The 121,896-nt window shown below is 36.7% G+C and overlaps 13 protein-coding genes and 1 long non-coding RNA gene across 19 annotated transcripts; 10 read left to right on the top strand and 4 right to left on the bottom strand.

Moving 5' to 3' along the window:
• The first annotated feature begins 3,369 nt into the window (after positions 1 to 3,369).
• LOC147542264 (protein NDR1-like) lies at positions 3,370 to 4,225 on the top strand. Its single transcript, XM_086635291.1, has one exon. It carries the CDS (start codon positions 3,370 to 3,372, stop codon positions 4,003 to 4,005), a length of 636 nt encoding a protein of 211 aa, XP_086491417.1. The 3' UTR covers positions 4,006 to 4,225.
• A 403-nt stretch (positions 4,226 to 4,628) lies between these two features.
• Positions 4,629 to 24,111, bottom strand: LOC147542263 (SWAP (Suppressor-of-White-APricot)/surp RNA-binding domain-containing protein). 2 transcript variants are annotated; one of them, XM_086632288.1, is made up of 4 exons: positions 23,730 to 24,111; positions 7,014 to 8,077; positions 5,948 to 6,231; positions 4,629 to 5,666 (listed from the first exon to the last, which is right to left on the bottom strand). In XM_086632288.1, exons 2-4 carry the CDS (start codon positions 8,045 to 8,047, stop codon positions 4,903 to 4,905), a joined length of 2,082 nt encoding a protein of 693 aa, XP_086488414.1. In that variant the 5' UTR covers positions 8,048 to 8,077; positions 23,730 to 24,111; the 3' UTR covers positions 4,629 to 4,902. The 2 variants fall into 2 exon arrangements, with proteins under 2 accessions (XP_086488414.1, XP_086488413.1); XM_086632287.1 differs by lacking the exon at positions 23,730 to 24,111 and adding an exon at positions 9,028 to 9,382.
• On the top strand, positions 11,536 to 24,219 carry LOC147542262 (pentatricopeptide repeat-containing protein At4g21880, mitochondrial-like). Its single transcript, XM_086632286.1, has 15 exons — positions 11,536 to 12,355; positions 12,464 to 12,508; positions 14,243 to 14,884; positions 16,687 to 16,866; positions 17,469 to 17,533; positions 18,558 to 18,665; positions 19,206 to 19,319; positions 20,714 to 20,809; positions 20,959 to 21,057; positions 21,463 to 21,582; positions 21,720 to 21,824; positions 22,656 to 22,820; positions 22,909 to 23,036; positions 23,124 to 23,193; positions 23,318 to 24,219. Exons 1-15 carry the CDS (start codon positions 12,061 to 12,063, stop codon positions 23,483 to 23,485), a joined length of 2,400 nt encoding a protein of 799 aa, XP_086488412.1. The 5' UTR covers positions 11,536 to 12,060; the 3' UTR covers positions 23,486 to 24,219.
• A 569-nt stretch (positions 24,220 to 24,788) lies between these two features.
• Positions 24,789 to 28,348, top strand: LOC147542261 (uncharacterized). The gene is made up of 5 exons (XM_086638332.1): positions 24,789 to 25,110; positions 26,836 to 27,559; positions 27,681 to 27,830; positions 27,925 to 28,191; positions 28,283 to 28,348. The coding sequence occupies exons 2-4, from the start codon at positions 26,837 to 26,839 to the stop codon at positions 28,099 to 28,101; spliced, it is 1,050 nt and encodes a 349-aa protein (XP_086494458.1). The 5' UTR covers positions 24,789 to 25,110; position 26,836; the 3' UTR covers positions 28,102 to 28,191; positions 28,283 to 28,348.
• LOC147542260 (uncharacterized) lies at positions 28,147 to 31,490 on the top strand. The gene is made up of 10 exons (XM_086635290.1): positions 28,147 to 28,191; positions 28,283 to 28,348; positions 28,422 to 28,487; positions 28,560 to 28,667; positions 28,761 to 29,041; positions 29,132 to 29,222; positions 29,329 to 29,424; positions 29,724 to 30,106; positions 30,203 to 30,345; positions 31,053 to 31,490. The coding sequence occupies exons 1-9, from the start codon at positions 28,147 to 28,149 to the stop codon at positions 30,342 to 30,344; spliced, it is 1,278 nt and encodes a 425-aa protein (XP_086491416.1). The 3' UTR covers position 30,345; positions 31,053 to 31,490.
• Positions 31,491 to 32,006: 516 nt separating this feature from the next.
• On the top strand, positions 32,007 to 33,394 carry LOC147542259 (uncharacterized). The gene is made up of 3 exons (XR_015223928.1): positions 32,007 to 32,253; positions 32,374 to 32,427; positions 32,975 to 33,394. It is a non-coding gene; the product is annotated as an uncharacterized LOC147542259 (long non-coding RNA).
• A 4,274-nt stretch (positions 33,395 to 37,668) lies between these two features.
• Positions 37,669 to 42,172, bottom strand: LOC147542258 (uncharacterized). The gene is made up of 2 exons (XM_086632277.1): positions 42,024 to 42,172; positions 37,669 to 40,559 (listed from the first exon to the last, which is right to left on the bottom strand). The coding sequence occupies exon 2, from the start codon at positions 40,546 to 40,548 to the stop codon at positions 37,876 to 37,878; it is 2,673 nt and encodes an 890-aa protein (XP_086488403.1). The 5' UTR covers positions 40,549 to 40,559; positions 42,024 to 42,172; the 3' UTR covers positions 37,669 to 37,875.
• Positions 42,173 to 42,568: 396 nt separating this feature from the next.
• On the top strand, positions 42,569 to 55,643 carry LOC147542257 (pentatricopeptide repeat-containing protein At4g04790, mitochondrial-like). Its single transcript, XM_086632278.1, has 16 exons — positions 42,569 to 43,595; positions 43,702 to 43,746; positions 45,470 to 46,111; positions 47,900 to 48,079; positions 48,682 to 48,746; positions 49,682 to 49,789; positions 50,330 to 50,443; positions 51,833 to 51,928; positions 52,078 to 52,176; positions 52,582 to 52,701; positions 52,839 to 52,943; positions 53,780 to 53,944; positions 54,032 to 54,159; positions 54,247 to 54,316; positions 54,477 to 54,694; positions 55,060 to 55,643. Exons 1-16 carry the CDS (start codon positions 43,301 to 43,303, stop codon positions 55,232 to 55,234), a joined length of 2,625 nt encoding a protein of 874 aa, XP_086488404.1. The 5' UTR covers positions 42,569 to 43,300; the 3' UTR covers positions 55,235 to 55,643.
• Positions 55,644 to 56,651: 1,008 nt separating this feature from the next.
• On the top strand, positions 56,652 to 62,040 carry LOC147542256 (cysteine-rich receptor-like protein kinase 15). Its single transcript, XM_086632280.1, has 7 exons — positions 56,652 to 57,659; positions 59,654 to 59,764; positions 59,840 to 59,997; positions 60,165 to 60,375; positions 60,512 to 60,749; positions 60,835 to 60,985; positions 61,591 to 62,040. The coding sequence occupies exons 1-7, from the start codon at positions 56,786 to 56,788 to the stop codon at positions 61,900 to 61,902; spliced, it is 2,055 nt and encodes a 684-aa protein (XP_086488406.1). The 5' UTR covers positions 56,652 to 56,785; the 3' UTR covers positions 61,903 to 62,040.
• A 5,780-nt stretch (positions 62,041 to 67,820) lies between these two features.
• FIE (Transducin/WD40 repeat-like superfamily protein) lies at positions 67,821 to 72,273 on the top strand. Its single transcript, XM_086632285.1, has 13 exons — positions 67,821 to 68,356; positions 68,475 to 68,540; positions 68,683 to 68,805; positions 69,399 to 69,479; positions 69,566 to 69,658; positions 69,788 to 69,863; positions 70,435 to 70,514; positions 70,596 to 70,667; positions 70,855 to 70,914; positions 71,026 to 71,122; positions 71,303 to 71,366; positions 71,860 to 71,919; positions 72,017 to 72,273. The coding sequence occupies exons 1-13, from the start codon at positions 68,180 to 68,182 to the stop codon at positions 72,081 to 72,083; spliced, it is 1,116 nt and encodes a 371-aa protein (XP_086488411.1). The 5' UTR covers positions 67,821 to 68,179; the 3' UTR covers positions 72,084 to 72,273.
• Positions 72,274 to 75,583: 3,310 nt separating this feature from the next.
• ATXR2 (histone-lysine N-methyltransferase ATXR2) lies at positions 75,584 to 81,477 on the bottom strand. Of its 3 annotated transcripts, XM_086632282.1 has the most exons (16): positions 80,920 to 81,477; positions 80,684 to 80,759; positions 80,007 to 80,092; positions 79,514 to 79,881; positions 79,060 to 79,172; positions 78,886 to 78,917; positions 78,511 to 78,662; positions 77,542 to 77,629; positions 77,263 to 77,311; positions 77,106 to 77,160; positions 76,882 to 76,951; positions 76,728 to 76,797; positions 76,161 to 76,237; positions 76,030 to 76,086; positions 75,787 to 75,924; positions 75,584 to 75,708 (listed from the first exon to the last, which is right to left on the bottom strand). In XM_086632282.1, exons 1-15 carry the CDS (start codon positions 81,001 to 81,003, stop codon positions 75,808 to 75,810), a joined length of 1,494 nt encoding a protein of 497 aa, XP_086488408.1. In that variant the 5' UTR covers positions 81,004 to 81,477; the 3' UTR covers positions 75,584 to 75,708; positions 75,787 to 75,807. The 3 variants fall into 3 exon arrangements, 2 of the variants coding, with proteins under 2 accessions (XP_086488408.1, XP_086488407.1); XR_015223067.1 differs by having other exon boundaries at positions 75,584 to 75,924; positions 76,161 to 76,432; positions 76,528 to 76,797; XM_086632281.1 differs by having other exon boundaries at positions 75,584 to 75,924.
• Positions 81,478 to 83,650: 2,173 nt separating this feature from the next.
• Positions 83,651 to 93,236, top strand: LOC147542253 (putative zinc finger protein CONSTANS-LIKE 11). Of its 2 annotated transcripts, none has more exons than XM_086632283.1 (5): positions 83,651 to 84,034; positions 84,257 to 84,885; positions 86,285 to 86,512; positions 91,913 to 92,259; positions 92,696 to 93,236. In XM_086632283.1, exons 2-5 carry the CDS (start codon positions 84,298 to 84,300, stop codon positions 92,820 to 92,822), a joined length of 1,290 nt encoding a protein of 429 aa, XP_086488409.1. In that variant the 5' UTR covers positions 83,651 to 84,034; positions 84,257 to 84,297; the 3' UTR covers positions 92,823 to 93,236. The 2 variants fall into 2 exon arrangements, with proteins under 2 accessions (XP_086488409.1, XP_086488410.1); XM_086632284.1 differs by having other exon boundaries at positions 83,751 to 83,896.
• A 256-nt stretch (positions 93,237 to 93,492) lies between these two features.
• Positions 93,493 to 99,505, bottom strand: LOC147542252 (tRNase Z TRZ3, mitochondrial-like). Of its 2 annotated transcripts, XM_086632276.1 has the most exons (13): positions 99,295 to 99,505; positions 98,665 to 99,251; positions 98,352 to 98,441; positions 97,463 to 97,507; positions 97,279 to 97,333; positions 96,966 to 97,009; positions 96,357 to 96,806; positions 95,997 to 96,253; positions 95,660 to 95,807; positions 95,507 to 95,557; positions 94,976 to 95,424; positions 94,224 to 94,887; positions 93,493 to 93,907 (listed from the first exon to the last, which is right to left on the bottom strand). In XM_086632276.1, exons 2-13 carry the CDS (start codon positions 99,058 to 99,060, stop codon positions 93,599 to 93,601), a joined length of 2,958 nt encoding a protein of 985 aa, XP_086488402.1. In that variant the 5' UTR covers positions 99,061 to 99,251; positions 99,295 to 99,505; the 3' UTR covers positions 93,493 to 93,598. The 2 variants fall into 2 exon arrangements, with proteins under 2 accessions (XP_086488402.1, XP_086488401.1); XM_086632275.1 differs by having other exon boundaries at positions 98,665 to 99,491.
• Positions 99,506 to 103,632: 4,127 nt separating this feature from the next.
• Positions 103,633 to 113,097, top strand: LOC147542251 (cysteine-rich receptor-like protein kinase 10). The gene is made up of 8 exons (XM_086632279.1): positions 103,633 to 103,809; positions 109,141 to 109,915; positions 109,999 to 110,133; positions 110,749 to 110,870; positions 110,950 to 111,160; positions 112,057 to 112,294; positions 112,431 to 112,581; positions 112,678 to 113,097. Exons 1-8 carry the CDS (start codon positions 103,798 to 103,800, stop codon positions 112,984 to 112,986), a joined length of 1,953 nt encoding a protein of 650 aa, XP_086488405.1. The 5' UTR covers positions 103,633 to 103,797; the 3' UTR covers positions 112,987 to 113,097.
• The last annotated feature ends 8,799 nt before the right edge of the window (positions 113,098 to 121,896 follow it).

Genomic DNA, 121,896 nt, shown 5'->3' with positions numbered 1-121,896 from the left:
CTGAATTGGCTGAATCTGAATAGACTGAACTGAATTGACTGAATCTGAATTAACTGAATTGGTTGACAAGTTTGATGTTTGTTTTTTAAATCTGAATAGTTAGCTCTGAATTAGAATATTGACATTTTTAGCCCGGGTTGATTTTTTTTAAGAAAAAAAACCCTACTTTTAAAACAACTCACCCAAAAGAATCCTCTGCTTCTCTAGGGTTTTGAAACGGGCAATGGTGGCTGGAAACTTAGTTTGATCCACCTCTCTCATGCTCCCTCTCTCTCCCCAAATGCTGGTAGGCTCCCTCTCACTTTCTCTTTCTCCTTGTCTCTTTCTCTCTCTCTCTAGAATCGAAGATCAGGCCAAGCTACACCCTCGCCAGATCTAGCGAGTTTTCAAAGATCCGGCGAGTTCACAAAGCCCTTTCTATGGTGGTGTTTGGTCGGGGATTGGTGGTGTTCGGTTGGGGTGTGGTGGTGGTACTGTGCGGTCTGGTGGTGGTGGTGTATGTGGTTGTGTTTTTATGTTGATCTTGTTTATGGTCGTGGGGTAATGGTGGTCTTGTGGTGGTGGTACTGGTTCTTGCCAAAAGCTTATTGTGGAGAAAACCATTAAAAGATAGATTTCTGTTTTGTAAATGAAGCCCAGGAGATGTTGGGGTTTTCGGTGGTGGTTATTTGTGGCGATGTTGTGGTCTGTGTTGGTGGTGGTGTTGTGATCTGTGGTGGTGACGGCGACGGGGGTGACAGCGACGGGGGTGACGGCGATGGTGGTGGCGATGGTGGTGGTGGCGTTCGCGGTGGTGGACCTGGTGGTGGTTGTATTGGAGGTGGTTAAATTTTTGTTATTAACGGGGGCATTAGTGTCATTCGACGTATTTCAGAAGATGCAATTATATTTCAGACTTGGTTTGAGATCTGAAATAAGTGGGCAAGTTTTCAGCCGATTCAGCCGATTCAGCCAAAGATGTATTTCAGTTTGGTTTTCAGATTTTCGAAAATAAAAAACCAAACATCTGAAATCTGAATTAAGTCTCAATTCAGATTTCAGATCTGAAAAAAATAAAAAACAAACAGCACCTAAATGTCCACAATCCACCCATATTCGTGAAACGAAAATGTCTTGAAACATCTGTAATCTTGTCCCCATACAACTAAAAGAGACATTGAGAAACATTTGAAATATTTAAAATGAAGAATAGAGAAATTGAGTGATATTTGAAGTGTCCTAAAACAAATAATTAGAGCCTTTGGTGGACATTTAAAATGTCTGAAATGAATAACACAAACATTGGGGGAGGACGTTGCAAATATCCTAAACAAATAACACAGACATTCACCAATGTCTCCATCTATTACCCCTGCCCCAAGCCATATCAACTCCTTTCAGAAGAAAAAAAAAACCATATCAACTCTTTTTTTTGTTGTTGAAACAAGCCATATCAACTCGAACACTGAACATATAAGCAAACAAATAAACCTCACAGTTAAATTGTTGGAGGTTCATTTAGTATCCAAAGACTATCTATCCTTTATAAAACCTTAGTTATACTGTTGTAGGTTCAGTATCTAATTAACAAGACCATCCTTTATAAGCTTCGGTTGCAGGATATGTAACCGAAGTAAAGTACTTGCCTCACATATCAAAGCCTCGAAAGTCAACAAGCACAACTCAGAGAAGGTCGAATCCAGAAACTACAGTGTAACCAAGTTGCAGAAGAGCTAAAATAGCTTAACAAAGTCACCTGGTAGCCGCTCTAGCACTCATGGATGTATGGTAATTTGTGCTTCTCTGTTTCCTATACGACGAATACAAAATCTCATTTGCCTGAAATTGATCAGCTAACATAAAGTATGCATCGCCTCACCCAAGAAACTTTTAGGTAGATTCACTTCCGAAAATATACATCTAATCCTCTCCACAATAGTGCGATTCATACGTTCTACTACATTATTTTCTTGGAAGATATTGGAAATTGTATATTCGTGTCTAATACCATGTGTTCTGCAATACTCATCAAAGGACCGGATGTAATTTCCTCCATTATCAGTACGAATGCACGTCAATGATTTACACGTCTCGCACTTTACAATATTGTGGAGATTCTTGAAAACTTCAAGTACCTGATCTTTAGTCTTTATAGCATATGGCAAAACTTTTCTAGAAACATCATCTATAAAAGTAACAAAATACAAAGCACCACTAAGTGTTTTGACCTTCAAAGGTCCACAAACATCAGAATAAACAAACTCCAAAATACTGAATTTTCTTTTAGATGCATTCATGAAAAGATACGTTATGTATGTAAACTTATAGAAGGTAAAAGATGCAAAAGTAAGAGCAGAGATATCAATATGATTTAACGTGGCAAAACACCCCTCCCAGATAAAAGGTAAAGACTACATGACCTAATCCAAAAAACCACCACTATGATGATAATAATTGGTTACAAAGTTCTCCCTAAAGCAATTGGGGATTAATCAACTTCTCAAGGTGTGTAGAGACACTCTTGAATAACAATAACTCATCAAATCTATGGTGGATAAAACTGAACAAGAAATGAGAAATAGATACTTTTTACTTCCTTCGCTTTCGGACAAACCCTAGATTAACACAATGCCTAAAGAAGTATAACACCAAATTAAGTCGCTTCACAAGATTAATAATCTTTTTCTGTTTCAAACTCTCTTGAAAAGACCATTTTAGAAATCTCTCTCCCCCTCTTCCCTTTCTCCCTCTCTCGCTCTATGTCAACTATCTTTCTCTCTCTTCTAATATGAAAGTATACATAATATTTTTGAGGAACTTAATAGAAAAAAGGTAGTTTTTATTTTAGGCTTCAAATAGGAAGCTTATTTTACCAAAAAAATGAATGCGAGTGAAATCAAGTTTAAACCCGAAATTTTATATAGGGAGACTCCAACCCTATCAGTAATATAAAAAAATTTCATAACCGTGTGGTGGTTGAAATAATCGAGTTATACGTTGTCAGTCTATTTTGTGTAACCATTTCTACATAACTTCAACCTTTAGAATTGATTTTATTGTTTATAACAGCAGTCGTCCTTGGTCTTGTTTTTTTTTTGATGAGATAGTCCTTGGTCTTGTTCCAAAAATGATTCTAAATTTTGTTAATAATAGACGTCTCAATTTTAAAATGCCACCATATAGGGAAAAGGAGTTTGTGGATTTTATTTTTGAAATTTAAAATAAAACAACATAATTTTATAAACGGAGAGCAACTCCTGAACTCCTACTTATTTTTAATTAAGTCTTTCTGGTCTTCTCCATTTCTTCTATAAATCATTTTTACTATCATCGAAAAAAGAAACCGAAGCTCCAAATTTCTTAGGGGATTGATAGGAAAACAACTCAAAAATGCAACCAACAACTGCAGCTAGTGGCGGTTGTTGCAGTTTTTTGTTCAGTCTAGGGCTCACTATTGTTTTCGGTTGGCTTATTTTCCGACCTTTAAAGCCCATTTACTCTATTGAATCATTTTACGTTCCCGCCCTTGACAAAACCGCTACCACCATTGGCACTACCAACCCGAACTCAAATATTTCCTTCGATCTGAGACTAAAGAACAGAAACTTCAACAAAGGAATTTACTACGATGCCCTCAACATTACTCTTTATTACGGTAAAAATCTAAGTTCCCCCATTGGTGGTATTTCTATACCAGGATTCTATCAAGGGTACGATAAAAAAGCTCACCGGGTTGAAACCGTTCAAACCGTTAGGGTTCCTTGGGAAACTGCTAAAAAAGATGTTTCAGGTGGAGAGGCGGTTTTCCGGGTGGACTTGGCTACAAGAATCAGGTTCAAGTACGCCGCTTACTGGAAGACTCACCATCAGACTATGCAACTTGGGGTTGATGTGAGAGTCAACGACGACGGTAAAAAGTCAACGAAATCTGGAGTTGTGCTTTCGAGTGGAGCAGTTAATTTGGGTGATACTAGTATTTTTGTGGCTATCACAGTTTTGGTCATCAATTTATTTCTCTTGTTTTAACATTTTTTGTTTCTCTTTGTTCCTCTGATCTTGTTATCCCTTTGGGCGTGCGAGATACCTCTGCGAATTCATCTTTTTTGGGGGCATTCTTTTACTTTCTTTTTTTGTTGAGAATTGTATTCTTGTACTTGGTATGTAGGATATAATACTGTTTATCTAAATAAGTCGATTTGTTTTCTTAGAAACACTAAATCGAATACGGAAATGATAATGATCACTATTAATTACTTTCATATCTTTATTAATCAAACTAACAGAGACATTGAGAAACATTTGAAATATTTAAAACGAAGAATGGAGTGATTGAGTGACATTTGAAATGTCCCCAAAACACATAAAATAGCCTTCGGTGGACATTTGAAATGTCCGAAATGAAAAGCACAAACGTTGGGGGAGGCATTTCAAATATCCTCAACCAATAACACATCTATTACCCCTCCCCCAAGCCATATCAACTCAAACGCTGAATAATGCAGATTTCTTCTTTCTTGTTTTTCATCCGTCAATATAAAATTCCTAGAGTTATATTGAGCTGCCAAAAGAAAAAAGCTGCACAAAAGTTCAGGGTAGTAGAAACATAAAAGCAAACAAATAAACCTCCCAGTTAAATTGTTGGAGGTTCATTTAGTATCCAAAGACTATCCTTTATAAAACTCAGTTAAACATTAAAAAGAGAAAAAAAATCAAATAAACATTAGTTATATTGCTGTAGGTTCAGTAAGTATCTAATTAACAAGACCATCCTTTATAAGCTTCGGTTGCGGGATAAGTAGCTGAAGTAAAGTACTTGCCGCAGATATCAAAGCCTCGAAAGTCAACACGCACAACTCTGAGAAGGTCGAAATCCAGAAACTACAATTTAACCAAGTCGCGGAAGAGCTAAAATAGCTTACATAATTACCTGGTAGCCGCTCTGGCACTCATGGATGTATGGTAATTTGTGCTTCTCTGTTTCCTATATGATGAATACACATCATCGTACTGACTCACCTCATTCGGATTAGCAGTTGCCCCAAGCCCTAATCGTCCTGAGCTAGTTGATCCTGGCTTCTTTTCTACACTACCATCCGGGTAGGTACCCGTTTCAGGGTCCACTTGCAGGTTTGGTGGTGGAGGAATGCAAGCACCACCTTGACGAACCGGAGGCTCACTTTCATATTCGTCATCATCTTCGGCATTTGAGTTGGAACCTTTCATTGGCCCTTCGGATGGATTTACTTCTCCGATTTCTTTGAAAAACTTGGAAACTCTTTCTAAAATTTCAGATGAAGATATGGTAGATGGAGGGATTGTTGATGGTATGTCTAAAGGGCTCATTGGTGAGTAGGGTACCCCACTACCAATCTGCATTTTTCTTACCATGCCAGGAATTAAACCAGGTGGGAATAGAGGATATGGAGGCAGCTTCTCACCAACAGTAGCAGATTGTATAGGTGGTTGATTTGTCGGTTGGATAGCACCGGGTATTGGTACTGAACCCATAAAAGGAGTGCCCATGATTGGTCCACGAATGCCTGCTGGTGCCAAGTTTGGGAAGAATTGCTGAGCTGGAGGCACTTGTTTATCGGGGTGTTCTTGATTAAGAGAGCCTGATATAGTACTTCTCTGCTGATCAGGTTGCCATTGGTTGGGATTTCTTAGTGTTGTTTGCCGTGACAAACCTGCAAAAAATTGCACAAACTTTAAGTTTTACTAAAAAAATACCGATCTAAGCAGAATAGGTGCACAAGTTCTGTTATATATTTGCTTTGACGAATCCATGAGAGGGTTCTTTCAATCCTTTAGAACCGGAATTTAAAGTTAACTTAAAATCATTTTTGTAATTGAGATAAGTGAAAAAAATTATTTATTCAGATCCAGGTTCAAATTAAGTCCAATTTTGTAATTGAGATAAGTGAAAAAATTTATTTATTCAGATCCAGGTTCAAATTAAGTCCAATACCTGCGCCACCCATAGGGTATGCTGAAGCTGCAGACAACTCCTTTGGAGGGCCTGAAAAAGAACTAGCTGGTGGGCCGGCCATCATCTCACCCTCCAGGCCATTAATAGTGTCACGATCATAAACTTCATTCGAAGACCAGAACTGTAGCATCTGCTGTAATTGAGACTGATTGTTTTCCCTGTTATGAGGATTATGGTAAATCTTAGCAAACATGGGTCCTAGAACAGGTCTTAAGGCAATAGCTTCATTGTCCAGTTCACGAGGATTATTCCGCCTCTGCAAGCTGCACATTTTGCAAAGGTTTAGGTCAGCAAACATTTACAATAAGATAGCTATTAGACTATTCTATGTTACTGGTGACACAATATCTCATATTCACAAGTATGGTCCAAAAGTAATGCCTAGAATTTGAGCGCCTCAGTAAGAATGTCACCACCAACTAGCAGTCTCAGATCCGAAGTCCAGACTGCGAATAAAAACATTGAGATACAGACAACAGATAGTTCATACTAGTCGGAAGAACTTCCTTAGATTCTTGTCACTTGAAAGTCATAATCCAATTTTTGAAATATGACACTCATGATCTACCTGTTCATTCTTATCACTTCTCGAGTTCTAGTGAAACTAAGTCAATACCACCATCAGCTTTTCCCTTGGTGGTTTCTACCACTTCATGATAGATTGACATTTCCAAGCAGGTACAGAATTCATATCGTCATTGTGGAAAACAAGAAATGCACTCTAATTTTAGGAATCGAATATTGCCACGGTGCCAATATATAAGAAAGAACCCAAATAATCAAACATTTACATACAAGCACACCCACCAACATAATGAAGTACACAATGTAAGGCATAGTCCAGGTTTAGCTTGAAAAATTCTCTTCTCAAAATCAAGATTAAGCTGCTAGGAGCAAAATGAGAAGCAAAATTTTTACTAGTGATACAAGTGCCTTGAACAAGTACAGAGTAAATTGGTGCAGGCCTAATTTACGGAATATTGAGATATAGACAAAATGACAAATAATTATTGAGTACAGTTTGAAAGCAACAATATCTAAGTACCTGTCAAACAGAATGTCATTTGCCAAGTATATTATGTGCAACTGCCTCTCAGAATCATCCAGAGCAAGGACTCTGTCTTTTAGCCCTTCTGCTAGGGCTGGAGCAAATGAGCACCTGTGCATAAACCACATCTTGGCACTCTTAATTGACTCCTTAATACCAGAAAGATTGTTGAGCACGTTATTGAGTTCAAGAGCTATATCAGGAGGAAGTTGTCCAGCAAGGCCCTTGAACTTTGCTGGAGACTCGTACTCTGGTCGACCTTGACCCATAGCTGGCTGGAAATGCTGCTGTTGCTGGTCATAAAAGGGTGTGAAAGGAGGTTGATGCAATTGAGTGGCACCCATTGCGGAAGCTGGAGCGCCAGGAGCGGCTGGAACATTTAAGGGTGTAGGGTTTAGAAGCGATGGACTCATCATCGAGTTGTGAGGAGGACGAACCATGGGCATGGAGGAGGAAGGGAAAGAACTAAAATGGTTATTTGATCGGCCCGTGGATACCCAAAGTTTGTGACGATAGTAATCATGTCCCTCACCACCAAAGAGAAAATTATAATCAGGATTATTTTGCTGCTTTTCACGAATCATGGCTTCAAATTCAGGACCATTCTTGGCAGAATATTCAACTAGTTTATCAATGCGTTTTTGGAGCTCAGGGTCAGAAGGCGGAGGAGCTGGAGTCTGAGACGAATCAAATGGACTATGAAACGGAGGACCAAGATGAGGGGGTAAATGATGTGGGAAATTTGGTGGTTGTTGTTGATGTTGCTGTTGGAGATGTAGAAAGTGATTCTGGTGGTGAGGATGCGGGTATAGTTGTTGCTGTTGCTGCGGCTGCAAGTGTTGATGGTAAGGATATTGTTGAAGAGAAGGGTGTGGGGGTAGAAAGTGGGAACCATGGCCTTGCTGAGGGAACTGTTGATGCTGTGGATGAATACCAAACTGCTGTTGTTGTTGTTGTTGCTGCTGCTGCTGAGCATAGGCCATTGCAGCGGCAGCAGCAGATGCAGCATAATCGTGAGGCTGGCGATCCATCCGTCTTGAGAATGGATTGCCTTAATAGACCTAAAAACGTGGTCAAATCATCAACATACTACACAGATAAGAATTGATAAGGAAAACATAATAATATTAAACAAAAGATAGAAAGAAACAGAAAATAGCTAGAGTGGCAGTATGTCAAATAATTTGAATGGATACGTAGATGCTACTTCAGAGCATAAACTATCATTCTAGATTAATGTTATGTCGGTATTATCTAACGATATTTTATTTAAAAGTAAAGGTTGTATTAAAAAATACTAAATGTATATCTGTTATTCTTTCTTTTCTTTCATACTTGTCATTTCTCTTCTTCGATATAATTCATTCATCTTCACAAAAAATAACTAACATTCTACGTATATAGTCACTTCCATTTTTTCTGGCTTTTCCTAACGCCCATTTTTCAGACATCCATTCCCTTCACAGTGACCAAAATACATATCCTGTAACAGGCTTAGCCTGGTAAGTGGTAAGAAACAAAGTTCTCCTATAACACCGTCTCGAAAACTATTTTCTTAAGATTTTTGTTTTTCCCCAACCCTAATAAACTTAATTAGCTATTTGTAAAGGTTCATCTCTCCCTAAGATACATTATAGTGAATATAATCAAGATTAATGTGAAATCCACTTCCAATGACTTTTTCAAAACAGATGAATAACTACCACTACATGGAATCAGATAACACTAAAGATTGGAATTTGAAACCAAATTCAGTTGCAAATCTGACAACTTCATCACTACAAGCATACTACCACCATTATTAGACTTTTGTATGAAAATCTAATACATAATTGTTGAACAACCAATTAGTATGAAATCCATAGTGAAGAAGAGAAACCAACTCTGAATATTAGGGTTAGCAAAAGGCAAAGCAAAGTTATGGAGATACAAAGAAAACGAAATATTGAGATGCTATTACAGAATCAAACCCTAGGTTTTGACGAAGTGAAGAGGGGGATATGAGTTTTACCTAGAATAGAGCAAAAGCTTCTGTTGAGTTGAGCTGAACAAGCACGACGCACTGAACTATTAGTATACTGACTTGGGGAATTGGCGAAGATGAAATGAATTTTCAAGTATTAGGGGGAAGGGTGGAGCAGCAGCACGACGTCTGTATGCCAAGTTCTGTGGTATAGGTATCACATAGTTACGTGGATGGGACCAATTGGAGGGCGAAACCTGTAAAGAACTCTGAAACTTCTTTGACGCTTAAGACAGTTATGACGTTCTTACAGTAAATATTTGAGTTAGCCGAGTTTGAGAATTAGAAATTTGGTTGATCGTTAGGCTCGAGACTCAGCTTGTGAACGTGATGTAAGCGTAGTTTGTGTTCACGTTTTCTTTGAGGTGAATTCATTACCTTTTATAAGCTTCGGTATCTGACTGTATCGAGTGGCTAATATGAGGCGGTTGAGATCTACCTTATTGGATTAAAACTATTATTTCTTAGCCTTGAGATATTATGATTCTTTTTTTTAATTATCCCGTATATTTGATAAATGGAAGTTCCCCTTATTCAAGGATATTCGATCATATTTAGGATAAATAGTGTTTCTGATCTCGTGGATTATGTGGAGAAAGTTTTATTCATGCGGGACTCTTGTATTCCAAGTTTATAAAATACTTAAGATCCTCGCCGACTGGGATCTTAGACAAGAGTCTGATTAAGTCTGTAAAACATTAGGGAAGCTTGTAACCCCCTCCCCCCTCTGTATTTCAGGATTGAGCCATCAACCCTACTTATGTGCCCCTCGTCTTTTCTGTAATCCCAAGGTAGACCTGGTTGTACTTGAGTGAGAGCACTAGAGTAGGAGTTAGGCGCCTTGAACACTAGTAATAACCCCCTAGTTATGGACTTAAGTGGTAGACCTCTTTGAATTCAACCTTCCTGCGGACTTGATATGGGTTGACCCTTTGAAATTTTGGTCCTTTCTTGACTTATTGACTGCGGTCCGCTGATGAACATTTTTTTATCATCATACCTGATTTACGTGCATTAGTGGGCCATTATACGCAACTTACACATACAAAAGGTATATTACAAACATTTGGATGAGGAATGCGCAAAGAGAAACCTCCTGATACTGATATTGACAGCCCTACACCGCACCCCTCCCTCCCTCCCTCCCTCTTTGACTTGATCAATCTAGTTTGACGATATTATCTTAAACGAGCCCTAGATCGGTGAAACATTAGACAAGAGTCGGATTATAGTCGGATTAAGTCGGTAAAACATTAGGCAAGTTTGTACCCCCCCTCCCCCCCTCTGTATTTCGGGAATGAGCCATCAACCCTACTTATGTGACCCCCTTCGTCTTTTCTGTAATCCCAAGATAGACATGGTTGTACTTGAGTCAGAGCACTAGAGTAGGCTTGGCGCCTTAGACACTAGTACCAACCCCCTAGTTCTGGACTTAAGTGGTGTATGGGTCAAAATACGTCACCAAGAGTGCCCCAAGAAATTCACGATTAATGGGCTTACTCGGTGACCAAGCCCATGAACTAATGGCTAATGGGCCCGACCCATTTGTCTTCGGGCACCTCGAAGCAACGCCAAAATAAAGGAACGCTTCCAGTCCTGGAGGAAGAGGTCCGCCCTCGCCTCCTCACCAGGCTGAAATATGTGAGCACTTCCAGCCCTGGAAGAAGAGGTCTGCCCTCGCCTTCTCAGCAGACCTAAGCACGGAAGCACATACAGCACTGGATAAAGAGAATCCGCCCCAAATCCTCAACAGACCTCCTCCCGTATATCCGTTGGAGAAACATTATAGTCATTTAAGATTACCGTACCCCAGATATATCCGTTAGGGGGTTACGAAATCCATACTAATGGTGACAATCCATGCGTTACCATCATTAAAGATGACAACTCATCATCAGGTAACGATCAAGCCAAGACACTATAAAAGGACGGAACCAAGAATGATACCGATCACCTGATTCCAGGCATACATACCGAGTACTAGCTCAACATCATCAGATCCCGAAAGAAGAACCCCACTACTTCCTCTCTCATACAGAGTATCATCAATCACTTTCTCTCTCATAGAGTCCTGCTCTTTGATAGAGTCTCGCTTCATCATATAGGCCTACCTCATTTCTCTCAGCTAAGTACTATTACGGTCTTATATCCATATACAGGACCTTATAAGATACTGTGCACAGAAGATACGAGGCCCTACACCATTTATCAAGGTACACGGCCTTGTCAAATACAAGATATTATCAAATACAGGCATATCTTATCAGGTGCAGGACCTTTGAGGAAACAAACACACACTTTCCCGAGAAAGTACAAGTACAGGTCTTATCAAGGGTCTGCCTACTCTCTCTCTCCTATAATCTCTAACAAAGGTTCGTCTACTTTCAAGAGGTCAGGACCTCCCCACATCACCCACGTGACAATCAAGAAGGGTTAGCTCACTTTATCCCTCCCAGGGGTCAGACCCTTAACATACCCCCCCCCCCCCCCCGTCCCTTTACCCCCTAAACTTTCAAGATTTGAATAAGAAAACCCTCTAAAACCCTAACAAAATTAAGAACTCTCTCAAACGAGAAGCGGAGGAGTAGAAGATGACGAAGAAGTAGAATCTATCAGTCAAATTAGATGACCTAAAATGCTAAATTCCTCTTCATTAGTCAGTTCTTCATTTTCTTCCTGTCCCTTTTTCCACTAACTTCAACTGAACCGACGAACTAGACAACTCAATTTTAAGAGAGTCGATCTTCGTCAGCAATATACGATGAGAAGATTAAGTATGAGAATGAAAACCTAGAAGAAGATTTGATTTAACCTCAAAAGAGATTCATTTCTGCTTTCACAAGGAAAGAAATCCTCTAACCTTCAAATTCCAAGTAAAATTGTAACAATAGCAGAAACAACAACATCACGGATTGAAGCAATTGCAGATGCAATCGATTGAGCTGAGAAGATGATCTTTTAGGGTTTTCTGGAAGGGAGGGAACGAACGCCTTTCTCTCTCTCTCTCTATAATAAATTATAATGCGTGGATCAAAACCCAAAATCTTGAGCTCACTCTTCCGTACCGCTACCGAGGGTTTATCAGATTCAAAGACCAAAATAGCTGAAAAGATAAAACCTAACATAAACTTGGAACAACTATTACCATTCACGGACTTCTCTGATACCACCAGCACTTCCACTTCCGATACTATCAATATATCTTCTAAGAAATCATTCAAAGAAAAATTACGATCAAAGAAACCCCCTCCAATATCTGCAAAAGAATCTTATTCAAGAAGTTTGTCTTTGAAGAAGTTTCAGTCACATAGTACTGGTAATCATCGATTTCTCAGTGTTCTCTTTTTTTTTGTTCAAATTGAATTACTTGGTTTAGAAATAACAATCATGTTGAATAGGTCATACTTTTTTTTTTTTATTGCAGTGGAACCGGGAAATATGTTGCAGTCTATAACTTCGTTCATATGTGGTATGTTCTAGACTTGCATTCCATCAATCTCAATATGAAAAGAATTTGATTTTACTATCTGTTAGGTAGATAGAGTTGCTTCTGTTAGGTATTGCCCTAAAATGTATTTGTAGTTTATGTTTGGATCACTGTTTGATGTCCCCCTCCACTATCCTGCAAAAGCACCTACAAATTGCTAAAATAAAGTTAGGGCACTTCATCGTTGCAGCAGAGCTGATCTGCTAAAGGCTGTCAGCCTGTTGGATCATCGCTCCCCTGCTCCATGACATGTGTTGTAAAATGAAGCTCAATTCCCTTCTTGGTGAAACGAGAGCTCTCTAGAGCAACCATTGCCAACACTTATTAAGCAACATTTTTTTTTTTGAAAAACTCACTTATTAAGCAACAATGGGAAGCACATAGATTCTAGAGGTTGATAAGATTGATGTCTTCCCATCTTATCCAAATTTTTTAAGTCAATATCATTTTTTAATTAGAAATAAAATTTAAAAGTCCATATCTTCTAGCAAGAGGGTTTAGTGGAACTCTAACCGAGTGGACAATTGAGTGCCGTGTGGACAATTAAGTGCCGTGTGGACAAAGAAGATAGTTGATCACATTTCTGCTGGAGATGAAATTTTGCCTCCTTGCCAAATGGTGAACTATTTTGCTTCATAGGAAGCAATTTTCAAGAAAATGTCTTCTAAGACATACCACATAAGAACTTCTCCATTGGAGTTGCTTTCAGGATAATTTCCTTCAATTGTCTTTGTCTATATCTTTCTCCTTTAGATATAAAAATCTTATTAGAGGGTATGTTGCATGGACAAAGTGATATAAACTCATAGCAAGAAATACTGCAGAGGTCTATACTTCGATAAATAAGTAGAACTTCATAAAAGTCTCTACTTTTAATAAATTATATCCTTTATTCATAAACTTGAGTTAACCCATCTTGTCTGCCTCTGGGGTTTGGCTAGATCTGATCATACATGGGAAGTCATCTTTTTCTCCTTTTAGACATTTAGTTACTACTTTGACTAAACGGAAACCTAATCAAACCGGAAAATGTTCTACTACTTATAGTCAAACTCGAGTCACAAGTAAATACTTTTACTTAAGGTAAGTAAACAAGCGAAAAAAATCTAAACAGATAGCAATAACAGTTGCAATCTGCAGTCGACACTTGTTGCACAAGTGGTTGATAATGTTGACATAAACTCCAAAATTTCGGAGGTCCTAGGTTTGATTTCCAGAGGAGGCGGAATTCATGGTTTATTGAACTTGGGTTGCTAGTTTTCAAAAAAAATGTAGCTAAATGGGCTTTAGGCCGTTTATTTCATTGGGCTTTAGGCCAAAAGTTTAGTTGGGCTTTAAGCCCGTTTGTTTCAAGGTTTAATTCGGCGGTTATCATGCTTATCACATCTTTGAGGTATCAAATGCCATTGTAATGACTTCTGTAGTCACTTTCCAAAAAAAAGAGTTGCAATCGGCTGGAATTGTGCTGCAAATGGGAATGGCTTCATACCTGAGTAATTGCATTACAAAAGGGTGGATGAGGGTGCAATACACGGGAGAGTACGTGTATGACATGGAGTATAAAGACTTAGTGATGGCCTACGAGCTAGATAATCCCTCTCACTTTCTTGTTACACAGGAAATTGTGCTTGTGCTTTGGTGTATTTCTGCAGGAAATGTTGGGTAAACAGAAAAGAAGTTAAATTTCTCACTGACATGTATTGTTTTCATATGCAGGTAATGTTGCTATAACTTCAGAGGCGCACAGCTTTCCCTCTTCGGATATGCCTGATGACCAGAACTCCATGGAGCCAGCCCTGGACATACCAAGGTTCTCAAAAGTGTCTAGCAACAGTGTAACAGAAAGGAGGAAGGAGTTGTCACGTGAAAGGAAACAGAAATGGGTTACAAAGGACTCTCAGACTCGTCGTTTTCGCCAGTTAGTGTCAGTATGTGGGAAAAGACTGGGCACAGAAGCTACACTTGAGGTCTTTGGTAAACTGGGCCGAGAAACTGGTGCGAAAGAATTTCATGCATTGATAGGACTTTGTATAGAGAAGGCTAGGACGAGTCGGGATATAGATGTCTCATTGGAACACATTTATAAGGCATCCGAACTCTTTGGAGCTATGAGAGAACAAGGTTTTCGGATCGAAGAAGAAACTTATGGTCCATTTCTCACATATTTAATCGATATGGAAATGGTTGAAGAGTTTCAGTTCTTAATTGATTGTATAAAAAATGATAATCCTGACACACTTGCAAGATTAGGTTACTATGAGATGTTGCTTTGGGTTAAAGTTGATGACAAAGATAAAATTGAAGAGCTTTGCAACTCAATAGGAGAAGATAAGGATGGTGGCGGATTAGGCATTGCAGGTACAGTTTCACACCTTGACATACTTCTATCTTCTAGGATCATTGTGCCCAAATTCTTCAAATCTGTTCATATACGTATTACTTTCAGTAAATGTCCTCTGAATTTCAGGATATTCATATTGTTTTTGTTGAACTAATCTTCAAATAGAAACAGTTTAATAGAGATTGTCACTTGAAAAGGGCTTTTTGTTTTCTAAGAGCGTAAGGCTTCTAAACCAACTCCATGCTTTACTTGTGTAACATGACTTGTTTGAATGCTTTTATGGTTCACCTCTTGGGGGAGTCAAATATATATGCTTACTTATTCGCTTCATCTTTAAGCTTTCGGTTCTTTAAAGCAGGAAGTTCTTAATTTCAGTTTTACGAAAAGCGTGGTCGGATGTAGCCAACCACGACCATACTGCTTCCTTAGTCTTTTTTTTGAATGATATTCTTCCTTAGTCTTACCTTTACTCAGTAAAGGCCCAACTAAGATCCAACTTTCTAAAGATGTGTGTATAGGAGTGTATTTGTAGAAGAAACGTTGGGTATCACAATTCCGATATTTGCATTTTAGATTTGTTTCTTTTGTGTTTAAATTTTTTTCTGCCACTTTGTTCTGTACAACTTGTGTTGTGAGTGAGATGATCGTAAAGGACTAACAATTGTTCAATTTGGTGTTTATTCTGGGAGTGCTATGACTTTTTTATTTTTATCTTTAGTTTAGAAATTTTTACTTCCTCTTTGTACTCTAACTGTTTAATTTATATTTTTCCATGGACAAGTATAAGAGAACTGCTTTTTCAAAAGAAAATCAACTAAAGACAACCAACCATATTTGCATGGATATAAATGTGACAATTATTGTCCAAATAAAAACTCTTTTACTTTCTTTGGAGTTCCCTAAGCATATGTTTATATTTAGCTTAGATCATTGCCTGAGTCAGTGCCATGCTTATCGGTCATTTCCTTTCGTCAATCTTTGGAGATGATCCATATTAATTGAACAAGTAACTGTAGTCTCCTCCTTCAAGATTTTGAGTTCCTCATTTGCTTATGTTAGGGAAAGCTCTTCATCGTCCATTATAATCTGAGAATGGTTTCGGAAACAAAACTTTCTGATGGTTAGTTCTCCTTCCATCATTAAGCTGATTAAGGTTCTAAAAGATTTCTGCATGCTAGTTGTTTTTTTTGAAACTTCGAATGAATATGTTAATGAAAAAGGAATAGATACAAACTGTCAGATGGTTAGGTCATGGGCTCTCTCACGATATCCATGCCTCCCAGTTCACTATAACATCTGTGAAAGATATATTTTGGAAGACTCTAATCTTTTAGCTCAAAAGAATATTGTTCCTTTTATGTCTAGATTGGTTACTAAGTTCATATCCTTGAAGACTTCGTTATTCCTATCTTTCCATATGTTCCAGATTATAGCCGCTGGGACCAGTTGCCGTATTTCCTTCCTGTTCTTCTGCTTGCAAAGTCCTTCCCACTGTTATAGCATTTGGTTGATGTTGTTAGGTCTACACCACTGTTCTGCATGCAAGTTTTTAAGCCCTCAAAATCAGTTTAATTCTGCTAAAAAGATTAGTCCCTTCTAACCTGCAGAAGCTCCTCTACTGATTATCACCCAACCTTTCCAAATTTCACTGAATCACATTGACTCTGATTTTGGTTTGCAGCTCATTATGCCCATTTATAGTTTCGTTTATCCTATATTTGATAGTTCTGAATAGAATAATTGTATTATTTGGTGCAAGCAGAATTTGCAGCTTCCAGTAGACAAAGCTGCAACTCACAGAATTTGATGCTTTTGGCAGGAAACTATTTGTTGGCGCTGTGCGAAGGAGACAGAAATGAAGAGTTTTTGCGGTTATTAGATGTTGTTGATGTAACTAAAGTTTCGTCATTGGACTGTTTGTCAGACATCTTTAAATCCTTAGGAAGACGCACATTGGAAAACTTCGCACAGAAGTTCATTGTATCATTAAAAGCCTCTGGTATGTTCTTCCTTTATCTTTATATGCTAAAGAGGACCTTTATTTTATACCAAAAAGTGTCATTTTTTCAGCTGTTAAACCATTAGGGTGAGTGAGTAAAATATATGAATTGGCAAATCGACTTCACTCGACTGGCAGATTGACAAACCTCTCTTTGTTCTCAAACTTGATATGTAACTTAACATAAGGTTTGAGTTTGTTGCGGTGAACTGTTAACATGGATTAAGATAATTTTAACCTCATCTTTTTGTTCTCAGTCATTAGAACCATTTGCAATGACCTAGGATGGGACTGCTGGGTTAGGTAAATGAGCTTATCTGTTCAGTTAGTCTTTTTTCCTCGGAACCTTGGTCTATTGTGCCTGGATTTCCAGAACATTCGAAAGAAATATGATTTATCATTTTTTGGAACCTGGGTCTATTATGCATGGATTTCCATTACACTCGAAACAAATATGATTTACCATCAATGTTGACTGAGTTAATGAATCCGTTCAACGGTAATTCGATAAGGTTCTCAATAGCTTAATCTACATATTTTTCTGCTATTTTTGAAAGATTCGCTGCATACGCATAACTGTTTTGTTACCTTGCCATAAACAGAAGTGGGAGAAGAAAATCTATCACGCTTCATTTACAGCTACATTACCAGCATGCCGGATTTATCGGTAAGGAAGTAAGGGGCTTTTCACGAATAATACCAGTAATCTCCGTCTGTGAATTTCATGGAGTGCATCTTCTAACATAGAGTAGAGATATGCACTTTGATTGTTATAACTATTCATCGTATTTTGTTTTGAATCCTCTGTAACTCTATATAAATAAATCAAAGAGTTCTTACTGTACAATAATATCGAACGTTTTTGAAAAAATATCTATTTGAAAAAAGGCGACAAGGGATACTTATGTAACCTATAAAGCATGAGTTGCATAGAGGTTGTGGAATTCTATAGTTAACTTAGACAAATACACACAGTTTCAACTTTCAACCATCTGGTAAACATCTAAGTATCTATTTGTTACTTGCAAAATTTGGCATAAATTATCATGTAAACTGAAGCAAGTTGCCACCGATTGGGTCCTAACCCTGTTTAGTCATAACTTTGTAAGAACAAGTGTTACTGTATAGCAGGAATTAAATTTTGAAATATTTCGGACGAAATGACCAAAATATTTTCATTTCTATACCTACCAAAATTTCCATCATAACTAACTAAGTTTCTCTTAATAAAGCCTTCTTAAGGAAATTAGTTTCAAAATATTTCGATCAAAATGGCCGAAATATTCCATTTCCATGCCTACCGAAATTTCCGCAGAAACTTCATTCCTTGATCGTAGTACTTAGGTGGCGATATTCACTTTGATATAATATTTGGCTAGGAGAAAGAATTGGACACATTCAATATCTTTTGAGGGATTTTACAAAAATTGTGGGGACGGCTTCGCAACATGTAATTAGTGCTTCATCTCTGGTTGGTCTCTCTTAACCAGATTTGCTTTAAAAACTTGTACAGTTCAAAAAATATTAATCTGAGTTCTTTCTCTTGTTCAAAAGAGTAGTTAACATCTTTTGTATCCTAGCAGTTTGTTTGTTTTGGTTAATGAACTAAGCTACTCTTTGCTGTTGGTTTTCTTAGTAAGCTGCTTACTCCCTGCAACTCTGTTCTTATATGCCACAATTGATGTTGGAAGGTTGAAGAAGCCATTTTAGAGTTCAAGAGGTTGCATGAGAAGCTCCATGTATTACCTGCATCTACCTCATACAAGAAGCTTGTGAGATACTGTTGTGATTCACTTGAGGTATGAACAAACTAGAAGCTATGATCACTTGATTTTAAAGTGTAAAAGCTTTATCTGATATTCTGATCATAATTATTGGATAACTCAATTATATGAAAAGTGAAGTCTAAAATGTGGTATCATTTGATTCACTCCAATGATCTTCATTTGTTTCGTTTTCCTTGCTCAAGGGTTTCTTACAACTGTGAGTCTGTAAAAGAATTTTATGTAAAATTCGAACATTAGGACTCTAATTCCTGAAGGATCATATGGTCTTAAGAATATGTGTGTAACAAGAATGCTCAAAAAGCAGCAGATTCTTTCTCAATCTACTAGCTAGTCAGTATATATGAGCAGGAGAAACGCAGTAACCCTGTGTTCATGTCCCCAGTGCCTAATCAGGTACTCCACGAGGCCCTGGATTCCGGTGATTAGGAATAATTAAACTTCTGTAAAACTTCATATTTCCTACAAACATGGCAACTCTTCCAACATTTTGATTATGTATAGTTACGAGACGTTCAATTTTAATTGAGTTTATTCTTCAAAATACTCTTGCAGGTGCATGCTGCCCTCGATATTGTTGATCAAATGTGTCATTTGGGTCTTTCCCTATCAATTGATATTTTCTACCCCATCTTAGATGCAGTTGAGGAGAGCCGTGAGCTTGATTTGGTATTTTGAGCCTCGTTCTATTACATTCTTTTCCCTTATGTGCAGATGCTGGATGGACTTTTTCATACTTCTGTTTAAAAAGATTGCATGTCGATGATGTTTTACATTTTTATTGCCATGTTTGAAGGTACAACTATGAGGAAAAGCATGTGCACGTGTATCAACATATAACATTCGTATGTTATTGCTTAGCTAGTTCTCTGCATGATGTGATATGTAACTGTTTGCACCTATTTTAGAGTCCTTGGGAATAACTCTTTTTTCTCAGCTTGTACTTTTAATTACTGGAGTTAGTTAATGACATAGAGTTGTAGACAAAAGCTCCTCTTGAGGCACTTTAAAATAAACTCAACCAGAATTTGACAAAACAACGAAAAGTAACAGAAATAAAACCTGAATAAACCTTGAATTAATCAAACAATTTGCGAAAGAGTTCTTCAAAAATGTAACTAGCAGAAACCTGAAATTTACTGAATCTTCAACTATAACTTTTAAATAACAAACGAACCTCAATGGAACTTGCATAAACTTGAAACATTGCAGAAAACATATAAGAAACCAAAAAACAACTCAAAGTCATTAGCTATCCGACCTGACCTGAGTACTTATAGAAGAAGAGATCCCTTTCTTATCTACTTTCTAATTCCTGTTCCTAATTGAATTAGTGAACTAAATGAAAGCGAAACTTATCTAAAAAATACCAAAAGTTTAGCAACAAATACCATCGAAAAGAATTAGAAAAAGTATATAAAATGTCTTTTGTTTGTCAAACACCCTTAAGGGAGGTCCCCTATTTACATTAGTCAGAGTCCTATCTCATGAGTCATGAACAATGCTTTTTGCCTTTCTCCAGGATCCCAATACCAGTTGGGTTATTCGCATGCCTCAAACAACTCTCTTGTAACTACTTGGATCATTTTGAGCAACAAAACTCACTTGGGTGTTACCTGTAATTTTAGGTTTAGGCTTGTGTTTGTTATCTATCCACTTGAATTTAAGTAACAAGATTATGGTTCCTTTCACATTTTCTCTTATTCTGTTGCACACCTTAGAACCTACATTATATTGACTTCCACCTCCATCTTAATAATTCCACAAGAAGTAATGCATTTTCCTTTCGATTGGTTAATAGCTGAGTCATCTTAATAATTATCAGTAGGCTAATGACAAAATAATATCAAACAATTCCACATTCTTAACGGGGGAGACAGAAAACAGGTACGGGGCATTATTTATCTTTCTGTTGAAAAAGGGCTAGTTGTGATTTATCATTTTCTCCTGTGTGAATTGTGAAAAGGTTAAGTCGCTCCCTCTGGAATATATGTTCCTTGATTAATTTGCTTTTTATTGCAATCAGCTAAACTTGAGATTGTCCTAATACTATATCTTTTCAGGTTCAATCAGTATATGCAATGATGCGTCAACATGACTTGGAACTAAATTCTGAAATATTCAGGATTATGATAAATTTGTCTGTGAGAATGAAAGATGTGAGTTTGGATCCCCTTCCCGTTTCTGATGTAAAATGTGAACTACAACGCTTGGATGTTTTTTTTGTTTTGAGAAACAGACTACTAGTGATAAGTTTTTTTTTTCTTTCCTCCTTTTCTTTTCTTAAGTTATTTATTTTGTTTTTCAGTTTGAAGGTGCTTACAACTTTCTAAGAGATCTGAAAGAAATGCATATAGTGCCTAATGCGTACATGTACAATTCTATAATGGCTGGACACTTCAGGGAGGCAAGTCCCCGTACAACCATTTCCTTCGTATTTGGGCAGCATAAACTTTTGATAAGTGTTCATTTATTTAATGTGGCTAACAAGCTGTACTTTTTCTTGGTGCAAACATTTTTGTGAAGTTTTCATGAAATTATGAAAATTTACACTTACCATTGTTAGAGTTTCTTATACGGGTTTTCGCCAACATTCAATTGTAGAACCCTGATGTTGTTCTCATTTTACCTGTTCCATTTACATGGTTCATGTTTTTGTGAGGAGAAGCTTTCTTGAAAATGCTTTCTTGTCTCGTGAGATTGTACATTTCAGCCTATGGTGTGTTTTAAGTTCAATATAGATTATCCTTTACCTTTTATTTGCTTGCAAACTCTTTTTTGACTGATTCGTTGTTGATATAAAATCATCCAGAAAAATATTCATGAAGGGTTGAATGTCCTCAACCAAATGAAACGCGCTGATGTAAAACCAGATTCTCAGACCTACGGCTATTTAATTGGCTATTGTGAAAGTGAAAAAGACATTGTTAAGGTATGTTTATATAAACTGAAGTTTATGCTGAAACTTGTTGCATTTAGCTTTCCTAATGTGATTCAGAGGGAGAGGAAACTTAAATTTTCGTAAGATGATGAAACCAAACTAAGAATTGTTCATTGAAATTCTTTCAGTATTATGAGGAATTGAAGTCTGCTGGAATCCAAGCTACAAAACACGTTTACATGGCAATTATAACTGCATATGTGAAATGTGGTCAGTTCCAGAAGGCAAAGCAGGTACATCTTGGCAGCTACTTATGGGTTTCACAGCATTTGCATCATGAGCTATCTCTATGGTGCAGTTCATGTAGAACATTCAGAATTCTTAACAGAAGGCGTCATCTTGATTTTTGTGTTAGACACTTAGACTTCATGTATCATCTGTGAAACTACTTGTATACATGATACATCATAACTGATGTTCTTCTTCTCCAAGAATGGCAAAGTTTCTCGTTCACATCGTAGCTGACTAATTAATGATCAATAAATGTCTCCATTTTCATACTGAAGATATTGGCGTTAGGGAAGAAAAACAATGTCGATCAAATTCGTTCACATGACTTAGTATAAGTAAGCGGCAGGACCCAATTTCAGATCAATCTGTATTATACGTCAGTTCCTTCTAGAATTTGTTCAACGGTGATCAACTTTGGGTTGTTCATGCATTAAATCTCCATTTCTGTTTTCAGTTCAGGGCCAACTTTTAGCTCAATCTGAGTTGATATGGTTTACTATGACCTTCGGGCAGCGTTAAACAACATTGAGTTATCCATGAATTTCAGTCTCCATTTTGTTTATCATTAGCAATAAGAGAAATATATCCTGTAAATGATATGAATGAAAACTCCATTCACTTATTGGCATCATCGCCACATCTCCACCAGCAGTAGCAATTGCACATTCATCACCTAACTCAGAAAAGTTAGTTCGAGAATTCCTGAGAAAGAATTTTTTTTGGACGTCTCTCTTTCTACTAACCCGAATCATCGCAAGTAAAATTTTATTCGAACATTTTACTTCAACTTCTATTTTTCTTTTACTAAGAGCTGATGCTTTTTGTGCGATTAGGTATTTTTGGAGCAGGAAGTACCCGTTAAGTGCATGCCTGAACTTAAAAGTGTGCTTTTATCAGGCCTCGCATCAAATGGTCAAATTTCAGATGCCCTAGAAATATACGAAGAACTGAAGAAAGCTGGATCCCGCGTAGAGCCAAAGGCCATTATAAGCCTAATAGTAAGATTGAGTTCCTCTTATGTCTTGTTACGTTGTTTGCACGATACATTTTACATCTCACACTCTATTATTTGTTAAATTTTTTTAGGAGTACCTTCCACCAGAAGGAGAAGTAAATAGAGTAATTGAGCTGCTTGGGATGTTAGATGATTCAGAATATTGGTTTGAGGGTTGTAAGAGAGGCATCACATATTGTGTTCGACACAAGCATTTGAGGTTTACTAAACAGTATATTGTCGCTTTCCTGTAAAAGTTGTTTTCACAATGTTTTATTTTTCTTACGTTTACATTTTCTTTGGTTAGTGTCGCAATCAACTTACTTAAGCAGCTTAAAGGCAAAGATGAAGTATCTGCGTATACTGTTATGGATCAGGTTTATCTTCTCTCTTTCTCTCTTCCTAACAAATGTTTCCATGTTTTCTTGAGTTGTTTCATTTTTCTAGTTATATATATATGAAAAAGACATTTTAACTAACTTGTTTACAATTGCTTAATAGGTATTTGCCCAAATTTGGGAGGCAGAGCCAACAGACTTAGAGCTAGGATTAGATTTACTAAAAGCTATTAAAGAAGAGGTTGATCTTCATCCTTCTCGTACGAGCCTTGATTTTCTACTTAGCACTTGCGTAAGTACCAAGGATGTGCAGCGTGCTTGGTTCATCTGACAACTTCATCACTACAAACATACTACCACCATTATTAGACTTTTGTATGAAAATCTAATACATAATTGTTGAACAACCAATTAGTATGAAATCCATAGTGAAGAAGAGAAACCAACTCTGAATATTAGGGTTAGCAAAAGGCAAAGCGAAGTTATGGAGATACAAAGAAAACGAAATATTGAGATGCTATTACAGAATCAAACCCTAGGTTTTGACGAAGTGAAGAGGGGGATATGAGTTTTACCTAGAATAGAGCAAAAGCTTCTGTTGAGTTGAGCTGAACAAGCACGACGCACTGAACTACTAGTATACTGACTTGGGGAATTGGCAAAGATGAAATGAATTTTCAAGTATTAGGGGGAAGGGTAGAGCAGCACGAGGTTTGTATGCCAAGTTCTGTGGTATAGGTATCACATAGTTACGTGGATGGGAACCCTTGCCCAACTGGAGGGCGGCGAAACCTGTAGAGAACTCAGAAACTTCTCTGACGCTCAAGACAGTTATGATGTTCTTACAGTAAAAATTTGAGTGAGCCGAGTTTGAGAATTACAAATTTGGTTGATCGTTAGGTTTGAGACTCAGCTTGTGAACGTGATGTAAGCGTAGTTTGTGTTCACGTTTTCTTTGAGGTGAATTCATTACCTTTTATAAGCTTTTGTATCCGACTGTATCGAGTGGCTAATATGAGGCGGTATGAGGCGGTTGAGATCTACCGTATTGGATTAAAACTATTATTTCTTAGCCTTGAGATATTATGATTTTTTTTTTTTAATTATCACGTATATTTGATAAATGGAAGTTCCCCTTATTCAAGGATATTCGATCATATTTAGGATGAATAGTGTTTCTGATCTTGTGGATTATGTGGGGAAAGTTTTATTCATGCGGGACTCTTGTATTCCAAGTTTATAAAATACTTGAGATCCTCGCCGACTGGGATTTTAGACAAGAGTCGGATTAAGTCGATAAAACATTAGGCAAGCTTGTAACCCCCTCCCCCCTCTGTATTTCGGGATTGAGCCATCAACCCTACTTATGTGCCCCTCGTCTTTTCTGTAATTCCAAGGTAGACCTGGTTGTACTTGAGTGAGAGCACTAGAGTAGGGGTTAGGTGCCTTGAAGTTGAACACTAGTAATAACGGGAAATTAGGTCAAATGACCTTTGACTGGGTCAAATTTGTTAAAATGACCCTCATTTTGAAGTATTGCCCAAACGACCTTATTTTAGCCTGTTTCTTCCGTATTTGCCCCTCAATATAAAAGATTGTCTAGATAATCTAGACTATCTAATTTCCCCCAAAATCAGAGTTTACTCTCTCTCTCTCAAGTCGACGGAAAAGTGAAGGGATAAGGCTCTATCATCTTTCTCCTTCTGGTTCGATTATTCTCGGGCAATCTCTCATCTTTTTCTCTCAATCGATCACTCTCTCTCTCTCTCATCTTTCTCATTCTCGGGCAATCTCTCATCTTTGTAAAAATCAGAGTTTACTCTCTCTCTCTCTCTCTAGTCGACCGGAAAAGTAAAGGGGCAAGGCTCTCTCATCTTTCTCATTCTCGGCCAATATCTTTGAATCGAACTCTCTCTCTGACGCAACACTCTCAATCGATCACTCTCTTTCATTCAGGTATTCCTCTATCTCTCTTAAAAATAGGAACCCTAACCCCCAAATTTTATTTCCTAAAACCCTAGATTTTTTTTGAAGAAGTTTTCTACTATAGAAGAAGTTGTTTGTGGGTGAAGCTTTCTACTATAGAAGAAGTTGTTTGTGGGTGTTAATGGAGGTTTCTAGGGCAAAATTTGAATTGTTTGTATGTATCACTCGTTCTGATGATTACATGGGGGACTTAGGGTTTTTTCTCCCGTCGATTTTGATGTGAAAAACCTTTATTTTGATCTGAACTACTCGTTCTTTCACATTTAGGTTATTCAGTTAGGGTTTAGATCATAAGGGTAGAAGATTAGATAATGTGCACTCATTGTGCTTGATGAAATGTCTGTGAGAACTTGAATACTTCAGCTCATAAGTATATTATGCATATAAACACTATGAATTTGATTGCTTTTGCCTTTGGCTTACAAAGAAATGTTATTTGCTGGCAATTTTGAGGAACGGAGTTCAAGAAAAGTGAAATGAACAACTAGGAAAATTTCTGAGGATTTCGTGGCAAGTGTTTGATATATATTTTGCCTTTTAATGTGGCCACAAATTGGTCACTTGTTCATGTTTTGGCATAGTTATTCATCATTTATTTATACAAACAAGGGTATGATTCCATTACCTTTCAACTGAAATTTTCATGTTTGGTGTTATTGTGTTTGTTAGGTAAACTGATATTGTCTTAGTGAAGTGGGAAATATGAGACGTCCGAGCCATAAACACATGAATCAGTATAGTTTAGACTTAGAGGATATACAAATCACTGTGATGGGATTCTTTAGTTAGGGTTATGAGTCCGACTATGGTGTTTGAATGTATCGCTATTTCACACATTTACCCAAGAACTAAATTAGGTTCTCTAACTAAACTTCCTTCGTAAGAGTTTTAACTTCATACAGAGAGTGTAGATACTAGCCTAAACTCTGCATTGTCATTGACTTTAATTAACAGAATTATGAAAAAGAAAAAGAGAGTTAGAGACGGCTGAAATGCAAGGTTTATCTTGTATTTCTTGTATGTTTCTACACTAAATACTGTCCGTCCTGTCACTGTATAAATAGGTCTGATTATTTATTTCTTAAACTATACCTCCCTTTGGGTTGATATAGTTTGCCTGTTTTCTTAGTTGGGGTGCTTGATTGACTATTTCGGGCAAGTGCATAATATCATAGGCTAAGGATTAATTTATCTCCATATAGATCTGAAATAGATTGAAAATCACTTGTTAGCTATGGGGTTTACTCGGTTTAGAAAAGGGAGGTATTCTGAAAGAGACTTGGGTGTTGTATGTTTGTCTTGCATTCTTCAAATCAGACTCGTCTTTATCTGGATAGCTGGATACAAACATTCATTATATATTGTTGTTATTGTATTATCTTAAGTAACTCATATAAATACATAAAGCTATATGGTCTGATCTTAAGCAAAGTGTGTATAATGTTCATAGTTGTTCTTAAGAAAAGTGTGGATAACTCCCATTGAGATTGCTGAATTATGAAATTGTGTTATATATGCTTCTTCACATGTTTATTATATTGTTCACTTAGACATGTTTCTTCATAGGAATCTATTGTGTTTGAATGCACATCAATATCTGATTGTAAAATGGTGTTTGTTTAAATTTTGTTTGGGTAAGTTATATTTAGTACTAAAATTGGAGGTTGACAATATGATTTCTTATTTGTTATGCAGGATGACACGTAACCTACCGTTAAAGACTAAAGAAGCACCTCGTGCGAAAGTGACGTGCATCTCAAGGATCGAGGATATGATATATGTTAAAGATAACTTGACAAATGATAGACAAATGCAAATGTTCAAAGAAAGTTGTTTTGGACATCTTTTACATGTAAATGACCTCAAGTTTTGTTATGTACTTGTGCATAACATGTTGCTGCGTGAAACTAAATCATCGGATATGGATGATGGTTCGATGAAGTTTTTCGTGGGTAAGAAGGAATTGAAGTTTTCAGTTGTTGACTTCTCTGAGATTATGGGGTTGAAATATGAGAAAGTAGATGAAGAAGACACGGTTGTAGAAGACATGGAGGAAGATCTTGACGAGGTATCATTGAGAGAGAAATACTTTTCTGAAGAGTCAAGCATTAACAAGGAAGTCTTAAAGAGATGTATTGAAGACTGTGAAGTTGATGTAGATAAGGTTAAGCTTTGTTTATTGTTGTGTCTAGACTATTTTTTGTTAGGTAAAGATGCTCGTAGGACGAGTGTGGATACAGAACATATAGAGTTGGTGGATAATATAGAGAAATTCAATAAATTTCCATGGGGTCCTAAGGTTTTCCAACGCACTTTATCTTGCCTGAAGAAGGCATTGCCTCGTGCAATGGAATCAAAGAAAGAGAAGAAGGAAAATGGAATAACTTATTATTTGAGTGGCTGCCCATTTGGATTTCTGGTAATGTTATTTGATTTTATTTTCTAAGTTTTATTAGTTTTACACAATGAGTTCAAATCAAATAAGTTTTTAAAATTAAAGAATAGCTTTGTGAAATTGTCTTTGTTCTAATTGATTGCAGGTTTGGGCATACGAATGCCTACCCACAGTTGCAGAAGAATGCGCAAACCGAAAAGCTGGAGGGAATGGCTATCCTCCCATCGTTAAGTGGAAATCCAAATGCAAACCTGCCACTTTTGAATCATTAAGGAAAAAATTTGTAGATCCAAATGTAAGATGTTTGTCTCAAATCCTCTTATAATTCACGTATTCTTTGTAACCCTATATTTACTTATACTAACATGTTCATCTTCCAATGATTTTAGGTGGAAGTGACACCTTATAGTAGAGAAGGTGGAGAAGATAGAGAAGGTGGAGAAGATAGAGAAGAGACTTCAGAGTTAGAGAGGCCACGAAGCGAAACCGAGCTACTTAAGAAAGAGATTTTTGACCTAAGAGAAGATCTTCGTCGACGTGACGAGATAATAAAAAATTGGGAATAAAAAAAAATATGTGTTTGTGGTGGATTACAGAGATCTGAAGAAGATATGGAAGAGAAATCACAGAAGCTTATGTCCGAAATGGATAGAAAGGTACTTAATTAGTAGTAGTTTCCTTTTTTGTTTGAACTATATTTAGATTACATCATACAAGGTATTTATACAATAAAATTGCTTACCGTAGGATGATGTAGAAGACACCAATGCAGAGGAGAACCTCTCAGAGTTCCATGACCGTTTGTCTCTGGAGGTAACGTTATTTGGTAGTGTAGTTGCATAACTATTTCATTATATTGAGGAGTTTGCATATCGGTTTACTGCAGGATACTAAAGGCGATAATGATGTAGATGATCGTCTTGATGAAATGGAAAATGAATGTTCTACGAAGGTAAAATATATGCGTGTGTTAGAATTTGTAATCATTTGAACAAAGAAGGTATTTATTGAACAAAATTTGTAGGTTGCGACAGATGTGGTGGGAGATGATGTTGATGGAGTGAAGAAATTTCCTTTGTCTGAGATGAGAGAAGGTCAATCCGGCCCCCAATTGCAAAATGATTTGATGGAGGTAATAAAACTTACGCAACGCTAAAAGTTTATGTTATGAGAGTATTATAATTGGTTCTTTTTGATTCCTCTACCTAATTTATTTATATTTTAGGATGCGACCGAAGGGTCATTAGACACGATATATAGCGTGTTTAGTGAGGTGTTTAAGGTAGATGAAGATGCAAATGGTGTTAACGATGCTCGAGTGAAGGAAGTAGACGATTTATTAAAAAAATATCCGTCTGTAGCCCTAAGACCTCCCAGAGATAGCATTCAAATTAATAAATCACCTTACGTAGGGATGAAAAGGAAAAAATGTAACGTCCGTGAAACATTTGACGTCAACGATACTATTAGATTTATGTCGTGGGTACATGCATGGAAGAAGCACGAGTAAGTACCTATTTTAGAATTTACTATAATATGTATTTTCTCTTCATAATTATAATAGCTATATATTTGACTCATGAGTACCTTTGACAGAACAAACGTACTTATAAATGTTGGCGTTGCAACCGTAGAAGGTAAATGGTTTAAAGAGCTATGGATGCAGAACCATTGGTTGACATGCGAGGTATAGGACTATTGGAGTTATGTTTTTGTTTATATTTATACAATTTGTAGTCTAATTTAATGAGAGAGTGAAAGACTTGATTATCACTATCATTCATATGTTGCAGCAAATCGATGTTGGGTTGCATTACTACCGTACAAGAAGAAACTGTGACCCTTCAAGATTCGGGTTGGATTGGACAACGACCGACTGCTTATTTTCTGTAAGTTTGTGATTATTATGTATTACGAAGTGTTTGTATCATGTGTGTCATCTTTTATAACCCTTTGTTTCATTCCTTTTGTCAATCTCTTGTATCCTAGATTTCAGTCGCGTTAGGGACTAAGTGTTAATGCTTAGAACTTTTTTATTTAGTTTAGCAGTATTGCTTGTAACTAGTCTAGACTCATTGTGTGCCCCTTTCGTGTTTTGGTTATCTTCATTGCTACTCTTAGTAGTTTGGTTATAAACATGATTTAATATTGATGACTTATATTGTGTTTTCTCCTCTTTTTGTCGAAGCAACTACTACAAACTCGTCACGAGAAACCCCGTTTTCGGAAAGATCCATTGTCGGGCGAAGAAGCCAGATGTTTGAAATATTTGAATGGAGAACTTCCACTAGGAAGCAAATCATGGAAGATGCTGAACCAAATATATTTCCCGGTTAATTGTAAAGGTAATCATTGGGTCCTAGGTGTTGTTCACCTTAAAGAAAGAAAGATCTTAATGTACGACTCAAATCGTGGAGAGGGACGACGGGAGACCAGGGGTATGAGTTTTTTAAAGTCTATGTTGCCATTTTTAATGAAAATGTTAGAGGACAACGAAGAAGAAAAGAAAACCGTGAAGAAGAATCCATGGGCAGTCGAACACGCTGAATTTGTCCCGCAACAAAAAAACTCGTAATGTTTATCTTACAAATTGATATTATTATAACTTATATTAGCCACTTAACAACTGTATTATTACTAATTAGGACTGTCATATTTGTACCACAGGGATGACTGCGGACTTTATTTACTCAAGATACTCGATTGTCTAACATCTGGAGAACCATTAGCTGATTGGTCATTGAATGATATAACCGAATATCGACGCAACCTATGCTTAAAGTTGTTTAATTACCACAGTCTCAGATAAGGTACGAGTTGGAATCTTAGTGTGTTAGCATATTACTTCATATATTACTGAAACTAGGTACATTATCATGAAAAAAATGAATTACTAAAACTAGGTACATAACCATGATAATCATGCATCTCTTTTTGTCGTAACTCAGTGCTCGATGTTGGTTAAATTTTTTTGTCGAATCCCGAGCTCCTTGATGAATGTTGTATAGTTTGTGTTGCTTATATGTGTAGTTTCAGGAGTGAAGGAGTTTGAGCCCTAATTTGGTGCACTAATCCTCTACATGACCTTCTTGAGATCTAAGCAAGTTCCCCTGTTGACCGAGTTGTGTAGTGGACTACGACTCCTAGTATTGAACTAATAAATCTGCTGTGGGATAAACAGAAGAGAAACTCGATAACTTTGTCTCTATAAATTCCCTTGCTTCGGACCTGCTGGATCTTTTTGAGTTTCACCTATTCTACTTATAGCTCTAAGTCCTAAGAGTTGGGATTGGCCGATCCACCTGAATGATACGTGGATGAGCTACATTTTGGAGTGCTTGAGTCGATCCAAACAAAGGTCAAGTTGGTTTTTTATGTTTAAATCGTTGAAGTTTAATTTGAAGTATTAGAGTTTGTAGCATCTCTCTCTCTCTCTCTGCATATATAATGTGAAATCTCTTAGGTTGAAGTATTTCATTATTTTGTGTGTCTGAAACATGTGGTGTCTTTTGTTCAGGAGCATGGGATGGTAAAGAAAGGGGAAGAGGTTGCTCTAGTGCAGAGAGGGAAGCAACCAATTTGGCGGTTCCAGTCTACTCACAATATCCAGGTCAGGCAAGTGTAATTCTGCTACACCAAAGAGTAACTACAACTGATCGGACTTCGCGTACCCTTTGGCATATGTTTTCTGCCATATTCGTTCGATGGGGGTTTTCGCTAGAAGATTCCCTTCTCTCATGAATAGAGAGGTCTTTTGTCTCCTTGTCAGCTTCATCACATATTGTTGATATTTATCTTTGATTTTGGCAAATATGCTATCGATGACTAAAAAAGTCTATTACTAGACAGTTGGCCTTTTTGTTTGAATTTCGTTTCTTGTGCTTTTTGTGGACAAGTCTTTGGTTGTGGAAAAGTCTGTATTTCGGTTCTTGTCTTTTATATGTTATGAATCATATATTCCAATTAGTTTTTCTTCCTGCATTCAAATATTTCATGAATCGTTTAAGTCTGGACTCTGTCTACACAAATGTAGACTCTGTCTAGACTCTGTCTAGACTCTGTCTAGACTCTGTCTAGACTCTGTCTAGACTCTGTCTAGACTCTGTCTAGACTCTGTCTAGACTCTGTCTAGACATGAAAGTGTGAGCAACTAATGCGTGGTGAAACTAGGCAAGGTTACAAACATGAAATGCCGACTCACATCGCATGTGTAGAAATTAATAACAATATATGATAGAAATTTGTATTTTTTTTGTTAAATATTGGAAGGGAGGACACATTATATACTCATTGTCTCGGCGTACTAGATTTGTATGCCATTGTTGAACGTGTGAATTTTTACTGAAAGTGGAAACATTGAATTTTATACACATTATATACGTCATCTTTTAGTTTATATTTAATTGTTTCATTTGTTCCTTCTACTTCATTTTGTTTCATTTGTCTTTGTTTAGTTGATGTTTTGTCTATAAACCTCTTTGGTTAGTGATTAATGGAGACATGTTAGAGTTTGTCTATCCCACCATGTTAATCTGAACTCTGTGTCCTTCGTTATAGCTAAAATGTTTTGCCTTATTATAGCTGAAATTTTTGGCTTATTATTGTTTGTATGTCCTTCGTTATTATATCACCATGTTAACTTTTTTTGTTAATTTATAGGTTCTTCTAACTTCGAACGATCTTCTGTAGGTGTTGTTCGTCAGATTAGTCTGCTACGGGTGAGTAATTTCTTCGGCTTTACTCACTGATTGTATATATTTCCCTCTTTATAATTGTTAATCAAGTGTCGAGACTTGCAAGTAGCTAATTCTTAATGTTTTTTCTTTACTTCTTATTAGATAGATTCACGTTCACTCAATGCGAATCGAATTGCATAATATGCTTGAACTCAGGTACAAATGGTTGAACTTTTTAGATAGATTCACATTCACTCAATGTGTAAAGTAGAATTTGTTAAATTTTTTGCCTCTTTCTCTTTACAGTTTTGGTGAAACTTTTTGTCTGTCAATGTTAATGCGATTTTGTCCATTGCATTTCTCCCAGTAAATATTTTGTCACTTTATACAATTTGTTGTTTTTATTACCTTTTTTCTAACATTGTTACTGAAGTTTTGGCCTCTTATGATTCAGTATGATTTAAGTCATTATTTTGTTGTTCTATTATCATTTTGGCACTTAGAGTTCAGTAAGACTTAGGAGAAATCTATATATTGAAGCTCGCATCTTCGTGGGTTATATTCTTTGAAGATATTTGTGTGACCTAAGCTTACTATTTGTTGATTTTGTCGTTTGAAATGATTCCGATTTCTATGTGTTACTGATTCAAACTTACATTTAGCTGAGTTCAATATTAGATTCTTATTAAGCCTTTATTTATATATTTAAACTCTAGGCTTACTGAATTTATGATTGATTGCTCATTTTTGCATTTGTGATTAGGTTTTTTTTTACTCATCAACTCAACTTAGGGTTTGTTCGAGAAATTACTGAATGGATTTATTACAGCAAGAACCTCCTGCAAAAGTACTCATTGGGGTTCATAATCCGTCTGAACAGAGCTCAACAATTACATCTACAAGAGTGAAGATTGTACGACTATGGTTGCGGAAATTACAGAAGATTTGTCACAAGAACCTCTTCCAGGAGATCGTACGGTTGTGGATGTAGAAGCAACAAACGAGATTCAAAAGGGTCATGCATTCTAATTTGTTTCAAATTATTTTGATATGTAGCTTTCAATTTGAATTTCCATTAGAGTGTATTTTGTGCTACTTAGTTTTTGTGAGTATGTGGATTTCTAAAACTGAATTGTGTAAACTAAATTCTAGATTTTTCTAACGTGTTGATTTAACCATTAAATTATTCTATTTTTTTGTTAGACTTAATAGAACACGACTACTTTTTGTCTATTTCTGTTGTCAGTTTATACCGTCCAACTGAAAGAGAAAAATATACATCTCACTTAACGTTTGAAAATACTGTTCGTGCCCTATGGGCACGGGTTACACCCTCGTTTATTATACTTCATAACTATTACATTACTTACTAACAGAACTCTTAAAGCGCTTGAATAGTATTATTGTAATACTAATATGCACTAAAATAGTTGTCGAACATGTGAGGTTGGGTCTGCATTCAATACAGCTGGACATATTGTACTGTCGTGTGAATCACCGTCCCAAGCAGGACATGGTTTATGTTGAGCTTCCTGTGTGATTCAAAAGATAATCGAAATGCACATTTTAGAATGTTGTAAACTAAACTAGTAACTGGTAACAAAACACAGAAATATACTTACTACTCTGTAACGTTCTCTAGCGTCAGAAACCCACTCAAACCTATTGCAATTCTTGTTCTTACAGAGAAGGAAATAACCTATCCCATTATTATTAGCATCAGTAGCATACATCAACGACATATAACTGAAACAACCCATTTCACAATAGCAAAAGTTCCAACCACATTCGTTAACGGAATGGTCTAAACTCTTACATATTTGACAATGAGTAGTAATGGACATGGTAACTAGTCTAAGATTTTGTGGTAACTATCTTGTGTCAACAAAGAGGGAGTTGTTGTGGTATATATAGAAGAGAATATATTCTCTTCTCACAATCTAAATCATTTAATTTTTTTTGTGTACAATTGTTATATTTTTTTTTTAAAGAAAATATAACTTTTATGAAACCTAATCGTTGTACTCAAACCTATTTTTTGGTGTCTTTGAGAATTCCGCGTTTCTTCATGATAACATCATGTTTTGCCAATGCATCTTCGGTCCATTCGAATTGGTTGCATTTGAAACACCTAACGAATTTCCGACCACGACTACCACGATCTTCTGATGAGTGAACACGCATCCAACCTCCGCAGTTAGGCTTTGTGCATGGATAACCATCCCATGGACAATCTTTTATGTCGTGGTTATCCTCGTCGCAGTAGTAACAAGTCTTTGGAATGATTTGTTTAACACTCGTTGTTTTTGACTCGTGTATGGCATGATCAAGCCACTTGAATGTTTCACACCAACTAAATTGACATGCTAAATATCTTCTTCCAGGACACGGATGGCCTTCGAGTACATGTAACTTTTGAATGCCGATACATGTACTAACAGAACACCTTGAATACATCCATGGGCATTTTGTTGCAGTGTGTGTGGTTTCTTCGCATAGTTGGCAAACCTCCATCGAACTTGAACTACTCATACTTTGTACAATTTGAGACAAAGTAAAGCTTGATAGAAATATAAAAGGTTTGTAAAATTAAAGTAGTCCTGTACCCCTTTTATAATGAAAAACTTTTTATAGAAAACACTAAAATATATTGTGCCAGTACATAAAAACAAAACCCGATTTGTTCTTTAAAAAGTTAAGAATATACCTATATAAATATGTGTGGTGTGAATGGAACTTATTTCTATAATAGTATGAACTAATAACACAACTACTCAACAATTATTTCATGGCTAATTCAAGTGTAGATATATGTCCAGCTTGTAAAATGGAAGGACATTTATTGACCGATTGTCGATGGAACTATTCTGTATGTCAATACGGTTGCAACGGATTCATGTTATTAATGTTTACTCCTGACGTTAGAGGAAAGGGTTACTTTCTATTATGCGGAAATAATGAGTGTAAGACTTTCGAATGGTTATGTGATGCGACGCTGAAAGAAACAACAGTAAGTTGGTTTAATTTCATTCATGAATTTATATTCTTACAAGATTACTAATTTTTCACATGTTATGATATGTAGGATGAAATATGTTGTTTATGTTATGAGTTCGGCCATAATCTACACAGTTGTCCGTCGGGATTAGCTTCATGGGAATGCACGTGCGATGAGATATGCAAGGGCAAGGATGTTGCTTAGTGTTCTTGTAGGAATTTATTCTGTTTTGATGTTGCATTTTATATACGTACAATTTATTCACAACGTTTTGTCTGGAGTAGATTGAAAATAAAAGTTCATTTGATCACATAAGCAAAGATACATATTGGCACATATGCCTATCGCTATTACTACTAATCGTACTAATGAACCAAACACTTTTCCAAACAGAGAAACAATTATTTAACTAGTACATAGGGGTTTAGAAAGCATCACTATCAGACGAATTTTCGATGAGATTAGGATCGTCTTCATTGTCGGAACCAACGGTATAAATATCCATATTGGTTCCCAACATAGTTCGAACATAATCCGAATAATTGTCTGTCTCGTTGCGCATCGAGTACGGAGAACACAAATGCTCGACATCTAAACCATTACGCAAATGACTATGACGAAGTAGCCTTAGTCTCATTCGATCATTGTCTTCTCTTACATATAGTAAAGCCCGGTTATAGTCTCTAGCGTTGTCTCGAAGATGGACAGCTTCACGGAAAATTGGAACCCTAACTCCTAAATTAATGCATTGCTCATGTAGGTGAATCCTGGTTCGAATCTCTAAATCTAACACCGTCAATCTATTTCTTCGTCCGTTACCATTCCGAAAAAATTCTTCTTCTTCTTGCAATCTTCGAGCCATTTGTCGTAATTGGAATCTTCGTCTATTCAACACGGTAGAATCGTTTAAGTTGTTATTACCTGTATTCATTATGGATTTGAATTGTTAGGTTCCTTAAATTGTTTTAGTGTGTACTTAAGTAGATGAAGTGTGGAATTGGGTAATGAAATTACAACATATATAGAACTCTAAAATGAATCTCAGGAATAAAAATTATGGAGATTTTGAAAAAAAACTATTATATGACTCAGTCTAGACTGCATCTGAACGAGTCTAGACTGATTCATACACTAAATGTTAAAGTAATAAGACAACTCAAGCCTTTCAATCAATCAACTTTTTGGGTAAGTTTATAAAAAGAATAATGACAAGCTAAATCTAAGAATCAGATATTCAATTATGAAGAATAAAAATGATGGAGATTTTGAAAAAAAAACTATTATATGACTCAGTCTAGACTGCATCTGAACGAGTCTAGACTGATTCATACACTAAATGTTAAAGTAATAAGACAACTCAAGCCTTTCAATCAATCAACTTTTTGGGTAAGTTTATAAAAAGAATAATGACAAGCTAAATCTAAGAATCAGATATTCAATTGTGAAGAATAAAAATGATGGAGATTTTGATAAAAAAACTATTATATGACTCAGTCTAGACTGCATCTGAATGAGTCTAGACTGATTCATACACTAAATGTTAAAGTAATAAGACAACTAAAGCCTTTCAATCAATCAACTTTTTACACGTCAATCAAACAACTATTTACTCACATGGCAGCTTGGAGAATCCATAAATCTCATTTTCCAATTGACTATAATAATGGGTGATAGCATCTATTACAAAGTTGTTATTTACTACTAGTCTATCAATCTTCTTATTCTACTTCTTTATCATCTTCTTCTACTTAGTCATGGGAGGATTTAACGACGACATTTGCTTCAGTTGTCGAGATGCTGGGCATAAATTGGTTGAATGCCCTACAAGAAAAATGTGTCCGAGGTGTGGAGAGGGTGTAATGCAATGGTTAAGGGTCAACAAAAACAATGAAAATCATGGTAGGTATTTTTTCAATTGCTCGTCACGTTGCAAATATTTTAAGTGGGATGAGGGCGAGACATCACGAACAATTGAGACTAATGAAAATATCTCAATTAACGGGAAATTGAAGGACGACGAAATTGCCCAGCTGGAGAATATGTTTGAAAATTTAGCTCAAATTGCTGAGAAAAAAGATTTAGAGATCACAACTACTGTGACAAAAATTGTTGTGTCGATGAAGAAAAATAATCTTTGAATTCTCGTTGTGTGTATGTGATTTTTACTTGTTGCACTTTTGAATACTGATATGTATGTGGGTATTCCAAGGCGTAAATTAATGTTTTTCCATGGTTGTAAGTAACTTAGACGATAACAATGATGACAAGACGATTGCAGGAGTCTAGACTCAGACTGCAACAGTCTAGACTCAGACTGCATGAGTCTAGACTCAGACTGCAGGAGTCTAGACTCAGACTGCAGGAGTCTAGACTCAGACTGCAGGAGTCTAGACTCAGTCTGTGATTCACGTTTTCTCGTGGACTCTTTTCGTATACAAATTTTAACTAGTCAAATTATATAATAATTGCAAATCAAAAATACATATTCATTCATCGTGGCATACATCAAAATTGTACTACAATCACTCCAAAATATTTAACCAAAGTTCCTTTAAGTGTTGAACCTGCATACTTTTGTTCAAATAACTCGTGTTATACACCTACAAATACACAACTAAGGTAGTAAAAAACTTAATAAGCAAAGATATTTTGTTTTTACAATTGCATCAAAGAGGAAGGGTCTGACAAAAAGATGGAACTGCTTCATTCGAACGGCAAGTCTTCCGATTATGTCCCAATTGATGACATCGACTGCATGTCTTCTTTTGTCTTGGTAAAGACTCCCCGCGCGATTCTCTTCTTGCTATCTTTGGTCTACCTCCTCGACGTCTGGTAGTTGGAGGTCTAATAAATGAATCATCACGAAGGTCTGGACATGACCAACCCGATTGAGATGTGACGGGGAACACAGATTCGGCATAAGCTTTGCGCACTGTTTCAAGATAGTAATATTTGTTGCAATAGTCGTAAATGTGTAAGTCCTCGCGTTTAATAACCGCGATAGCATGTATACATGGTAGTTGCTCTAGATCAAACACCCTACAACTGCAAGTTTTATTAAGCATGTCAACTGTTTCACTTGTACGATCATAGTTTACCTGGAACTCGGTTGAACTGATTGGTATAACGAAATATGGGGCTGCCTGTTCCATCCGTGAAGTTACCTTGTCTGCTGCCCATTGGGTTAGAATTGTTTCCCTCGTACTAGATTGTTGCCGACGTTCAAAAAACCATTGTTGTATGGTTGCTCTAATGTATTCAACGACATGTGTGATAGGAAGTTCCCTTGCTTCACGCATCAAACCATTAAAACTTTCAGCTATGTTTGATGTCATGATATCATACCGCCTCTTACTCCCATAAGCACGAGCCCATCTCTCAACTCCAACATCACGCAAATAACGACCAACGTTTGGAAAAGCAAGATCCAACTCAAGGAATATCCGTTCAAACTCTGAAAGTTTGTAACTCTTGCTTGCTCTAAAAAATAACGAAAGGAAATCATCTTTTTTAAACTTTGCCTTCAAATTATTACTAAGGTGGTAAATGCATGTACCGTGCATTGCATTAGGAAATACATTTCGAACTCCTTTCAAAATACTCCTATGTCGATCTGAAACAATGACTAAGTCGTTAACATCGCCAATAACTCGACGTATATGAGATAGAAACCAAGGCCAAGACTCATCATTTTCCGAATCACCAATGCCGAATGCAATTGGGTATATGTTATTGTTTCCATCAAGACCAGCAGCAACAAATAGAGTACCAAGATACTTAGCTTTCAAAAAGGTCCCATCAATCACAATAACTGGTCGAATGCATTCCTTAAACCCACGTATGCAACAACCAAGTGCCATAAAATAAAATTTGAAGTGATTTGAGTTACCTTTTTCAATGTGGCATATGGTACCTGGATTACTCCGACACAACTCATTTGAGTAGTTACTCAATACAGCATACGCTTCATCAGGAGACCCCCTCACCAAATCAATCGCACGTTCTTTTGACCGCCAAGCAACATCGTAACTAATAGTGATACCAATATCGTTTTGTATGTCCTGGATTATGTCATGCGGTTTGTGTTTTCGTTTCACTCCTACAAACTTGTGCCTTATTAACTCTCCAATAACTCTAGAAGTAGCTTGTCTATGCACACGGTGGAGGTTGCCAATCTTGCTGCAAGTATGAGTGTCTTCAAACTTAGACACCCTAAAGAAATTAGATTCGCCGATTTTAATTGCTCGTAAACTCCACCTGCAACCTTCAACTGCACAAGCTATTGACCATAAACTCTTTGTTGATTTCTTTACTCGAAACTCAAATTTTTCACTGAGAGCCCATAAACTCATCTTATCTTTTAATGCACTCTTGCATTTAAATACCTCATACACTTTCACACCCAAGTCTTTCTTTCCTGAACCTGACCCTTCGTCTTCATCTTCATAAATGTTACACATAGATTCAAAACTACTCGGAAGTGGTGGTAGATCATGTAAAGAAGGAACAATTATAGGCACATCAACATCTTCCGTACCTAAGTCTTCTAAAGGCTCCTTACCTTTAACTTTTTCCTGCTCGCAACCACTTCTACCAAATGGATTTTCACTAAGTACTTCAACATCATCAGATGATCCACCCCCTACATCAAAATTAACTTCATCGGAATATTCCCAAATCTCAGAACAACTCAAATCAAACAAATAGTCTTCTTGTTCTCTAGAACAAATGTCTGGTTTTAACTCTTCTGCGAGTTCTTCCTTTACACCCGAAGAACTCAAATCTACCACATAATCTTCTTCATCGAGAGAATAATGGTCATGTCTAAAATCTCCGGGTTCTTCTTCTCCACCTACCTCAACACTTTTTCTGATCATAGGTTCTTCTGTAACTGTTCTGTTTGGTGAGGTGGTCGGATAGTTAGTGAATGGAATGTTCAAATCTATCGAGCACACTTGTTCTCTTTGAGGAACTTCCTCTGGTATTAGGTATTCCTTTTCTACGTTTTTAGAGTGTGAACCACCTTCCATAGTAACATACAATGGAATACACTTCGGGAAATTACCTTTGACAAGTGTCCAGAAAAATGTGAAGTCACGCTCAACCTGAATTTCCATAGGTGAAGGACTCTGAATCGTCCCCGGAACCATAAAACTCAATTTTGGCAAACTTGTCGTGCTATCTTCACATACTATATCTTTAACAACTTCACGAAATTCTCTAAGTGTAGTCCCGCCTGATACAACTATTCCGGCTTGTTTACCACCAATATACTTTATTTCGTTATTCACATTTTCTAATTTACCACCATGAAATAACCAAATGCTCACGGATTCCATTACGGATTACCCTACAAAACAAAGATAAGTTCATTATGTATACGTAGTAAAATTAATACCAACTTCTAAAATACATACAAACATGACATGAATTTAACATGTAAATTGAAAACACATAACATGAATTCGATATGATTGCACTTTTTCTTTTTAACCCATACTTCATATAATATCATAAGTAATATTATACATTTTTCAGTTTATCTTCTTAATTAGATTAACATAATAAATACACACTTTTTCTCTTCATTGGACCAACACTTTAGGCACTCATGTTTCTCATTCATTCATTCTACTCTACCTTGGGTTAGCATTTCAACTTAACTATCCTTCTTCTTCTCTAACTCTTCTTCCTTTTCACTATCTAACTGAACTGAATTCCCTTCCTTGATGACTTTTCTAGCTTCTCAAATGATTAAGTCACAAAACTAGCCAATAAATCCCAAATCAATATTAAACATGCTTAAATTTCTAATATGTACATTAATATACACCTCTATAAACACATAAATATTATTCCCAAGTAATAATTTTATCACAACATAAATATACACAATCATCTTAATTAGGAACTCATGATCTAATTACTAGTATACAAAAGAAAGACCTAGTATTTCTTCATGGAAAACCCAAGTTAGGTTGAAGTTCTGGTTGAGTTTAGAATCTGGACCCATAGATCTCGCCGTACTATAAACATCATAAGGAGCTACATACTTAGGCATATCCACTGGGAACCGAACGTTTACTTTATTAGAATCATCACTAGTAACACCAAATGCAGCTCCATATAAGTAAGGAGAATCATCGTACCAAGTACGAGTAAGTCCAGAATCATTAGTTGGTGGTATATACTGTCCACCAACATTCAATCTATACATAGTCTGAAAATTGGTATTTTGGGGATCGATCAAATGATCCGAAAATCCAACCATAGCTGCAGGTTCGAATAAGTCGGCCATAGAGATGACCTCAATGCCATTGACAATCAAGATTAATCATTATGTTTTAATTGTATTAAACCAACCATAGAGAATACTAGGTATGAAAGACCAACTATCATACCTATCATGGAATTAAACCAACCATAGAGATGGTTTAATTGTATTTCTTCATCAATTAAACCAACTATCATGGAAGCTAGATTGATAAGAAACCATGACAAGTAACAAAACAATAACAGCTGCAACAATCTGGGAGGAAACTTGTGGAGAGACACTTTTATCTTCACTATGGCATTTTGACAAACAGTAGATGTGCTATATTTATTATGTGGGTAAGAACCCTAGTTAGACTCCATTAAACCCTAATTGAAGTAGTTTGAAGATAAAACTTAAATAATGCCACTGATATAATACTAATAAAATCATGGATTTCATGAAATGAGATCTATGATCAAACAGGAGATGTGTCTTATGCTCCATTAAACCCTATAGTTGAACCGAAAAAAAAACATCCAGAGAGAGAGATAGCCATACCTGCATCAAAGATATTAGTGTGTGTGAGAGACCAACTATCGATCCAAAGAAACGGCGCGAGAATGAGAAGTAAACGAAGAAGTTTATGGGAAGATTTTCGTTCTACTAGAGAGAGAGAGTTTTACTCGGGCTGATATCCTTGTTATTTTCGGTTGTCTAGATTATCTAGACATCCTTTTATAACGAGGGCAAATACGGAAGTTTAAGGCTAAAATTAGGTCATTTGACCAATACTTCAAAATGAGGGTCATTTTAACAAATTTGACCCAGTCAAAGGTCATTTGACCTAATTTCCCAGTAATAACCCCCTAGTTATGGATTTAAGTGGTAGACCTCTTTGAATTCAACCTTCCTGCGGACTTGATATGGGTTGACCCTTTGGAATTTTGGTCCTTTCTTGACTTATTGACTGTGGTCCGCTGATGAACATTTTTTTATTATCATACCAGATTTACGTGCATTAGTGGGCCATTATACGCAACTTACACATACGAAAGGTATATTACAAACATTTGGATGAGGAATGCGCAAAGAGAAAAGGTAGATTTGACTTGATAAATCTAGTTTGACGATATTTTCTTAAACGAACCCTAGATCGGTGGACTCGGGTCGGGTAGTCCACCTCAAATGAACAAAGTTATAAATTCGTCTCTTGGTCCACCGAATTCACACCAATGGTCGGGTGGACTACCCGACCACAGAATTCTATATTGATTGTCAAAAAAGTTAGCTACTTCCGAATAAAACTAATAGGCCTATTAATTAAGTTTACCTTCAATATTTGAATAAGAAAACCCTCTAAAACCCTAACAAAATTAAGAACTCTCTCAAACGAGAAACGGAGGAGTAGAAGATGACGGAGAAGTAGAATCTATCAGTCAAATTAGATGACCTAAAATGCTAAATTCCTCTTCATTAGTCAGTTCTTCATTTTCTTCCTGTCCCTTTTTCCACTACCTTCAACTGAACCGACGAACTAGACAACTCAATTTTAAGAGAGTCGATCTTCGTCAGCAATATACGATGAGAAGATTAAGTATGAGAATGAAAACCTAGAAGAAGATTTGATTTAACCTCAAAAGAGATTCATTTCTGCTTTCACAAGGAAAGAATTCCTCTAACCTTCAAATTCCAAGTAAAACTGTAACAATAGCAGAAACGACAACAACAGGGATTAAAACAATTACAGATGCAATCGATTGAGCTGAGAAGATGATCTTTTAGGGTTTTCTGGAAGGGAGGGAACGAACGCCTTTCTCTCTCTATAATAAATTATAATGCGTGGATCAAAACCCAAAATCTTGAGCTCACTCTTCCGTACCGCTACCGAGGGTTTATCAGATTCAAAGACCAAAATAGCTGAAAAGATAAAACCTAACATAAACTTGGAACAACTATTTCCATTAACGGACTTCTCTGATACCACCAGCATTTCCAGTTCCGAAACTATCAATATATCTTCTAAGAAATCATTCAAAGAAAAATTACGATCAAAGAAACCCCCTCCAATATCTGCAAAAGAATCTTATTCAAGAAGTTTGTCTTTGAAGAAGTTTCAGTCACATAGTACTGGTAATCATCGATTTCTCAGTGTTCTCTTTTTTTTTGTTCAAATTGAATTACTTGGTTTAGAAATAACAATCATGTTGAATAGGTCATACTTTTTTTTTTATTGCAGTGGAACCGGGAAATATGTTGCAGCGTATAACTTCGTTCGTATGTGGTATGTTCTAGACTTGCATTCCATCAATCTCAATATGAAAAGAATTTGATTTTACTATCTGTTAGGTAGATAGAGTTGCTTCTGTTAGGTATTGCCCTAAAATGTATTTGTAGTTTATGTTTGGATCACTGTTTGATGCCCCCCTCCACTATCCTGCAAAAGCACCTACAAATTGCTAAAATAAAGTTAGGGCACTTCACCGTTGCAACAGAGCTGATCTGCTAGAGGCTGTCAGCCTGTTGGATCATCGCTCCCCTGCTCCATGACATGTGTTGTAAAATGAAGCTCAATTCCCTTCTTGGTGAAACGAGAGCTCTCTAGAACAACCATTGCCAACACTTATTAAGCAACATTTTTTTTTTTAAAAACTCACTTATTAAGCAACAATGGGAAGCACATAGATTCTAGAGGTTGATAAGATTGATGTCTTCCCATCTTATCCAAATTTTTTAAGTCAATATCATTTTTTAATTAGAAATAAAATTTAAAAGTCCATATCTTCTAGCAAGAGGGTTTAGTGGAACTCTAACCGAGTGGACAATTAAGTGCCATGTGGACAAAGAAGATAGTTGATCACATTTCTGCTGGAGATGAAATTTTGCCTCCTTGCCAAATGGTGAACTATTTTGCTTCATAGGAAGCAATTTTCAAGAAAATGTCTTCTAAGACATACCACATAAGAACTTCTCCATTGGAGTTGCTTTCAGGATAATTTCCTTCAATTGTCTTTGTCTATATCTTTCTCCTTTAGATATAAAAATCTTATTAGAGGGTATGTTGCATGGACAAAGTGATATAAACTCATAGCAAGAAATACTGCAGAGGTCTATACTTCGATAAATAAGTAGAACTTCATAAAAGTCTCTACTTATAATAAATTATATCCTTTATTCATAAACTTGAGTTAACCCATCTTGTCTGCCTCTGGGGTTTGGCTAGATCTGAATATCTGATCATACATGGGAAGTCATCTTTTTCTCCTTTTAGACATTTAGTTACTACTTTGATTAAATGGAAACCTAATGAAACCGGAAAATGTTCTACTACTTATCGTCAAACTCGAGTCACAAGTAAATACTTTTACTTAAGGTAAGTAAACAAGCGAAAAAAATCTAAACAGATAGCAATTACAGTTGCAATCTGCAGTCGACACTTGTTGTCCAAGTGGTTGATAGTGTTGAAATAAACTCCAAAATTTCGGAGGTCCTAGGTTTGATTTCCAGAGGAGGCAGAATTCATGGTTTATTGAACTTGGGTTGCTCGTTTTCGAAAAAAATGTAGCTAAATGGGCTTTAGGCCGTTTATTTCATTGGGCTTTAGGCCAAAAGTTTAGTTGGGCTTTAAGCCCGTTTGTTTCAAGGTTTAATTCGGCGGTTATCATGCTTATCACATCTTTGAGGTATCAAATGCCATTGTAATGACTTCTGTAGTCACTTTCCAAAAAAAAAGAGTTGCAATCGGCTGGAATTGTGCTGCAAATGGGAATGGCTTCATACCTGAGTAATTGCATTACAAAAGGGTGGATGAGGGTGCAATACACGGGAGAGTACGTGTACGCCATGGAGTATAAAGACTTAGTGATGGCCTACGAGCTAGATAATCCCTCTCACTTTCTTGTTACACAGGAAATTGTGCTTGTGCTTTGGTGTATTTCTGCAGGAAATGTTGGGTAAACAGAAAAGAAGTTAATTTTCTCACTGACATGTATTGTTTTCATATGCAGGTAATGTTGCTATAACTTCAGAGGCGCACAGCTTTCCTACTTCGGATATGCCTGATGACCAGAACTCCATGGAGCCAGCCCTGGACATACCATGGTTCTCAAAAGTGTCTAGCAACAGTGTAACAGAAAGGAGGAAGGAGTTGTCACGTGAAAGGAAACAGAAATGGGTTACAAAGGACTCCCAGACTCGTCGATTTCGCCAGTTAGTGTCAGTATGTGGGAAAAGACTGGGCACAGAAGCTACACTTGAGGTCTTTGGTAAATTGGGCCGAGAAACTGGTACGAAAGAATTTCATACATTGATAGGACTTTGTATAGAGAAGGCTAGGACGAGTCGGGATATAGATGTCTCATTGGAACACATTTATAAGGCATCCGAACTCTTCGGAGCTATGAGAGAACAAGGTTTTCGGATTGAAGAAGAAACTTATGGTCCATTGCTCACATATTTGATCGATATGGAAATGGTTGAAGAGTTTCAGTTCTTAATTGATTGTATAAAAAATGATAATCCTGACACACTTGCAAGATTAGGTTACTATGAGATGTTGCTTTGGGTTAAAGTTGATGACAAAGATAAAATTGAAGAGCTTTGCAACTCAATAGGAGAAGATAAGGATGGTGGCGGATTAGGCATTGCAGGTACAGTTTCACACCTTGACATACTTCTATCTTCTAGGATCATTGTGCCCAAATTCTTCAAATCTGTTCATATACGTATTACTTTCAGTAAATGTCCTCTGAATTTCAGGATATTCATATTGTTTTTGTTGAACTAATCTTCAAATAGAAACAGTTTAATAGAGATTGTCACTTGAAAAGGGCTTTTTTGTTTTCTAAGAGCGTAAGGCTTCTAAACCAGCTCCATGCTTTACTTGTGTAACATGACTTGTTTGAATGCTTTTATGCTTCACCTCTTGGGGGAGTCAAATATATATGCTTATTCGCTTCATCTTTAAGCTTTCGGTTCTTTAAAGCAGGAAGTTCTTAATTTCAGTTTTACGAAAAGCGTGGTCGGATGTAGCCAACCACGACCATACTGCTTCCTTAGTCTTTTTTTTTGAATGATTATTCTTCCTTAGTCTTACCTTTACTCAGTAAAGGCCCAACTAAGATCCAACTTTCTAAAGATGTGTGTATAGGAGTGTATTTGTAGAAGAAACGTTGGGTATCACAATTCCGATATTTGCATTTTAGATTTGTTTCCTTTGTGTTTAAATTTTTTTCTGCCACTTTGTTCTGTACAACTTGTGTTGTGAGTGAGATGCTCATAAAGGACTAACAATTGTTCAATTTGGTGTTTATTCTGTGAGTGCTATGACTTTTTTATTTTTATCTTTAGTTTAGAATTTTTTACTTCCTCTTTGTACTCTAACTGTTTAATTTATATTTTTCCATGGACAAGTCTAAGAGAACTGCTTTTTCAAAAGAAAATCGACTAAAGACAACCAACCATATTTGCATGGATATAAATGTGACAATTATTGTCCAAATAAAAACTCTTTTACTTTCTTTGGAGTTCCCTAAGCATATGTTTATATTTAGCTTAGATCATTGCCTGAGTCAGTGCCATGCTTATCGGTCATTTCCTTTCGTCAATCTTTGGAGATGATCCATAATAATTGAACAAGTAACTGTAGTCTCCTCCTTCAAGATTTTGAGTTCCTCATTTGCTTATGTTAGGGAAAGCTCTTCATCGTCCATTATAATCTGAGAATGGTTTCGTAAACAAAACTTTCTGATGGTTAGTTCTCCATCCATCATTAAGCTGATTAAGGTTCTAAAAGATTTCTGCATGCTAGTTGTTTTTTTTGAAACTTCGAATGAATATTTTAATGAAAAAGGAATAGATACAAACTGTCATGGGCTCTCTCACGATATCCATGCCTCCCAGTTCACTATAACATCTGTGAAAGATATATTTTAGAAGACTCTTATCTTTTAGCTCAAAAGAATATTGTTCCTTTTATGTCTAGATTGGTTACTAAGTTCATATCCTTGAAGACTTCGTTATTCCTATCTTTCCATATGTTCCAGATTATAGCCGCTGGGACCAGTTGCCGTATTTCCTTCCTGTTCTTCTGCTTGCAAAGTCCTTCCCACTGTTATAGCATTTGGTTGATGTTGTTAGGTCTACACCACTGTTCTGCATGCAAGTTTTTAAGCCCTCAAAATCAGTTTAATTCTGCTAAAAAGATTAGTCCCTTCTAACCTGCAGAAGCTCCTCTACTGATCATCACTCAACCTTTCCAAATTTCACTGAATCACGTTGACTCTGATTTTGGTTTGCAGCTCATTATGCCCATTTATAGTTTCGTTTATCCTATATTTGATAGTTATGAATTGAATAATTGTATTATTTGGTGCAAGCAGAATTTGCAGCTTCCAGTAGACAAAGCTGAAACTCACAGAATTTGATGCTTTTGGCAGGAAACTATTTGTTGGCGCTGTGCGAAGGAGACAGAAATGAAGAGTTTTTGCGGTTATTAGATGTTGTTGATGTAACTAAAGTTTCGTCATTGGACTGTTTGTCAGACATCTTTAAATCCTTAGGAAGACGCACATTGGAAAACTTCGCACAGAAGTTCATTGTAGCATTAAAAGGCTCTGGTATGTTCTTCCTTTATCTTTATATGCTAAAGAGGACCTTTATTTTATACCAAAAAGTGTCATTTTTTCAGCTGTTAAACCATTAGGGTGAGTGAGTAAAATATATGAATTGGCAAATCGACTTCACTCGACTGGCAGATTGACAAACCTCTCTTTGTTCTGAAACTTGATATGTAACTTAACATAAGGTTTGAGTTTGTTGCGGTGAACTGTTAACATGGATTAAGATAATTTTAACCTCATCTTTTTGTTCTCAGTCATTAGAACCATTTGAAATGACCTAGGATGGGACTGCTGGGTTAGGTAAATGAGCTTATCTGTTCAGTTAGTCTTTTTTCCTCGGAACCTTGGTCTATTGTGCCTGGATTTCCATAACATTCGAAAGAAATATGATTTATCATTTTCTCGAACCTTGGTCTATTATGCATGGATTTCCATTACACTCGAAACAAATATGATTTACCATCAATGTTGACTGAGTTAATGAATCCGTCCAACGGTAATTCGATAAGGTTCTCAATAGCTTAATCTACATATTTTTCTGCTATTTTTGAAAGATTTGCTGCATACGCATAACTGTTTTGTTACCTTGCCATAAACAGAAGTGGGAGAAGAAAATCTATCACACTTCATTTACAGCTACACTACCAGCATGCCGGATTTATCGGTAAGGAAGTAAGGGGCTTTTCACGAATAATACCAGTAATCTCCGTCTGTGAATTTCATGGAGTGCATCTTCTAACATAGAGTAGAGATATGCACTTTGATTGTTATAACTATTCATCGTATTTTGTTTTGAATCCTCTGTAACTCTATATAAATAAGTCAAAGAGTTCTTACTGTACAATAATATCGAACGTTTTTGAAAAAATATCTATTTGAAAAAAGGCGACAAGGGATACTTATGTAACCTATAAAGCATGAGTTGCATAGAGGTTGTGGAATTCTATAGTTAACTTAAATACACACAGTTTCAACTTTCAACCATCTGGTAAACATCTAAGTATCTATTTGTTACTTGCAAAATGTGGTATAAATTATCATGTAAACTGAAGCAAGTTACCACCGATTGGGTCCTAACCCTGTTTAGTCATAACTTTGTAAGAACAAGTGTTACTGTATAGCAGGAATTAAATTTTGAAATATTTCGGATGAAATGACCAAAATATTTTCATTTCTATACCTACCAAAATTTCCATCATAACTAACTAAGTTTCTCTTAACAAAGCCTTGTTAAGGAAATTAGTTTCAAAATATTTCGATCAAAATGGCCGAAATATTCCATTTCCATGCCTACCGAAATTTCCGCAGAAACTTCATTCCTTGATCGTAGTACTTAGGTGGCGACGACTTCGCAACATGTAATTAGTGCTTCATCTCTGTTTGGTCTCTCTTAACCAGATTTGCTTTAAAAACTTGTACAGTTCAAAAAATATTAATCTGAGTTCTTTCTCTTGTTCAAAAGAGTAGTTAACATCTTTTGTATCCTAGCAGTTTGTTTGTTTTGGTTAATGAACTAAGCTACTCTTTGCTGTTGGTATGCTTAGTAAGCTGCTTACTCCCTGCAACTCTGTTCTTATATGCTACAATTGATGTTGGAAGGTTGAAGAAGCCATTTTAGAGTTCAAGAGGTTGCATGAGAAGCTTCATGTATTACCTGCATCTACCTCATACAAGAAGCTTGTGAGATACTGTTGTGATTCACTTGAGGTATGAACAAACTAGAAGCTATGATCACTTGATTTTAAAGTGTAAAAGCTTTATCTGATATTCTGATCATAATTATTGGATAACTCAATTATATGAAAAGTGAAGTCTAAAATGTGGTATCATTTGATTCACTCCAATGATCTTCATTTGTTTCGTTTTCCTTGCTTAAGGGTTTCTTACAACTGTGAGTCTGTAAAAGAATTTTATGTAAAATTCGAACATTAGGACTCTAATTCCTGAAGGATCATATGGTCTTAAGAATATGTGTGTAACAAGAATGCTCAAAAAGCAGCAGATTCTTTCTCAATCTACTAGCTAGTCAGTAGATATGAGCAGGAGAAACGCAGTAACCCTGTGTTCATGTCCCCAGTGCCTAATCAGGTACTCCACGAGGCCCTGGATTCCGGTGATTAGGAATAATTAAACTTCTGTAAAACTTCATATTTCCTACAAACATGGAAACTCTTCCAACATTTTGATTATGTATAGTTACGAGACGTTCAATTTTAATTGAGTTTATTCTTCAAAATACTCTTGCAGGTGCATTCTGCCCTCGATATTGTTGATCAAATGTGTCATTTGGGTTTCTCCCTATCAATTGATATTTTCTACCCCATCTTAGATGCAGTTGAGGAGAGCCGTGAGCTTGATTTGGTATTTTGAGCCTCGTTCTATTACATTCTTTTCCCTTATGTGCAGATGCTGGATGGACTTTTTCACTGTTTAAAAAGATTGCATGTCGATGATGTTTTACATTTTTATTGCCATGTTTGAAGGTACAACTATGAGGAAAAGCATGTGCACGTGTATCAACATATAACATTCGTATGTTATTGCTTAACTAGTTCTCTGCATGATGTGATATGTAACTGTTTGCACCTATTTTAGAGTCCTTGGGTATAACTCTTTTTTCTCAGCTTGTACTTTTAATTACTGGAGTTAGTTAATGACATAGAGTTGTAGACAAAAGCTCCTCTTGAGGCACTTTAAAATAAACTCAACCAGAATTTGACAAAACAACGAAAAGTAACAGAAATAAAACCTGAATAAACCTTGAATTAATCAAACAATTTGCGAAAGAGTTCTTCAAAAATGTAACTAGCAGAAACCTGAAATTTACTGAATCTTCAACTATAACTTTTAAATAACAAACAAACCTCAATGGAACTTGCATAAACTTGAAACATTGCAGAAAACATATAAGAAACGAAAAAACAACTCAAAGTCATTAGCTATCCGACCTGACCTGAGTACTTATAGAAGAAGAGATCCCTTTCTTATCTACTTTCTAATTCCTGTTCCTAATTGAATTAGTGAACTAAATGAAAGTGAAACTTATCTAAAAAATACAAAAAGTTTAGCAACAAATACCATCGAAAAGAATTAGAAAAAGTATATAAAATGTCTTTTGTTTGTCAAACACCCTTAGGGGAGGGCCCCTATTTACATTAGTCAGAGTCCTATCTCATGAGTCATGAACAATGCTTTCTGCCTTTCTCCAGGATCCCAATACCAGTTGGGTTATTCGCATGCCTCAAACAACTCTCTTGTAACTACTTGGATCATTTTGAGCAACAAAACTCACTTGGGTGTTACCTGTAATTTTAGGTTTAGGCTTGTGTTTGTTATCTATCCACTTGAATTTAAGTAACAAGATTATGGTTCCTTTCACATTTTCTCTTATTCTGTTGCACACCTTAGAACCTACATTATATTGACTTCCACCTCCATCTTAATAATTCCACAAGAAGTTATGCATTTTCCTTTCGATTGGTTAATAGCTGAGTCATCTTAATAACTATCAGTAGGCTAATGACAAAATAATATCAAACAATTCCACATTCTTAACGGGGGAGACAGAAAACAGGTACGGGGCATTATTTATCTTTCTGTTGAAAAAGGGCTAGTTGTGATTTATCATTTTTTCCTGTGTGAATTGTGAAAAGGTTAAGTCGCTCCCTCTGGAATATATGTTCCTTGATTAATTTGCTTTTTATTGCAATCAGCTAAACTAGAGATTGTCCTAATACTATATCTTTTCAGGTTCAACCAGTATATGCAATGATGCGTCAACATGACTTGGAACTAAATTCTGAAATATTCAGGATCATGATAAATTTGTCCGTGAGAATGAAAGATGTGAGTTTGGATCCCCTTCCCGTTTCTGATATAAAATGTGAACTACAACGCTTGGATGTTTTTTTTGTTTTGAGAAACAGACTACTGGTGATAAGTTTTTTTTTTCTTTCCTCCTTTTCTTTTCTTAAGTTATTTATTTTGTTTTTCAGTTTGAAGGTGCTTACAACTTTCTAAGAGATCTGAAAGAAATGCATTTAGGGCCTAATGCGTACATGTACAATTCTATAATGGCTGGACACTTCAGGGAGGCAAGTCCCCGTACAACCATTTCCTTCGTATTTGGGCAGCATAAACTTTTGATAAGTGTTCATTTATTTAATGTGGCTAACAAGCTGTACTTTTTCTTGGTGCAAACATTTTTGTGAAGTTTTCATGAAATTATGAAAATTTACACTTACCATTGTTAGAGTTTCTTATACGGGTTTTCGCCAACATTCAATTGTAGAACCCTGATGTTGTTCTCATTTTACCTGTTCCATTTACATGGTTCATGTTTTTGTGAGGAGAAGCTTTCTTGAAAATGCTTTCTTGTCTCGTGAGATTGTACATTTCAGCCTATGGTGTGTTTTAAGTTCAATATAGATTATCCTTTAGCTTTTATTTGCTTGCAAACTCTTTTTTGACTGATTCGTTGTTGATATAAAATCATCCAGAAAAATATTCATGAAGGGTTGAATGTCCTCAACCAAATGAAACGCGCTGATGTACAACCAGATTCTCAGACCTACGGCTATTTAATTGGCTATTGTGAAAGTGAAAAAGACATTGTTAAGGTATGTTTATATAAACTGAAGTTTATGCTGAAACTTGTTGCATTTAGCTTTCCTAATGTGATTCAGAGGGAGAGGAAACTTAAATTTTCGTAAGATGATGAAACCAAACTAAGAATTGTTCATTGAAATTCTTTCAGTATTATGAGGAATTGAAGTCTGCTGGAATCCAAGCTACAAAACACGTTTACATGGCAATTATAACTGCATATGTGAAATGTGGTCAGTTCCAGAAGGCAAAGCAGGTACATCTTGGCAGCTACTTATGGGTTTCACAGCATTTGCATCATGAGCTATCTCTATGGTGCAGTTCATGTAGAACATTCAGAATTCTTAACAGAAGGCGTCATCTTGATTTTTGTGTTAGACACTTAGACTTCATGTATCATCTGTGAAACTACTTGTATACATGATACATCATAACTGATGTTCTTCTTCTCCAAGAATGGCAAAGTTTCTCGTTCACATCGTAGCTGACTTATTAATGATCAATAAATGTCTCCATTTTCATACTGAAGATATTGGCATTAGGGAAGAAAAACAATGTCGATCAAATTCGTTCACATGACTTAGTATAAGTAAGCGGCAATCAGGACCCAATTTCAGATCAATCTGTATTATATGTCAGTTCCTTCTAGAATTTGTTCAACGGTGATCAACTTTGGGTTGTTCATGCATGAAATCTCCATTTCTGTTTTCAGTTCAGGGCCAACTTTTAGCTCAATCTGAGTTGATATGGTTTACTATGACCTTCGGGCAGCGTTAAACAACATTGAGTTATCCATGAATTTCAGTCTCCATTTTGTTTATCATTAGCAATAAGAGAAATATATCCTGTAAATGATATGAATGAAAACTCCATTCACTTATTGGCATCATCGCCACATCTCCACCAGCAGTAGCAATTGCACATTCATCACCTAACTCAGAAAAGTTAGTTCGAGAATTCCTGAGAAAAATTTTTTTTTTGGACGTCTCTCTTTGTACTAACCCGAATCATCGCAAGTAAAATTTAATTCGAACATTTTACTTCAACTTCTATTTTTCTTTTACTAAGAGCTGATGCTTTTTGTGCGATTAGGTATTTTTGGAGCAGGAAGTACCCGTTAAGTGCATGCCTGAACTTAAAAGTGTGCTTTTATCAGGCCTTGCATCAAATGGTCAAATTTCAGATGCCCTAGAAATATACGAAGAACTGAAGAAAGCTGGATCCCGCGTAGAACCAAAGGCCATTATAAGCCTAATAGTAAGATTGAGTTCCTCTTATGTCTTGTTACGTTGTTTGCACGATACATTGACATCTCACACTCTATTATTTGTTAAATTTTTGTAGGAGTACCTTCCACCAGAAGGAGAAGTAAATAGAGTAATTGAGCTGCTTGGGATGTTAGATGATTCAGAATATTGGTTTGAGGGTTGTAAGAGAGGCATCACATATTGTGTTCGACACAAGCATTTGAGGTTTACTAAACAGTATATTGTCGCTTTCCTGTAAAAGTTGTTTTCACAATGTTTTATTTTTCTTACGTTTGCATTTTCTTTGGTTAGTGTCGCAATCAACTTACTTAAGCAGCTCAAAGGCAAAGATGAATTATCTGCGTATACTGTTATGGATCAGGTTTATCTTCTCTCTTTCTCTCTTCCTAACAAATGTTTCCATCGTCCTTTAGTCCTTTATCCAGCTTCTTCTGAGGAGATGTTTTCTTGAGTTGTTTCATTTTTCTAGTTATATATATGAAAAAGACATTTTAACTAACTTGTTTACAATTGCTTAATAGGTATTTGCCCAAATTTGGGAGGCAGAGCCAACAGACTTAGAGCTAGGATTAGATTTACTAAAAGCTATTAAAGAAGAGGTTGATCTTCATCCTTCTCGTACGAGCCTTGATTTTCTACTTAGCACTTGCGTAAGTACCAAGGATGTGCAGCGTGCTTGGTTGATCTGGGAAGAGTATGAGAAAGCTGGCCTCGTTTACACTGTATTATCTTACTTGAGGTCAGTCAGTACTCGATGTTTTTCTTTTTCTCCCTCATATTTCTACTGTAGTAAATCCCTCTTTGGGGATTCATTTCTGCAGTAAATGAATTTGACGTGGATAAAATGGAGCCAATTGGGCTCTATGGACACCTTCCAGCCACTACAATTACGAGTCCAATACGGAGACTTACCGAAAAAGTTCTAGTGAAACAATATAATTATTTCCTTTCAGTGACGAGTTTGCATAAACTACAGCCTGTTTCCGTTCTTTTTATGAAATTGGCATCCGTTACCTCGACTATATTTTGCTTATCAATTGAGTTGTTGGTGTATCATTGTTTCTGACGTTCTTATTCATCTGATTCTTGAAAATGCTTGTACAGAATGTATCAACTCCTCTTGGCTTCAGGAGAAACCAAAGATGCAAAGAAAATGTTGACGAAAATAGCCAAAGATGATCCTCACGTTCGCCGCATAATCCATCAATGTCGAGACATTTTTAGTGACCCCAAGCCCCTTAAGGGTAAAAACAGAAAATGTAAGTTAGAAAAATTGTAAGTCCACATGTAATTTCATTTGTTTAGAGATCGAATGATCTCCATGGCTTTATCTATTGTTGATGTATCCCTTAATTATTTTAAAAAAATTGGAGGGGAGTCTCCTTAACTAAGTCTTACCCTCCACGGCTGCCCATTACAAGAAAATAAAAAAGGATCCTCACGGGCATTGGATCGATAATGTACTCATCATTTATTCCTTCTACATTATCTTCATTTGTCATATCTTTATTCCTTTAGGTTTCATTGGGTTCATGAGATTTTGTTATATACCGATTCAAGTCTACAAGTATCTGTTCTGAAACATTTATTCTCACTCATGATTGCATGAACATCAAATTTCTCATTCATGTAATGCTAACTTTGAATTGTTTTAAGATTTCAAATTTGGAATCAACTATGTTACAAAATGTATACCAGGTAAAACGTTGTTTCTTACAGCATTCTCAAACTAGTAGACTTGGCTGCCGACATCGCCTTAGTTGTCGGGATGTCTTTAACAGTGTCGTCTGTGCAGCAGATTGCAATTCTTTTCGGAAAAATTCTGCAAGGACGTACCAAAAGTTTTGTACACATTCCTACAACCCCATAGGCCATCCCTTATCAGAAAAATAAGTAGGGCAACCTGAAACATTTCTGATCATTGTGTGTAATAGTTGTAAATTTGTAATAGTTACATCTAACCCTTGAGAACAATATTACTTCTAGTCAGATGTCTCCAGGAATTAGAATCAAAATTGTTAAAAGAGCAGATGAAATCTGGCTTTATACATTTATATATTCATACACTTTGTTGATTCTAAATCACTTTTTCGATGAAGTCAAATTCCAAAGCTGAAGTAGGAGGACAAAAAGCTATACATCTAAAAAGACAGTTACCTAGTATCCAACAACATTGTGCCAAGGTCGAGGGCATTGTCTAGATATCCGAGTATATTAGAGTTAACAAGGGTCCATCACGGTGTTTTCGATATATTGTTTATTGTACTAACACGGATAGAGGTGAGGAAGCCATCTAATTATTATACACTTCCAATGTATGAGAACAATGTCGACAACTACAAAGGTCATCCAAAATTAATTCATTTTGTGTTGAAAGGCCAAAATGCTTTTAGGGGAACACTCTGTTGTTTACCAAGTAATACTACACCACTACTTCAACAAAAAAAAAAAAAAGTAATACTACACCAATCACATATTAGGCCACCCTATTCACCGATCCACGCGTTAAAAAAATAACGTTGTTTGGCCTGATAAAAAGCGACTCAAATGAATAACACAGGTTCCTCACATTATGTCATCATGACGTCAGGAGTTTACCTCGTTTGGGCCGCTTTTTGTAGGGCTAAATAGTGTTTCCTCTACGCAATTCCAACATAGTTTAGACATAAAAAAAGAGATCACCAGTTGTTCCCCTTGAAACTAGAAAATTAAGTAGTGGATTAACAAATAACAGTATAACATGAGCTTTTGTTGAGGATTAGTACTAGTGATTATTCTTAATTTCTCTTAATCACCCATTCACCACCTTCCCACCAACAAAACAAGAATTATGGGTAGATTAATTTTTAGTCTTCCTTTCTTTCTTTTTACCATACTAATCATAAACTCCCCTTGTTTTATAACTGTAAATTCTACTTACGTTTCTCACTTTTGTTTAGGAGGTACATACACACCAAACAGTATATATCAATCAAACCTAAACCTCCTTCTAAATTCTCTATCCACTTCAATCACTAGCAACACAATCACTGTAAAAAATGGTTATTACAACAACAGTGTCGGCCGGAATCCGGACACCGTTTACGGGTCATTTCAGTGTAGAGGTGATGTTCCATTAGATACATGTTATCAAGATTGTATAATTCAAGCATCTAAAGAAATCATATTATTATGTTCCAATACTAAAGAAGCAATAGTATGGTATCATAGATGCATGATAAGGTACTCGAATCGACTTTCAGTTTCAGCTATTGAAGAAGCTTCAATGTCTTATAACACGACGAGTAAGTTTAGTGACAAAAATGTCAACCCAAATGAGTTTATGAAAGTATTAGTTGGTTTAATGAATGATCTTTTGAGAAATGTTTTTTCTGGTGTTAGTTCATCAGTTGCTACTGTTTCGAATAATAGTACTTGGTTTGCTACTGAAGAAAGAAATTGTACAAGAAATGGAGATAAGATATATGGGTTCTTACAATGTACTTCAGATTTGTCAAGAGAAAATTGCAGGAGTTGTTTAAGAGGGGTGACAACTGATATTAAGAGATATCTTTATGGGAATCAAGAAGCTGAATTTATTCGACCGAGTTGTTGTTTTAGATACCAGATTAGGTCTTTTTATGGGTTCGATACTGATTCAGCATCCTCTCCATCTCAGACATTACTCTCACCTTCATCCTTGAATGGATCCAGAACAAAAATCAGTAAGTCATTATTTTCTATATCTTAATGGGTTAGTTTGGGTAAATGTCAAAAGAAAGTATCGGTTTTCAATTTGAGTTTGATTTGTGGACTAAACTAGAAAAAACAAGAAGTATGTGACCAAATTCAAAACAGAGAACTTTTCTATGATCTTACCGTGAAAGCAATATGAACTATTTGACTTCTTCTAACTTACCTTATAGACTCTGACTTGATTTCTTGATAACTCCTGACTTCGGACTTGTTTTAGATAACTCATGACTTGGTTTGAGATACCCCATGATTTCGGTTTTGTCTTCTAGGCACAAGTGCTTCAGACTCTAAGTTTTGGACTCAACAGAATGTTCTTGATTCTAGATTCAAGATACACTAGAAAGTTAGTTCTTGGTTCTATATTCTGGACATACTGGAATGTTGTCGATTTCGTATCTTAGACATACTAGAATGCTTTCGGTTCCATACTCTTGATTTATTTTCTTAATTAAGGCTTATATTCTAGACACACATGCAGTGCTTAATGTATTTTGAAGAGAAAGAAATATCGTGTCGAATTCTTCTGATATTCACGCTGAGGTGGTATTCTAGACAAAATAGAATGCTCTTGACTTACTCCACATAGATTTTGAATAGGTGGATGCGACACATCTGATGGCAATTAGGACACATTTTGTGACAGTTGGGACTAGAGATGTATCTATTGGAGCAAAACAAGGGTCAACAACGATCAGGGATGTTAGATCTAAAGGTAATTCGCGTGAATGAGATTTGTTTGGTTTAGAGGCGATATGGAAAGTATCTCGAAGATGGGTGAATCTCTGGTCGTTAGATCTAAAAGCAAATGGTGTGAAGAATGTGATCCATAGTATCCTAACGTATGCCCGAAAGCGTCCGGAAGATTAAAGACAAGAGACTGTTTGAATTATTTCATCTGGATGTGATCCGAGTCTCCAGATTTAGGCTTTAAATCATTGGAAAAACGACCCTCAACCTAACTTTTCCATCTTACATTTAAATCCCTATATTGACCAACTTCGACAAAAACCTTCAAACTTTAATATCTCATTCATCTGGAATCGGATTTGAGTGAGTTTAGCTCTAAACTTAAGAACTCGAAAAGAAAAACGCAATGACACACTCATTTTCTTAGTTTGACGAGTAAAACCGATTCAAAATAGGTTCTGATTCCAACACCTTCTCCTCTCTCTCTCCCTAAAGCTCTTGTCGAAGATGAAAGCTTAAAATTGAAAGTTATGTTAAAATTTCAGAGTGAGAGGAAAAATATAGTTTGAACAGAGAAAGAGAAAACAAAGAGAAAGAAATTGCGGTGTGTGGTCAGAGGTGGTGATGGTAGTCCACTTAGTAATGGTGGTAGAGGGAGGAGAGGAGGAAGAATAACTCAATTCATTTTTTGAAGAAACTCCGTCAATGGCCCGTGAACGACTCTTTGACCGCGTGAAGAGAAGAAATAGTGGTGGGGGCATCCAACTCGATAATTCACCTTTTTCCACCCAAGTCTTAAACTTCCCGGAATCATTTTTGGATTCCCCCAAGCAGCAGCCATATATAAAAGTATTATTTTTCCGAAGGATTCCAGATTAAAACCTAATCTATATAAAAATAGTAGTAGTTATCACTATACTAGCCAATGCTTAGTCCCTCATCAATCTGGGTTGAATACACTCTCAAACAAAGAGAGCGGAGAGAGAAAGTTCTTGTTCTCTAGGAACCAACACAGGACCCACTTGACTATTTAACCACATCATTCAAGGTATTGGTTGGGCAACACTCGACCTAGTTTTATGTGTCACAAATAATAACTTGTACCAAAAAATATTGTGGCTAATTAGAATGATGTGTGCAATTAATTGCATTGTATTTCAATTAGTATTATATTATACATTATGTCATTCAATAATTGCTTTGTATTTCAATTATTATAGTATACGTTGTGCCGTTCAAATCGCGTTAGTGTAAAATCTTCTTTTTTTTTTTGCAGGAAAGAGAAATAATATTATTATTGTTATAGTCGTTGTTTCAGTTGTTGCAATATTATCTACTATTGCGGCTAGGTATTTCTACTCTACGAAAAGGAAAGTAAAAAATGATGGTACGTAACTATTTTGCTCATCTTTTTCGCTTGTGTTTTGTTTTGGTTTTCTCTAACTTAAATTATGCTTTGCAGTGAAAGATTCGTCACATGCGAATATTTTTTTCGAAGATGTTGATGAGATTAGAGATTCTGAATCGTACCAGTTTAAGTTCAATGCAATAGATTCTGCAACAGATAATTTCTCTGACGCAAATAAACTCGGACGTGGTGGGTTTGGTGCTGTTTATAAGGTAATAACAAAAATCAATTTGTTTTTTTGTTTTCTTATTTAAATTAATTTTTTTTATTATTTGAAAAGCTAGTAATAATGATGAGATGATCTTACGCAGTAAAATAAGGTGTCATATAACAATTTGATTATATTCACCTCGTATACCTCTTTTAATTTCTTGTTTAGGGTACACTTTCAAATGGACAAGAAATAGCTGTGAAAAGACTCTCAAAAACTTCTGGTCAAGGTGACGAAGAATTTAAGAACGAAGTCGTATTAGTACTCAGACTTCAACACAGGAATCTAGTAAGGCTTTTGGGTTTCTGTCTAGATGGAGCAGAAAGACTTCTAATATATGAATTCCTCCCAAATGCAAGTCTCGACCAATTCATTTTTGGTAATATGTATTTTTCTTTCCTCTAATTAACGTCTCCATATCTAAGAATACAAGCATATAATAACGAACCCTGCTTTCATGGCTAAGTTCAATAATGTCATTTGTTAAATTTATCTTTGGTTGGATGCATGTGTAGATCCGATCAAACGTACACATTTAGATTGGGGCACGAGGTACAAGATTATAGGAGGGATCGCTCGAGGTCTTGTCTATCTTCACGAGGATTCTCGTCTTAGAATCATTCACCGAGATCTCAAAGCTAGCAATGTATTATTAGATGGAGATATGAACCCTAAAATAGCCGACTTCGGTATGGCTAGGAGTTTTGTAGTTGACCAAATCCAAGACAGTACAAATAGAATTATGGGAACATAGTAAGTATATGGAGTATATTTGAATTGCATGAGTTAAAATTTTGTACTTACTAATATTTGTTTCTTGTTTGACACGAAAATGTAGTGGATATATGGCTCCAGAATATGCAATGCATGGGCATTTTTCTGTGAAATCAGACGTCTTTAGTTTTGGCGTCCTTCTTCTGGAGATTCTAAGTGGACATCGTATCAACTCTTTTGTCGACACAGAAGGCTCCCAGGGCCTTCTTACCAAGGTATCAAATTTCAATCTTGGTTGAGATTTAAGTATAAATTATGATGTTAGTTTTCATTATTGAATAACCGCAAAAGTTACAAAATTTATCTTACTAAGATCTTAAAACTAGTCTTTGTTCAAAATTCAAATATATTATTGAGATGAAAATATGTATATTTGAAATGAGGACTTGTTTGAAGATCTAACTATGTAAAAACTAGAAGATTTGATTCTCATTAGCTTCAAATGAATCAAGTACAAGAGTATTTAAAGAGAGATTACAACCACTTCTCTAACAAGACTTTGAAACAGAAAAACTAACTCATAACTAACTCTACCTAACTATAACAAACTTTAGATAGTTAGGTTAATATGAAACGAGAGTGGATGAGGTTGGTCCAGCCATAACGACTTAAACTGATCATGAGTTGTCATGATCAAGTGTAGCTGAGATGTACAAGGATTTGTCCAACCATCAATTTGCATTATACTCTATTAAAAACCCACTAAAACAACTAACTAGGTAATTTTGGTTCCGATTTCACATAAAATGATGAACAACCAAAACAAATTATGAACCTTTAGTTTTTTTTTAATGCATTACATATGAATAAATTGTTGCAGGCATGGAAGAAATGGATGAATGAGACAGCATTGGAGTTCTTAGATTCGTGTTTGGGAGAAAATTATTCGAGAAACGAAGTGATGAGATGCATCCACATTGGGTTACTATGTGTTCAAGAAGATACATCTGAAAGACCAACAATGGTTTCCATCATTCAAATGCTTAGTAACAACTCTCTCACTCTCCCAGCACCTTCATCACCTCGTCCATGTTTTGTGTATACTGAAAAAGGTGGTACCTGCAGCTCTTCAAATGTTAGGGACGATAGGTCTAATAACTATGCATCAATTACTGAAGTCCACCCACGATAACAACATTTTATGGGGAGTTTTATCAAGAACCTTACTCAAAAGTATTGTTGAACCCATCTGTACTATTGATTTTAAATTAATATAATTTTTCAAAAAACGTGGATCGAAGTATGAATCTAAATAACTAATTTGCTGTTATGACCCGTCGCAAGTTAGTTTGTTCATCGCAAAATGAGTTTTGTTTGGAATACAATTTCAAATTTCAAAAACATGTCTTTATCACACGTTTGATTTGAAGCCCATCACGTGTGGCGTGGTTAGCCTAACATGTGTTCTTTTTTCTGGTGAGGTGGAACACATGTAGTTTTTAAGCCTATCACGTGGGCCCCTAACTCTGATACCATATTAAATTTGTCATCATCCAACTCAAAATCAATTGGCAGCGAGTGGAGATGACCTAGAAATTATATTCTTGGTTGCAAAATAACCCTTTTGCCGTGTGGGATTATTCTCACGGGAGCAAAATACATTTTGTAACGCAAATTTGTCTTATGGCCCGTCATTAGTTAGTTTTGTATTCATAGCAAAGTTTGTTTTGTTTGGAATATATGTATTTTGTAAACAGATACAAGTGTTTTTTTTTGTTGCAAAAGATACAAAACACTATGTATATATGTGAAATATATTTTGCTTCAAACTTTTTATCTTTTTCCGTAAGAATTTTGTAAGAACTACTTCTTTCTCTATTGTTTCAAACCTTCGACATTTTTTCCGGAGATGTTACATACGCAAAAGCAAACTCTATCGTTTACTGCATTTTGTATTTTGCGTTACTAACTTAAGCTGATATCTTAACTTTGTTCTTAGGCTTACATGAAAGCAAACTCAAACTAATCTTAGAGCAAAATAAAATTTTGTTATGACAAACTCAACTAAATGGCAAAGCAAAATATTTTTGTTATGGCCAAATAAACAATGTTCTTAAAATTGAGAATTTTTTAGGTGTCACTAATTTAAAAAGAAACCCATCATTTTTGTGAGAGTAGTCCCACATGGGAGAATGGGTAACTGACAACCAAGAATATAAAGAATAGGTCCTCTCCACTCATTGCCAATTGGTTTTGAGTTGGATGGCCACAAACTTAACATGGTATCAGAGTTAGGCCCACACGTGATAGGCTTAAAAGCCACACGTGCTCCACGTCACCCGTAAAGAAAAAAAACACACGTGTTAGGCTCAAAGAACGCCACACGTGAGGGCGCGTGTGAGAATAGTCCCACATGGGAGAATGGGTAACTAGCAACCAAGAATATAAAGAATATGTCCTCTCCACTCATTGCCAATTGGTTTTCAGTTGGATGGCCACAAACTTAACAATTTTGACATTTAACTTACACTACTTCAACAAAACACGATGACAAAACACAAACCAAATTCAACTACAACAAATTACGTTTTACCCAAACCAAACATCATTTCTTACAAGTTGTAATTGTATCTCTTTATAAAATTACACATATTCTAAACAAAACACACATTGCCACACAAAAAACAACTTATGACGGTTCACAACATAAAATGGCCGTTACAAAATGTATTTTGCTCCAAAAAAATAAATGATCAGTTGAAAGTAACATATTTTATCACTATAGTTGTATTCTTGTTTTCCGGAGTAGTTCCCTTCGCATGGATCTTCGTTTACCTTGGGCTAAGTGTAGTAGGAGTTGCCTCCATCATCTTTCGTTTTATTCGTGGCACTTTAAGAACTAAATACTACAAAACATGTTTTGCGCAACATACAAACACATGTTTTGCGCAACATACAAACACATGTTTTGCCAAACATACAAAATACGTTTTGCCCTCGCCACCAGGGGCGAGGCCACCAAGGGGCCTGTGGGGCCACGTGCCCCCACAAGCCCTTTGGTGGGGTCCCTCTAAAATTGAAGACCCACTAGCTAATGTTTTAATCACATCCCACTTCATGCCCACGACCTTATACGAATACCCATCTACTCAAGCCCACAGGGAAAACTATCAACAAAATTATAAAACTGTTATAAATATTAGATTTATGGTGGATGACCACCACCAATTGTAACTCCCACCACCATAGGTTTTCCACCATTATTTTGTATTCAAGCTCCATTATTGTGTGCCTATTGGATGTGTAACTCATCTAGCTATATGCCAATATAAAGAGGTTACTTGCTAATGAAGAAGAGGGACCAAACTAATGTATCTAAGTATCAATTTACCAATGTAGAGAATTCTCTCTACAAACATAAGAATATAAATCTAGTTCTTCTTGTCCCTTATCTCTTTGCTTATATTTTCATCATCTTTCTTCTTCCCTACCTCTTTTATTTTTCACAACACATTATCAGCACGATTCGCTCTACCATGATGTGGTCTTGGGAGGTGTGTTATAAAGCAATCCAACATTGGTGGGAGACAGGAGTGTGGTGCTCCTCTTAAGAGGTTAAGCACCCTTCCCTAGTGAGGCCTTTTAAAACCGTGAGGCCCAGGTGTGCCAAAGCGGGCAGTATCACTAGCAGCCCGGAAGGCTGGTCCGCACCATTGTCTTTCTTCTTCCCTCCTTTATTTTTCACAACACGTTATCAGCACGAATTGCTCTATGATTAAAGGGAAGAAGAAATTATCAACTCCTTGATCAAGATATAAGCACATATAGGATTGTTAAGTTTGGTCAATTGTTATTGGTAAGTTAAAAGGTATTTGGACCTTTCTTTGTTGAATTTACAAACTTATAATTCTTCTTTATTGCTAACAATTTATTTTATTGTTGTTGAGACAATGAATCATATCAGAAGGATATGAGAATTGCATAGATGTTAGTGGTGAAATGATTAACATTGCAAAGTAATATGAATGTAGTGCAATCTATTCTATGGTAAGGTCAAGGTAAGTTATGCTTCAAAAAAAAATGGTATTAGTCTCATAACTAATGTTTATTTTTGTATGAATACATCATAAGTGCATAATTTGATTTGTTAAAGAAGATTTCTCCAATGAGGAAACTTAACCACCCGAATTTTATTAAGATCAAATTGAAGCATATATTGTATATGAGATAATCAAACCTGAAGTTTTGTATGTCTGAAACAAGTCTTCAAATCTCAAAATTTGTACAAGAGTTTGAAGTATAAAATTTCTACGAGGTGATAATAAATCAAATCTCTAAAGGGTGAAATTATATACCACTATAAGTTGGTTAATTATCACAAAACAAAATAAACCCTTGCAAAACAAAATTTGTTTGCTCATTCCTGAAGAATGAGAAATATTGATGTTTTAGTATTGAAAATATCCATTGATTCTCAAGAGATTACAACTGAATTTGTGGTAAGAAAAGACTACAGAAATTCAAAATATCTGTTCAAGTGGTGATAATATCTTCTTTCAAGTGATGAATTGTAAATGCTTGAAAAAATAGAATTTGTTGAATATCCGCTTTCATATTACACCTGAAGTTGTAATAACCAAAGAGAAAGTGATGATAGATTTAATAAATAAAATAAAATAAAATCACATGAAGATGATATATCTCACATGTAATTAATCACACCCGAAGTTGTGATATTATAACAAATTGCTCACACCTGAAGCTGTGATCAGATAGTAATTTTTGTCTAACGGAAAATATGATATGAAAATAAAAATCAAATTTGCCTAAAGCAATTGATTTTTCTTTCGTCTTTGTCACATCCTTGAAGTATGTGCTCATAAATAAGACGGAAATCTATCGACATTAGGGGGAGGAAATCCTATATTCAATGTCGTAAAATACTTGAAAATGATCGAGTTTCTCTCATTTGGAATCAATATACGGAAAACTTGCTACCTCGAGATATTAATAATTTTCAGAGCTTAATATGCTTATATCCAGATAAAGGTAATGGAAAATGATCAGAGTTGATCAAAGTGACATATACTCTTTGACACTGAAGGAATAATTTTTCCTCCTGAAGAGGCTATCAAATTAGAAATGAATGTGACTCATATTCCTAATAAAATCTCCTGAAGAGGATATGTGTAAAAAGAGACACCAACCTTTTACAAAGATACATATATGAGATCACTGAACTACGTATGCTGTGAAAATTTGAAAAATCAAATAAATCATTTCAGACGATGTATTTCTGAATATAGTAGCTACTGGGAGCATATTGATCCGGAATTACTCTAAGTAATATTGGTCAACTTTTGACGAGATACTTCATTACTTGTGGATTTTCTTACAAAATAATTAAGTCTTCAAACATGAAGTCGAAACACCAATTAAGAATTACCCCGAAGGTAATAAAGTAGACATGTGTAAGAAATGTCCTTTAGTCTATAAAGGATTTGACGTCAACTTATAAAATTTCAATATGAATTACAAATCTCCGAATTATATTATGAAGTATTTATAAATCCTATTGTGACTCCTGAAGAGTTTATCAAAGTTTGACAGTAGAGTATTGAAAAAGATTATTCGAGTGAAGAAAATCTTGAAAATGAACATATTCTGAAATACTAAACGGCTATAAGCTTCAAAGCAACTCATATTGTCTTAACTTATCATATGTCATGAAAATTCAGGTCTTGAAGTACCTAATATAGTGCAGACAACACATTATGTGTGTTGTAATGTGGTTTTAGAAAACAACCATCATTCATATATAAAATGTCAATCGCATTGTACTCTTTTTCCTTCGTCAAGGTTTTGTCCCATCGGGTTTTCCTTGTCAAGGTTTTAATGAGGCAACTATGCGTATTGAAAATTATTATAATTTGTTTAAAAGTTGTAGTTTTTTTTTTCCTTCGTTCAGGTTGTGTCCCGTTGGATTTTTCTGACTTTTGGCGAGACAACTAGTCATCGAATGATGAGTTTAACACCTATTATGTGTGTGAGGTGGATTGTGCATAAAATTTATAATGCACATTGAAATGTGATTAGTACATTTATTTTAAAAAATATTATAATTATCTTATCGATGTATATGACAAATACGAATCACTTAAAAAGTGAATTCAACTGAAATCCCTGTAGGATTTAACAAAATTCAATCTTAAGTGTGCATAAACTTTGAAACATTATATGGATGCAACATGGAATGTAAAATGGTACTTATTATATTTTTGTGTATATATGTCAAAAGGAAGCGACAATAGAAGGTTGAACAACACCCTCAACCTTCATGAAGAGGAGCAAGTTTATGAAAACACTGCATACTATATTTCCACACTGTACTCTTTTTCCTTCGTTAAGATTTTTTTTCCCACGGGGTTTTTCTTAACAAGGTTTTAATGAGGCAGATTATGTGTACATAAAAGATGTACATGAACAAAGAATTTGTACTCTTTTTTCCTTCACTATGATTTTGTCCCATTGGGTTTTCCTAGTAAGGTTTTAATGAGACAATTTCTGATGTGGTGGACATCCAGGGGGAGTGTTATAAATATTAGATTTATGGTGGATGACCACCACCAATTGTAACTCCCACCACCATAGATTTTCCACCATTATTTTGTATTCAAGCTCCATTATTGTGTGCCTATTGGATGTGTAACTCATCTAGCTATATGCCTATATAAAGAGGTTACTTGCTAATGAAGAAAAGGGACCAAACTAATGTATCTAAGTATCAATAGAATTCTCTCTACAAACATAAGAATATAAATCTAGTTCTTCTTGTCCCTTATCTCTTTGCTTATATTTTCATCATCTTTCTTCTTCCCTACCTCTTTTAGTTTTCACAACAAAAACTATGATTATATATATTTTTTAATTATTTAACATCCATTTGGTCTTTAATTCATTTTTTTGTGTAGACTTCAAGATCATTCTTAAATTAGTTATTTAACTTTTTTTTTAATGAGATTTAGTCATTTAACTTGATTATTTTCCTGCGAGATCATATTTGAAGCACTATACAAACAATATAATGCGAAAGATTTACAAAAATAAAATACAATTATAGATTTAGTCATTCTCATTTCTCAGTTATTACATCAAATAACTTTTAAGTATAATCTACATTATGATGAAATTTACTTATATGAAGAAAGGATTTATCGAAATCTTTCAAACAGTTTCGACATTAATATGTTTATTATCGGTAACTAACACCCATCGAGTACCATACCTAGGACTAGTAATTAGTATGCATATGAGAACTCATCTCGGCCGGGTATAGACGGCTCGAATTTGGTTCCGGGTAAACGGTACCCGTTGCTACCCCTCCCTCCAGTTTAAAGTGGGATTGAAGAGAGAAGAATGAAGAGTAAACACCTAGAGTGACTGAAAATTCTTCTAAGTTGATCTCGTTAATGGCGAAACCAGCATTAGGATGCGAACCTTGTGTCGGATCACTAACGCCGTCGAAGACGAGAGATTATAGACTTACCAATAGACTTCAAGAAGCCAAACGCCCTCTCTATGGCGTCGCCTTTAACTTCGTCGATTCTCGTTTCTTCAATGTCTTCGCCACTGTTGGTGGTAATCGGGTTCGTTCGTACTTTCTTCCCAAAATACTATTCATTTCTCTTCTTCATGCAATTTAGGGTTTCATTTCACTACTATTCCAGATTTTAATAAAAGTTCAAATCTTTATGGTTGTGTTAGGTGAACGTTTATCAATGCCTTGAGGGAGGTGTGGTTGCTGTTTTACAGTCTTATGTAGATGAAGATGTAAGTAAAGATTGGGTTTTTTTTGTTTGTTGTTCAAATCATACATATTGAAGTAGATTTTTAGTAATAAAAATGGAAGTGGGTATGTGGGTACAATCATGTTAATGAATGTTTTTTGTTTGAAATGTAATCTATAGTTCAGAAGGAAGAGTCATTCTATACGTTGAGTTGGGCATGTAATATCGATGGAAACCCATTGTTAGTAGCCGGTGGAATTAATGGTATAATCCGTGTCATTGATGCTGGTAGCGAGAAAATACACAAGGTAACATCACTCGTTACTTACATGACATTTGTGCGTTACTCTGTATACGCGCGCTTGCAACTTTTTTTCGTTTTCGCTTAGTTGTTACCTTGTATATGAATTTGTAGTCATGCATAGTTAATGTTTAGGAAGTCGATCATTGTGATCAAATTTATTAGATGTACTAGTTCTCTCAAAGAGAATCTTTTAGTGAAGCCTGTTTTGACGTCCGACCTTATTATGCACCGTACAGGATAAAAGTACAGCGACACATAATTTCTTTCCTTATTCTCTCTTTTTGTTTTATGAATTTAAGAAAGGCGATATTGAGAAAAAGATTATCTATTTTATAGATAAGTGGTTGTCTCACGTTACGTTTCTTTTATCACAATACCACATTCATCTTTCCATAAGTAGTGTAAGTCTATAAGTCATTAAACTGAAATGACAAGATTTTGACGGGAATCTCACGTGAGGATCCGAATTCCACCGTCAGCTACTGTCGAAACAAGACTATATTTTTGACATATGGCTCATGTATGGTATCTGTTAACTTTTGAGAATTACGGTAGATACAGAAGTTCTTCTCACTGATGTTCTCTTTGTACTTGCAGAGTTTTGTTGGCCACGGTGACTCCATAAATGAGATCCGGACCCAAGCACTGAAACCATCACTTGTGATTTCTGCTAGCAAAGTAAATAAAATCGTGTCAAAACTGCCCAAAAGTTTATATTAATTTGGTCGATTATTTCTTAAATATTTGGTGGTGTAATTAAACAGGATGAGTCAGTCCGGCTTTGGAATGTACAAACTGGAATATGCATTTTGATATTTGCTGGAGCTGGGGGTCATCGTAATGAAGTCCTGAGTGTGGTAAGTGCAGTTTAGGTTCTTTTATTTCCCGTGATTTTCTTTGCTCTTCTTTGTTTTATTATTATCCCCTTTCCAACGGAAGTACATGTGATTGACTGCTAACTGCATATGGTATCTGGTCTTTTATAGGATTTCCATCCTTCAGACATATACCGTATTGCAAGTTGTGGCATGGATAACACTGTGAAAATTTGGTCAATGAAAGGTATGGTAATAATTTATTACTCCTTAGCCTATTGTAGAAAGAACAATATTTCCACCTCTAAACATCCAAATTTTCTAGGTTCTTTAGTTTTAGTTCTACTTGTTAAGCAACTTAGACGTAGTGATGATATAGTGGTATAAGGCTTACTCCCAAGTGGTTTTAGTGGGTGTATGGTCCCAGGATTGATTCTCGTTATGAATAGTGCAGTCATTCTACTACTGGCTAAGCATCACTAGTGCTTTTTAGGGCTGGGCCAAGTGTTGTGTTGAACCAACTAGAAGGAGAGCCTACAGGTTTATCCGTCTAGGCCCCTCATCGCCAGAAGTATATAGCCCACAAGGTCCTTACTAATGGTAAGAATGCTGGTTATGGTCACTATTTTCAACCTTTTCGGCCTATCACAAGACAAAGTTGAGCAATTTTCTCTTTTGAATCGATGACAAAGGTGTATATGGGTTATGCTTGTAATAGTACGAAGAGTATTTGGTCAGGTAGCATATATATTATGGTTTTGTGGTAGGTGGTCCAATTTTATTGTCTTAACATCCTTTTCGTCCACTTTCAATTGTAGAATTTTGGACATATGTTGAGAAGTCTTTTACATGGACAGACCTTCCTTCGAAATTTCCGACGAAATATGTGCAATTCCCTGTAAGTAGAAACCACTGAACTTGTTAACATATGAATATACATGTATGATTCTTTTGTGACAATTGACTTCTATTATTTCAGGTATTCATAGCCTCAATCCACACGAATTACGTTGACTGCAATAGGTGGCTTGGCGATTTCATCCTTTCAAAGGTAAATGATGTCCATGTTCATTAAGGAAAATAGTTTTCCTCAAATAATATACTGGGAGACGCTATTATTGGTCCTTACTTGATTATATGCTTCGTTTCGAATACTTCGGTTTTGCCAAGTTCGTTCAACAAACTGAAATAATTCTGATAGCAAGATCTAGGCTCATTGGTTTGCTTTCATTTTGCAGAGCGTTGACAATGAACTCGTCCTGTGGGAACCAAAAATCAAGGACCAGAGTCCTGGCGAGGTCCATTTATCCTTCAAAAATCATTCCCAGAATCTCTAGATATCATTGGATCATGAATGAGTCCCTTTGCTTCAATGATCCGTAATAATATAGATATTTATTTATTTTCAGGGCACAGTTGACATCCTCCAGAAATATCCTGTTCCGGAGTGTGACATTTGGTTCATCAAATTTTCCTGTGATTTTCATTTTAATTCGGCAGCAGTAGGTAAGTGGAAAGAGTAACACTACTATATGCGCTCAATTTGTTAATTGTGCAAAGGTGAAATATAGTGATGTAAACTCATAAGTCCCAGATCGGAAAATCTTGCTTAGATATGGTATTGGTATATTTAATTAAGTTTCTTTAGGCCCATTTCTCTTATTGGTTACTATATCGTTTCATCAGGAAACAGGGACGGAAAAATCTATGTTTGGGAGCTACAATCCAGTCCACCAGTACTCATTGCCAGGTTTACTTGTTTTTCATTTACCACAACTTCATGCTTTTATTCTATTGTCTTATATCTTCTTATCTGCATACTATTATTCAAGTTACCTGTACATAGTAAAATTCCACTCTCTAGAGTGGATGTTTGAAATGACTATCTTTTCTTTTTTGAATAATTTGATTGAAGTAAGAAAAAGAGGCAAAGAACTGACAACCCCTAAGGGCTACATAGGAATAAAAAATGCTACATGAAAAAAAACAAAAGAATCCCAATTTTTCACCACATTCGTGAAGGTTCTATGTCTAGCCCAAGCATACATTTTTCTCCGGTGGACGATGAAACATTTGGATGAACAGAAAATTTGACTGCTAGAGTTATTACTCCTATCCGAGAATATGGTTTCATTATCGCTTTCCGCATTGCCCAAATAATAGCTTTCGGAACCAAGTTAAGAAGCTGCTTCAAGTTCTTACTCTTAATTAATACTCTTTCATTAAAAAAAAATTGGTTTCAGGTTGTCTCATCTTCAGTGTAAAACCGCGATAAGACAGACTGCCATGTCATATGATGGAAGGTAAGATCCCAAGCGAATTAGGTTATTCAACATTCTTTTCTTATACTTCAGAGAAATGCAGTACGAATGTTGTTTTCTCTATTTTCATATGTTGCAGAACAATTCTTGGTTGTTGTGAGGACGGAACAATTTGGCGATGGGATGCATCTTCAGCAGTTGCCTAAACTATGTAGAAGAGCATATGGCATTGAGATTGTGTAGTGGTAGAAGAAATATTATTAATGGTTAAAACCGAAATTCATGGGAAACACAGATGGGGAGGTTTTGATCATGGTAACAGTAACTTATGAACTGATAGTAGAGGACATGTTTAAAAACAAGTCTCTGTTATTAAATATAAGACACTTTGTTCCATTACCATTGCAGTTATTTATCTCACTTTCTGAGTATTTATCAAACTAAGAGCATCTCCAATGCAACACTCAAACTCTAAATCTTAGAGTGCGGCATAGGATTTTTTAGAGTTTTTCTTTAAAATCCATTTCCAATGCAAAACTCAACATGAATCTCTAAAGTGATGTGTCAAGATTTATTTTAGAGATCCTTAAGAGGATACTCTAAATTCCTCTTGAGTTTCTCTAAGTGCCACATAAGCAAATCAATTAGTTTTTAAACCAAAATATAGGTTTTTAGAGTTTCTCTTGAGTGTTGCATTGGAGATGGTTTTGAATAGAGTGTCTCTAAATGGCCAAATAGAAAAGAGACCATTTAGATATCTATTTTTCGCACTTGACACGTAGGATTTTTAGAATTTTTTAGAGTCTTGCATTGGAGATGCTCTAACATTCAAGGATCTCCTTCCCAAACGGGATGATAAAAATGAATTTTATATTATTCCTTGTGAGAATTGTCTTAGATGGGACAATGAGTAATTAGCAACCAGGAATATAATGTATAGGTACTCTCTACTCATTGCCAATTGGTTTTGAATTGGATGACCACAAACTTAACATGGTATCGAGTTAGGGTCACAGGTGATAGGCTTAAAAGCCACACGCATTCCACGTCACTTGAATAAAAAACACGTGTTAGGCTAGTCACGCCACACGTGAGAAGACGTGTGAAAAAAACTCCAAACTGGCACGGTTTAGAATGAGGTAATTTTTAATTGTGTCGCATACGACACGGTTAGGAAAGAAACTACACTTGCCAAGAACGGATACACACGTCTGGCAGGAAGGTAAAAGCAGAGAAGGAATGATTCTAGAGAGCTTCAAAGATCGGCAAAACAAATGAAACTAGGTGTACTGCCTTGGATCCTCCCTCGGGTGAGTGAGTGGAGGGGTTTAGGGATGAAGCAGGCAAAACAAATGAAACTAGGGGTACTGCCTTGGATCCTCTCTCGGGTGAGTGGAGGGGTTTAGGGATGAAGCAGTGGTAAACTCCAAAAAAAAAAAAAAAATCTTAGATCTTCTCTAAATTTTTTAACAAAATTAAACTAAATACCGAATTTTTATTGATAAACTAAATGAATAAAACATTACTACACCCCCTTTCTATAGTTTTAGAATTTCTTAAACCTGATCAAATTCAAGATAACAATTTCTAAGAAAATAAAATACTAGAATCTCAAGAGAATAAAAAACTACCTAAACTAAAGAACAGTTAGCAGAAATAGAAAAAATCACTAAAAAAATCCGTTTTGAGGGACTAAACGATGAAATTTGACCCCCAAAGTGGACCGATTGTGGCGAACTAACGACGAATGTGCGGAAGGTTATTTCATCCCTCAAAATTTTGTTCCATTTCAACACCCGTAGCTTCAGTTTTGGTTGTTTTAGTCTGTCACCTTTATATCTGGCCGCATCAATTTCTTCCATTCGGTCAATTCATCTACACCAGTCTCTTCCACTTGAAAGAACTCGACCTCGAGTTATGATTAGGATAAAGTGGCGTAGCCGATAGAAAGTATAAATATCAGCCACATTAAAGGTATTTGAAATTCCAATGTCTTCAGCAAGATCCACCAAATAGGCATTGTCATTTATTTTCTTCAGAATCTTGAATGGACCATACTTTTTGGATTTCAACTTACTATGCGTACCCACGGGAACACGATCTTTTCGTAAGAAAATCATCACTTGATCACCCTCTTCAGCCACTTTTTTCTGACGATGCTTATCTGTAGCGGCTTTGCTCATAACATTAGTCTCCTCGAGGCTAAGTCGGACTTCGTCGTGCATCGTCTAAATTTTTTCTGCCATATTTTTTGTTGCTATACTAACTCCCATTCCTTTAAGTAACTTTGCTAAATCCACAACATGATTAGGAGCTTTCATATACACCACAGGAAAAAGAGCTCTTCCGACAACACTATGTACTGCATTATTGTAGGCAAATTCTACTTGAGGTAATGCATGAACCATTGCTTGGGTTTATCTCCATAGATACATTGAATCATGTTACTTAAAGTTCGATTGGTTACCTCCGTTTTTCTATCTGTTTGGGGATGAGGTTGTAGTACTTTTATTTAAGGAAGTGCCAAACATCTTTCATAAGGTGACCAGAAAATGATTAGGGAATTTTGAGTCCCAATCAGAAGTAATCGATTTAGGTACTCCATGTAACTTCACAACTACGTGAAAAATAATTTTGCTATATGTGTGGCACCCGAAGTCTTCCTACATGAAATACAACGAACCATCTTAGAAAAGTTGTCAACGACCACAAAAACCGAGTCTAGCCCCTTTTGTGTTTGAGAGAGTCCTTACACAAAGTCCATGGATAGATCCTCCCAACTATTTGTAAGAATAGGGCGGGGCATATAAAGACCCGTATTTTGAACATAATCCTTTGATACTTGACAAACGTAACACTTCTGAACATAATTCCTCACATCTGTCTTCAGCTTCGGCTAAAAATATAGGCTCAATAAACTAAGAATTGTTTTATCTCTTCCGAAATTAGCGTCCAATCCACTAGCGTGTATGTCCCGAATCAAACTTTTCCGTAGGGATGTTTTGGGAATGTATAAGATAATGCCTTAAATAAAAGTCATCTACCAACTAGAGGTTGACTCGGCTCCTGCTCATATTTGATTACCAAGGCTGGCATGGTTTGTTCTGATACCTACCTAGGTGAGAAGGTCTCATGATTATGGGAGAGGATAAAGCTGGGGTAAACACGAATGTCATGTGGACCTCGAAATTAGTTATAACCCATCAAAGAAAAAGTCGAATCGCATGAATCTCTTCGACCGTCGTCTAACTGGTTGAATTTGGTATTGTTGGTTAAAAAGTAGATATCATTTGACATTGCTGTTGTCTTTCTTCTGTTTGATTGTTTTTTTTCTGAATTGTCTGTTGAGACCTTATATATTTGGATATCTACGAGTTAGATTCTGACAGAGACCAGGATATGTCGTCTGTTTAATCTCAACCCATCAACTTAAGAGTTTCCGATCGTAATTTCACATAGATAGTTATTTCGAGAATCTTTCCCTACCTTGGTAGTTTTCTCCTCACTAGTTTGATGTATCGTTCTTCTTGAGCTCCATTGTGTGTTTATTTGTCATCTATTTGACTGTCATATTTATTGTGTTAAGGTTCCGCTCTAACTCCAAATTTTTGATTTTCATCATGGCCAACATAGAAATCGAGACTCGGGACGTTACATTATTTGTACTCCTGTGTCTTTCTGGATCATACACATTTTACAAGACGCATTAGGTTAATTCATAAGTTTGTATATTTTGAAGTTAATGAATTGCCAAGGATAACCATTCAAATTCTCTGTAATTACCCTTAAAAAAAGTTGAAACGTAACGCAGCTAAATTAACAAAATTTTGAAGTGTTTGATATACCAAATTCTTCGTTTGATGATAAGGTTCATATCCAGGAATCACCATTGGAACCATTTGTTCTGGATGTGCCTGGATTCCTAGGGTTTTAACTCAATGGTTCTTCCTCTAGACACTTTCTGCATCTGCACCTGAAACCATAATCTGCTAGTAGAGCTTGTCTCTCTTCAAAAGGAAGATCTTCATCAATATATGAAATTGTAATCTGAAAATTTATCAGAATAGATTATCTTCAGTTTGAATTCTGCTGAATCTCAATCACAAAATCTTCTAAATGGGTATCGAACACGAAGTAAAAATTTTCTCTTACCTCTTCTCCCTTCGAAATATGTCTAAGTGCAATTATCGTTGCCTGACCATCTCTATCCTGTCATTGAGAAAAAAAATCGTCAATTTGAGGGAAAATGCTAGATTACAGAATTCAATAAGTAGATAGATTACCTCCTCTCTTTTGAATGCTTTCGCATTAGGATAACATGAATGGTTCATACAACTCTGCAATGGGAAGAACGCCGAGCCTGGAAATATATGTTGAGATACATCTTTTAGGGAACAGAACGGTATATCTAACATGTTTCAGTTATTATGTTAAATAACCGTTTCATGTTTAACTAAATACTCAAAAACAGAACCTGTAATTTGACTGTTATTGCGCCTTTTTACCATTATAACAACAAAAATGATGGTACCCGGCAAGTATTCCGGCCGGGGTACTTGGGCGGGCATGATCTAGTGAGAAAAAGTCAAACACTTTCTCACTAAATCATGCCTGACCAAGTACCCCGGCCGGGATACTTGCCGGGCATACTATCACCGCTGTTATAACAATAATGAGAATTGGGCAATTAGCCATGGACAATTACAGAACAGTTTACGCTTTTTATTATTGTTTTAAACTAAAATGAGCATTTAAGTAATTCAAAGAAAAGCATTCAAGTCTTACGATTCGGAAATGAATCGTAATACCGTATTACTTAACAATGAAACTCTATTTGAAGACAATCATACCTTCACAACAAATAGAATAGCCATCTCCAAGCGCATCCAAAATCGGTTGTGTAATGCTCTCAGCTTCTTTCTGATAGTTTGCTAGAGGTGTAAATAACTAAACAAGTGACGCCAAAGATTTTCATTCAGGAGGATAAAGTTTAATGAGGCTAACCTTTTCTGCATCTGGTAGATCATCAATGTATAAGAAATAATCTTCCACAGGTGAAGCTACAACCAGATCACTGCATTCTCAACAATCTGTGTTACTTTTTTATATCAAAAAAGAAAGTCCTCATAGTACTATTTCAAGAACTAGACATACTCAGATTTACATTTCTGTATTATAAGGAGTTGAGGACATAATAAGTTTAAAGGGAGTAAGGAGTCAGAACTTACAGATTGTTTAATTCAAACATGCCGATAATATGACCATAAATTTCAAGAGAGAATACTTGGGAAGTCAAGGATTTAAATTGTTAAAATGTGATGATAGACGATATCGATTCGGAGTAAATTGCCATGTTTGTAGATTACTTAGCCCCTAAAAGGATACGTGGTGCACATTCAGCATCAAAAATTGCTTCCTTTAGGAGCTCCAGTGACTGAAAATTCCAAACAAATGCATTAACAAAGAGATGCAAAATAACTTAAGATCCATTACGTTAAAGGCAACAAATATTTGACACCCTAAAATAATGAGCAATGACACCAGATGCATGATTAGAGTGAAGGAATGCTGTTGACTGGTTATTAACTGAACAAACTTCAGCAATCAATAATAATTTTGTAAAATGAAGATGGTTCATTGCAAATAAAATAGCCGCAGAATTACCTCGGATGCTAACTCCTTTATTTCCAATCTAAACGAAGCTTCATCACAACAATCAACATCATCTGGCAACGCAACGCAATCCCACCATCTACACGTAAACAAGGTTTTAAAATACGTTTTTACGCCTCCAGGCGGTTTTCTCTCACAAGGCGAAGCGCACCTGGAGGTGTAAAATACGAAAAACGATTTGGTAAAGAAAATGATATCAATTATGTAAAAACATAGCAAAATACTTAAGTTATTCTACTTTACTACGATAGTATAAAGTTTCCAGTGTTGCCAAACAATTAAAAATAACAGTGAAAAACAAAACCAAAATCTAAAGAGTTCTTCTTCTCAAAAGTCAATGCAATGCATTAATAAATCCCTAATGAGATCATCAACCAAGGATGTGGTCATCGTCTACGTCATCAGTACTTCCATCGGCGTATGGCTTACAAAGAAGATGCTTATGTTTTTTCTTGGTCTAAAATACGTTTGCCTCGAGGCGCCTAGTGACTGCCTCGCCTTCAGGCGTACGGCTCAACCATTTTTTCAAACATTGCACGTAAACCACGATGTGAACTAAAAACGGTATTGTATTCTGTTGAAGAGCCAGCTTAGGATTCCAGAAAAGGAAAATCAGCAATCACAGGCAAGAACCATAATGCAATCATGTAAAGTGAACATTCCCTTCACTTTTTTTGTTGACATAAGCAAATGAGTATTAGTTATATTTTTCGATTTGATAGGAAGAATGTTTCTTCATGAAGCAATCGGAGAGACGGAGCGAAGAAAAAAAATTAATAGTCGACGCAATCTATAATGACTATGCCCTAAGATTCTTATTTCTTCATAGCCAACTCAAATAGTCATGAGTCATCCAATCTGCTCCCATAGCTTATTTCCATTTTGCGTGAAGGCTTCAAAGTAATCTGACATATTTTCTGTAGTGAGCTACAACTTACGAGTTAAATTGGTGAAAATTACCTTTTCTTGAATCCCATTGATATTGGTTTCCAAGCCTCCAAAAGAAGAGAAAATCGGGAACTATCGGTCACATTTAGCTTACTATGATGATTTTGGTATTCAGACTGAGCTGCTTTCAACTTTTGGTACCTTAAAATAGTAGATGAAATTGCCTGAAAGCAGAAGCCAACAAGTTCATTATCGAGTATAATTTGAGGAATTCAATAGAATATTTCCATGTGGAATCATTTTATAATGGAAAAAATATGATTTTTGGGAGGCACATATTGCGGTTTCGTCTAGCATGCAAACAGGTCAACCGGTTAAACCCCCTCAATGCCTCATGAGGAACAAATATAAGCGAAAAGCTCGACACATTTTGAACTTGTAAGTTACCTTGGCAGCAAGGATAAAAATATCATTTGTTTCTGAAACAAAAACAAAGAGGAGAGGAGTTAGTAGCATAACCTAATTCATGGGCTCATGGCAATGGAAAACGAAAAAAATATTTTACAACTTAAATTATGAAACTAGATGTGTTAATGTGAAGCCACGGTGTTGAAACCTCACCATTAGCATGCTCAGTAAACCTTAGAAGTGCTTTCCTGGACGAGCTTACTGATCTATTCCCAGTGCATAGTAAAGAATGAAACAACTCCCAGTCAGCCTCTGCACATGATTTGCTACAAAATGTTGGAACTCAACTTAATATCATTTAAAATAGAACCAAGATGCATAATGACAGTTCACAGAAATAAAATGATGATCACTGAACCAAATATGTAAGCCAGACAAAAGGATATGATAATTTTGGTGTAAAGCAATGGAGATGAAATCGGAACACCGAAGCTAAAGCTGCAGAAAGTAAAACTGAAAGACTCTTTGGTGAGTCCTTTTGTAGTATTACCAATATATGAAAGAAATTTTTTGTAGTTTCAAACATTCACATAATGCACCCATTTGTTTTCATATTGAATGACAAGTAAAACGTAACACATTGATGGGAAAGAGTAGGCTTTCTAACCTGCAATACTTTGCTTCGCCACATTCACCAGGGCAAGGAATCGCTGAAGGCAAGCTATACTGGTTGGAGTATGGCAATTGTAGGTCACCATTCATCAACGAATCTAAAACTTCCTTAGGGAGAGGAATAATATCTTTTGAATTCCCATAAGAGCACGAACCCGAGTTACTGTGATCCACTGGAGAGGAATCATCTTCCTCATCCGACGAATGAGCCAAATGACTATCCTTTGAAATGTTTGAATGAGTCTCTGGATCACATTCCTTGCTTGCACTTAATCCTAATTGTTGCAAATATAGTTTCCTCCCTATTTGGAGTTCTATGGAACCAATAAAACAGAAACAATAGCTACATACTAAACAGTCAACCTGCAAAGTACAGAGATAAACCACTTGACACACTCATGAATGAGAGATGAATACAATATAATATTACTCACCAAATGAACCACTATGAGAGAGAGATAAAGCGAGAGAGGAGAAGAAGAAGGAACCTTATTAGAACTATGTTGAGCACCAACAAGCATTTTGTCCTTCAAAACAAGTTCGTCTTCTTTGAAATCTGATTCTGCATAAATACCTGCAATGACCAAATTGAAATGGGTACCGAAATGTTATTTAGAGACATTTTGTAAAAGTGCAAATCTAAAAAAAATAATCATGAAAATCCAAAGGGAAAATTGGTGAAATCTTCCTAGAGCAGGATCTTCTTTGTTAAAAAGGATCCATCAACTTTTTAGGTTTCAACTACCTACTGTAAAGCGTGCATGGGTTTGCAGAGGTTCACAAAGAGTAAGGTTTGCACAAGTTCTGCACACATTATGTACGATACGCACATTAGTTTGCAGACGTTCGCACAATTCGATGGTTTAGGATTGCACAGAGAGCCCAAGCCTAATAGCTAATGACTTGATAGATTCGAGAAGGGATGTGACAGGTAGATCCCTTATCCCCAATGCTTATCCTCCTCGTCCCTGATGTTCTTAGTCACTGTGTGCAGAAAACTGAGGAGAACGATTGGATTAAAGGTTTTAAATCTTCTCAAGAAGGGAAACCAATTAATCACCTCTAATTTCCAAACCTAATGTGATTCAAAAAAGGTTCACTCTCAACAATCAAACAACAAATTTTACTAATGATTTTAATGAGTGTAGTAGAATGACCTAAATACCTTTCCCGAATTCTCCGTCTTGGTTCATTTTGAGACCAAAGCATTGTCTTTGCTTTATAACCTGGTCGAAGTATTTCTGGTTTTCAAGGTAAGCCAAAAAAAAAATGATCAAAATACTAATAATTTCCTTTCCATCTTTATGCTTACTCTAATTAAACTGTAAAAATTGAAAATTTATTAGTAGTTAGGGTTTAAGAACAAGAATCAAATGTTTATCACTTTCAATAAGAATTTACCTGAACTTCGTCAGTAGATGGAGGTTTAAGAAGAGCTGATATAGTGTCTGATAGCTCTCCGTCAAGAGCGCAGTTGGTATCCATTGATGAAAAAACTCCAAACTTCAAAGAGAGAGAGAGAGCTTCCGAACTCGTAGTGAAACTGAAGAAGCTGATTCATAGGGTATATATAATTGGGCCGTATACGGTTTTTACAGTGGCACCCACATTACATACTGATACTGTGTAGACAAATATTGGTCGGTCTTTACCAAGTCAAAGATTCAACAGGTTGATCGAAAGTAGACGTGAGCAGACTCTCGTCGAAGCGATCAGAGAGATGGATCTAATAGAATTCTGCCACCTGAATCCTGACATGGGAGGTCAGCATGAGTCTCCAAGACACACTTAGCCCTGTGCTAATCGAGAGGCAAGTGAAGAAGTGGATACGAGTCAACGTTGGTAAGAGTTTTGCTTTGATCTCGGAGTTGTGGAGAGAGGTCTGTAGAAGCCATTTCGGCACCTTGAGTCCTACTCTGAATCGAGGCAAGAGAGAAGGTGTACCCGAGTCAGCTTCGCAACCAACGCCTTGCTAAGCTCGGAGGCACGAAGTAGGGAGATCAGCTAGAGTAAGTTGGGTCTCCTTGGGCTCAGATGTGCTTGAAGAAAACACCAATGACGTGGAACACAAGACAGATCAAGAGATCCACTTTTTGTACACAAATCATTACGTGTCAGAGGATCAGTCAATGTCAAAAGGTACACACTCATTAAAATATTATCCAAACGACCATAGAAACGTGGCTATCATCTGAATCGATGCCTTCACTGCATCATCTCAATCGTGCTTCGTTGCTGTCATCAAAACCTATATAAGCATATCTGGTTTGCCATAAAAGAGCTCAAAGGTCATCTTTTGCACTCAGACTCTATGAATTTCTTTAAATTGCAAAAATATCCCACTGACTTGTGAGACGGAGTAAGAAGGATCAACTTTGAGGTTGATATCTGGAAAAACCATTTTCCGACGCCATCACCCAACACATTAGGAAAAAAATGAAGATTAAGTGAACGGTCGTCAACAGGGGTGTCATACGCTAATTTCTCTCTCTCACCTTCACCACCGCTACCATCTCCACTTTTTCTTGCTCATCTCTTTGTCCACTCTATCTCATCTCTCTCCTCTCCACTTAATTCTTTCGCCCAATAGCGAAAAGTTTGTTTTGACGTCGGCAAAAAGAAGAGCAATAGAGAGAGGTCTCAGTCGGACGAAGATTTTCATAAATCACAAATAGAAGTGATTAAATTTGCCATTGGGGTCTATTCATAGACCATAGTAGAGGTGTCGATCTTGTCGGGCTACCGAAGCATGCCCACGACAAGGTCCACCGAATACCTAAGAGCCTGACACTCCCGTTGGTTAGGCTGGAAAACATTTGTTTATGTATACGACCTGTAAGTAGATATTTTCTTGTTCTGAAATGCCAGGAGAACATATATAAGAGCTTTGAGTTAATGAGGTTGACGTCAAAGTTCATATTTTGAATTCGATTCTAATAAGCAGTAGATTTTCACATTATATACTAGTCCAAATATTCAACTGTAATATGTGATAATTTACCAGTGTTAACTTAAGATCAAAATAGCGTAGTTTGAAGTCGAGCTCTCGAAATTGTTTTTCTTTGTCACTTAACCCTCATATTTTCATCTTATTTTCACTTTTGTTCCAAAAAGAATGAACGAGTAAAAGGGGATGATGAACTTGACCACTACTAATTTAGGATACCCTCCACATAACTACAAGTGGGTGAGCAATACTTCCAACATCCATCCGTTATGTATAACAATCCAAGAGTCGAACTCATAACTACAAGTGGGTGAGCAATACTTCCAACATCCATCCGTTATGTATAACAATCCAGGAGTCCGTCGACGTATATGTCAATGAGTGAAGGATCATTTTTCTACTATGGATAATAAATGGTAATGACTTATATAAGAGTGAGATACTCCAGAGCCAAATCTAAAGAGTATAGTTGCTTTAATGTGTAGATGTCACATTTATACTGCACGCACTACATCATGTATAAGATTGTCTCTCCAGAAGTTTCGCAGTAGTACGTTTTAAAAAATATAAAAGTAAAACGGGAAATTACGCCCATTATATTGATAGTATACTTTTCAAATGTTTAATGTACAAATTGATTATTCAATATTTAGAAATATAACAGTAGAAAGCATCAAACTACTGACGAATAGAGTCAAATAAAACTTTCATACTACGAAAAATACTGTGACTGTCAATCACTACCCCAAAAGTATAGTTGTGGTGTTTTCTTTTAAAGTACAAAACTTTATAAAAAAAATACATGAAAACAATTTGAGTACATAACAAAAAGAAATTCTTTAAACAACGACTTTAATATATATTATAAGGACGAAATATCCTAGTTATCGTCTTATAGATAATTACTCCATATACTATGAATGTCGTATAAACTCTCTTATTTACCTTTATTTTACTCGTACACAATTTCAATAAATATGTCGTTAACACTTCAAATACGCAATAATCTAGTCGACGAGGGTAATGTACACACACTTTTCTTATTGTTGAGAATAACACTCGAGTTTACTAAAACAAGAATTCCGCATTTACCTAAAAATTAGTTTGGACAATTTCATATTGCCACGTGACACTTTTCTTGAGACTGAAATTGTATAAATAGTAATCTTATTGGAGTGTCTTAACTTTCTCCCCCCCCTTTCTCTCTCTCTCTCTCTCTCTCTCTCTCTCTCTCTCTCTCTTCTATGTTTATCTTAACACTTAAAACTTATTTTTTCAAAAAGTTGTTTTTAGTTTAATGAGATCAGTAAGTTGATGCTAACAGAAACAAACAAACAAACAAACTGAGTCTTGAAATGCAAGTTCTTTCCACTTAATTGTTCTTGATTATTGCTTTTACTTTTGCTTAATTGGTTATATTTATCTAATTATGTCTTCTCACTTATACATTATTCTTCTTTGCTTAGATATATCTTCAAGTTCTTCTTCAATTGCTCTTTTCTTTCTATCATTAAACTCATATCAATTCAAGTGGCAGAATACTACGACAATTCTTCACTGGTTTGATTGGTAAATTATGTTTTTCACTTCTAGTAAGCAAATGATCTCATAGTGAATTTATTTTGAATATATTAGTAGAATTTTCCGAACAAACAAATAGGTAAACCGAGAAGAGATCGATTAGAAGCCTTCTATATATAGATCAACCCTCTTGAGATTCATAGTAGTTCGCCCGAGGACGTTCATTTTCGTAATGTTGATTACTTTTTTTCTTTTTTATATTTTTGGCAGAGAGATTTAGGGTACTCTGAATTTCACCCAAAAAAAAAGTTATGAAGACGAGTTGTTGCGAACTATGTGGAAAGCAGAAAGCTGTGGTTTATTGTCAATCAGATATTGCTCGTATGTGCTTCGAATGTGATGGTTTTGTTCATTCAGTTAATCCTTTTACACAAAGACATTCACGTTCCGTCATTTGTGATAGATGTCATTCACAACCATCTACTTTTAAGTGTTTAGAAGATATGTTTTGTTTTTGTCAAATTTGTGATTGGAAAGGAAATGGTTGTTCTACACCTAGTCATCGTCGTGTAGCACTACCATCTTATAGTGGTAGTATTTCGGAACAAGAATTCGTTAAGTTATATTCTTCCGTTTCTGAAAGTTCGTACTCAAAAGAGTTCGATTCTAGTACTGGAATAACGGGTGAGGTGACTAAGAACGAATATTATGGTGGAGAGAGTTCAAATAGGGTTCTTTCTCCACTGATGGATATCAATAATATGTTGAATGAATTGGGAACTTATGCAAAGTTTGAACCTCCTGTACTTCCAGCTTCAACTTTTGCAGATAGTTCGAATTCCATTCGTTCTATTAGTGAGCAATTCAATATGGTTCCTAAGGAGTCGAGCCTATCAAAGGTGATAATTTGTTTTTGAAGTTCGAATATGATTCATCTAAGTATGGTGTATCTATATCTTAGTCATTCTAACATGGTTGTTTAACCTTATTTACATATATACATATACATACATATATATATTTAGTTCGGTCTAGAAATGCCACATGATTATGGGTCTTACCATTTAGATTTATCTAATGTAATACGATTATAGGTGTATAAATAAAGTCCAAAAGTAGTTTTAATGGTCTTTAGGGGTTGTCATTATGGAATGTTTAGAGTTTATAGCAGCTGTAGGCTTATTCCATCTTCTGATGCAAGGGTGTGATATGAATCAGTGATGTTTCGGAGAAATTATGTGTTATTCCGTCTTCTGATGTTTCTTTGCAATATAATGTAATGATGTTCCAGAAAACTTATGTGTTTATTCCATCTTCTGATGTATCTTTGTCATGTGACGTAATGATGTTTCATGGTCGTTATATTTTCATTCCATTCTTCGTAATGATGTAATGTACCCAATAAAATTGACTTAAGAACGAGTCTAACAAAATTGAGATGACGAAGGTGGTTCCTTTTACAATGATCTGAATTCTGAAATCTAGATATAATTTGTGTAGTTTTAAATGCTTTGCATTTTATCATTTTGATGGAGTCATTTCTTAAAGTAGGTATTTGTATCCAATTCATGTGTTTTTGAACAAAAAAAAAATGTCTGAATTTGAGAAGAATCATGTAGTTTTACTAGAGAAGTAAATGTATATATGCAGGGGTGGCCCGGGTTCAAAGAAACCAAAGCGGTCGCCTTGGGCCCTAACATAATTAAAGACTTCGTATTTCGAAGTTTGTGTGTAATTTCAAAATCACAATTATATTTTAAGTAGATTTATAAGAAGATTTAAGTTGTACTTTAGTGGTTCAGAATTTAGATTTTGTACAAGAGGTCAAATATTCAAATCTTCCTCTAAGCATTTGTATGGGTTTTATTTATTTTTTCTAGCACATAGGCCCCAAATTTAAACTCGACTTGAGACCCCAAATTTTTGGGCAGGCCCTGTGTATATGGACTAACTCAAATTATACAAGTAAATTGCTTGAAAACGAGAAATGAAAAAAACACTTAACCTTATTTTTTCCTCGGAGATTAAATCCCACCCAACAAAGCTAAGACAGTGACAAGTAAGAAGTACTGGAAATTCCAAATTTTACGAAAATAAAATCAACATAAACTTTCATTATGCCCAAATGTAAAATAAAATCAACCTGAGAAACAAAGGTAGCGCCTTTTTAAAGCAAACAATTACATTTATTTTCTTTATTTTTTTTTGTTGAAATTACATATATTATATGTTATTGTGTTTGTTTAAAATGAGTTCTTGTGTTTGACAAAAGCTTTTTAATGACCATGGATCTTGCAGGACTTTTCTCCATTGTTGGATGACATAGAGATTTGTGATGGTGATGATATATGTGAAGGCTTGAATGTGAACAATGTGCCGTTAAGTTTTGAGGATGATGATGATGATTTATTTGAGTATTGCTCGAAGAGTCATCCCAAGTACCTAAATGGAGTGGATTGCTTATCTTTAGCAAAGGACTTCCAAGTTGGTGGTTCTTTTCATCATAACAATGACAATGGAATAGAGGTGACATAATTCTCATTTGATCTCCATGTTAGGTCATACTTGTTTTATAGTTTCTCATGGGAAATTTTGTTAGGTTTATTTTTCCAATCTCATACTCCCCCGAAACCTGATTTACGACCGGTGGAGAATCACTAAAAACTTGTAACCTTATGGCTTTTACATTAGGAGCCAATTTCAACCCGGCTAGCAGGCTTCATAATAAGAGCATCTCCAATGCAACACTCAACAAAAACCCAATTAATCCAATGTGTCAACTGTGAATTGAGTTTCTCTTTCCTAAGACCATCTCCAATGCAACACTCAATCTTAGAAACTCCGAGTGCCACCTAGGATTTTAAAGTTTTTTCTTAAAAATCATCTCCAATGCAACACTCTATTTGGATCTCTAAGATGACGTGTCGAGGGTGGAATAAAGATATCTCAAGATAGCACTCTATTTTCAGAGTGTCCTCTTGAGATATCTCTAATTGTCCAACTCATCAATATTTGATTTTCAACCAATAGAAATCGAGTCTTCTATATTTTTTAAAATAATTTATTATTTATTTACAAAAATAACTATGTCACATAAGTAAATAAGATAAGTTTAGAGTTTTGCATTGGAGACAAAAAAAAATTGAGGATCTCTATTAACGTCACCTAGGAGTGAGAATCCCAAATGAAACTTGACACCTAGGATGAATGGAGATTTTTTTGAGTTTTGCATTGGAGATGCTCTAAGTGCCACTATTGAGATACTCAAATTAAAATTCTTCTCCAATACAACACTTAAAAAAACTCAACATTTACTTTAGACTGAGCATCTCCAATGCAACACTCAATCTTAGAAACTCCGAGTGCCATGTAGGATTTTTAGAGTTTTTTCTTAAAAATCATCTCCAATGCAACACTCCATTTGGATCTCTAAGATGACGTGTCGAGAGTGGAATAGAGATATCTCAAGAGGACACTCTAGAATTGGAGTGTCCTCTTGAGATATCTCTAATTGTCCAACTCATCAATATTTGATTTTCAATCAATAGAAATCAAGTCTTCTATATTTTCTAAAATAACTAATTATTTATTTACAAAAATAACTATGCCACATAAGTAAATAAGATAAGTTTAGAGTTTTGCATTGGAGACACAAGAAATTGAAGATCTCTATTAACGCCACATAGGAGTGAGAATCTTAATTGGAACTTGACACATATGATGAATTGAGATTTTTTTGAGTTTTGCATTGGAGATGCTTTTTTTTACTCTTGTTTCTTATTTTTATATATAAAAAGATGATGTGGACCAATTGAAATACAACAATAAATGTTGAGATACTCAATATTTATTGTTGCCACATCATATTAAGATTCTAGTTGAGTGTTGCATTGGAGAGTGTTTTTTGTTAAAAACTCAACCCTATGTGTCAAATTGAGTTTTTCAAATTGAGTGTTGCATTGGAGATGCTCTAAGCCTCGTTTTTTGTTACCGAGAATCTGAACTTTTAGGGCTTGCTACACTCGTTCTCCATCTGAGGAAATCAGTGTTGTTCCTGCCCCTTTCTGGGTTTCGCTTGAAGCTCCGTCTACGTATAATTTTCAAGTCATCTATGGTCCTAGGGCTGCCAGGCTAATCGAACATTCTGAGACAAAGTCCAACAAAGCTAGTACTCTGACAACGCTTTTTGGTACGGATTTGACATTGAACCACTCAATCGATTGCCCATTTCAACAATCTTCCTGAAAATAGGACAATAACTTCCTTGTTATCAATATTAGTGGGTAGGCTAGTGTTCCGATCATTAGGTAGTTGAGTTTTGCTCCCGAGAGAACTTTGCTGACGAAATATACAAGATGCATCACTCCTTTTACCGTCTTTATCAAGACCGAGGACACCGTTAATTCCTTCGAAGCAAACAAGTACACTATCAGTTCGTCTCTTACGCTCGGACTCATTAGGAAAGGTAAGCTCATCAGATCCCTTCTTAAGTCTTAGAAGGTCTGTTTTGCTTCTTCTGTCCATTCAAAGTTTGTTGCTTTCCTCAAAGTTTTGAAGAATGAAAGAGCATTGTCTCCCATTTTGCTTAAGAATCGTGATAAGGAGGTCAATCTTCCTGTTAATCTTTGTATTTCTTTGGCTTTCTCAGACTGGACGTATTTATCAGGGTTGCCACTTTCGCTAAGTTGACTTATGTGCTTCTGTAACTGACCATAAACCCTGAAATATTCCTGACTGGCCTCAAATGCGCACTTTTACGGGTTAAGCTTCATTTTGTAGGCTTCTAGCCTATCGAAAGCTAGTTTGAGGTTAGCAAATAAATCCTCTCTAACCTTGCTTTTGACTTTCATAGCATCCGCATAAGATTCTACCGAATCCCCTATCTGCTTTTGAAAAAAAGTTGACCAACCACGGGTAAGTAGCTCACGTTTTTTTTTTGTCTGAATGGCATTTGTTGATAATAATACATACCCCTATCTTTCCAGTTTGTTGGTTGTATGTTCCTCATCTGTTGGATGCATGGCTATTCCTGTGAAGGCGTCTATGAAGCTAAATAAAGTGTAACGTGATGTTGAGTCCTCAAGTTTTTCGAGTGTAGGTGAAAACTATCTTTAGGACAAGCTTTGTTTAAGTCGATGTAATCGACACACATCGTCCAAGTGTTGTTCTTCTTTTGAACCAGCAACACGTTGGCCAACCACTCTGATTTTGTGTTTCTCGCATTACTACCGAGGCCAAAAGCTTTTCTACTTGTCTAGCGATTTCTACCTGTTTCTCAGGGACGAATATATCTTTTTTTGTTTGATGGCCTTGCAATTTGCTTTCAAGTTCAATCGATGTGAAATTATTGCCGCGTCTATACGTGGTATCTCGACCTGTAGGCAGACATGTCTTGGTGGCTCTACCATTGAGCCCGATCCTTGATCTTTCGTCATTGTGTTATCATTTCCATAGGTTTTGGCTTTGACATCTGTAATACCATTTAGCCTTGGTTCAACTCCTTTAGTTTTCGTATTCGGGTTCAGTTCCTTTACTTTGTCAATGTGTATGGATTCCGCATCACGTATCACATCATCTTCCGCGCTAATTCTTGTGATGACCATCATTGCAAATGCTTTAAGTGGACCTCCTGCTTATTGCTCTGAAGCATGTCACTTCTGTCGCAAAATCTTCTTCTCCAGGCATAACGACTTTGATACAATTCGAGTGTAAACGATGGATTCTGTAACGAATCTAGTAATAAGGTTCGAGGTATCTAAAGTTTAAGATTTTTGCTAGAGTCAGTCTTCCTTCTAGTGTCAAACTGACGATATCTAAAATGGGAGATGCTAGAGTTACTTAGAGGATGACCTAATGACGTGTAATTCACTAAAAGACAAGGTTTTTTCAAAGTTTGACTACGGTGGGGACCGCTTTTGTTTCCAAACGAGGAAACATGTCATCCTCTAAGTACCAAGTTCTAAGTCACTCAATCATTTCCCATATAAAATTAGCTTAGCATATCACTCAGACATAAGAATCAACAAACCGAACAGTGATGTTTTCCTTGTAACCTAAGGCACGGAACCTGCAAAAAACTCAGAAACCTCTTTGATGCTCAAGTCAGTGGGGGTGTATTTGCAGTTAAAGAATGGAATTGAAAGTCTTCGTTTAGAAGTTGAACCATCATGCATTGATTAGGGAGAACCTGATATGTTCATATAGGCTCGCTTGACCGACCATGATTCTTGACTAAGGTTATGCGGTGGTGAGGCATCGTCTTAGATGAAACCATACTTTGATGTCCGACAAGGGGATAACTTTCCTTGTTTGCATATCTTTCAGATTTGATATATCTTCTCTAATGATTTGCGGATTGTATATAGAAAGCTGGTTTTTGGCTTATTTTAGTCTTTCATTCACTTAGTTTTGTTCGTGCTTTGCTTGAAAGCTCGGACCAACCTTGCTTGTTAAGTTGATCCTTATTTTCTCTTTTCTATACCTCAGATCAGGTCAAGTCTTAGGTTGGGCAAATCGTAACTTGAATTCGCCTTCTCGTGCCTTAAAGCAAAACGGGCTTAAGGGCCGAGTTGATTTCCGCACCCTTAAGACTATAAGATCCAAAAGTGAGCTCTTACTAGGACTAACCTGGTTTATTCTAAAGGCAATCACAGAGCTTAAGACGCCTAAGAAACTCATACCAACTTCCCAGGTTTGGGCTTAGGCAGCAGAGACCTTTCATATTAGTCTCCCTGATGACTTGGATACGGGTTGACTCATTTATTTCTTGATCTTTTGTTGACTTCTTGAGTTGACCATTATTTGGCTCAGCAATGATGACCAGCTCATCCATTTGGCGTTCAAGTAAGTGTAGTTCCATGTTTGGAGCCACTGGGGAAAACAAGAGTGTAAACAGTAGGTAGTCATCCATTCTATTATATCATGCATGTGGTGCCTGCTTTAGGCCACTAAGCGCCTTCTTTCGCTTACATAGTTTGTCCTCTTTTCTCTTTTCCGCAAAGCCCTCCAGTGGTTCAACATAGATATCTTCTTGCAAAACTACATTCTTGTTAAATGTTCAATAAAAGTTACGTTAGAGGCTACCTTTGTCCTTTGAGGACCTACCAAGTCACTATGGATGAGCTGCAACTTGTGTGATGCTCTCCATGTTGCTTTAGGAATTGGTTGCCTACTTCGTTTTCGTAATGAAAAGCTCAGCAATGAGTTTTTTTCTTCTATTCCAAGTAAGTCTCTGCCCATATTCTTCTTGTGCAAGATTTCAGTCACTTTTCATGGTTGCGACCTAAATGTCATTTTCATGGTTCCTCCTCTATTGGATCAGATGAGAAACTTTTCCTCTTATTTTAATCTTGAAAAGTTCGTGTCCAGAAGTGTCTTTAATCGTGCAATACATGTCTTCAGAAACTACCTTAAAACCCCTTTTCAATAAGTTGGCGAACACTTAAAAATTTTGATCGATTTCAGGTACATATATAACACCTGATATAGTGTTTGTGTCGTAGTGGCCTGTGATTGCTATAGTTCCTTTCCCCGCCTACTGCAATATGTTTACTTAAGTCGATTACTCGATTAACCACAAACGCCTTACGAAATACGTTCTGATACCAATTGTTATGTTTCTCTATGATAAAGACTGGTTATTTGCTATGAAAGAAAAGAATCCAGACAAGAAATAACTTATATGTAAACAAAAATACTTGGCATGTATTGAACTGCATAGAATTTACATATATATATATATATATATATATATATATATGTGGTATAAAAATTGAAAAATAACTGAAGATCTTACAACTACGTCATGTGTAACGCCCACTAAAAGTAAGGAAACTACGTATTCGGTAATTGTTTACGTAAAATCATACCGCACGCACACATTTGCAGTACTACGCAAATAACTAACACTTGTCTATGTTTCTACAGGCATCTTCGTCTGGGAAACAAGAATGCTTATCTCTTAATTCTTCTTTTGTTGGTGGATCATCATCATCAGCTATAAGTGTTTCACAGAGTATAAATAGTAGTAATATGGATCAAGTCCTTTTAAATGCTGTTACTAATAATGGAAACAATTTGAATTTTCCTTGTGAACAAACACTTGATATATCTACCCTAACTGGTGAAAGCAATGTTGTTGCTTATCAAGACTGTGGAGTCTCTCCATTGTTTCTAACTGGTGAAGCCCCTTGGGACACAAACTTGGAAACTGCTTCTCCTCAAGCAAGAGACAAAGCAAAGATGAGATACAAAGAAAAGAAAAAAACAAGAATGTAAGTTTTCATCTTCACTTGTAGTAAGGGTTTTCCTTTGCCGACGGCAACAGAGATTGAGATAGAAGGAGACCTCTACTCGCTCTTCCTCTGTCACTCTAAATCTCTCAGTCGCCGACATAGGGAACTCTTATCCTTCTTTTATTTTGTCACAAAGATTTCGAGTCCAGAAGTAATGTTTTAAGGGATTAGGATTTTTTAGTGGTGTGTCCTCAACTGATAGCAGGGTTCTAAAAACTCACAGTGCCCCTGTAACTTCCCTTCTTGTCTGTCCGTCCGACCTAACTCAACTCAAAAGTAGTCTCAGCTTGTATAATCTTAATTTCAATATCGTTCCTCCACGAACGGCAATAAATGCTAGTATTCGTAAAAGTAATTTTACCAAGACATTCCTTATCTTATCACCAGTCCTTGTTCATTATGTTTCTTTATGCAGATTTGGAAAACAAATAAGATACGCTTCTCGTAAAGCTAGAGCAGATACCAGAAAACGGGTTAAAGGCAGATTTGTGAAGGCTGGTGAAGCTTCTGACCATGATCCTCTTCTGGCAAGAAATTGTTGAAGCAACTTGCATGGATGAGGTTGATTAGAACCGATTTGGTCCATTTATCGTACCTTAGTAGAAAATGAGGTTCACGCCGAGTTGGGAAGAGAAATAAGCTCAAACCATGCTCATTGTGTTTGATTGAAGCCAATGCATTGCAAAGCACATACGAAATATCAGAATGGCGAGATCTCGATTCTCAATCGTAAGTTTTTTTGTAACTAATATAAAATAAGCAAATACATAACTATATGAATAAGAAAAAAGAGATCAAAAGAAAATTGATCTCTTAACAAAATTAGTTTGATAAAGCCATAGTAAATCCATCATTTGATTATGAGTCTCAGCTTCAGAGGAAAACACATTTGTGTACCTCTAAGCCATTTATTTCTCTTTTTGCAGTTTCTAAATAAAATTTCCTTCTTTGCACTATGAGTACATTTTCTTTTCTAAATCTTATTTCCGTCTTCATACTTGTTCATTGATGTTATACTCAGTTATTTTTAGGTTATCTGTCTTCCCCTCTAGCAAAATTGACTGAGACTTGCATTTTATTAGGTCATTCATCACTTCTTCGCTTGTTGAAGAGGCGACATAGTTTGCTTGTAGTCCAAATATTGATTTTTCTAGTCCCACATTTGAAGTTAAATATCAAAGGAAAGGCACACTTCAATTCCAAGATAAACAGTTAACAAAAATTGTCATTCGACTTGAATTAATAAAAAATAATGATATGTTAGCAATGCTTTAAATATTAGTAAATACTAACATTACCAAAAATAAAACTCTCATACTTAGAGAAGAGAGTCAGAAACATCATCAGATTCATCAACTATCATCTCATTCTTAAAGAGGAGTTTGAGGTAAGGAAGAACCTTTGGGAGAACTGGCAAATCTGCTACATTAACACTCATCATGTCAAAGCCAATGCACGTTTTATGCATATGGGTTTCATCGAAAACTGGGATTTTCGGATACCTTTGACTGAAATGAGTAAGGATGATCCTATATGCGCCAGCAGAGTCTCCCACTTCAACAGCTTCTTTTGTCGTGCTGTGGTTCCTTGCTATCGCTTCATCCACCATGCTGTCCTCAAACGTTGCCTGCACCAACGAGGTAAACTCATAAACCGGAAATCTAGAGTCTCGGAAACTCATAGCGAATCTATACATAGGTTTTATAGTCTAGGTTTCGATTTTCTAGGGTGGTTTCTTATTCATCAGTTTTAAGATGATACATATTTCCTTTTTCTTCTTCTACCAATCGCTATTCTTCTCTGCTTGTTCTGTTGTAAGGTAAATATGTATCTACGTAAAAAAACATAAACTTCCCAATAACAATTACAAACTAATTACGAATAGTAATAGTCGATAATATTATAAGATCAAGGTATATGATTTTGTGCATTATATTGCTTACCTCATGTATAAGAACTGTTGCTCCATGAGATGCATCGATTAGCTCTGGACATGGCCTAGTGTCACCAGAGTAGACGAGTTTCCACCCTGGTATAGTTTTCCCTAAACTATTCACTCTCTCTCCTGCCTCTAAAACAACACCGAAAGCCTGCGGACAGTGCACAACAGGAACACTAATCAAAGCTTCTAAACCAGCTTCAGCTAAGACTCCTTTCAAGTTCTTTAGGATTCGGAGAACAGAACTATCAAGTGGACTTCCGGGTCTCTTCCAATAACTCTCCATACGGCTTCCTTTAGAGAACAAACTCGTGTCTGTATTTTGATCGTTTTTTCCTACTCGATCTTTCTTATTTACGTTTTCACTTTTAGGACTTCCAGGAGAAGAGGAACTCTCATTTTGTTCCAAATTATCTAATGAAGCCTTTGTTGTATGCCTGCAATCAAGAAACTGCATATCTAAATCTTCGAGTCTTTGATATGCATCCAAAAATCTCTTAAGCTGTCTCGGCCCAATAACAAGCAATGGCTCGTGGGGAACATCCCTTAACAACTGGGAGCGGAGGGCAAGGATTCTCGCCAGGCCTGTGTGATGATCCGCATGAATATGAGAAATCCAAATACATCTTAGACCTCTCACGGCGTCATCGGCACCCATTACCCCAAATCTGTTCATAAGCATTTTAGAGAGCGTCAATGAAAACGAAAAGACGACATAGAAGTACCACAGAGAAGATTTTTTGTTTTAAAAGATACCTTCTTTTTAGCTGCCCCAGGGTTCCTTCACCACAATCTAGAAGTAAACTTCCTTTTGAGAATAGATTGATAAAAATAGAACTAACATTGCGATATTTTGATGGTTGTGATGAACCTGTTCCAAGAAGAACAATCTCCATATCTTCTCTTGTTATGTTCTCCAAACAACTAGGAAGATCAGATTCGTGATCAAGCTTGTCCAAATTTAAGTTAGGCAAGGAACTATTCCCGTTTATCCAAGGCTCTTCCGTGATAACAACATCTTCTTGTGAAGAAATCATCACGTTTTCGGTTTCACCGGAGTTGGCCCATAGATGATTAACTTCTTCTGCAGCATCTGCTATCTCGGGAATCTCTAATAGAAGCTCACTGACTACCTCTTTGGGCGATAACAAGTCTGGAATCACAGATCTATCCAACCCAAGATGTGAATAAGGACGTAGATGGAACTGAAATGCATACAAAGACAACATCTCAGTAAGAAGAAATTTGTAGTGATTATCCGCAAATAACGGTTGGATAGTTAGATACCTTTAAGAGGTTTTCAGCGGCACTGCTTTTAGATGACTTCATAAGAGAACCCTGAAAGAAGAAATCATGTCTTCAATTGCTCTGAACATGTACAAGAAAGACCAACTACTACCCAAAAAAACACTCCTTACAAGAATGTTACAATAAAAGCACCTCATTTGAAGCCATTGATTCTGATCCAATATTTTTAAGATTCTGATGAGCCCAAAATCCAGGTGCAGGAAAGAACTGGGGACAGAGGTAATTAAGTCTAGTAGCAATTCTTGCACTGGCTTTTAAAATTGGAATTTCAATGTTCTTTCTGCAAGCAAAGAAGAGTTTAAGTGGAATACAGTTAATAGTCGATATATGTGTTTGCATATTGGTGACTCCAATATATCACAACACCAAGTTTATAGCTAGCACAAGAGTACATATGTTTCAGATATCAATCAAGATAGACGCACCAACCCAAATTCGTGTATATTATTCAAGAAACGCGAAAACTCACATTTCATGTCCAGCCATGACGTGTTGGGTTTCGCCAAATCTTCTCATCCACGTCTGATAGTCGGCAGTCTTTGTGACAGATGATGGACTCAGGTGAATAACACAGTTCACAGACTTGGAAGCATCCTTGGAATCTGCATAGTAACTATTGAGAGATTCTGTACATAGCAATTCCTGCATATAAGAAGGGCCAGGGCAGTCTACAAGAACCACAATCGGGCCAGGGATTGAGGGCCCAAGTACGTCACTTGGATGAACCTGAACCACGAAACACAGATTTTAAAACAAAGAATATGCATATCACTACAATCTAATCCAAAAAGTCTCAAGAGAGAAAATCAATGAGTTTAGTATAACCCACCGTAATGTTTTTATGATCTGACGTGACTGACATCCCAAGCTGCAGGTCACGATATTTAGGTCCTGGTCTTAATCCAAGGGCCTTAGCTTTTTCAGGATCAAACTTACCCTTGATTTCCGGCAATTCACAGACATAAACAACAGAGACGTCACCAGGCTTTAGAGTCACTCCATTTTTCTCATTGGGATCATGTGAATGGGATGGCAAATCACCATTCCTAGATTGACTACCTTCTGAAAAACGTGGCCTTAAGAGAATAGCAGATATCTTAACAACCTCGTCGTCAATTAGAAGTATGGGCTCAGAGAAGTTTTTATGATCAAAATGGAGGGACCCGGAAGAATTGGAAGCAGGCCCAAAACTACGAGTATGAACCATGGCAGCACTTGGAATGAAAGATCGCATAGCATCAACTAAATATTTGAGATCGGAGGGTCCATGTATGTTAACCTACAAATCACGAGAAACTACAAATATCAATAATCTTATACTTTAGTCACTTGTTTAAAATAGCTCTTGGGGAATATAAGAAGTTAAAGTCGGTATCATCCTTTAGAACTAAATTTTACCAGAAATATAAGGCAAAGATTTAATTTGTATGGTACTTACAGACATTCCTTCGTCTCCCATGCCAGCCAAAGTCAATAAAAGACCTAAGAGAGTCAAAATCAACCTCAGGTTAGCGATCAATATTTAAAAAGTTTGCAATGGCAGTTAGAAGTACCAGATGTAATGTTTAGTAAGACAATGAAATTAGGCAGTGGGAGTAACCATAAATCTTAAACCCACGCTAAACCCCTCACTCTTAAACCACGACATAACAATACAACTTCAATTGCTAATAAAGATAAATTGGCATCCACCAGCTAAAAAAGCTTAAACTTGCAGCTATGATTCCAAATTCATTCCAGGAATGACTAACCTGGCAGTCCACCTGCCGTTTCTGAGCAGACACGAGAGAGGAATATGTGATCGATCTGAAGAAAATAAACAACATCAGCGAGATGTGTTTCACGGTGTAAGGAAAAGTTATTGTGGCAGAACTTGGAAATAACGGGAAAAATCTAGCTGCCCACGATATGTGAGATTATTCAGATGCATCATACCTTTGATAACTTTATTTTATGTTCAGTGCAAAAACGTTGCAACCCCTATAAGAAAAACACATTAAGATAATAAGATTCTTGGGGGTATCAGCAATATTATCTTCATAATTTCTTTCAATTTTCAAGTCAGTACAACACAACCCCCCAAAAAACAAGTCATTTACAAGTAAATTCAGCTTGCAGTTACTCATTGCAAACAGAATTCGTTGTAACTGAAATCTAGTCCTGATCATATGTATGTGTGTGTATATATATACATATATACACACATACATATGTATTTAAAGAATGTAAATATGTAATTTAGACAAAAATAAGCATTTCAAAAGTAAAGAGAGACAGCCGACGAAATAATATTGCCTGGATTATGCACTTCTTTAGAAAGAAATATAAGATAAATGACGGACGTAGCGCCAACAAAGAAATGACATTGGATGACTAATGGTATCTTTATCGGTAATGTTTAATGGAAGATTTAGTGGTCGATCAAAATAATGGAGACTCTAATGTGATAAATATAAATGTATAGGTTCAAAAAGAAAATTTCAACTCTCTGTAACAAATATATAGACGAAATAACTCTCTAGCTTCACTTCACTAAATGGCCTTATAGAGAGTAATGGGATCGTACTATTATTACAGTATCCAATTTAACACCAATTTTGGTATAATTACATAAAAAACTAGTCTTTTATAAGGTTACATACTACAACCCAATCAAAACTAGATGGTCCAATTTAACCTACAAATATAACTCTTACGAAAACACAAGAGAATCATAAGAGATTTCAATCGAAGTGGTAAAGTTTCTTGCTTTTCGAATAATTATATCAAATACAAGTGCAAGTTCAATATTGAAGTACATACTCCTTCCATCAAATAAACATACCTCACCAGCATTAAATATAAACCTCTGTCTATCAAAGAACAACAGTACCGATGGTGAAGTATCTTGTGTATCCAACCCTGTCCCTAAGATCTGTAAACAAAACCCAACAACTAAAATCATCCAGAAAATCCAAAGATACCCACCACAAAACCCAAAATCAAGACTTTCTTCTTCTTTTACAAAAATACAACTCAACCCATGATCAAAATAACCTAAAAGGCAAGAAAAGAAGAATAACCCATTAACCAAAACATAGATTTAACAAAACCCAAGTGAAAAAAAAAATACAGAAAAGAAGACAGAAAATGTGTACCTGGACATAACAAAGGGTATTGACAGGATTGAGTTTTCTGGCTTTCAACTGAAGGGTTTTTGGGTTATCTTTCTTATCTCTTCCTTCTGCTCTTCTCTTATTGAATCCAACAACAGACCCAGTAGAAGTAGTTTCCTCCATTGACAATAGCTTCTCCTTATCTTTCTCTCTCCTAGTATCTTCTCTCATAGTACTCTTTTCTCTGCTCCTTATTCGAGGATGAATGTTTCTTTCTCTTGGAGAAGAATAAGAGAAGACAGTAGTAGTAAGAGAGGAAGGAAGATGTTTAGCTAGGCTTTTGGTTTTAGTATTGGAAAGAAGATAACAATAGGAGGAGGATTTAAAGCGAAATAGTGAGGGAGCGGAGAACAGTCTGAAGTTCAAAATTTGGGGCATTTGGAGAGAGAAAGTAGAGGCTTATTTGTAGAGGAGGATACAGAGTTGTAGTGACAGAAAGGGTTTTAGTTGCGGCGAGAAGGCTGCGGTGGTTTGATGGAACTTAGGGTCCGTTTGTTATGTGGGAAAGTTGTGTGGCAAAATCGATTTTCGTAACAAATCTTTCCCACATCAAGGTGGGAAAATGGATTCTCGCCCTCAAAATAAACGCTCTCTATCTTCCCGTTATTGGACCTTTCTAGGATTCATCATTTGTCTGCTCATGGGAGAGGACGGAAGCTTGAAGCTTATATACAATTGTTTGTTCTCATCCCATTTCTAACAGTAAGCTTTGAATCCTAATTGCTTCCAAAGTTTCTAACAAGAAGCAAAACCCTAACTTCTTACCATGTTTCTAACAGCAAGCAAAACCCAATTGTTTGTCCCTCATCTCATTTCTGAAAGTAAGCTTGAACCCTAACATTGAACCCTCGGTTTTGAGATCGAATTGGGAACGATATATGACAGAACAAGAGATATAAATTAGGAACGAGAATAAAAGTTAATATAAAACTGTGAACGAGAATAGAATTGTGGACGAGTCTACAGGCGCTCAACCTGTAACTGGCGCCTTTTCTAAGTGTAAAATCGGGTGCGAACAATAATAGCTTCGGGTGCGTTTAGAAGTTTATCTCAAACTATTTCTAACCATACCAAACGTGATTTTCTTTTCCATCAGAAAAAAATGGTTTTCACATCAAATATTTGCCCACGCATCAAACGTACCATTAGTACTCAACTTTAGTAATTCTTATTCTCTACCTCCAATATATAATATTTTATTATGATAAAATCTTTAAGGTTCGGTCGGTTCGGCTTAGGCGATTTCTAGAAATGCAAGCCGATGCCAAACCAAACCGGTTTGGGTTGATCAGCTTTTTGGCCGAACCGAGTCGAACTGTGATCGGTTCGGCCTAAAAACTGATCGGTCAAGTTCGACTTTGTTTGGTTCGGCCAATTGGTTCGATTTTTGCTCACTCCTAATTATAGTAGTTTTGAAGGCTTATGATTAATGAAAAGAAAAGAGACAAGAGCCGCTAGGAGAGCCTCCATAATGGCCCCAGTCACCAACAATCACAATAGTGTAGAAACTGATGCTGGGTAATCTCGCTCCAACAACATTTAAGACACCTCAATGTACATCACAAGTTTGATTTGTATGTTCGTTGAATTGTTTGGCAACTATGCTCCCAAAAGTACCTCATTTTTTATGATTTCTATATCTGTTGCGATGTGTAAATAACCATTTACGAGACAACATCATTAAGTTGAGTATAAAGTTTAGCAATAACAGATAGTTTGGCATTTCAGAAAAAAAACACAAGCGTTTCTTTGACCTTCAAATAGGGAATCCGCCCCAATGGTCGTTGGGGGTCCCCTCGAACGGCTATAATTGGGGTTGGGGTCCCTCCACTTCGGGCTCCTCAGTTGGGGCTCCAAAAGCTGGGGTTAGGGCTCACAAGATTCAAAATTTGGGAGCCCTAACCCCAAAGTTGGGCTTTCTCTTAGGGATAGTCAATCCAGATTTTGGTAGACGATCTGAAGTCTACGAATGTCGCGACACTCAATCACAGACATTTCAAGTCTGTGAGTATTTGAGACATTCATAGTTGTTTTTTCCTAAAATGCTCCTAACAAACATTGAACATCTAATTGGTTGGTACTTTAAACTAAATATCCACTCATATCATAAAAAATTTAACGTCCGCGAATGTCCTAAACATTTAATATAGGTATTTAAAGTTCAAGATTGTCAGGGGAATTCGCAAAAAAGACACTGAAATGCTCAAGTCAGTCAAGTGTTGCAGGTTATGAAGTACTTCAGTGAGAGTGAAAAAAGCGCCCCCTCTATAGCAAACTTGATATGCTTATCTAGGTTTGAAGGATGGTGGCAAAGCATCGGCTGAGATGATGCGCTGTGAAAACACCGACAACATGTTCTGTCTGTTAGAAGATAGTATCTAATCGAGTATCTTCTGACACTGATAAATCCTACAACAATAACGGTTCTTGTGTGAAAAATGCATCTTCGGCGTTGTATGGCCTTTTGCATTATTGTCGTTCCTTTTGGGCAAAACAAAGCTCGAGGTGCTGAGTTGACTTTTGCAAGCCTCCTTACTCTGTTTCAAGACTAAAGCAGAGCTCTGTGGTAGAGCTGACACGGATCCACCTCTTTGTTTGCTTTTGGACCACCGCAAGGTTCAAGGTGCCTAGGAGGCTTTGTTTACTTATGGGTCTATCAAGGATTTGTTCGGTGGACACGTAAGTGTCAGCGTGTGCAGCTCAACTTTATCAGTTGACTTCTTGGCTGGTCAAAGCCGACCAACATTTGGCCCAACATAAACAATTTTCAAAACGAATCACTTCATCTTTGTTGAACCACAATTCGTTTGAAGACCTCATCTCTGCCGAATAAAACAGTAAGAAATTCAAATCAAAGCTTCATTATCGAAGATTGAAACAAACAAATCGTCACTTGCTTTAACTAACCAAAACCCCTAAACCATCTTCATCGAATCTAATATTCGACTTATGATTTGCTTTATTACAACCAAAACCCCTAAACCATCTTCGACTAATTTATTTTTGCATTTGTGATTACTTTATCGATCTTTTATTCATCGTTTTGCCTTAAGATTTCCCCACATGTGGATCTTCATCTGTTGGATTGAAAAGAGGCGGAGAAAAAGATGAAAATAAGCAAAGGATAAAGTAAATAATTTCGCTAAAAAAATAAATAGAAAATACCCTTATTTACATTTTAATTTCCATCTCAATATCTTCTTCTTTTTTTCTTCCATTGATCAACTTCATCAACCACAGACAACTATCCCCTTCATCGACTGCCAACACCATCATCTTCATCGTCTTCATCTTCTCCGATCTACGTAACCATCACCACAATCTTAATCTCCACGAACTTCTTAAACTAATTTCTTGATAATGAATCTTATAATCTTCATCATCTCCAAGTCCATCATTATCAACACTACTACCCAGGTAGTGATTTTGCAAAATTTTGTGAAAAATGTACGAATAACTTATACATCCTAAAATTGAGTTATCTCATTTCAAAAATACGGATCGAAGTATCAACACTTATACATCTTAAAATGAAGTAATATCTTTTTAAAAACATGGACTAAAATGAGTTTGTCTTGAAATCATGGCGATCATCGACTATTGCCATCATCATCATCTTCTTAATCAACTCTCAAAATTGATTTATCCAATGAGTTGACCTCTAAATGCAACTTTGATCTTTGACTAAAACCCTAAGGATGATGATGGTTGTGATAGAGGCTTGTGAAGATAAAGATTGTGTTGGTGGTTGTGTAGGGGTGGTGGGAGCCGATGAAAGGAAGTAGGTGTTTGTGGTTGATGAAGTTGATTAATAGAATAAAGAATAAGAAAGTATTGAGAATAAAATTAAAATGTAAATAAGGGTACTTTTGTCCTGATTTACATGTTGTGATTCCGTCAACTGAAATTAAATTGGAAACTAACGATTTCCATCCACGTGGAGGTCTAAATAAAAAATTTATAAAAACGGGAGTGTAGTCCTTATATCAATATAAAAGTGGGGGGTCAATGTCAAAATAACATATAAGGGTGTTTTTGTCCTGATTCACATGTGTGATTCGCACAACTGACATTTAACTAGAACTTAACGTTTTCCGTCCACGGGAGTGTAAATTAAGGGTTAAAAAAACAGGTGTGTAGTCATAATATCGATATCAAAGTGGGGGTCAATGTCAAAATCTCCCTGTATAGCTCCCTATATAGAAAGGTAGTATTACAAGAAAAAAGTAATCGCCTCCAACCGACTTCACCTCTCCACAGTGAAACCCTAGGATTTCGACTTGGTATGGATTTGGCTGAGGAGCAGGGTATTTCTACTTATATCATGGAAGTGGACTCTAGGGTTCTCCTTAAACTAATCACAACCGTTGATCCAGAAATTTCTTGGAGACTATATTATGAGATAAACGACAATTGAGATAGATTACGTGGAAGCTCAGTAGCCCTCTCGTTCTGCCCGAGTGTGTGCAACGTGGAGGCCCACAATCTTGCGGCTACCGTCTCTACCCCTACTAATTAGGGGTTCGCCTGATTGATCCAACCATGGCCAACTCTTTACAATTTAGTCTTTTAAGTGTATTGATTGATGTATTTCTTTGTAAGTCAAATATTGTAACTCTTTCAGTCTATGCTATTCAATTGTTCCGAAAAAAAAGTCAACGTCATCCACCTAGGTTGACAAAATAATTTGCCCAAGCTGACACTTAGGGACATTATTCTGACCTTAATTATCATTAAGTAATGTAAGATTTTGGTTCAAATGACCATATTGATGATATACTGTTTTTTGTTTGCCATTAGATAAAAATACGTGACGTAAACCCATTTTGATATAGAAATATCGTAAGCATCTAGATGGAGATTAACATAACCACAATTTTCAATTCTAATTACTAGACTTCTGGTCTAACACGTTTGCTTTTTTTTTTTTAGTTTTGTTGCAAATCTGACGCGGAAAGGGCAGTTATGTACGTGAGTAGCTAGTAATAAACAAACTTCCTTCTGCAGTCAACCAACCCATAAACCACAAAAGAAATGCAGACTTAAAACACCTTTACCTTACCAAATGAAGAATCTTTTTCCATCAAACTCCATGAATTTACTACTGCAAGTTTCATGTCTGATTATGTAAGAGGCAGATGCTTGGTTTCTTCATTGAGGCGGTTTAACATGAGGCGGTTTAACATGAGGCGGTTTTGAAAATCAAATTGAGTGGCGGTTTCAATTTGGATGGTTTCCAAATTTCTTCCAATCCCCACCGGCTTATATTATATATAAATATAGGGGGGTTGAGTGCTTAAACCACACCAACACAAGCAACAACAACTCTTCTTTAGAGAGCTAGAGAGAGAGCAAGAGTGAGAGAAATTTTTCATAGTTTTTTGAGCGGTGTTAAATTTCTCGGTCGTCGAAGATTTAGTATAGAAGGTTATTACTATACGGTACCATCTTGGGACGAACTTGCGGGTTGTGTTAGTCGTCTTCATCTATCCTTCAATAAAGATTTCTTGTTCGCCCGAGGACGTAGGCTTTAAAGCCGAACCTCGTTAAATTCTGCTCGCATATTTGATTTTGGCTTAGCTTTTCAATTAATCTTCATAATCGGATCAATTTCTAGAATAGGTTCGAGCTTCTGCGACTTTTAGTTATAACAATTGGTACCAGAGCCTTGTTGAGATTGAACGAAGAGAAGATGGGATCGAGAAGTGGTACGGTCAAAGCAGGGAAATATGAGATAGAGAAGTTCAATGGGAAAAACGATTTTTCTTATTGGCGGATGCAGATGAAGAATCTGTTAATCTCGCAGAAATTACACAAGACGTTGACGGGAAAGAAACCAGGAGATATGTCAGATGAGGATTGGGAGGAGTTAGATCTCGAAGCACGGGCCACCATTATGTTGTGTCTTGAGAGGGACGTGGCGTTCCTAGTAGACGGAGAAACAACGGCGGCGGGTGTGTGGTTAAAGCTAGAAAGCAGTTTCATGACGAAAACTTTAACGAATCAGGTCTACTTAAAATCCAAATTATTCACATGTAGAATGGAAGAGGGTTCTTCTATTCAGGAATATGTGAATAGGTTTGACAGGATTATCTCAGATTTGAAGGATATTGATGTTAAGGTTGAGGATGAGGACCAAGCCCTCATATTGTTACTTTCATTACCTAAATCCTATGAGAACCTTGTTCAAACTTTGATGCTTGTTGGTGATAGTCTAACCATGGAAGAGACGAGAAATTCGCTATTAGCGGATGACCTTCGTAAGGTTGCTACTAGCAGTATGGCGTCGGGTGGAGTAGACAAAGAACAAGCACAAGGGTTGTTTGTAACGAGGGGGAGGAGTAATGAAAGGGGAAAGGGAAAGGGCGGGAAATCTAGATCCAAATCTAGAGGCTCTTTCAAGAAAACGTGCTTTAGTTGTGGTGAGCTTGGCCACTTTAAAGCGACTTGTCCAAAGAGAAAGTTGAAGCAAAAGAACGAAGGCTACAAGGAGAAACAAGAGATGCAAGAGGCGGGATATGTGTCAGAAGAGGCGGACGAATGTTTCTCGGTGACAGAGGTGTCTGAGAAGATCTTCGATAAGTGGATGCTTGATTCAGGGGCGTCACACCATATGTGCCCAAATAGGGAGATGTTTACTACCTATAGGAGTATAGATGGTGGTACAGTTATACTGGGTGATGATAGTATATGTAAAACTGTGGGACTCGGAACAATACGGATCAAGATGCACGATGGAGTGGTGAGAACATTGACGGACGTAAGACACATACCCGATTTGCGGAAAAATCTAATTTCCCTTGGTGTGTTGGAGCGGAACGGCTGTAAGATAATTATAGAGAATGGCTCCATAAGAGTCGTTAAGGGTTCTTTGGTGGTAATGAGAGGTACTCGTTACGGTAATTTATACAAACTTTTGGGGACAACAATTACGGGAGATGTAACAGTAGGAATCAGTGGAAGGGATCCAACGGCTAGTACGAGGCTTTGGCATATGCGCCTTGGGCATATGTCAGAAAAGGGTCTATCTTTGATGTGCGGGAAAGGCTTGTTGAAGGACATGAAGAAGCCTTGCATGGAGTTTTGTGAGCATTGTGTGTTCGGGAAGGCACACAGGGTGACGTTCTCTACAAGCAAGCACAGGAGCAAAGAGGTGTTAGACTACGTACACACCGATGTCTGGGGACCGGCAAAGTTACCTTCTAAGGGTGGTTCCAGGTATTTTGTTACATTCGTTGATGATCATTCGAGATTTGTCTGGCTTTATTTTCTGAAGCATAAGAATGAGGTATTCAACACATTCCTGGTGTGGAAAGCAATGGTTGAGAACAAAACTGGTCGAAAGCTGAAGACGTTAAGGTCGGATAATGGGACCGAGTACACGGATGGGGCATTCAAGGAGTTTTGTAATCAGGAAGGCATTGTGAGGCACTGGACAGTAGTAAACACACCTCAGCAGAATGGAGTCGCAGAGAGATTGAACCGTACACTACTTGAGAAGGCTAGATGTATGCGCTCCAATTCGGGATTAGGCGTAGAATGGTGGGCAGAATCTGTTGCTACAGCTTGTTATATTGTGAACAGGTCTCCACATTCTTCTTTAGATGGCGGCATACCTTACGAGGTGTGGTCAGGTGAACATGCAGATTACGGGAGACTTAAGGTTTTCGGTTGTACGGCCTATTACCATGTTAAAGGTAACAAACTTGACAATAGAGCAAAGAAGGCAATTTTCTTAGGATATGCTACAGGAGTCAAGGGTTATCGGCTATGGTGTACGGAAGACAAGAAGTTTGTAATCAGCAGAGATGTGGTGTTTGATGAGTCATCTATTGTAGCTATGGCGAAAGCTACGGTGCCTAGTTGTGGTGATGTTGGGTCTACTAAAGCTCAAGTAGTGGAAGTAGAAGCCGAAGACCAACGGGTTTCTAGGAATCATGATCAGGTGGAGCATCAGGACAAAACTCAGGATGAGGAAATTGATGAACCCGATCATGAGGAGGTTCAAGGGGAAGGTACACAAGTTTTACAACAACAGCAGCAGGATGTTTCGGTACACACTAGGCCGAAACGGTTATATAAGCCGGTACAGAGGTTAGGGTCAGACAAACCTCTTAGGCATTACGGGCAGGCAAATGTGGTTGAATATGCACTCTCGGTGGAAGACGACGAGCCGGTCACCTTCAAACAAGCTATTACCGCGGAGGAAAGAGAGAGTTGGTTGGTTGCTATGCAAGAAGAGATGGAGTCTCTCCACAAGAACAAGACATGGGAGGTTGTCCCATTGCCCGAAGGTAAGTCTGTTATTGGTTGTAAATGGGTGTACAAGAAGAAAGAGGATTCTTCCGAAATCAAGGGTACAAGGTATAAGGCAAGACTAGTGGCCAAGGGTTATGCACAGAAAGAAGGGGTCGACTACAATGAGATTTTCTCACCGGTCGTGAAACATACTTCTATTCGGGTGCTATTGAGTATTGTTGCTCATAGTGATCTTGAGCTGGAACAACTCGATGTTAAAACCGCCTTCTTGCACGGAGATTTGGAAGAAGAAATTTATATGGCTCAACCTGAGGGATACAAGGTTGAGGGTAAAGAAAATCAAGTATGTCGTTTGAGGAAGTCTCTTTACGGATTGAAACAATCCCCTCGCCAATGGTACAAACGATTTGATTTTTTCATGCTAAAGCATGATTTTCGCAGAAGTGACTATGATTGTTGTGTATACATCAAAAAGCTTCGCGAAGGTGACTTTATTTATCTCCTTTTGTATGTGGATGACATGCTTATTGCTTCTCGAAGCATGGTGGAGATAGATAAGTTGAAATCTCAACTCAGTCAAGAGTTTGAGATGAAAGACATGGGCGCTGCAAAGAAGATACTGGGAATGGAGATTAAGAGAGAGCGGTCAAGTAAGAAACTGTACTTGAATCAGAAAGGTTACATCGAACGAGTAGTTTCTCGGTTCGGGATGCAGAATGCGAAGGCGGTGTCAACACCTTTGGCACCACACTTCAGGCTCTCGGGAAAACAATCTCCCACTACTACGGTGGAGAAGGATCATATGGATCGTGTACCGTATGCTAGTGCAGTTGGCAGTTTGATGTACGCTATGGTGTGCACTCGTCCAGATATTTCACAGGCGGTCAGTGTGGTTAGTAGGTTTATGGCAAACCCGGGGAAGACACATTGGGAAGCTGTGAAGTGGGTCTTGAGGTACTTGAAGGGTACCGTTGATACGGGTTTGTGCTTTGGTGGAGACACATGTCAGGTAAGCGGTTATGTTGACTCGGATTATGCTGGCGATCTAGATAGAAGACGATCTACTACTGGTTATGTATTTAAGGTACATGGTGCTCCAGTTAGTTGGCGATCGATGTTACAATCTACAGTTGCGTTATCTACTACGGAGGCCGAGTATATGGCTATGGCCGAGGGTGTGAAGGAAGCATTGTGGTTGTGGGGTCTTCTGGATGATCTGGGGATTAAGCAAGAGTGCGTGGATGTATGGTGTGATAGTCAAAGTGCGATCCACTTGGCGAAGAATCAGGTTCACCATGCTCGCACTAAGCATATCGATGTCAGGTATCACTTTGTACGAGATGTCATAGAGGAAGGTGATGTTTCTCTCATGAAGGTACACACAGATGAGAATCCCGCGGACATGTTGACTAAAGTGGTGACGTGTAGCAAGTTTCAGCATTGTCTGGAATTGCTACAAATCGGCTCGTGTTAAGTTGCCCGAAAGGGCGTAATGGCGACAAGATAATCTTTATGTGAAGGGTTGGTAGAACTACGGTAGGCTTGATCCTGTAAAAGGGTACGTAGGCAGCCATGGACATATGGTGCAGTCGGATGAAGTTACAAGAAGCAGATATATTTTACAAGGAGTATCCTGGTGTTCGTCCAAAATTTGAAGTGTATCAAATTGTGTACGAGGTGGAGAATTGTAAGAGGCAGATGCTTGGTTTCTTCATTGAGGCGGTTTAACATGAGGCGGTTTTGAAAATCAAATTGAGTGGCGGTTTCAATTTGGATGGTTTCCAAATTTCTTCCAATCCCCACCGGCTTATATTATATATAAATATAGGGGGGTTGAGTGCTTAAACCACACCAACACAAGCAACAACAACTCTTCTTTAGAGAGCTAGAGAGAGAGCAAGAGTGAGAGAAATTTTTCATAGTTTTTTGAGCGGTGTTAAATTTCTCGGTCGTCGAAGATTTAGTATAGAAGGTTATTACTATACGGTACCATCTTGGGACGAACTTGCGGGTTGTGTTAGTCGTCTTCATCTATCCTTCAATAAAGATTTCTTGTTCGCCCGAGGACGTAGGCTTTAAAGCCGAACCTCGTTAAATTCTGCTCGCATATTTGATTTTGGCTTAGCTTTTCAATTAATCTTCATAATCGGATCAATTTCTAGAATAGGTTCGAGCTTCCGCGACTTTTAGTTATAACAGATTATGTTCTTGTTACTAAACCCACTAGAAACTCAAGCTCAAGATATCTTACTTGACTGTCCCTCTAGCTCCCCAAATTATACTTCTGGTAGTTCATATGAAACCAATCTCAAAACCCTTCTTCCATCTCTCATCTCTAATGGTTCTATCAATGGTTACTTCAATTCTTCATTCGGTAACAACCCGGATACTGTTTATGGTTTAGTTCAATGTAGAGGTGATATTTCAATGGAGAAATGCAAATTTTGTTTAAACCAATCATATGTTCTTACTACACAAAAATGTTTAAATAAAAAATCTGTAACAATGAGATTAGACACTTGTTTGTTACGGTTTTCTGATACCAATTTCTTCACTAAAGGAGATATTGGTATGATTGTATCTGTTACAGCAGGAGATGCTTCTGATCCTGTTACTTATAACAAAACATTAGGAGATTTGTTGGATGATCTTTCATCTAAGGCTGTATTAAAGCAATCAAAATTTGAGGTTGGGTCTTCTAGGTATGCAGATTTCAAAAATGTTTATGGGATGGTTCAGTGTAATCAAGATTTATCAACAACTTCTTGTTCATCTTGCTTGCAATTTTTAATTGCTTACATCCCTCAGTGTTGTTCGGCAAAAATTAGTGTTCAAATACTTAGCTTAAGTTGCTTTATTAGATTTGCAAATGATATGTTCTATGAACTGTCAGCACCACCGCCGCCACCACTACTATCACCAACACCACCACCCCCACCACTTGAAGGTTCTTCGCCCCAGCCGGACGTCTCCGGTATGGAACTGCTAATTCTTTTGTTGTTTGGAGTGTTTTTTGTTGCTCTTGTTTATTAAAGAATAAGTCAAACTTTTGTGCAGGAAATGGATCATCAAGTAATGTTGTTGCTATTGTTGTTCCGACGGTTACTGGTGGGGTTTTATTGTTCTTAGCAATATCTTTGTGTTTCTTCAAGAGGAACAGATGGATGAGAGCTACTACATATGGTGCTTTAAGTAAGTCAATCTCAATGATTCTTAAGGGGCTAATAGATATCCTGCTTTCGCTTAGAAAATACTAATGGAGCTTTACAAACTCTTTAAGATATGCCAATTCGTTTATGATTTCGGGTTATTTTGAAAAAAATTGAATGTTTTATAAGTGTAGAAATTATCTTATTTCCACTTGTCTTTGGAAATTGAAGTGAACAAAGTTATGTGTGTTTGGATAGAACTCTGTTCTTGAACTTGAGATAATTTGGTCCATATCTAGCAAGCTTTAGTCAATCTCATTGCCTGCACGCTAAATTCTGTCACTGAAATTGCATTTCTCACCCGATAAAAAAGAAGAAAAAGAACATTTTGTCGATTAAGCATGTCCTTCCCTTGTATAGGTCTTACACTAATCATTCCGGGTCTAAGTATTCATTAAAGTAATCTATATAAACTAACTCCGTCGATAGAAATTCTTGATTCCTCTCTTGAGGGAAAGTTGCAATTTTGAACATGTCTGAGTGACAAATTCTGCACCCACAGCTTGACGTGAACAAGGAAGTCACTAATTTCCATTTAGAAATGGGAGTCCCCTAGGAAAAGTTTCTAATTTACTCTATATTTTCTGCGTTTGTGTAGATGAGGATGCGATAGTAAGTGCAGAATCTTTGCAATTTGACTTGGTAACAGTCAAAGTTGCTACAAGAGATTTCTTTGCTGCTCATAAACTTGGTGAAGGTGGATTTGGCGCAGTTTACAAGGTAAAAACATGTACATCCTTAGGAAGGAAATTATTATATAAATAGATAAAACGTAGATTGACCTCTTATATATTTACAGGGTGTGCTTCCAGATGGGCAAGAAATAGCAGTGAAGCGTCTCTCAAGTGGTTCTCGACAAGGTTCACAAGAATTCAAGAATGAAGTGGTCTTGTTGCATAAGCTTCAACACAGGAACCTTGTCAGGCTAATGGGATTCTGTCTGGAAAAGGAAGAAAAGATACTCATCTATGAATATGTAGCAAACAGAAGTCTTGACAAGTATCTATTCGGTGCGTCCTGTTAACCCTTTTTCTGTTAGCATTATCCCACATATCTTCGGCATTATAATTTGTTAAGTAGAGAAATTTCGGCAATGCTTTCGCTGCAAGCTGATTTTCAAGGAGAGAGGGTCCAGTATCCTCCAACATGGTGTTGTAGCTAGTGTTTTAGGGATGGAACATGATTTGGTAATGTTAGCCCTTCATGAAGGGAAAGTGCATAGTGACATTTATTGAAGGTATTAATATTAGGGCAATTTAGTCAGAACTTCCTATAAATTTTTGTTTTGATGAAAAAGGATAACTCAATTTCTTCTAGTCTTCAACTCTCTACGTATTTTCGTAATTTGCAATGGCTTGCAAGAGGGTCGCAACGACTTGCAAGAGGGTTTCAACGGCTTACAAGAGGGCTCCAACGGGTTGCAACTAGTTTGCAAAAAGGGTTGCAACTGGTTTGCAAGCGTTACGAAAAATTGAAAAAGAGTTGCAAAAATTTGCTGGGTTTTTAACAAAATAAAATACAAATATTTGAATTTTTAACCAAACAAAGACAAATATTAGATTTTTTTAATCAAACAAAATGTAATTCGTGTTTAATTAAAATTGGGCCTTCGTCTAATTTCTTGTTTTATCTCACACCCCTTGGGCATTAGAATTTGCTTAAAGGGTAAATAGATAAAAACTATATAGCTCTTTTTTTACTGATCTAACAGAGCTATAAGAGGAAATGAGATTTTATATGTTTGTGTACATCAGTACATATATAGATGAGATAATATATACTACTATTGATTGATTCAATTTTCCACTGTCATATATGCTATTGACTGCCGAAGGTACTTCCTTATCGTTTGATCAGTATTCTCTAACACTTTGGAGCCTGAAAAGTTCGTTAAAATAATATGTAGATTCCTCAAGAAAGTTGCTTTTAGATTGGGGGACACGCTACAAAATCATAGGAGGGATTGCTCGAGGACTACTTTATCTTCACGAAGATTCTCGCCTAAAGATCATTCACAGAGATCTTAAGGCTGGGAATATTTTGTTGGATGATAACATGAGCCCGAAAATTGCAGATTTTGGCTTGGCTAAGCTTTTTGTAGTAGATCAAACTCAAGGAAATACAAGTAAAATAGCTGGAACATAGTAAGTACTGCAAATGTATTAAACACAGACGCCCGCAAACGCATGCGCACTCACACACACACACCCACCCACCCACACACACACATATAAGGAGTTGTGCAGTATTTGGATAAGTTACATTAATGCTTATATGCAGTGGTTATATGGCCCCCGAATATGCATTGCATGGACTATTCTCGGTCAAATCGGATGTATATAGCTTCGGGGTTTTGATTTTGGAAATTGTTAGCGGAAGAAAGATCATCACTTTCTATCAGACAGCTCCACCCCAGGACCTCTTAAGCTATGTAAGTATAAACCCATGAATGACATACTACAGACTCCCAAAGTTTGAACTCCCCATATTCTGAAATTTGTAATTGATGAATCACATTTAACTACAGGCATGGAAAAAGTGGAGAGAAGGTACAAGTTTAGAGCTGATGGATCCGCCCTTGGGCATGAACTTTTCGAGAAATGAAGTTATGAGATGCATACATATTGGATTATTATGCGTTCAAGAGAATATTGAAGATAGACCCACCATGTCTGCAGTTGTTTTAATGCTCAATAGCCCGTCCTTTACTTTGCCACCTCCTTCACAACCAACGTCTTTTGAAGGAAGTACAACACGATCAAGTACAGTTAGGAGAGAGCAGGATTCAAATCATTATAGGGGTAGTGCCTCAGCATCAAGTTCTTCTAGCAAGTAACATCTTATCTGTGAAAAAGTCATGCTATTTTTTGTTAAGGTATACTATAATTTGCTTTGTTTTAATTGAGAAATTTGTAGTGATTGGACTCTTCCAGACCCCAAAATGCTCTATTTTTCTTTTTTTGAGAAATTGATTGCGATGTACGTTAGTCATTACAACCCATTGATACATCACCAAGATGCCATAAGCACGATAACCGCCTAAGTTAAACCACTAATTAAAGGAGCCTAAAGCCCAACAACATATAGCCTAAAGTCCGACAAATTTATTATTATTTCTACCTTTAACAATCTAAATTCAATAATCACATATTCTACCTCGAAATAGAACCTAAGACCTCCATTAAAGTACAAACAAAACAGTAAGAAACTCTAAAATCAAAATTGAAAGAAACAAATCGTCACTTGCTTTTATTAGAAAAACTGAGAACTTGTAGCGATGATGGTTACAAGTTATAAATATATAGAAGAGTCGGTTAGAGGTTTGTTATAGTTTGTTAGATGGTGGTTAGGTTGTTATGAGCTTAGAATTCATTGTGACATGCCACACTGAATATGATACAACACAACCTCTCTAAACGTATTAATCTAACACTCTTGTTACACCTTGATTAGTCTAACACTCCATTAACACTACGGCTACTAGCTTTAACTAACCAAAATCCCTAGATCATCTTCGTCGAATCTAATTCTCGACTTGAGATTTGCTTTATCCAACCAAAATCCCTAAATCATCTTCTTCCAATCTATTTTTGGATTTGTGATTACTTTATCGATCTCTCATTCATCGTTTTGCCTTGAGATCTCTCCAACTGTCGATCTTCATCTCTTGGATTGAAAAGAGGTGGGGTTAAATAGGAAAATAAGCAAAGAGAAAGCAAAGGATAAACTAAACTATTCCGACCTAAATTATCACTAAGTCGTATTATTTTGGTCCAAATGACCACATCGATAATGTATTTTTTTTCTATTAGATCAAATAAGGATAGGGCAAAGCCTGTGAAAAGGTTTAAACCTTTGAATATAAAACACACTCGAATGTAACGAGTGGAGATGAAGAAGGTGATGCTCTCGGTTGATGACCGAGAGAGAGACAATGTCTCGGTTATAACCGAGAGGTATGTGACGACCCTTGGTGGAAACCCGAGAGTGGTGAAGCTCGGGTATGACCGAGAGTGAAGGAGACAATGTCTCGGTTATGATAGCCGAGAGACCGAGAGGGAGTGATGATGATCTTGAATAGATAATCGAGATGATGAAGAGAGCTTCGGGTGAGACCCGAGAAGGAGAATAGTTGATGGTGATGAGAGATAATAGTTTAGGTAAATACCTTGGTTATATTATTCACTTACAACTTGTACATTACATAATGAATGGATCTTTATATAGGTTTACATGATGAAGAGTTTTAAGCTATCAAAACTTATCTAAACTAATCCTAAACTAATCTAAATTATAATCCTAATACCTAAGGAATCCTAGTTGTAGTAGGATTCCTATTTGGACCAAGTCCACTCGGTTTGGCCGAGTGGAGTGGACCTTCCAACACTCCCCCTCAAGTTAGAGCGGGAATGGAAGTAACGCCTAACTTGCCAATAATGTTCTTGAACGGTTCTGCCCCAAGTGGCTTTGTGAAGATATCCGCTAACTGATTTTCTGTACTGGTGAAGCGTGTGGCAATGACGTTGTCTTTAATCTTTTCACGAACGATGTGGCAATCTATCTCAATGTGTTTTGTACGTTCGTAGAAGACGGGATTATCAGCAATGTGGAGAGCGGCCCGATTGTCACAGTAAACTGTCATCGGGTCAGAGTGGTTGATTCCAAAATCAAGTAGTAAATACTTGAGCCATTGTAATTCGCATGTGAGGATGGCTAAAGCTCGATATTCTGCTTCTGCCGAAGATTTTGCAACTGTGGGTTGCTTCTTTGATTTCCAGGAGAGAGGGCTGGATCCCAACATTGTGAAATACCCAGTAGTAGATCTACGGGTTGAAGGGCAGCCAGCCCAATCCGAATCACAGTATCCTGTAATATGGAGAGAGCTGTCTGCGGATAAGAAGACTCCTTTATCAAGAGTACCCTTCAAGTATCGTAGAACGCGATGAGCTGCGTCTAAGTGTACTTGGCTAGGTGTTTGCATGAACTGACTGAGGTTGTTTACGGCAAAGGTGATATCCGGCCGTGTAACCGTTAAGTAAAGTAATCTGCCTATGAGACGACGGTAAACTGACGGATCTGGTAAAGGTGTACCGTCGGTGGGACTGAGACGTAGTTTTTGTTCCATGGGAAACTCAGAAGGACGTGCAGCGGTGAGTCCAGAATCTTTTAAAATATCAAGAGCATATTTCCTTTGACATAGAAATATGCCTTGTGATGAGCGAGATACTTCGATACCAAGGAAGTATTGTAGGCGGCCCAGATCCTTTAGTGAAAAGGCTTTATTTAGAAATATTTTTAACTGGGAGATAGCATGATCATTATTTCCCGTGATAATTATGTCGTCTACGTAGACGAGGACATAGATTTGAGTGGAGTGAGATCTAAAAGTAAAAAGAGAATAGTCACTTTTAGACTGAGAAAAGCCACGTTCGATGAGAACGGAGGAAAATTTTGAAAACCATTGTCGAGAGGCCTGTTTGAGACCATAGAGAGATTTATGGAGACGACATACTTTAGACTCCCCCTGAGATGAAAAACCGGGGGGTAATTTCTCCTCATGAGACGACGGTAACCGTTAAGTAAAGTAATCGTTAAGTAAAGTAATCTTGAAAGATTGGAACAAATATGTTTAGCGGCTCCTGAATCAATAACCCATGGAGGATGAGAAGAAGAAGAGTACTTACCTGTGAGATTGATGAGTGGATTCTTGTTGGTGCCGTTAGAGTGGTCGGTTGGTTGCCTATTGCGGTCCAATAATGCTAAAATACCTTGATATTGCTCATGAGTAAAAGATGACGCTGCAGGCACCCCCGAACCATTATGGTTCATGGCCGAACCATTAGTGTCCATAACCGAGGCAGTAACGGGATCTTGGCGTGAACGGTTCCTTCCACGTTGACCGTAATTGGGTGGATACCCATGTAATTTGTAGCACGAGGAAACATCATGTCCATGAATTTTGCAATTTTCGCAAAAGGGTCGAGGACGTTTAGTACGTTGTCTATCGGAACCGTTGAATCGGTTATGTGAGTAATCGTTGGAACCAACCGCTAGGGCAGCAGTGTTAGAGTCAACATTCATGGGAGTAATGAGATTTTGTTGAACCTCTTCTTGCTTGATAAGTGAATGTATTCGAAGAATTGAAGGGAAGGGTTCAATTAACAAGATTTGACTCCGAATTGATGAGAACCGGTGATTAAGACCTTGAAGAAATTCCATAGCTCTATCTTGGTTGGTTCTTTCGACCAAAGAGCGACCATGACCACATATACAAGGCTCGGTGATTAGCAAGGAATTGAGTTCATCTTGAAGAGCCTTGAGATGTGTAAAATATGTAGAAACGTCTAATTTCTCTTGTTTGAGACAAGAAATAGCTCTCTTTAATTGAAAGATTTTAGGAGCATTGGTTTGATGAAACCTATCAAAGAGATTCTTCCATATATCGGATGCCGTCTCATCATATAAGATAGATGATCGAAGAGGTGGGTCTACCGAATTAATAAGCCAACTAGAAACGAGATCGTTACATCGTCCCCATTGTTCTAATTCATTAGGATCGGTGGGTTTATCGATGCTTCCATCTACGAAACCTAGTTTGCCCTTTGCCCTTAAAGCTTTTGATATTCCTCGAGACCATGAGGAGTAATTATCACCGGTTAGAAGTGGTGTAATAAGAATAGTAGTAGGAGAATCCGAATGGTGAACATCAAACGGCCCACTATTGAGATTAGTGTGAATTTGAGAAGTTTCCGAAGTTTCGGGAGTAGTCATGATTCAAAGAGAAAAAAATTGAAGGCTCTTATACCATGTGAAAAGGTTTAAACCTTTGAATATAAAACACACTCGAATGTAACGAGTGGAGATGAAGAAGGTGATGCTCTCGGTTGATGACCGAGAGAGAGACAATGTCTCGGTTATAACCGAGAGGTATGTGACGACTCTTGGTGGAAACCCGAGAGTGGTGAAGCTCGGGTATGACCGAGAGTGAAGGAGACAATGTCTCGGTTATGATAGCCGAGAGACCGAGAGGGAGTGATGATGATCTTGAATAGATAATCGAGATGATGAAGAGAGCTTCGGGTGAGACCCGAGAAGGAGAATAGTTGATGGTGATGAGAGATAATAGTTTAGGTAAGTACCTTGGTTATATTATTCACTTACAACTTGTACATTACATAATGAATGGATCTCTTTATATAGGTTTACATGATGAAGAGTTTTAAGCTATCAAAACTTATCTAAACTAATCCTAAACTAATCTAAATTCTAATCCTAATACCTAAGGAATCCTAGTTGTAGTAGGATTCCTATTTGGACCAAGTCCACTCGGCCAAGCCGAGTGGAGTGGACCTTCCAACAAAGCCTGACTTTGTGCCACCAAAATGACGGCCTCTTTTTTTTTTTTTTTTTTTTTTTTGTTGAAGGAAATGACGGCCTCCTTAACTTTCAAATTTGGAGATGCTATCATATTTATTCATATCATCCAAAAAGTAACTCATGTTTCCACACCCACAAAAAAACCCACCATCCATCCAGAATTTACGTTTTTGTTGCACGTGGTTTATAAAGAGCTAAAGTCTAATTTGGCCCATAGTAACTCTCAATTCGTTTCTACCCTTTTTGTTTAAATAAGTTCCTTCCTTATCCTTTCTTTTTATTCTAATATATTTCTATGTTTGAAAACAATTCGACCTTAAAGCAGTTTGGTTCAACCATTTATTTGCAAATGACACACAAACTCTCTTTATGTCTCTCTATCTCTTTGTCTTGTCTCTGTAGCTCTCTCGCTCTCCCCATCTCCAACTTCCAAATATATTTGTTCCGGAGTATTGCAGTATCATTAATTAGAGTTTGCAAAACTTCTTAGTTCATAAACATTCCGTAACAAATTTTTTTTACGCAAGTTTAATAAGGATATTTACAATTTGTTAGTATATTATTTATATACACAAAAATGTTTCGAATTTCTTTTTCATCGTGGCTAAAAAGTAAACATGGATATTTTTCAAGCTTCGGCTTTTTGAGCAAACTCATGTAACTATGTGTCAACTCGTTAAGTGTCTAAATTTTATATTATACGTGTGAGCTTGTGTAGACTTTACCATGTGCAAACCCGTGTATACCACACACATATAGTTGGAGCCTAAAAAATTGACCAATTTTTTGTGACAAAATTTCTTTTGGCTTAGGAAGTTTTGGAAAATCAAACCTTATTGATATGTATGTATACAAGGTACAGGACCACATTTGCTTAATTCGCTTGGAACCTCAAAAAAATCAAGGCCGCCCCTAGATCAAATTATGTGACCTAAACCCATTTTGATATAGAAATATCCTAATCATCTAGATCGAGATTCATGTGGCTCGTGGTCAATCCAATCACCTTTACTTTTATGGAAGTTTTTGTTGCTTGACACACTAAAACTTAAAATGACCATAATTTTCTTATCTAAGTAGTAGTCTTTTGGTCTAACACTTTTGGGGGCAAGAACAGTTGAGTTTTGAGTGAGTAGTTACTAATAAACTTCCTCTGTCCAACCCAAAAACCACAAAAACAGATGCAGAATTAAGACCCTTACAAAATGAAGAATCTTTTTCCATCAAACTCCATGAATTTACTACTGCAACTTTCATGTCTGATTATGTTCTTGTTACTAAACCCACTAGAAACTAAAGCTCAAGATATCTTACTTGACTGTCCCTCTAGCTCCCCAAATTATACTTCTGGTACTCCATATGAAACCAATCTCAAAACCCTTCTCCCAACTCTCATCTCCAATGGTTCCATCAATGGTTACTTGTTTTCTTCATATGGTAACATCCCAGATAGAGTTTATGGGTTAGTTCAATGTAGGGGTGATATTTCAATGGTGAAATGCAAATTTTGTTTGAACGAATCGAATGTTCTTGCCACAAAAAAATGCTTTAATCATAACTGTAGCAATTAGATTAGACACTTGTTTGTTACGTTACTCCGATACTAATTTCTTCACGAAAGAAGACATTAGTTCGATTGCATTATTTGTTACAAGCAGGAGATACTTCTGATCCTTTTATTTATAACAAAACAGTAGGAGATTTATTGTCTGATCTTTCATCTAAGGCTGCATCAAAGCATTCAAGATATGAGGTTGGGTCTTCTAGGTATGAAGATTACAAAAATGTTTTTGGGATGGTTCAATGTACTCAAGATTTATCAACAGCTTCTTGTTCATCTTGCTTGCAATTTTTAATTGGTTACATCCCTCTGTGTTGTTCGGAAAAAAATTACGGTTCATATATTTAGCTTTAGTTGCTTTGTTAGATTTGCAAATGATTTGTTCTATGAATTGTCAGCACCACCATCACCACTATCACCACCGCCACCATTTGAAGGTTCTTCGCCCCAGCCGGACGTCACTAGTATGGAACTGCTAATTCAATTCTTTTGTTGTTTGGGGTGTTTTTTGTTGTTCTTGTTTATTAAAGTTTAAGTCAAACTTTTGTGCAGGAAATGGATCATCAAGTAATGTTGTTGCTTGTTATAACTAAAAGACGCGGAAGCTATCGAACCTATCCTAGAAATTGATCCGATTATGAAGATTAATCGAAAAACTAAGCCAAAATCAAATATGCAAACAGAATTTAACGAGGTTCGGCTTTAAAGCCTACGTCCTCGGGCGAACAAGAAATCTTTATTGAAGGATAGATGAAGACGACTAACACAACCCGCAAGTTCGTCCCAAGATGGTACCGTATAGAAATTAACCTTCTATACTAGATCTTTGACGACCGAGAAATTTAACACCGCTAAAAAACTATGAAAAATTTCTCTCACTCTTGCTCTCTCTCTAGCTCTCTAAAGAAGAGTTGTTGTTGCTTGTGTTGGTGTTGTGTTACAAAGACTCAAGACCCCTATTTATATAGGATATCAAACCCCATAAAAAGGAACTTTGGTTTCTAAATTACTTTGGTGCCAAAATTTAGAAACCGCCTATATGGTGCCAATAAACCTCCTCTTCAATTTTTAGAAACTGCCTCTTACAATTCTCCACCTCGTACACAATTTGATATACTTCAAATTTTGGACGAACACCAGGATACTCCTTGTAAGATATATCTTCTTTTTGTGACTTCATCCGACTGCGCCATATGACCATGGCTGCCTACGTACCCTTTTACAGGATCAAGCCTACCGTAGTTCTACCAACCCTTCACATAAAGAAAACCTTGTCGCCATTACGCCCTTTCGGGCAACTTAACACGAGCCGATTTGTAGCAATTCCAGGCAATGCTGAAACTTGCTACATGTCACCACTTTAGTCAACATGTCCGCGGGATTCTCATCTGTGTGTACCTTCATTAGAGAAACATCACCTTCCTCTATGACATCTCGTACAAAGTGATACCTGACATCGATATGCTTAGTACGAGCATGATGAACCTGATTCTTCGCCAAGTGGATTGCATTTTGACTATCACACCATACATCCACGCACTCTTGCTTAATCCCTAGATCATCCTGAAGACCCCACAACCACAATGCTTCCTTCACACCCTCGGCCATAGCCATATACTCGGCCTCCGTAGTAGATAACGCAACTGTAGATTGTAACATCGATCGCCAACTAACTGGAGCACCATGTACCCTAAATACATAACCAGTAGTAGATCGTCTTCTATCTAGATCGCCAGCATAATCCGAGTCAACATAACCGCTTACCTGACATGTGTCTCCACCAAAGCACAAACCCGTATCAACGGTACCCTTCAAGTACCTCAAGACCCACTTCACAGCTTCCCAATGTGTCTTCCCCGGGTTTGCCATAAACCTACTAACCACACTGACTGCCTGTGAAATGTCTGGACGAGTACACACCATAGCGTACATCAAACTGCCAACTGCACTAGCATACGGTATACGATCCATATGATCCTTCTCCACCGTAGTAGTGGGAGATTGTTTTCCCGAGAGCCTGAAGTGTGGTGCCAAAGGTGTTGACACCGCCTTCGCATTCTGCATCCCGAACCGAGAAACTACTCGTTCGATGTAACCTTTCTGATTCAAGTACAGTTTCTTACTTGACCGCTCTCTCTTAATCTCCATTCCCAGTATCTTCTTTGTAGCGCCCATGTCTTTCATCTCAAACTCTTGACTGAGTTGAGATTTCAACTTATCTATCTCCACCATGCTTCTAGAAGCAATGAGCATGTCATCCACATACAAAAGGAGATAAATAAAGTCACCTTCGCGAAGCTTCTTGATGTATACACAACAATCATAGTCACTTCTGCGAAAACCATGCTTTAGCATGAAAAAATCAAATCGTTTGTACCATTGGCGAGGGGATTGTTTCAATCCGTAAAGAGACTTCCTCAAACGACATACTTGATTTTCTTTACCCTCAACCTTGTATCCCTCAGGTTGAGCCATATAAATTTCTTCTTCCAAATCTCCGTGCAAGAAGGCGGTTTTAACATCGAGTTGTTCCAGCTCAAGATCACTGTGAGCAACAATACTCAATAGCACCCGAATAGAAGTATGTTTCACGACCGGTGAGAAAATCTCATTGTAGTCGACCCCTTCTTTCTGTGCATAACCCTTGGCCACTAGTCTTGCCTTATACCTTGTACCCTTGATCTCGGAAGAATCCTCTTTCTTCTTGTACACCCATTTACAACCAATAACAGACTTACCTTCGGGCAATGGGACAACCTCCCATGTCTTGTTCTTGTGAAGAGACTCCATCTCTTCTTGCATAGCAAC

This window comes from Eschscholzia californica, unplaced genomic scaffold (assembly GCF_041429995.1).
Source record: "Eschscholzia californica isolate CP2 unplaced genomic scaffold, dmEscCali1.0.p SCAF_4, whole genome shotgun sequence".
In the NCBI taxonomy this organism is placed as follows: Eukaryota; Viridiplantae; Streptophyta; class Magnoliopsida; order Ranunculales; family Papaveraceae; genus Eschscholzia; species Eschscholzia californica.
This window is presented reverse-complemented; position numbering and strand designations above follow the sequence as displayed.

What these genes read in the sequence shown, in the direction of transcription:
- LOC147542257 (XM_086632278.1), top strand. Translation starts at nt 43,301, where the DNA reads ATGCGTGGATCAAAACCCAAAATCTTGAGCTCACTCTTCCGTACCGCT. An exon ending in TGGCTGGACACTTCAGGGAG is followed by an intron (nt 52,177 to 52,581) that starts GCAAGTCCCCGT and finishes AAAATCATCCAG; the next exon opens with AAAAATATTCATGAAGGGTT. An exon ending in GTGAAAAAGACATTGTTAAG is followed by an intron (nt 52,702 to 52,838) that starts GTATGTTTATAT and finishes AAATTCTTTCAG; the next exon opens with TATTATGAGGAATTGAAGTC.
- LOC147542258 (XM_086632277.1), bottom strand. Translation starts at nt 40,548, where the DNA reads ATGGAATCCGTGAGCATTTGGTTATTTCATGGTGGTAAATTAGAAAAT.
- LOC147542262 (XM_086632286.1), top strand. Translation starts at nt 12,061, where the DNA reads ATGCGTGGATCAAAACCCAAAATCTTGAGCTCACTCTTCCGTACCGCT. An exon ending in TGTATCATTAAAAGCCTCTG is followed by an intron (nt 16,867 to 17,468) that starts GTATGTTCTTCC and finishes TGCCATAAACAG; the next exon opens with AAGTGGGAGAAGAAAATCTA. An exon ending in CGTATACTGTTATGGATCAG is followed by an intron (nt 23,194 to 23,317) that starts GTTTATCTTCTC and finishes ATTGCTTAATAG; the next exon opens with GTATTTGCCCAAATTTGGGA.
- LOC147542251 (XM_086632279.1), top strand. An exon ending in GCCCCAGCCGGACGTCTCCG is followed by an intron (nt 109,916 to 109,998) that starts GTATGGAACTGC and finishes ACTTTTGTGCAG; the next exon opens with GAAATGGATCATCAAGTAAT. An exon ending in TACTACATATGGTGCTTTAA is followed by an intron (nt 110,134 to 110,748) that starts GTAAGTCAATCT and finishes GCGTTTGTGTAG; the next exon opens with ATGAGGATGCGATAGTAAGT.
- FIE (XM_086632285.1), top strand. Translation starts at nt 68,180, where the DNA reads ATGGCGAAACCAGCATTAGGATGCGAACCTTGTGTCGGATCACTAACG. An exon ending in CGAAATATGTGCAATTCCCT is followed by an intron (nt 70,515 to 70,595) that starts GTAAGTAGAAAC and finishes CTATTATTTCAG; the next exon opens with GTATTCATAGCCTCAATCCA. An exon ending in CCACCAGTACTCATTGCCAG is followed by an intron (nt 71,367 to 71,859) that starts GTTTACTTGTTT and finishes AATTGGTTTCAG; the next exon opens with GTTGTCTCATCTTCAGTGTA.
- LOC147542264 (XM_086635291.1), top strand. Translation starts at nt 3,370, where the DNA reads ATGCAACCAACAACTGCAGCTAGTGGCGGTTGTTGCAGTTTTTTGTTC.
- ATXR2 (XM_086632281.1), bottom strand. Translation starts at nt 81,003, where the DNA reads ATGGATACCAACTGCGCTCTTGACGGAGAGCTATCAGACACTATATCA. An exon ending in CTCAACATAGTTCTAATAAG is followed by an intron (nt 79,882 to 80,006) that starts GTTCCTTCTTCT and finishes TGTACTTTGCAG; the next exon opens with GTTGACTGTTTAGTATGTAG. An exon ending in CTATTCTATTTGTTGTGAAG is followed by an intron (nt 76,238 to 76,727) that starts GTATGATTGTCT and finishes ATATATTTCCAG; the next exon opens with GCTCGGCGTTCTTCCCATTG.
- LOC147542260 (XM_086635290.1), top strand. Translation starts at nt 28,147, where the DNA reads ATGGAAGAGAAATCACAGAAGCTTATGTCCGAAATGGATAGAAAG. An exon ending in AAAATGAATGTTCTACGAAG is followed by an intron (nt 28,488 to 28,559) that starts GTAAAATATATG and finishes CAAAATTTGTAG; the next exon opens with GTTGCGACAGATGTGGTGGG. An exon ending in CATGCATGGAAGAAGCACGA is followed by an intron (nt 29,042 to 29,131) that starts GTAAGTACCTAT and finishes TACCTTTGACAG; the next exon opens with AACAAACGTACTTATAAATG.
- LOC147542263 (XM_086632288.1), bottom strand. Translation starts at nt 8,047, where the DNA reads ATGGATCGCCAGCCTCACGATTATGCTGCATCTGCTGCTGCCGCTGCA. An exon ending in AATGACATTCTGTTTGACAG is followed by an intron (nt 6,232 to 7,013) that starts GTACTTAGATAT and finishes CAAAATGTGCAG; the next exon opens with CTTGCAGAGGCGGAATAATC. An exon ending in ATACCCTATGGGTGGCGCAG is followed by an intron (nt 5,667 to 5,947) that starts GTATTGGACTTA and finishes AATTTTTTGCAG; the next exon opens with GTTTGTCACGGCAAACAACA.
- LOC147542261 (XM_086638332.1), top strand. Translation starts at nt 26,837, where the DNA reads ATGACACGTAACCTACCGTTAAAGACTAAAGAAGCACCTCGTGCGAAA. An exon ending in GCTGCCCATTTGGATTTCTG is followed by an intron (nt 27,560 to 27,680) that starts GTAATGTTATTT and finishes AATTGATTGCAG; the next exon opens with GTTTGGGCATACGAATGCCT. An exon ending in AAAAATTTGTAGATCCAAAT is followed by an intron (nt 27,831 to 27,924) that starts GTAAGATGTTTG and finishes CAATGATTTTAG; the next exon opens with GTGGAAGTGACACCTTATAG.
- LOC147542256 (XM_086632280.1), top strand. Translation starts at nt 56,786, where the DNA reads ATGGGTAGATTAATTTTTAGTCTTCCTTTCTTTCTTTTTACCATACTA. An exon ending in AAGGAAAGTAAAAAATGATG is followed by an intron (nt 59,765 to 59,839) that starts GTACGTAACTAT and finishes TATGCTTTGCAG; the next exon opens with TGAAAGATTCGTCACATGCG. An exon ending in CCCAGGGCCTTCTTACCAAG is followed by an intron (nt 60,986 to 61,590) that starts GTATCAAATTTC and finishes AAATTGTTGCAG; the next exon opens with GCATGGAAGAAATGGATGAA.
- LOC147542253 (XM_086632283.1), top strand. Translation starts at nt 84,298, where the DNA reads ATGAAGACGAGTTGTTGCGAACTATGTGGAAAGCAGAAAGCTGTGGTT. An exon ending in ACAATGACAATGGAATAGAG is followed by an intron (nt 86,513 to 91,912) that starts GTGACATAATTC and finishes ATGTTTCTACAG; the next exon opens with GCATCTTCGTCTGGGAAACA. An exon ending in GAAAAGAAAAAAACAAGAAT is followed by an intron (nt 92,260 to 92,695) that starts GTAAGTTTTCAT and finishes TTCTTTATGCAG; the next exon opens with ATTTGGAAAACAAATAAGAT.
- LOC147542252 (XM_086632276.1), bottom strand. Translation starts at nt 99,060, where the DNA reads ATGCCCCAAATTTTGAACTTCAGACTGTTCTCCGCTCCCTCACTATTT. An exon ending in ATAAAATAAAGTTATCAAAG is followed by an intron (nt 97,334 to 97,462) that starts GTATGATGCATC and finishes TATTTTCTTCAG; the next exon opens with ATCGATCACATATTCCTCTC. An exon ending in AATCAATGGCTTCAAATGAG is followed by an intron (nt 95,558 to 95,659) that starts GTGCTTTTATTG and finishes TTCTTCTTTCAG; the next exon opens with GGTTCTCTTATGAAGTCATC.